The sequence below is a fragment of the Rattus rattus genome, chromosome 6 (genome assembly GCF_011064425.1).
Source record: "Rattus rattus isolate New Zealand chromosome 6, Rrattus_CSIRO_v1, whole genome shotgun sequence".
Classification (NCBI taxonomy): domain Eukaryota; kingdom Metazoa; phylum Chordata; class Mammalia; order Rodentia; family Muridae; genus Rattus; species Rattus rattus.
Genome location: NC_046159.1, coordinates 153,129,341 through 153,273,519, shown reverse-complemented (window position 1 = coordinate 153,273,519; position 144,179 = coordinate 153,129,341). Strand labels below are relative to the sequence as shown.

Sequence of the window (144,179 nt, the reverse complement as noted above, 5' to 3'; positions counted from 1 at the left end):
TCCATATATTTGAACACTTAGTCCCCAGGGAGTGAAACTGTTGTAAAGAATTACAACGAGTAAGGGGTGTGGCCTTGTTGGAAATCTGTCGTTCTCAGTCTAGCTCTGGACAACTGCTCCAGTGTCATGTCTGCCTTGTGCTTCCAGGCTCCCAGCCCTGATGATGATGGACTAAACCTCTGAAACGCTAATCAAGTCCCCCGTGAGATGAAATGTTTTCTTTTGTAAGAGTTACCTTGGTGCCCCTCCCTCTGCCCCCAGCCCGCTCGCGCTCTGGACAGACTTATCCTGCCCCAGCGCTGTCATCGCAGTCCCCAAAGGCCACCCAGCCCACAAGACTGGGAGCCCATCAGACCAGGTGGGTGTACAAGGGGCCAGGCATGGCCTGGGGCACCGATGTTTGCAGGAACCAGACCGTTCATTCCTGGCCCGTCGCTATGGTGATGGCAGGGAAGGCAGGTGTAAATGGTGTTGGCCTACAGGGTATATTTTTGATACCTTCAATGAGTTAATTCAGTCGCTTCACACAAGGAAGGACTCATCCGTGTTACTGCCGCTGTGCTTTGGTCTCTGCTTCCTGTCCCAGAGGCATGTGCCGGCCAAGGCGGTGGCCCCACCCTACGCAGGACTGGGGGGCAGGGTCTCCAGCACATGGCACTGTGCCCTCCCCCTCCCTTCCTTGGGCAGAATGGACTTGATGCGTATTCTGTGGCCGCTCTCTGCACGGCGGCATTCTGTCATTTACACATGTTGTTCCAATTAAAAAAGCAAATTATACTCAAAAAAAAAAAAAAAAAAGAGTTACCTTGGCCGTGGTATCTCTTCACAACAATAGAAAGAAAGTAAGAAAGTAGGCACGCAGGGTTCCCACAGAGACCCACAGGGACCATGACTAGCTAAGCTGCCGCTCTTCCCTTGGGTGAAATGGTAATCAATTTCAAAGCCTTAGACCTTTTACAATTGAATTGCATTGACAAACCAGAAATAAGATTTGGTTTTCACCAGCATCTGGGGAGTAGAACTCCCCACCACACCATTAAGCACTTCTTGGCAGTGGCTTGCTGGCTGCTCTTGGCAGGAGCTGTAAGGGAATAGGTCCTCCTCTAACACCCTAGCAGTTGATTGATAGCACTCTCTGGGAATGGCAAGTCCCAGTCCTAAGGGATGCCACAGTGAAAGCTCACCAAATGAAGTGTTTAATTTTATCAACCCAAGAATAAGTACGGAGTTTTTCCTCCTTGCGGTTCCTTCAGGCAAAACAGCCTTCTGTTAGAGGCTGGACTCCAGGAGCGCTCCCCAGATCAGTCCCTGTGAGAGATGATGTACCATGTCAGTTGTCACAGGGGGAAAACATTTGAGTAAATGCAGATCCGTTGAGTTCGCTACCCATGGGCTGACAAGAGTTTTTAAAGAAATGCAACAAATAAACCCTAAAATATATCCAATGCAACAAGAATTAATTTCTTTTACTTTTAAGTTAATAGACTAATTTAGAGCAGATTTAAGATACAGAAAGGTTGAGGGGGGAAAAAAGGTGTTTTCCATAGATCCCTGGATCTCCCCACAGCTCGGTTCTCCTCACTGTTACCATCTTGAGTTTGCTACACTTGATGAGCTGATATGAGTACCTCAGGATTGCGATTAACAGTGCCACCTCAGGATTCAGGCTGTGCTGCAGGTGTGCATGAGAACACGCATCCACATTAGGGCACCACGCAGTGCTGCTGTGCCACCTTACACATCCCTGTGCTTGTTTATTTGTCCCCTTCTTCTCCAGCTCCTGGCAGCTCCTACTTTCCTTTGTCTCCATGGTGCTGTCTTTTTCAGAATGCGCTATATCCAGAACCATATGATAAGCACCTTTCCAGACCAGCTCTTTCACTGAACAACATGCATTTCAGGTTCCAACATTTTGTGGTTTCTTTTCTTTGTTTAGCTTTGTTGAGATGCATGTACCCCAGTTTTGTTTTCATTTGCCTACCTGAAGGCATGTCAGATATTGTTTCAGATATTGGTGATTATCAGTAGAGCAGATGGAAATATTTGAGTGTATTTTTGTGTGGACGAATGTGCTTTAAATGTAATGCCGTGAGCATGGCTGTTTGATCTTTTTGTGAGATGTGCTTGACTTTATGAGACACTCGCACACTGTTTTCCCAAGTACCTGTACCACCTTCCTTCCTGTGAGAGCTCAGGGAGTCTTCTGGCTACTCATCTTCTGCCCCAGAGTTTGTTACTGTTGGTGCCTTGGCCTTGAGCATCCCGAAGAGCCTCCTCTGGGTTCGTAGCTCTATTACTGCTCGGATGCATTCCAGAGCATCTTAAAACACACTCTTCTCCTACCCCTGCAGCTTAGAACTTTGTATCTGAGAGATGAGATTTAGGACCTTCATAAAACTGTAAGGTCAAATGATGGGAGTTATTTTTATTATCAGAATTTTGGTTTTTTTTTTTTTTTTTTTTTTTTTAAGACAGAGCTTCAGATACCCAGTATTCTACTTCGCTTTTTATTGCTGTGATTAAAATACTCTGACCAGGGCAGTTGAGGGGAAGAGAGAATTTATTTGCCTTGCACTTCTTTCTAGGTCACAGTACACCAGCAAGAAAGGCAGGGCATGGACTCAAAGCGGAGCTGGGAGGTAGGAAGCACAGAGGAATTCTGTTTCCCGGTTTGACCTCTGACTTTCCCGTGCTCAGTTAGTTTTCTTATATAGCTAACCTACCTGGAATGAGGCTGGACCCTCCTGTACCAAGGGATAATCAAGACAATCCCTCACAGGCCAATCTACCTTCAGCAATTCCTCAATGAAGGATTTTCTCCTCAGGTGATCCTAGGCTGTGACATGTTGTTAACAGTCCAAACTAAATAGGACACCATAATAGGAATATTTTAGTAAGTCCTGGTGCAGGGTTCCTTCTGCCTTTGACCATTTATGTTCCCGGATTACACACACACACACACACACACACACACACACACACACACACACACACGTCTTTATATTTAATGTGCCTTATGCAGTACAATAGCTAGGCAGCTGCCCGCCCTCCATACTGGTAGAATCTACCTCCTGCCCACAACTCCCGAGTTTCTGCTTACTAATTGCTTTCCATCTTGGCTGCTCTTAACTCCAATTACTTAGCCCTCTGGGCCGAGATCTCTGGGCCTGGCTCTCCTCTGCTCCTTACTCCTGATCCCAAGCCTAGGAACCCTAAACCCCCCCCCACACACACACACACGTCTCTTCTCCACAGCTATTGGCTGCTGGCATCTTTATTTGCCAATCAGAATTAACTGGGGGGCAGGGTCCCTCAGTGTCTTGTGTGGCCTCTCATGCAAACAATTTTGGGGAACACAAATTAACATTACAATAGAAGCAGCGTTAGGCCAAATCCACTAGATACCCAGGCTGGCTGAGGCTGGCCTTGAACTTATGGTTTTTCTTCTTCATCCTCCCAAGTACTGGAATTATAGACATGCACCACAGCACCCAGTTTATTATTATTGGAATTTAGAAGGTGTTCGTCAGCAGTGAAAGCCCACCAACCTGGTCAGATCACCTGCTTGATAAAATTTAGACATCTCCCTCTGCCTTTTTCCTCCCTTGTTTTGTTTGGTATACGTATCAAAATGGATTCATATAGATTTTTTTCTTACTAACACAGGTTGAGAACCGCCATGGACACAAAATTGTATTTATTTGAAAAGTTTAAGGAGCCTTTTGGAGCCTAATTAAAAATCAGTCTGCAAAAGGAGTCTGAATACTTATTAATATTTTAATATAAGATATGGAGTCTGAATACCTATCAATAATATAAGATACAGCGACTGGAGACTGCAGCTGCATAACCTTGGAGGTTTGCTGAATGCTATAAACCAGACATTACTTCTGTTTCATGATGTCTTCCCCTCTTTAAAACCTAACAATAAATTGATAACTTTTAGTAACGGTGAAAGATTTAAATTTTAACCTTTATCGCACATAGATTATTTTAGAGAACATTTTATTCTGTCACAGGAAGAGTTTGATGCTTGGAAAAACAGAACCAAATATTAAGAGCCTCGCTTTAATTTTAAAGGGCTTGTATAGTCACTAAATAAAATTTTCTAATGCTCCAAAATTGTCATGACCTGTGCTAATATCATATTCACAATGAGATCATTCCTCAGTGAGAGTGAATTTTCTGAAACAAAACTTTAAGTAATGCTTACACAGATAAAGCCAGACTCACTTGGATATAATATGTGTCTTCTGTAGTCTCAACACACCAATAAACTAATGAGCTATTTTCAGCTACGCCATGCTGAGGCTGAGAAGGTCTTTCTTGGTCCTAGGGAGCTGTTGCTTTGGCTGTAGTCACTTGCTCTAGAAAGGGTAGCTCTCTGCAGGTATCCACAGCCCAAATAGTCTTCACCAGTACGGGCCTTTCTTCATACAGTCACTCTGGAGAAGAATTTGTTTGTAAATGCTCATAGGTAACGGGTGTGTGTGTGTGTGTGTGTGTGTGTGTGTGTGTGTGTGTGTGTGTGTAGGGGTTGGAAACCTATGGTTTGTGCTGAGAAGGTCAGCATGGGAGATTCACGTGTGGCACACACCTTTAATCCCAGCAATCAGAAGGCAGAGGCAAGGGGATCTCTGAGTTAAGGCCAGCCTGGTCTACAGATTGAGTTCTAGGATGGTCAGGGCTACACAGAGAAACCCTGTCTCCAAAGACCAAAACCAAACAAACACAAACATAGGATTTCCATATGTAACTCCGGTGGCCTACAAACCCATTGGGTAAAATGGGCTGGCCTTGAACTCACAGAGCTCTGCTTGTCTCTGTCTACCTAGCGTTGGGATTAAAGGCGTGTGCACCATTCCCAACAAGGAATTTAATGTAGAAGAAATTCAGGGGCCCATAGAAACATTTTTAATGTCTGAAAACTTGAATGGGTGGGGTGTTGGCATTGTATAACTTGTGAATATCAGGAGTCATTGGAGAAAACCAGCCCTCTGGTGTGGCAGGCCAACGAAGGCTGAGGAGGCATGGGTAGGGAAGGGAAAACCCTAAGGTCTTTATGTCTGCTTTGGAATCTTTTTCTGTAGACAGGAGGGGGCTACCAGGATATTTTACTCACAGTGATGATTAGATTTGTGTTTTAAAATGATGGTTTTGCCTGCATTTCTGGAATGTTGGTTAAAATGGAGAAAACAGAAAGGAAAACAATCTGCTTCTCGCTATGGAAATGACCGTGTGGTACACAGAGGATCTGGCTTAAGGCACTAGACTAGAATTTAGATTAAAAGGCACTTTCCAGAGATACCTGGATGTGATCAGCTGAAAGTGTGTGGAAGGGATCTGCGCAGGGGAATAAGGGGGTGGGCTGTCTCCCAGAGTTCTGGTTTGGATGGTGACGCCTTTAACCTCTTAGTTATGTAGAAAGCACAGATTCTCTAATAAAAACTCAAACTTCACACAAGAGATCAAACCCCACCCTCTGCCTCCTATTCTTTCCCTGCCAAGGGCATGCTTCTTTGCTACTTTTCATTCAATTACTGGAACAAAATGGGATCTGAGATCTTTCAGACCATGACCAGTTTTTGCTTGGAGTGCCTGCCTAGTGCTACAGCGGTTTCTTGGGAATGAGACAGATACGATATGGAGTTGTGGCCTAGGCAAAAAAATTCTAGTGTCAGGCTCTCAGTAAAGAGGCAGGAAGGGTAGGTACTACTTCCTTTTCTAAGTTTATTTTTCTCTGCTTTTGAGATTTTCATTGTAATCTTAAACTAAGGTGTCCCAAGTTTATTGAACATGCCCATGTCTAGGGCTGCGGAGATAGCTCAAATTTTGAGAGCAGTAGTTGATTCCCAGCACCCTCATGATGGCTTACAACGGTCTCTAACTCCAGTTCCAGGGTATCTGACGCCCTCTTCTGGCCTCCTTGGGCACTGCATGCACATGGTAAACACCCACTCATATGCAGGCAAAACACCCATACACATAAAATAAAAATAAATACTTTTTAATAAAGTGCACGTCTTCAATAACTTCTACAATTGTGACAGCAGTTACTGAATGTCTGTGTTAAAACAGAAAGTTTTGAGGAGGAAGAACAAATCCCCAAATGTCTGACTGGAACAAGCTTTATTTTAGAGGTACACCAGCCCCAGGTTAAGTTGGGATTGTAGAGGGTGTCCCTAGATGTAAGGAAAATAAGATTTTTATATAGCCCAGGGGTAGGGGCTTTCCAAATGGAGGAGTTGTTGGGTAAAGTAGATGGGTTGACAGGGCAGTACATAAGCATAGCACGTCAGTTAGAGCTGGAAACAAACCAGGACCGCCATTCCTGGAACAGGCAGTACAGAACCATTCACAGTTAGGTTACAAGTGGGAAATGGAGGTCTAAAAACAAACAGGCATGGGTCTAGCTTGTCTCTACTACAAGATGGCTTTCAGACCTAAGACGGGGGCAAGCTTGCTCTGTAGGAGGTCATGTGCATTTTTTCTTTTTTTTTTTTTTTTTTGGGTGGGGATCAACCCAGGGCCTTGCGCCTCCTAGGTAAGCGCCTACCACTGAGCTAAATCCCCAGCCCCACTGAGCTAAATCCCCAGCCCCGCGATTTCTTCTCACATCCATGATACCTGTGAGGCAGAAATCAGTCTCACTGCTGAGGTCTGTCCCCACCCCCAGCATAGCTGTAGCCATTTTGGTCCACTTCCCCCAGCTATTTCATATGGTTGCTGTAATGTGCCTGCCAGTCACTGACACAGAAAAAATAACTTGACTCAGAGCAGAGTCACGCTGACCACATACCCTGTTGTGTTCTGTATGCTCTGGGGTTTGTTAATCTTAAGAAATTCTACAAAGCTTTACGTGGGACCCATCAAATTAAAGGTCAACATGAACTGTTCTGTCCAAAATGGCTAGAGTCAGAGCAGACCGTCAGGCAGCACTTCCTGTAGCTGCATATGAGCTCACCGTGGTTTTTATGTTTTGTTTTTTCCTTTATAAGCTGACAGAGAAAGATGTTCAATGTTGTGGCTCAGCTATGCGGTCCTGATCAATTGAGTCTTATGGTGTTCGTTCAATAAACCATCCCTGTCAGACCATTGGTGTTCATGTGGTTCATGGGGTGATTCTTGGACCCCCCCAGTCACCACTTTAATGATGAAGTAGGAACTCTGTAAGCATAAGAATTTTTTCTTAGGTCAGACCTTTATTAACAAATCTGTAAAAAGAGCAAGTTTTCTTAATTGTTTTCCCTGACTCCAAACCCTTTGAAATTTCCATTCATCACACTGGCTAAAAACATACCTAGAAACATGAACAGAAAATACTGGAAAATTTAAATACAAACAAAAGGGGAGGCAACACATTATAATGAAGCCTGTGTATCCCTCATTTATCTTTAATGACTGATTCATTCAATCTCATTCCCTTTTTACTGGCTTACTATTTCTTTAATATCTCCTCCTATCCATCTCTTTTCTTCAGTTGAACATAGATATGATGTTTTTTCAGTTAAAAAAAATATATGTAGTTTCAAAAGGTAAGTATTTGGTCTGGAGAGATGGCTCAGCAGTTAAGAGCACTGACTGCTTTTCCAGAGGTTCTGAGTTCAAGTCCCAGCAACATGGTGGCTCACAACTGTCTGTAATGGGATCCAATACACTCTTCTGGTGTGCTCATATATAATAAATAAATACATCTTTTTTTAAAAGGTAAGCATTCTAGACAAACAAAAATAAACAAACAAAAAGTATATTTGTCATAGTTAGCATCCTAGTTTCATTGATTTTATTGTTATAAAAGACCCTGATCTAAAGAAGGGCGCAAGTGATGGCTTATCTGTTTAGAGTACTTGCTGTTCCTCTGAAGGGCATAGGTTCAATTCCTAGCACCCACATAGTGGCTCACAACTATTCCATAAGTTCAGTTCTAGAGGCCCCAACACCCTCTGTTCACCTCTTAGGGTACTAGGCACTCACACAGTGCACATACATACACTTAGGAAAAACACTCATGCATATGCAGTTCAGGACCCGTTGCCTAGGGAACATTGTTCCCTACAGTAGGCTGGGTTTTCCATATCAATTAACTTAGTTAACACAGTCCCCCATAGACATGCTCATAGACCAACCCACTGTAAACAATCCCTCACTGAGCCTCTTTTTAGGTGATTTCTAAGTTATATCAAATTGAAAATTGAAGCTAGTCATTACAGTTGGGTATTAAAGTGTTTCTTCAGTGTCTTGTCCTTTGAAACCTTGGTTCCCATGCAGCAGTGGGTTTTTGGGAAGTGGCTGGGTAATGGAAGGTCTGACTTCATTACTGGCAGATTTGTAATTTGGTGGGAAGTGATAAATTTGGTAGAACCTGGTTGGCGAACGCATGTTATTTAAGGGTGTGTCTTTGAAGTGTGTATTTTTCCTTGTCCCTTCTTGTCTATCTCTTTTCTGCTTTCTGACCACCCTAGGGAGTTCATGCTCCTTATGTCTTAAGAGTCTATTTCACCACAGGTCTAGAAGTAACACGGGCTGAAACCACTGAAACTCTTACTAAACTAAAATACATCTTTCTCCCTTATCAAGTCATCTTGTCACTTCATTTTAACATTCTAACACAGCGATCAACTATAATGCTATTATTGCAACTAAAGAAGTAGGCTATACATTTCTTAACATTCCATCCATATTCCTATTTTCTTTTCTTTATGTGTTATGTTTAGATGTGCTTCTTTATATTTATGTATGTATATATATATGTATGTATGTGCATGTGAGCATGTGTTCACGTGTTTCTGTGGAGACCAGATGACAGCCTTGGGTGTCATTCCTCAGGTGTCACTGACCTTGTTTTTCAGACTGGGTCTCTCATTGGTTGGGAACTCTTCAAGAAGGCCAGGCTGGCTGAATACCAAACCCCAGGTATCATCTGTCTCTGCCTCCCCAGCTCTTGGATTACAAGCATGTACCTGGTTTCGTTTTTTAATGTGGACTCTAGGGTTTGTGCTTGCACAAGCTATGCCCCCAGCCTCTTATACATTATTTTATTCAGTTTGTTGTTTGAATAAGGATGAGTGGGACCATTTTTCTTTCTGTTTTGCTTTTGTTGGTTGTTTAACTTATTTAAAAATGTCTCTTCATTCTGGTTTATCTTGGACTGTGTAAGAAGAGGATTAGGCTTGAGGGAACTAAGGAAACTGTAGCTGTATTTTGTGTGTTGGTAACTGTGTCTCTCTATCTGTCCGAATGTTCCGTGGCAGTTAAACATCTCTGATGCTGCAGTTACATTCTTTCTATTGTATTTGAAACCCAGAAATTGGCACAGGCACTAGCAAAAGACCCGGGATTTATTACAATATAGTTTCCATATTTACATTGAGGCCTTGACCTCTTCCCTTTCTAAGAAAATCATGGGAAGAAATATCCTAGTAGAAAGATCTGTCCATCATAATGTGGGGAAGGAAAAAGAATCGCCTTTCCTCATGAATATTCTATCTCATGAATATTCTGTCCGTCTCACAAATATTCTGTACATGTTATGAATATTCATATACCTCTTAAACTGACTGCCCCCTTTGGGTCTACCTGCTGCAGTTTCTCTCTCCAGAGTGCTTATCCTTTGCATTGCTAAGTAAACTCCACTTAAACTATGTGTGCCATTTAGCTGAGCTCTCTCCTTTGAGAAGAAAAGAAGGAGGAAAATGTTTCACTGGCAACATCTATGATTACACTCAGGGCCACAGGAGCTAGGAACATTTCAGTAACAAATTGTAGATAAAGTAACAAATCACTACTGACCTGGGCACTATGGCAGGAGTCAGTCTCTGTGCCGTATCTTAAAGAACATGCAAAGGTTGCAACATTGAGCACCCATGACTAATCAGGTTTGTTCCGTTTCCTTTGCTGACTGCTTAAAACACAAGCTAAAGAAGCAAATGAATACAGAGGTTGCATATAGACCTGTATAATTAAAATGCTACAGAATAAGACATTTAAATGTTGTACGTATTTAGTTTTCCTATAACACGGAGTACATACCAGACTCTAATCTGATGGTGTTTGCAAGGTTTGAAGTTAGTGATGCAGCCTCAGGTCCTTCTCCTCCTTCCTTCCAGCTCATGGGTGGGTGGTACCCTTCTTTCTTTTTGTCTTTCCAGAGGTCCTTAACATTTATTTAGGCATGATCTGATCCCAATTTCAACTGTCCAAATTTGTTCATGTTTTGTCCCATTCTCTGAACAAAAATCTTTTCCTAAAAGTCAAACCAACCCCCCAAAAAAACCAAAACAAACAAAAACAAAAACAAACAAAAGTCAAGCCAATGTAGTAAAAGCTGATGGTATCTGCAGTAAAAAATTCTAACAGAATTATGTGTCGAGTCTCATGCCTACACTGGGTAACCCTGGGCAAGTTGCTTAATGTTGCATTAACATACTGAATTACAAAATAATTGTTTTGAATTTAAAAATGAGCTGCTGTAAGTCATGACTATATTTCCCTCTACATTTTTAGCTAGTTCCTTCCTCCAACCTCGGTTTTATGAGATGAGCTATAGTGGGTTTCCTTCCCTAGGTTCTTTAGAATGCTTTTGGAGACCAAATTTGGAGAGAGCAGGACAATACATGAGAGAAAAATGCAGCACGTTGGAGAGCTTGCTTGATTCTTTGACCTATTAGAAAAGCCTGTGCTGGCTGAGAAGACCAAGCGTGTTGGCATACACCTGTGACCACACACCTGTGACCACACACCTGTGACCACACACCTGTGACCACACACCTGTGACCACACACCTGTGACCACACACCTGTGACCACACACTTGGTAGGCTGAGGGAAAGAAGGTCTAACTAATGTACAAGGTCAGCTTGGAATTCATCGAAAGACCTGTTTCCAAATTTAAAAAAACAAACAAACAAACAAATGTAGTGGAGGAGCATTTGCCTGTCATGAGCAAGACCCTGGGTTCGATTCCTAGCATTACCAAGAAAACAGAATAGTAAACAAATCAAACTCTAACCAACGACGACAGAAAATCTTATCAATATGGAAGCTAAAAACATTTTTCTGAATTTTCATTCGTGGGTAGAGCCAGAGTTTCCTGGGTGGGGCTGGTTGTTAGTTGGTGTCCATAGACAGTTCCGGTTTTCCTTGCTGCATTTGAAATAAGCCTTCTTTTCATAGCAGGGGATGGAATGAAGCTCATTAGTGTCAGAGACTCAGATTTCCTTTTAAAAGTGCTCTGGGAAGCTCTGGGTCTGATGGTGATGGAGAACGAACAGGATCTAGGTTTGAGACTCTTCCTCACGGATTTGTCTCTGCTTTGCTCCATATTTTATTAAGTTAATTTTACATATCTAGAGAAATAACGAGCTGTGATACCCACACGTGTACATGTATGCGCACGAATGCCCACACACGGCAAACATTTGTTTAAGGGAAAACTAAGGAAGGATCATGGGACAGGCAGCAAGGCCCTTGAGCTTGTCTGTAACCTGATCCCTGTTACTAGAAATATTCATATCCTTCCAGTGAGGTTAAAAATATGGCATTCACTTGTGGCCAGTGGGATCCATGCAGCTCAGTCACCCGGGACGTCTTGAAAAGCCAAACCAAACAAACCACTGGTGTCCTTGGCCTCAGCCCAAGCAATTTCAAGGTCCTTGGTATTAAGCCAGCATTAGTTCTAGTAATCAAAAATATACAGTTAGAATAATTGTATGTTATAATTACGTTTAACAGCTCAATTATAAGCGTTAGTGATCAATCATGACCACAAATGAATGGAATTTAGGATGCTTTCCTTAATTTTATACTTTCCTTTGCTTGTGAAGACAATACAAATTGCTGTAGGCATTCCTGACGTTATGGTAGGGAAGGGATAAACCAAACTTTTATGATTTTGTGTTTTCTCAGTGAACTAGAAATGCAATATGCATTCAGTGTCGAGATTGGTAGAGCATCTCAATTGCAACAAGGAACATTTCATAGAGTTGGCAAATATTTGCTTCAAAAACCGTCTGTAGGGGCCATTGGTCACGGCCTGGTAAAACATGAAATAATAAACATCCACTGTGCTCAAATAAAGTTTAAAAAAAAAAAAGAAAGCATCAAATAACTTCAGAAGCCTTTATTATAAACTTTCTCCAAAGTGCCTGTTACTCTTCAGGAGGACAAAATTAAATAACCTACCACCAGCTGTAACATTAAAACTCAAAGAAAACCTGGGGATTTCTTCCTTCCAAGAGTTTCAAGTGGATGCTTCCTACTTCTGTCATTTCTCACTATTAAAGATGATAATAGAGCCAGGAAAAAAAATGTCCTAAACGGTTCTTCAAAAGCCAGGGAGTGAATCATGATGAACACAGTTCCCACTCTGCTGTGCTTAGAGGTAAAAACCTCCCTCCGTACTATGGCTGCTCAGAGCGCAGGGTCCAGGGAAACCACAGCCTTGGTCGCGCTCTGGTGGATCAGCCCATCTGAACCACAAGGCAAAGGTACGGCAGGGGCGGGAGAGGTACGGCAGGGGCGGGAGAGGTTCGGAAGCTCCCAGATGAGCACCGAGGAATGAAATGGTTGACAAGGGATGGACACAGTAAGGACAAGGGCTTCCAGAGTTCTCCTTGTCTGGATAAGATCTTCTGTCTGGGTTTTTAGGTCTGGAAAAGGCCACAGGCAGTTTTTTGTTTTGTTTTCCTATTTCTGGTTGTACTTTATAAGGTCTCTTACGAATGGAAATATTTAATTGGGGAAATAAATAAAATTTCCAAAATATTCCACCCTCACTCAGCAGATAATATTCTCCACGGGGCAACAGGCAGGGAGGAAGTAAGCAGCAGCCGAGTGTCTGTTAGAGCCACGGCATTGTGGAAAACACCTTGATGGGTTTCATCCTTTTTTTTTCTTTCTTTCTTTTTTTCTTTTTTTTTTTTTCGGAGCTGGGGACCGAACCCACGGCCTTGCGCTTGCTAGGCAAGAGCTCTACCACTGAGCTAAATCCCCAACCCCGGGTTTCATCCTTTAACCTCCGTTACATGTTTTAACTGCTACGGACACCATGAACAATATTATTCACAGATTAAAGATTAAAGTTGCAGGGGAATAGTTAACACAGTCAAAATCTTGCATAGTGATTAATTCAAGATTCAAATTATAACCTAAAATCAAAGCCTATATCCTTGTTGTTATTCTTTTGCCTCATGACGAAAGGCTTAGTAAGCTAAGCCACACGAAGTGGAGAGCTGTGAAGTCAGTTTGAGGTGGACCGTGGGAAAGTGGGGTGCAGAGCAGAGTGTCTGAGAGCAGGGACGACAGAAGGACTGCATTACTCAGACCTGGGTGAGTTACCGGCACCCCAGAGCTAATCCATGTGTTAAACCGTGGTAAGTTAAATCTTGCCGACTCATGCTTGGACAAGTACAAAATAAATACTGTCTACAATTGGGTTTTTTTTCTCTAGTGTAAATGCTATACAGGAATAAAATCTGAGAGTCCAGTTCAGCTCCCTAAATAAAAGAAAATAAGAAACAAACAGAATGCTTTGGGAATTGCTGGCATGATAAGAAGTAAAGTTTTCCCGTCTCTCTGGCTCTAAGAGGCTCCCAATAGTCTTTTCCATTTTTTCTTTTCTTTCTTTTTCTCTCTTTCTTTCTCTCTCTCTCTCTCTCTCTCTCTCTCTCTCTCTCTCTCTCTCTTTCTTTCCTTTTCTTTTTGATTTCTAGAGACAAAGTTTCTCTGTGTAGCCTCGGATGTCCTGGAACTCACTCTGTAGACCAGGCTGGCCTTGAACTCAGAGGTCTACCTTCCTCTGCCTCCTGAGTGCTGGATTTGGTGTTTTCTTTTGCTTGAGAAAAAGTGTTCAGTGAAATTTGCCACTTTTGAACCCTTTGATTACAAACTGGTACAACCACTCTGGCGGTTCCTCAGAAAACTGGAAATAGTTCTACCTGAAGACCCAGCTATACCACTCCTGAGCATATACTCAAAAGATGCTCCAACATATCACAAGGACTTGTGCTCCACTATATTCATAGCAGCCTTATTTATAATAGCCAGAAGCTGGAAACAACCCAGATGTCCCTCAACAGAGGATTGGATACAGAAAATGTAGTACATTTACACAATGGAATATTACTTGGCTATTAAAAATGACATCACAAATTTTGCAGGTAAATGGCAGAACTAGAAAATATTTTCCTGAGTGAGGTAACCCAGACTCAAAAGGACATAGATGGTATGTACTCACTGATAAGTGGATATTACCTAAAAAGTTCAGAATACCCATGATACAACTCACAGTTCATATGAAGCTTAACAGGAAGGAAGGCCCAAGTGAGGATGCTTCAATATCACTTAGAAGTGGGAACAAGGGGTTGGGATTTAGCTCAGTGGTAGAGCGCTTGCCTAGGAAGCGCAAGGCCCTGGGTTCAATCCCAGCTCTGAAAAAAAAGAACAAAAAAAAAAAAAAGTGGGAACAAAATAATCATGGAAGGCAGAGGGAGGGAGGAATCTGGGTGGGAGATGAGAGGGGGAGGGGAAAAGGGGGCAGGATCAGGTATAGAGGGAGACAGGCGAGAAGACCAGTGGGGCAGGAGAATGAATAGAAATACGCAGCAGTGTGGGGTGGGGATGGGGTGAACCTCTAGAAAGTCCCAGTCACCAGGGATGTGGGATGTTCCCAGAACCCAGTGGGGATGACATTGGCCAAAATGCCCAAAAGCAGAGAGATAGAACCTGAAGAGACCATCTTCAGTAGATAGACATGGCCCTTGGCTGAGGGCCATATTCAAAATTTTTAACCCAGAATAGACCCTGTCTAAAGGAAATACAGGAGCAAAAATGGAGCAGAGACTGAAGGAAAGGCCATCCAGAGACTGCCCTACCTAGGGATCCATCCCATCTGCAGACACCAGACCCAGACACTATTGCTGATGTCAAGATGTGCTTGCAGTCAGGAGCCTGGCATGGCCGTCCTCTGAGAGGCTCCACCGGCACCTGACTGAGACAGATACAGATACTCACAGCCAATCATTGGACTGAGCCCAGGGACCTCAATGGAAGAGTTAGGGAAAGGACTGAATGAGCTGAAGGGGATTGTAACCCCATAGGAAGAACAACAATATCAACTAATTGGACCCCTCAGATCTCCTAGGGACTAAGCCACCAACCAAAGAGTATACATGGGCTGTTCAGTGGCCCCTGCTACATATGTAGCAGAGGACTGCCTTGTCTGGCCTCAGTGGGAGGGGATATGTTTTGTCCTGTGGAGCCTTGATGCCCCAGAGAAGGGAGATGCTAGAGGGATGAGGTGGGAGTAATGAGTGGGTGGATGAGAACCCTCTTAGAGATGAAGGGTAGGGGTGAGGGGGCAGTGGAGGGAGGACCAGGAAGGAAGACAACATTTGAAATGTAAACAAATAAAAAAAGAAGTCTCACAGGCAGGGAATATGGCTGGGTTGGAAGAGTACTTGATAGAAATGATCTAGGACCTGGGTTTGATCATCAGCATTTTTTCACGTTAAAATTTTCTTCTCTATAACCAATGCCTTCTAAGTCTCCCCAGAAGAGCACATTACCATTTAGAGGACAGATTATAGTTCAGTGGCTGCTTGCTCTCCATGGCTCAAAATAAAACAGCAAGCAGGATGAGCATAGGGCTGCCCATTTAGCATGTAAAGGCCCTGGCTTTGATGCTAGCACTATGTAAAGGGATACTTTTAATACGGCCCTCCCTGGATCCACGCAGCCCAGGGATAGCCAGGAACCCGCACCAAGATGCCAGTTTCTTTACTGGAGGATGTACCGCCTGCAGCGGTCGGTGAGTGCACAGGACTGTTTTAGAGTTCGCTGATGGCCACCTTATGTGTGGAGCTAACGCTATTGATGACGCTAGAGTGGAGCAAAGGGTAGAGCCCACATCTTTCCTAACAGCAACAGCCCCGCATGGAGGCTTCATTATCTTGCAAACCCTGTGACAAGCTGCAAGGATTGCTAGAACTTCAGTGATTTTAAGCCAAATGTAACTACTTAAAGGAAGATAAATTCCTAAGCTCAACTGAAGGAAGATACATGTATTCCAAATAAATATTATTTTAATATAACGTCAGCCTTTTCTCTTGAAATGACTGGCAACTTCATCCTTCGCCAATGAGCTGATGCATGTATGAACACGGGTCTATTTCTGTGCTGTAAATTACAAAAGATGCTCTTTAAAGGCAAGGCCCTGTTCTTAGTGCCTCCTTGATACCCTGTGGGTAGGAAAAACAAGTCTCTTTCAAAAGATTCAGTGTGATTAGTTAGATGTCAGCGAGAAACTTAGCCCAGCACATTACTAAATTAGGAAACACTTGAAATTCTCAAACAAGATCCATCCCTTCCAAGGAAGTCGATTTGCAGTGTGCCAGCCATTGCCAGTTTATTAGCACAACTCTTCTGTTGTATGAGTCCAAGTAGGATTAGAAGTGAAGGAGATTCCCTGGCTGCTGGTGTTTCTATACTGTTAATGTAAACACGTGCATCTATGGCAAGGATATTAAAGGGAATGAGGGCAGTCACATCACGTTTTAGATCTGCCTTCTATCCAGGAACCAGCACTAGGCTACTCAGAATACAATCTCTTTCTTGTAGAAACTTGCCATTCATTGTTTATGGCTACGAGCAAACATTTTTTCCCTATGATTCTGGTGCATTGTCATGTAAGGTTTCTCTGTGTGAAAGGTCACTTTGTTGTACTGTGAGCGTCTGGATCTCTCTGAAAACCCTAGCTCACCAAGCCTGAAGTCATTCACAGGAAGCCCAGTCCGTCTGCAGCTGTTCTAAGCTAAAGCCCATGACAGGTAGGGCAATGACATTCATTGAGACATCACTCCTTCTCAGGCCCTGGGTTAAGTATTCCCAGTGTTTTAATTTAGTTCAGTCATAATTCATCCAGTCCATTTATTAGAGTTGTTCCTTGTGATATCTTCTGCTACAGTGTCCACTAGATGGGCAGGAGAGTTGTCCGGCTGGGAGTCCAGGTCAAGAGTCATTTTGCCAGAGAGACAGACAGTGGTGAGGCCAGAAATCACATGCCCCCAAGTTTCTGCTTCTGGTGTGAGACGCATCTTAACTTTATAGTGAGAAGGGTGTTATTTGAAAAGTACGGAAGAGTTCAGTCATGAAGGATGGTTTGGGAGCTGACTAACAGCTGGCTCAGCTGGCTTAGGGGCCTGCAGTCAGGCCCGACAAGCTGAGCTCGATTCCTGGGACTCGAATGGAGTGAGAGAGCCCATTGCCTTTTGTTGTCCTACTGGGGTACCAGGGCACAAACACAGCTATTTTTTCTTTTTAAAAATGTGGGTATATGGTGTGGAGGAAGGCAAAGAATGTTTGAAGCTAAGTATTAGTCCGTAGCCTTGCCAGCCTGGAACTTTCTGGGTAGCCCAAACTGACCTCAGACTTGCAGCAATCCTCTTGCCTCAGCCTCTGAAGACATGAGATTGCAGGCCTGAATCATGATGTCTGACGCTGATGGTTTTCCTTTCCCCCACTTCCTTTCAAGTCCTGGAAGGCTCCGAAAGCTCCGTTTTTGTCCCCACGATCGCAAACTCTCCACCAACCTTCTGCAAATTCAGCATTTCTAGTTTCAATTATCACAGGAGTTTCTGGTCAGATCTGGGACGTGTGACTGACATTTAGCTTCTCAAATCCTTTGTTTCCCAGATGATTAAGAGCCCCCCATCTGCAGTCAGTGGCTGGGAGGGGTGGGGAGAAGCAGGCATAGTGAGGAAGGCTAGGACCAGAAATGGAAAATGTAAATTTCAGCAGAGAAATGAAAACTTGGCACAGTCATTCTGAAAAGCTGCCAACTCCTGACTGAGCCCAAATGGATTCAGATTAAAGTAATGGATCACGTCTGTCTTGGGAGGCAGAGGGGAGGGAGAACTTGGAAACTGCTGGCTTAATCTGGTTTCATTTTGTAATTGCGTCCAATAATTCTGGCTAGAGAAGGTGTGGCAAGGGAGAGCGTGTTCTTCAAAAGCTGCACCCTGTGGTTTGGCCCTTCCTGACAGTCAAATAACTCAGCCATTTTCAGGCCCGGATGTCTTTTGTGTAAGGGTGAGGTTGTGCCGTCCTCAGTTGCTGCCTGAAGTGTCCCAGGCAGGAAACAATAGTGTAAGTAATAAAAGGAGAGGAACAATAGTGTAAGAGATAGAAAGGGGAGGAACAATAGTGTAAAGGGTAGAAAGGGGAGGAACAATAGTGTAAGGGGTAGATAGGGGAGGAACAATAGTGTAAGGGGTAGAAAGGGGAGGAACAATAGTGTAAGGGGTAGAAAGGGGAGGAACAATAGTGTAAGGGGAAAGGGGAGGAACAATAGTGTAAGGGGTAGAAAGGGGAGGAACAATAGTGTAAGGGAGAAAGGGGAGGAACAATAGTGTAAGGGATAGAAAGGGGAGGAACAATAGTGTAAGGGGTAGAAAGGGGAGGAACAATAGTGTAAGGGGTAGAAAGGAGAGGAACAATAGTGTAAGCGATAGAAAGGGGAGGAACAATAGTGTAAGGGATAGATAGGGGAGGAACAATAGTGTAAGGGGTAGAAAAGGGAATTTTAATCCCATGTGCTTTTCTGTCCCTCGTCATCACAATTCTCTAAATCTCATTGCTTTTGAGAAATAGGAAGCCTCATTAAAGGCTGTGTGTGTGTGTGTCTATAGTGTATGTGTGCACACATGTCTGTGTGACTGTCTATGTGCATATTTCTGTGTGAGTGTATGTCTGTGTAAGAGTGTGTGTGAGTGTTTGTTTGTGTGTATCTGTGTGTTTATGCACCTGTGTTTGTTTGAGTGTCTATGTACATGTCTGTGTATGAGTGTGTGTCTGTGTGAGTATGTGTGTGAGTGTGTGTGCCTGTGTGTGAGTATCTGTGTGTGTGTGCACCTGTGTCTGTATGAGTGTCTATGTGCATGTCTGTGTGTGAGTGTCTGTGTATGTGTGTATCTGTGTGTGAATATCTCTGTGTGTGTGTGTGAGTATGTGAGTACGTGTGTGTGAGCATGTGTGTCTGTGTGTCTATGTACATGTCTGTGTGTGTCTGTGTGAGTATATGAGTGAGTGTGTGTGTCTGTGTGTGTGTGTTTGTGTGTGAATATCTCTCTCTGTGTGTGTGAGTATGTGAGTACATGTGTGTGAGCATGTGTGTCTGTGTGTGTCTGTGTGAGTATATCAGTGAGTGTGTGTGTCTGTGTGTGAGTGTGTGTTTGTGTGTACATGCACACACATTGAGTGGGTGGCTACAGAGGTTTGCAATACATAGTTTTCTTTTTGAAGAGGGACTTTTTGTGTCACTCAGAGTCCCTGTAGGAAGCAAAGTCCCCATTTGATTTCCTTAATTGTAGGCTCAGGGTAATAATGTGGCACATGTACATGGTGTGTAATAAGTAAATCAATGAATTAGCATATCTATTACTCAACATCTTTCATTTCTTCCCAGTTAAACATTCAAAGTCTAATTACTTTGAAATAAACACATGTTAGACTATAGCCACTCTGCCGTATCACAGAGCATCAGAAGTTATCCCTGTATCCCGACTGTAACACGGCCTCGCCCCCCACTACCTGCCACCAGCACTTTCATATGTCCCTATCACTGCCTGGTAAGCAGTAGCCAAGTCTACCACTCTCGAGGTCTGTGATATGGCTTCACTACACATTTGAGAGAAAGTGTGCAGTATTTGCCTTCCTGGGCTGTATTTATTTCATGTACTATTGTCCAACCTCATCTGTCTTATTGTAAATGACAGGTGGTATAATTTGTTCAACCTCATCTGTCTTATTGTAAATGACAGGTGGTATAATTTGTAAAGGCTGAACTGCACCTCGAGTGTGCACACACTCTGCCTCTATCCTCTCTTGGTCACAGTTTTAACTTATTCATCTGCAGACAGACATTTAAGTAGATTCCACTTCTTGACTGACTACTCGTAGAAGTTAGGACTTAGTTCAAGGAGCGAGTGAAGATGCTAAGATACCCAAAGGCAAGCAGGTGGGTTGTTACTGCTGGGCTGAGGGGACGAAAGCAGAGGCCGCTACATGGAAGCTGCCCTTGGAGATGCAGGACAACAATGCAGGAAGGAGGCAGAGGGCAAATACCACGGTTCATTGTTCTTCTGTAATAAACCACCATAGATTGTGTAATTTACAATGGACCGAAATCGATTGACTCACATTGCTGGAGGCTGGGAAGTTCAATGTCAAGGTCAGCCAGTTTGGTGATTTAGGTTCCAAGATAACGCCTAGAATGGCGTGTTTTCACACAGCAGGAAGTGGAAGGGCAGAGAGCAAGACAGACTCACGACTTAATTGCCTAAGGACAACCTACCTCATTCCTGCCTCGGTAGGAATTAGGGTTGAACAAATTGACTTTAGAAGGGACACGGGCATTCACATCAAAGCGCCCATTCTTACTCCCTCTTCCGAGGGCCTCAATTCTCCTGCAAAGGTCTATCCTTGGACAGAGCCAGATGTAAGTGAGAGCAGAGGAGCCCTCCCTCGCAGGGTCAGAGTGGGCAGCTCTCTTGAGAGGTCAGGGAGCTTTGCCAGGTCTCCTCTTTGCCACACTTTTAACCTCTCAGTGAAATTCTGAGCAAAGCCTCTATGTGTTTCCCTTTCCCATTGGAGTCCAGTTGCCTCTGTGTACAGATGGGGAGGCTGGGCCGAGTGTGGCCCATGTGGCATGGTCAAGCTCTCACGCTGGACTGCAGTGTCTTGACCACGCATTCCACAGAAATCACAGTGTGTCAGGTATTGTTTGGGTATGATCTATGTGTCTTCCTCCAAAGGTCTGTGCGTTAATCTAGGTCTCCAGCGTCGTAGTGGTCAGAGGGACTGGTGTCATTATGGAGTGTGGCTCAGGAAGAGGAGCTCAGGTCACCACACCTGTGAGGCAGTCCTGGCAGTTGCCAGGAGACTGAAGGGACACAGCTGCGACAGCCCTCCCGTTGCCTTTGCTCCTGCTTTGATGCAACTGCCTGCTCCCACCTGCCCTTGTCAATGAGATCTGTGCCATGAGTCAGTGAAGACAGGTGTCAGCGACTGCATGGAAACTTGCACAACGCCACTTGTACTTCAAACTCCAAATCCATGAGCAAATGAACCCCAACTTCTGAAGTAGCCCGTGTCAGATATTCGGCCTGGTGCTACGAATCTCAGCAGCACAAGCCTAGACAGTACTCTTCGGTCCAGCTGGGGGCATCTGAAAAACGGGCTCACCAAGATCGATCAATATGATTCCTTTAACTGTGCCCAGGGGTGCTGCCTGGCACTTTGAGTGGGTGCTTAGGGAAACCAAAATGTTGGTTTTTACAAGGGCTGGTCACAGCTCAGGCTGTCCAGGGGGGAGATCTTTAGGTTGGAGGCTGGCTTTAGGGGAAACTGAGGAATGGGTGATTTCTATGGGTGACTGTATGTTCATCTCCTTCCAACCTCCCTTTCTTCCCTTTCGGTCCATCTCTTCCTCAGCCTGGAGCCACCCTCCTTTCCCCTCACACTTTAGGCTGCCCTTGGCCCTCTGTCAAGATCTGCATGTCTTGGGGTGGGGTAGAATGCTTGCCCAGCAAGCGCAAGGCCCTGGGCTCAGTCCCCAGCTCCGAAAAAAAAGAAAAAAAAAAAAAAAAAAAAAAAAAAAAAAAAAAGAAGAAGAAGATCTGCCTGTCTTTAGGGTTTCCTTTCCAGCGAGATTTCAGCAGTGAATCTGCTAAGGAAAGGTGTTCAGTCTGTCCCCTGACCCAGCATAACTGTAGCCATCTTGCTCCATGCCGGTCAGCTATTTCATATTGTGATTGTAATGTGCCTGCCAGTCATTGACACAGAAAAATAACTAACTTGACTCAGAGCAGGGTCACGCTGACCACACGTACCCTGTTAATTTCTGTATGTTCTGAGCTTTGTTAATCCTAAGGAATTCCACAAGGCTTTATGCAGGACCCATCAAACTAAAAGTCAATATGAACTGTTATGTCTAAAATGGTCAGAGCACCAGGCATCCCTTCCTGGACCTTTGTATGAGCTCACTGTGGTGTTTCGTTTTGTTTTGTTTTTCCTTTATAAGCTGACAGAGAAAGATGTTCAATACTGTGGCTCAGCTTCTGTCTGAGCTATGGTCCTAATCAATGAGTCTTGGAGTACACGTTCAATAACCATCCCTGTCTGAGGGGTGTCCGGGGGGTTTGTGGGATCACTCATGGAGGTGTAGCTGACCGTTCACCTTTGCTTAGCATGCAGTTCCAAATGCTCTCCTCCATTCTCAGTCCTCGCTACTCTTACCACACCGACTCCATGTCAGTCTGGTCTTAGATGGAATAGTCAGTCATACACTACGCTCAGTCAGGATGCGAAGCAGCACAGAGAGGCCCCACCAGACAGAGAGGTGTCACTTTTCTATTGAGGTGCCCTGGAGGGAAATTCAGAGTGTCTTCAAAAACCACCACAAGCGGGGCGGGGGATTTAACCCGGGGGGAAAGCCCTTACCAAGGAAGCCAAAGGCCCTGGGTTCGGACCCCAACCCCAAAAAAAAAAAAAAAAAAAAAAAAAAAAAAAAAAAAAAAAAAAAAAAAAACCACCACAAGCCTCTCCTGGGCTTCCCCACTGCCTCTACGTAAAACTACTAGGTGGGATTCAAGACCAATTAACCATGCCTGGCTCTCAAAGTATGTCCTGTTACCAGGAGTTCGCCCATACTTTGGAGAGCTTGTTCTGTCTGAGTCATTCACCATCAAGAGCTTCCTAGGCCACTCTCATTACCACCTATCCCAGTTCAACTCTCCCTCTTCTATGAGAACTGGTGTTCTTGGTAACACTATTAGTTACCCTCCTGTGATGACACTGGCTGATTACACTCTTGTGTGTTCATGACTGACACTTGGACTTTTACAAACTGTCCCCCACTCTTTCAGAGCTGTAAGGTTTGAAAGTCCATCTCTTTGTCACTTCCCACACTCAATCCCATCCTGCCCTGCTGCCGTCCGTCACCCGCGCTCAGACGTTCTTCACTTGGAATTGCCTTCTACACGATGTTCGTGATAATATACCGTGACTGACAAGCAAGGAATAACCACCCAACCAAGAAGAAGCACTCAGAAGCATCGCAGACAGCAGGCTCTAAACACAGGTAGACTGTGACTACCCACTGGGACTTAATAAACGATTGTTGCTTCTGAATCTAAATGCCGCCAAGCAGTGATTTGCAATAAAACGGACGTGCGGAGATAGTTTAAAACAGCATCGCCTGAAAAGGTAGAAGTTAGTCATCACGGAAATGCAAATTAAACCCACAATGAGATAGTGCTACACACGCCCACTTGGAGAGCTAGGGTTTAAAAGACTGATACTTCAAATATTGGCGAGAATGTGGAGCAGCTGTGGGTGTGTAAGAGGTACAAGTCCTTTGGAAAGCGATTTGGCAGAATCGGTAAAGAAGAGAGTGTGCCGCTGCTCCAGCCAACGTTCTCGCTCTTGGCTATGTACCGAGAAGCGCATGCGCACGTGAACCAGAGGCGTGTGCAGGAATGCTCTCAGGGACACTCTGCCACGGTGCCTTCCCCAAGGTTGAGAAACCACGCAGATGTCCCCTCAGATGTCCAAGGAGCCAAAGCATAAGGAAGACATCATGCAGCGATAAACATGAACAAACCCAAGCTCCAAGACACATAAGGAGTTTGCAAAAACGCTATTGAAAGACCAGGCCAGAGCGGAAAGTCTAGGTTCCATATGATTCTGCCACATTAAACGGATTAAACGGGTAGAAATGAGCTAAAGTGATCTTCCAGGGAGGAGAGTGGTGATGGCGGCTGGCAACAGATCCAGCCAGGATATTACTTGGTCAGCATGTTTCTTTTAAAGTTAGTTGCAGAGTATCCCCTGTGATAATGTTCAATAAACTGTAGTTTTGGGTTTTTTGTTTGTTTCTTTGTTTGTTTGTTTGTTTTTACTTTTTAAATGTATACGTTGTACAGCAGTTCCCCTGCCTCACCTAAGGTTTTGTTTTCTAACTTTTCAGTTGCCCGCGGTCCATGGCATTATGGAAATATTAAATGGAGGATTCCAGAAATAAGTCACTACGTTTTAAATGCTGAGCCACTCTGAACAGCACAATGAAACCGTGTGCTTGTCTGCTTGTGGTCCCCTAGACTGTGAAGTATCTATTTGTCCAACACCACATGTGCTGCCTGCCCATTGGCCCCAGTAGCTATCTCAGAATCTGGACTATCTCCGTGTCGCAGACTTGTTCAAGCACCCCTCACTTTATTTAATAACTCCCAGTGTATAAATATAGTGACGGTGGTAATAAAATTACAGCATATTGCTGTAATTATTCTTTTATTATTGTTGTTCCTCTCTCAGTTTGCCTAATTCATAAGTTAGACTTTATCATAGATGCACCTATGTCGAGAGAAACCACGTATGTATAGGGTTTGATACTGGGGTCATATATCCATTTTGCCTTGGACCTGAAATACATCTTCTGTCACAGAGCAGGGCATTACCATATTTCGATATTATCTTAGTTTTTTTTATTAACACCAATAGTGATTTTAATTCTTAAAGATTTATTTGTTTATTATATATAAGTACATTGTAGCTGTCTTTAGACACACCAGAAGAGGGCATCAGATCTCATTACAGATGGCTGTGACCACCATGTGGTTGCTGGGATTTGAACTCAGGACCTCTGGAAGAGCAGTCAGTGCTCTTAACCACTGAGCCATCTCTCCAGCCCTTATCTTAGTTTTTTTTTTTTTTTTTTTTTTTCTTTTTTTTTTTTTTGAGCTGGGGGACCCGAACCCAGGGCCTTGCGCTTCCTAGGCAAGCGCTCTACCACTGAGCTAAATCCCCAACCCCTTATCTTAGTTTTTTAAAAGATGTTTTTGCTGTTTTCATGTGTATGGGTGTTTTACTTGCAAGTCTGTGGACCACATTTTATGTTGTGCTTACAGAGGTCAGAAGAAGGCTTCAGATCTCTGAGAACTTGAGTTACAGAAGGTGTGAGCAGCTATGTGAGTGCTGGAACTCGAACCTGGGTCCTCTGAAAGCACAGGCGGTGCTCTGGAGCTCTATGCCACATCTCCAGCCCCTGCATTTCCCTTGTAGGAGGTTCCAACAGCAGAGCTGGTGGGACTGACCGAGCGGAGCTGGTGGGACTGACCCTGCTCCGTACAGCCTGCCGCACCTCCGTCCTTCGTTTCCCCTGCTTTCTTTAATGGTCTCCCCATTCTTCACAATCTCGGGTCTTGTCTTCTTGTCCACAGTCTCCAGAGCTCTCTAGCCCTGTCCAGTGCAGATTTCTACACTTTTCTTTCCAATATTCTTTCTCAGGGATAATCGGAGAATCTTCCAAAAGTTTTTGGCAGCTGATCTTGCTAAAAAAAAAAAAAAAAATCCAACACCGCATAAAAAAAAAGCATTGGGTGACTTTAAGGCTTGGCGCCATGGTGCAGTCTAGAGGCATGGAGGTTTCGAGAATGACACCCTACGAATGACTGACACAGCATAGCAGGCTAGACCACGTCTCTACTGGAGTAAGAAGAGAAAGTGAAAGATTATGCCCTTGGGCTTTGCCAGCAGAGAGGCTGAGAGACATCGAGTGATGATGAACTGGGTCGCTTTTACAGGTGGAAGGAGAAGCAGAAGCTGACTTTTCTAACTGATTCTGTGGCCATGTTGTGCTCTGTTTTGGACACTTCCTTGGCATAAATATTAGGGTGTGGTAATGACTAAGCAGATGAGAACAAAATTAAATCATGGAAGTAGTATTCATAGGATGGACTCCCGTGGCCTTTAAAACCCACAGCTGCTGTAGGGTGTGCCTCTCCTCACTATCCAGTTCATCCCTCTCTGGGCAGCTGGACTCATGACCTTCCTCCAGCGTTTGTGCTTATTCGGTTGTTTTGGGCACTGCGAAGAACTCGCCAAGACAACCGAAGAAGTGTGTTCTTGCTACTTCTGCATTCTAACAGAGAGATCAACCCATGGGAGTTAAGTATTTTGGAGGTATTTAAGGTGGCAGCCAATAAAATAGGAAGGTGAACATAATTGCAATTCATCGTTTTTTGTGAATGGGGCGCGTGGTGGGAAACAGGACCCCTCCCATTTCCCAGCACACACCCTGTGGCTGTAGAGAAGTGTGTAAATCTGAAAAGAAGCCACCAACCAAACTGAGGCAGGGGAAGAAAAGTTGCCATCATTTCATGTGCTCCTTTGTGTTTCTGAACTTCCTCTGTGGGCCAAGCATTTTAATCCTGCAAGGGACCCAAAGCAGACAAACCACAGTTCAACTTCCTCTCGGGCAGTCATTGTTTATCACATTCACCAGCACGGTTTCAGTCGCTTGGGTTCTCATCTGGAATCGAACACTGATGGACAGGTTCGAGGTTCTATGCTGAACATTCCCTATCGAGGTCTTTTGCCTGCATCCATCAGTGAGAGTGTCTCTGTAGGATTCAGGAGTAACTTTGTTGGTTGGTGTCTCCTCCCCCTCCCCTCCTCCCTCCCTCCCTCCCCCCTCCCCTCCCCTCCCCTCCCTCCCTCCCTCCCTCCCTCCCCCCTCCCCTCCCTCCTCCTTCTCCTCTTCCCTGAGCCAGGGTTTCTCTGGAACTCACAGATATCCTCCTGCCTCTGTCTCTACCTCCAGAATGCTGGAAGGAGTGTCTTTTAGAGAAGTTTGACCAATGCATTGGCTAAGAGTAAAAAAGGAAGAATGTTGAACGGAAGTTAACAACCAGCAATGTACAGTCTGATTTTGCCTCATCTTAAAAAATAATTTGCACTTCCTCTTATTTTGTTATAAAGCTTAACACTGTGGGCTGGGTCTGAGAGGGCTCCGTGGTTAAGAATGCACACTGCTCCTTTAGAGGACCTGAGTTCTATTTCCCACACCCACAGGCTGCCCACAGCAACCTGTAACTCCAGCTTCAGGGCCATCCATGCCCCCATGGGCACCTGCACACACACATGCCCATACCCACCCACAGACACATACATACATACATTCATATATATATACATGTATATACATAATTAAGAATAAAATAAATCTTATACAAGACATCTTTTAGAACATTTAGTAAAATGAAAACGCATGAAGGAACAAAGTTTATGATTTCTCCATGTTTGTGCAATGCTGGCTTGTCTTCTTGTGAAACTATGACACTGTCACAGTTACTATAACCGATATAAGGTTGTTATAAAGCTTCACACCTTTCTAGCACGATGAAGAAAATAGAATGTCTCTTTACTAGATCACAAATATTTTCAAAAGGACAACTTACAGAAGAAACCTGATATTCTCCTTCAACAGTAATTCTCTTGGGAGACATTGGCTAATGTAACACCTTCAGAGATAACGTGGGTGTTTTCATTTTCAGTTACGTTAGAGAAGCAATTAGTCAATGGATTTCTCAGCCTTATCTTTATGGCTTACCAGTAAGTACAACCGAGGTGAACTCCTTTCCTAAAAGACAAGACGTTTCCCCTTTCAGATTCCTGTAATGACAGTTTAACTTAAGGCGCTTGCTGCCCTGGGGGTTTAACCCAGGGCTTTACACGCGCCAGACAAATGCTCTGCCACTGAGCTGGGCCCTAGCACAGGCCTTTTCTCTTCCCCTTAAGATTCGGCATTCAATCCCTTCTTGCCAGGATATTATTTCTAGGAAAAACGTATAAGGAACCTTGAAGGGTAAATTCTCTTTGCAAGGAGATCCAACGGGCTGCTTTCAGTTTGACCTGTCTGAAGAGATGGAAACAACCCAGGTTCTCTTCCTACACACCCTCGACACGGATCATCCCCCAGGATCCCAAAGTGTGTGGGGATGTCTCCCTCGCCAGCAAGCCAGCAAACAGCTGTACAGCAAATGGCGGCTGAGTGTCTTCTAATACACCTCAGTTTTGACTTTCTTTTTCCCTACCCGGAGATAGTAATTGATCCAAACACTGAGAGGCTCAGATACCAGGAAAAAAAAAAAATACAGGCCTCCAAAATTTCTGATCGTCAGACTTAAATTTGGAGCTCTCATAACCTCTTCCTAGGCTTGATTAATTCGCTTTAAAAGCCCCATAGAGCCCGGGGAAACATTAATATTACTATGCCTACTGGCTTCCCACGGACCTTTAAAGGCAAACAGAGAAGCAGGTAGACAAAGAGATTGCAGGAGCCAGGACTGGGGGAGTCCGCAGATCAGGAGCCTCTGTGCCATGCATTTGGGTGCACTACCCTTTTGCATGAACATGAGTTCTCTCGGATTTCTGCGAGTCTCTGCACCTTCAGCTGTGCAGACTTTCCCGAAGCCTGCCCTTTTGGGTTTTTATGGGAGTCTGTTGCATAAGCAGGACTGAAGCATGGACAGGCATGTAGACGTGTGACTGAACAGAAAGGCATGATCTAATGCTAAAGGACAGAGGGGGAATCCCAGCAAAGCTTGTCTGTTCAGACTCTTCTTGGTGTCTCTGTGCAGTATTCTCCTCTCTCAGGTGTATGACAGAACCCGTCTGAGGGAGTGTGAAAGTATATTCCTATGCCCAGCTCTAAGACTGAAAAACAGGGAGTGATTAGGGATCGTTTCTAATTTGTATGACTGAACTTGGGGAGAAAAGGGAGCGGGCGAATGAAAGCTACGAGAAGGTTAGAAAGGTTTTGCGGAAGCCTGCATCTTAGTCCTAGGGAACCACACCGGCATGACAAGAGATTGGCTTTCTCCTTTATCCCTCTCATGTCTTTTCAACGTTACTTTAGAACCCAAATCAAAAGGGTGAACATCAGGACTATAAGAGTTCCTAGCCAGGAATGAAGACAAACCCCCATATGTGTTCACATCACAGGCCACAGTTCTGGAAATCTACTTACTGATTTCTCCAGAAGCGAAACCAGCATGAGTTGGGTTGAATGCTGTAGGTGACAGAGAATCTTAGGGGGCTGTGTGAACAGCTGCAGAGGACTCTCCCAGATGTGCGGTGCAAAGATGGGGTAGGACTGCGTGTGCACTGATCCGTAAGGCTACAGGAAACAAGACTCTCTCGGGGTCCCTGAATAAGTCTGAGGGGTCCCCATCTCCACAACAGTGGCTCGCTGTCTGTCTTCTGCGCCCGCTGATGCACAGGCCCTTCTCTCCCTCTCAGCACTGCTCTGCTCATTAATTTGTCCCTCTTCTGTATTCTGAAGTCCTCACTCCCCGATTTTTAGCTTTAGCTCCCCACTGTGTGATTGATCTTTTTCCTTCCAATTGTCAACTCAAGTTCTTAAAAGGTGCCAGTCTAGAGTCACCTCTTAAGCTCAGCTGCCCCAGGGTATATGTTCCACGAAGTGGGTCATATAAGAATGGGGTCCAGCCTCTGACACTGCAAAGCCCCTGCCTAACACTTTAGGCACACTAAGCTTTTAGACTGTACTATGTTTAACACACTATTGAAGCAAGACTTGGGCATAATCTTACTGTCTCTTGTCTGTTTGGTTGTTTCATCCAGTAGTTCACTTTGCCATCCCCGCTGACCTGGTGGTACTCACTGTGTAGCCCACAGTGGCTCTGGCTTGTGGAGGTTCTCCTGCCCCTCCCCTTCCTGCTGAGGTAACACGTGTACACCACCATGCCTGGCCTTCCCACGTTTTTCAAAATACAATTCTTTCTTTCCATTTTAAGGTCATGTTATTTTCTTGTTTCCAGGCAACTTTAATGGAAGTACATTTTAGATACCCCTTTTCTTGAAGTTCCTGGGATGTAGTACCACAGGGAAATGTTCAACTGGCCTTCTCAGAGGTCTGCTGTCAGGATGGTAAAGCCATTTAATAGTCTTAACTTGTCCCCACAAACACCGGAGACTGGCAGAGATGGGCAGGAAGGGCCTGGAATATGATGACTTCTGTAAAGTGTAACCCATTTTTCCCCTTTAAAACATTAAAGCATTCCCCCCTTTAAAACAGAATGTTCTTTTAGGCTTCCTCTCCTCTGTTGTTTTGCTACTAAAATATATAAATGGTTCTGTGTAACGGTTAACTTATTATTAGACTCTTATTAAAAATTAATGTGTACAAGTTGCGATGCAAAGTAGAAGCAAACAGAAGTTTGTTCTTTGGTTTGGTTTTGTCTTAGAGGAAGGTGTACATTGATTTTATATGAACTTACGACTGTAGAACAGAAGGAAGGCCGCATACTGTTTCCTGTCTTCCTGGAGGAAGAAAACAAACTTATTTAAAGGACACTCAGACTTCAGTGTCCCTCCAGTCAACCCATCCACACAGTCTGAGTTTAGCATTAGGGAGATGTCCCAGTGTTCCCTTGACCTTGTCCCCGCTCCCCAGTTCTCTGATTGGGTTGGTTGAGCATTAGTATTTTGGGGAAACATCCAAAGTGATTCTAGTGAGTTGACAGAGACCAGAGAAAGAATATTATCTTCCAGAACTCTCGTACTTGTACCCAGGGTACAGTGTCCATAGCTGAGATGCCAGGTTGTGTCTTACTGCAGCCAGCGCCTGCCAGGCTGCGGCCACTCATGCTGCAGCCAGTGCCCTTCAAACACAGCTGTGCTGGCCCCCACGTTTCTTAAGTTTCCCAGGCTTATCACCAGTTTCCTCCTCAGACTCCCTGCCCCCTCCCTGATTCGAATTCCTCCCCCCCCCCGCCTTTTTTTCAAGAACAGTCCAGCTGATAGCTCTTGCACAAGTCTCCCCTCATGTCTTTGACTAGAGGGCTTGCTCCTCTGCTGGCAGCAACGAACTGATTGTGTCATCTCACTGACTGTTGCATCAAGGGTTACCCATTAATTCTTCACCACTGGTATTTGGCTCTCTGCACTGTAGGTTTTTAACATTCAGTTGTATTAAGTGCCTGGACAGTCTAGGAAGCGAAGATCTTCTCCCACCTTCCATCCCTGTTTCTCTGTAGGTGAGGCTCAGGTCTTCAACTATTGGAATTTTGCCCTGGTCCTGTCTTTCTTTCCTGCCACCAGACACCCTGGCTCCTCAAACCCGGGCGTCAGTGACCAGCATGGCCAATGGGTGGTAAAACTGATGGTGTGAGTGTCTTATCCATATCTTGTTTATCTGTTTTATGGCCTCGCTGAGTCTCTGGATTTCCTCTTCTCTCAGGCTTTCACACTTCCACCCCTACTCCCCAACCCCATTCCCCAGGTCTTGTCTCTCTATACCAGGGTAACAGAAATGATCGTGTCAGTTCTGCCACAGACTGGGTTGGTCTGTGAAGATTGCTGTTACAGGGAATAGACTTAACTGTCTCCAGATTACATTGGGGGGTGGGGAGAACAGGGGAGAGATAGGATTTCTCTGTGCAGCCCCAGCTCTGCTGGAACTCACTCTGTAGATTAGACTGGTCTTGAACTCAGAGACCTACCTACCTATCTCTGCCTCCTGAGTGCTGGGATTATCACATGCGCCACTATGCTTGGCCTAGATTCTTACCCTCTAAGCAACATTATATTAGCCACATAATTTAAAACTTCTGTTGGGCTGGACTGGGAAGTGGATTCCTGGAACAGGGCAGGAAGCAAGCTCAAGGCAACCCAGTGAAACTATGTTTCCAAAAGGCCTCAAGCAAATACCCCACCCAGCATTTAACGTAAACCTGAGGTGTCCAACAGGGCTGTTATTAAAATTATATTAAAACCAGAGTTCCTAGGCTGGCATCATGGCTTACTGGTTAAAGGCACTTGCCACGCAAGGCTGAAAACCTGAGTTAGATCTCTGGACTCATATAGAGATGGAAGGAGAGAAACAATTCTACAAAAATGATCTTCACACACATACCACAGCACATGCACACCCATGCACATGTATCACACACACATGCACACATAAACACATACAAATATATACATATACACACATAAACACACAATGCACACACATACATATATACACATACACACATATATACATATACATATATACACATACACAATATACATACATATGCACATATACACATACACACACATATATATACATATACACATACATACACACGTATATATACATATACACATACATACACACATACACACACATATATACAATATACACACATATGTACACACATATACATACACACACCAATAAAGTTTTAAAAATGTAGAAGTTAGATTAGTTCTCCCAGAAATAAGACTCAGACTCAAAATATTTACAAATACCTTGGTCAAATAGCTAGCTTCTTCTCTAACTAGATATAACTTAAATTAACCCATTTATTCTAGTCTACATTCTGCCACGTGGCTGGTTACCTGTACCTGTACCATGTGTCCATCTCATCACATCTTCCCAGGTGAATCTCCCCTTTCTGTGAAAAGACAAATCTGTTTCTTTCCTGTCGCCCCTGCTCCTGGCGTGTGGACTCTGAGACTAATTGTTTATTATTAGATGCCTTGGCCATTAGCGTTGGCTTGTTCTCTGACTAGCTCATAACTTATTTAGCCCATTAGAGCTATCCTGTGTCTCCCTTCCGCATGGTTAGTTACCGCCCCTTCAGTCCAGACCTGCTTCTTTCTTAGCATCTTCCTCCTCGTCTCCCTCGAATCTCTCCTGTTTCCAGAATTCTCTTTCATCCCTCCAGTGCTCCACCTATTTCCTATTTCCTGCCTCAACTCATTGGAGATATATATATATATATATATATATATATATATATATATATATATATGCTTTTTTATTGACAGGTGGTGCCTAGAAGAGATTCTGTCTACAAAGCAAAACAAAACCCAAACCAAACCAAACGAAAACACACCCTACGTTACCCTAATCATACCATATCTCAAGTGCTCAATACCCAAATTTACCATTGTTACCATTTTGGACAGTACAATAGAGAGACTGCCAGCATTGCAGACATCACTGTGAATGGTAAACATCTTTATCAGGCCTTTAGGTTTTTCATAGACCCATCTCAACTTCTGTTGTAGGCTGGTTTGTGACTTCTCATCCTTTACCGTACTCATTCTTGTGCTTCCTGACCACTCTGGGCCCTTTCCTAAGTCTATGACTTGGGGCAGGCTGCTCTCTTTCAGAAATAGCCCTTAACTTAAAACATTTTTGGGGCAGTTACTAAATATTGAACTTGGGGCTTAGCATATACTAGCAGGTGGCTCATGGCCAACGTTTACCTTCTGCCCTTTTTAAAAATAACTTTGATGGGTTCTTACCAAGTTGCCCAGGCTACCGTCAAACTTGTGATCCTTCTGACTCTACTCCTCTGGTAGCTGGGAGCAGAGGCTTGCCCCTTCATCTCAGATGTACCCATCTTCTCAGATAGACTAAGACGTCTTCCCTGTCCAGCACTTGATTTTTCTTGCCTTGTGCTCTTTTTGCCCATTGAACATGGTTGTGTTGGCTTTAAAGCCATTGGTTTTGCAATGAAACCTAGCATGGTTTGGTTGACTCATTGATTTTATATATATTCTTTGGCATGTTTTAAAAACTTGCTTAGTGCTTTGGGAGAAAGTTTGACATCTCTAGCATTCAGTTAGAATCGCTTCCTGTCTTTCAGATTGGAGTTTGCTTTTTCTTTTCTCTTTCTCTTTCTTTCATTTCTTCTAATTCAACCAGAGTTGAGTTGAGAGGGCTGTAATAGGGGGAGCTTGGAACATATGCAGTACTGGTTCACAATATACATAACATTATCTGTAGGATAAGTAGGAGTGGAAGGTGAAAAATGGCTTATGGAAAAAAGCGGAGAAATATATTTTAAAAGATTTATTTTTTCCTTTAGAAACTAAAGTCCTGATGTGGGTGTTGGGAACTGAGCCCCATTCATCTGCAAGATCAACAAGTTCTCTTAAGCTCTGAGACAGTTCCCTCTTTCCCTCTTTGACTATTAAAATTCTTTTAATTTATGTATGTGTGTGTTAGGTGTACGATTGCCCGGATGAGTGCAGGAAGGCAACTGATCCCCTGAGACTGAAGTTATAGAGGTTATGAACTCTAGCACCAGCTTCCACGTGGGTGCAAGAGCAGCAAGTATTTAACCCCTAAGTCGTCTTTTAAACCCCGTATTTGAAAATTTTAAGGCTAAGGTCAAAAGCAATGAACATAAGAAAAGGAAGTATTTTTATCTCTATCTCCAAGCACACACACACATACACACACACCAGAATCTGATCAAATTTTGATATACTTTTTGTGAAATGATTTGAGTTATTGAATATTAGCTTGCTTTTCTTTTTTGATTACGTTTTATAGCATCTGGTAACACTTAAGCTCTAAAGGTCTCCTGAGATCCTGAGACCTTCACAGATCATCTTAGTTCCACCACCACTCAATCTCTCCTGGGCGTTCCCCGACCACGCCCATCGCTCAGACCACGCCCACTCGAATCGCCCCCTCCCCCAGTACCAGTAGCTGCAGATTCTCATTGGTGGAGAAGTTGTTCTGGTCCCACCCTAGGGGTCAGTGATAGGCTGGTGCAGCGTGGGGCGGTGGTGGTTGGCTGCTTGGGGACGGGTCCCTGGTGGTGCCCGTCAGAGAGGCTGGCGGCAGTGGCGGCTGTCCGGGCTGGGTTGTCAGTCAGAGAGAGGAGGGAAGATGGCTCGCCCGGACTCGTGCTGCTAGAAGGAGAGGGGCAGGTGGCTCAGCTGCCGGCGGAGCGCCGTCGCCCGGTCCCCGTAGTCGCTGTGGTCGCCGTGGTCGTGAGGGGAGGCCGCGGTGGGTTCCGGAGCTGCTCTGGTGAGTCCGCCGGGAGCCGCACGCCGGCCCCTGGGGCGCCGAGAGACCGAGAACTTTTGGTCTGGGAGGAGCGGGGGTGAAGCGGTTGCCGGCGGCAGATAGGACTTCGTCCTGGGGCGGCAGCCCGTTTCGTAACGGCTCCGCGCGAGGCGCGGCCTGAGAGCCCGAAGTTGGCCGCAGCCGGCTGGTTGCTGCTGGGACGAGGCTCGGTTCCCGGTTGGGCAGTGAGCTGGGGGCGCCCCAGGGTCGGCCTAGCGCGGAGCCCACCGTAGCCTATGGCCGCTGCCCACCCGTTCGTGCCGCCCAGAGTCCGCCCCGCGGCCCACGCGGGCTCCGCAGACCCCGGTGTTCTTCAGAGCCGTGCTCGCCGGGGTCTTGAGTCCCTTGGGGCGGGGGGTTCAGAGTGCCAGCCGGGTCTGCCCATCACCAGAAGCTCCTCTTCTGCCTATGCCGCACTGGACCCTGGAGTTCTGCCTCTTCTGAGGCTGCTGTAACCGCCCTCGAGGATCGACAAGGCTTTCTTTCCACAGAACACAGGGTTTTGTTTTTTGTTTTGTAAGCTTTCTTTCTTTTTTTGCACGAAAACACCCCAGGTTTGTATGCTTCGGCAAAACTGGGTCCCTGCCCTGCAGCGTGCGGGCGTTTGCTTTGTACCTTTAGAGTTTAGAGGTTCCTGGAGGATTTAAATTTGGCCCTAGTGGTTTTGCACTGCACTGAACCGCTTCTGGGATAAAACGCTATCGCGCGCGGGCAGTGGCTCCGCTGCTCAGGTAGGGGGAGTGCTGCTACTACACAGAGACTGCTACTGGTTGCATGCAGGGTAACACTGGCTTTTTGTAAAGTGGATGTCCTTTGGGTAACAGGTTCTGGAGGAGATGTACCAGCCCTGTGGTTCATGCCACGCGTTGCAGTTTGAGGTTTACAGTTGTTACAACTTTATCTACATAAAGCCACAAAGATTAGGGTAACCTTGAAACAATGCGATAGTTCTGGGAGGTGTGTTTTCCTAAGGCTCTGTTGCCAATAGCACCAGCCTCTCTCCCCACCCCCACCCCCACCCCCTATCATTTATGAGCACTTTCCCACTTTTGGTGAATACATTTTAAGGCTTACAGGATGAATCTTTGTACCACGTTTTGAAGTACAGGGAAGGACAAGAAATTAAAAAGGCTTCTTTGTCAGGAGTAGACTCAAAGTCAAGTATTCAGATAATAACACTTTAGTAGCAAGGGGGAAGCCCTGTATGTATTTAGAAAACAGATTCTACAATTGACTCATTTTACAGTCATTTGATTTATTAACATTATTTCCAGAAACAGACTAGAAATCCTATTAATAGTCGGTAGCAACAGTCGCTGGATATGAATGCTGGGTGGGGAATGGGTTGGGTCAGCTCACAGTTCCTGTTGTCTGTCCTTTCATCAGGCTTGGTGGCAAGTGCTCTTACCATTGGGCCAGATCAAACGACCCTGCTTTCCTTCTTGTTGTTTGTTTTGATTCCTATATTTTATAAAATCCCTTTTGGTTGCTTTTTTTTTCTTTAAAGAATGGTGTAATTTTGACAATATGCTTAAATATATCTTCTAGTTCACTCTTATCCAGCATCCTGTTGCCTATTATTTATTTTGTAATCAGACCTAAGAACTCTTCCTAGGTGACTTTTAAGAGTGCAGCTCAGAAACCAGTCATCAGATAACTGGTGGCACTAAAGTAGAGACGTGTGAATGAGGCTTTTCAAGAAAACCACAGTAAAGAAAGGAGAAAATGCTGGCAATGGAACAGCACTTCTCTATCTTGGCCACACATATATAATCTTTTGCAGAACTTAAAATTTTTTACTCTGAGAAGGAGCCTTCCCGCCCTCTTTCCAATGAGGGCAGGATAGGACCTACACAACAGCAATTATTTAAACAAGAACTTTCTGAAGTATAATTGGCATGTAATAAACCATACGTATTTCAGTTGTGCCATTTAATGCTTAATATGTTTATATTTATTACCATAATTAAAGTAATGAACCCATACGTTACCTCCTAAGATTTGTTTATATCCTTTGTTAATGTCACCTTCTGGTTCTCAGGGAACACTTACTTTCTGTTGGTATAGGGTGCTTGCCTGAAGATGTTTACATCTCTTGGAAATATTATTGATTTCCTACATATTTTAAATGTGTGAACATGATTGAAAAACCACTCCAGGCTGGAGAACTGGCCCAGCAATTAAGAGCACTTGTTCTTGCAGAGGACCCTGGTGTGGTTCCTAGCATTCACATGATTGCTATTCCCAGCGATTCTTAACTCCAGTTCCAGGAGATAAGATGCCTGCTTACCTTCAGAGGTATCAGGCGCTCATGTAGTTCACACACACATCTGCAGACAAAACACTCAAACATGTAAAATAAGTCTTCTATAAAAAGCCCACCACAGTAGAGCATAGGTTTAAAGAATTTAAGCTTTGTTTGTATATGCATGAGGAAAGAGAGCAGAGTTGAGGTAAAACATTTGGGGGTGGGTATGAGGCAGTTAATACACACTGAGTCCTTGGGGAGCTGGAAAGAAATTTGACCAGTAAGAGATACATTTCTAACGGGGAACAAGCTGATAAAGACAGTGTAGTTCTTTGTTATAATGGTCAGTTACCAGCAGTACTAAGTTTGGTTTCCTAAATTGCCTTTTAAAGGTCCTCACAAAAGTTAAGAGGGTGTCCTAATATTGTGAGAACATCCTTCAGAAGAACTCCTTCTGTGGAGCCTGACACCCTTAGCATCATTGTGGAATGTGTTGGGGGGGGAGAGTGGGAGATTAGCAGTTTGTTGTTCTTTTTGAAATTCAAGTGCTGCCAGGCAGTCCTTTTAGTCTTCCAGAGTTGGGCTGCTTATCTGAATGGAGGAAGGACATTTAGTAATTGAAAATCCTGTTTAAATTGGCTATGGGGTGCTTAGCCCCAGCTAATGCATTTCAACACCTTCTATACACCCATGGCTCAGAGGATGTCATGGAAGAGGGGGTGGGTCAGAGGACAGAGCTGGAATGTCTGCTCTAAGTGTCTTCCATATATGACAGAAATCTTATGCATGCACCAGGAAATCACAACAATATGGTTTCCTAAACCAGACCAAAAAATAACTGTACCAATTGGCATGTCAAGTGTCATGAGTTTTTTTTCCATGAAAGAAGAGCTACAGGCATTAGTGGGTGTTTGAGAGAGGAAGAATCAGTTTTCTCCAGGGATGAGCTCTGTGGTAGGCTAAATAATCCCAAGAAGTCAGCCCTAAGTGTACAAGAAACCTTTAGGGCTACACAGTCAAATGTTCGAAATTTTCACTTAAGATCTGTTTTTAAAATGCTCTTTTGTCTCTTTCTTTGTTTGAAGTGAGATATTAAATCTGATCACATGCCCTCAGAATGTATGCTGAGATGCCCTTGTGTCTCTGTTTTAACCTTTTGGTGGGTGGTTGTAGTAGACGTGTCAGTAGACTCCAGGGCTCTTCTGGGGATAAGACATCTTGATAGTAGCTTGTCTCCGAAGTGTACGAGAATGATCTATCTCATAGTGTACCATTTCCCCCACTATAAACTTTGTAGTGCGTTGTTTTCTGAATACAAAGAGAAAGCTCAAGCAGAGGACTTGAAGGGACTTTTTCTCTCTTCCTCGGCAGGTTTGAAGTAGTTTAGCTGAGTAAGTGTGTAGGTCTTCCTTGTAGCTTGTGGAGATCTCAAATTTGGCTTGTCTTTTTTTAAGTACTTTAAATTTAATTGTAAACTTTATGAAATAGGGATTATCATTCCTATTTACAGTCAAAAATGGAGACTCAGATGTTAAGTCTCAGCTAAAGTTAAGTATAGAGAGATGAAACCCAATTTTTGTCTCACAGCTTCTATTGTGTGTGTGTGTTGTATGTGTTCCTGCAGGCTAGATGTCAGCATCAGTTGGCTTCTTCAGTCATCCTCTGTGTTATATTTTGAGTCAGGGTCTCTTGCTGAGCCTGCAGCTGGTCAATTAGGCTAGACTAGCTGGCTAGCAAAGCCCTCGAGGTCCTCCTGTCTCCAGCACTGAGATCTCAGGCATGCTGGTCTTTACTTGGTGTGCAGGAGACAAACTCAGGTCCTCACCCTTGTGTAGTAAGCACTTGGCCCACTGAGCCATTCCCCCAGTCCCTGTATTTTACAGCAGTCCCCTAGCATGTTCCTAACTGGACACTTTTTGCTCTTCTTGTTATTGAAAAATAAATATAATCATTTATGTGAAATCTTACTGTTTTTCTTCTTTGTATAAATATTTTTGTACCCCCATCATAATTATCCCTGGTCTCTTCTGTGTTAATGTTGTCTCTTCTGCTACTCTTAACAAGTATTGCCTAATAGTGATAGTAGTAGGTGACTCTGAAGTGGGTGAGGTGAGATGGGAAACTGAAGATTTGTATAAGACATATACAACATGTTTAACAGTTTAAAACGCGTGCCCAGACAAAATTAAAGCTTAAGACCTAGGCTTGTTGGGTCCAAAGATTTATTTATATTCCCAAGTCCTGTGTGTATGTTGTCAAGAATGTTACTGTAAAAGTACTGTTCATAAGAGGTCTATGAGTTTGGAAAACAGTGCTTTTTCACTGTGGTCCAAATGTCTGTTCTCTCAGAGCTTTGTGTCAGCAGCATTCAGTAGTAAATGTTACGTTTGTTTCCTGTTTTCTTGAACAATGAATCTAAAGATTACTTGATGAACATTAATAGTTTCTCGTACTATGCTAAGAATTTATTTAGCAATTTGTATTTGACTTAATAAACAGTGTGGATGAGTTCTTAAATTTATACTATGAAAATCATGTTGAGTTTCAGCTATTGGAAGATTTATATTTATTTGTGTTTATGTCTAGTAAGGGCCAGGCACTATGACGAATGTCAGCTAGTCTGGAGGCTGAGATGGGAGCTAGTATGTAAGCCTATCAGACCAGCCTGGGCAATATACTGAGGCCCTGTTTTAAAACAAAAAGAATAGAATGATGTAATGTGTAGGCTAGGAAATTTAATAGAAGAATGTGAGCTTTAAAAGCGCTTAAGTTGGGCAAAAAATTAATGCGCCTTTTAAACTCTCCCTCGCCTTGAAATATAACTGAAGAGTTTAGAGCTGGTTCTGATCAGTATCCACAGACTGTCTGTCCCTGTCTGCTATAGAAAGTGGCCATGCAGACATCTCTGAACTGCTAGATGTATTACTTACTCTTTTGACCCAAATGTCAAAGTTCACAGTGATTTGTTCTTGGTGGCTGTTGCAGACAGAGTGGTAGGCAGAGTGACAGCACTGTCCTCAAAGCAGCACACATAATTAGAAAAGGGGAGACCATTCTGGGAAATTACGAAGCATGAGGTTGGTCTTGCTAAGGGAATGGAGAGGAAGGTGGCAGTGGTTTAGAAATGAGTGGAGAACCTAAAACACACAAGTCAAACAGATGTGCATAGGAAACAGAAAACAGTCACATGGATGATAAAAACCAGAGCGTTATCATCTGAGGTGGAGATAGAAGGTCAGCGTGGAAGAAGGGTGCTTGGGGCAAAGTTGAAGCATGAACCTGGAGGAAAAACTGCCTGACTTGCTATCTGTGAGGCCATGGAGAGCTTATTTTGGAAACCAAAGTTAGCTGGTACAGTGTTGATTACGGGAGCAACTGACAGCAAGCAGCTGGAGGCAGTAGATGAGGCTCCCGGTCAGAATGTCAGCACAGAATGACTTAGGGTGGAAGTGGCACTGGGATTGGGAGAGTTGGTCTTCTGATGCTGTAAAGTGTTGGACCACATTCTCAGTTTTCCAAATGGTAGATTTCGTATTAGTTACCGTATAGACTCACCTTTTCTTGAGCATCTACAGTGTGCCAGTTTATTAGTTAATGCTAGGTTGAGAAGTTTTTGTTTTTGTTTGTTTGTTTGTCTTTTTAAAGGACCAGCCAAGAAAGGCTAAGAAAAACAAGAGTTTTTCTCCATGTTGTTTTCTCCATGAGGGCTACAAATGTGTTCTGCAGGATTAGGTCACCCCTTAGAAAGGTCAGCATCATCATGGAATAGACTCAGCTGGCTGTAGAACAGTAATTGGAGCAGAAATTCTCCTTGTCATCATATTATAGACTTCCCAAGAATTAATTATAATATAATCTGATTTATTGAATTGGAATTCCACCAGCCACAAATTAATTATTGCTAAAAATTCAAGCAGGCTTTAAATTTTCTTTATTTAAAAAAAACACTTCCTTCAGAAGCAACACATAGTTGAAAAAGAAATACTTAAAATACTTTAGAGATTAACAGTCCTTAGAGAACTTTTAAGTACTTTGGGTGAGGCCAAGATAAAAACTTTTGCGGTGACAACTTAAGCTTCCTATTCAGCCATAAGCAACATTTTATTATATTAGTGTAAAACTTAATATTATTGGAGACTATTTTTTTTTTTTTTTTTGGTTCTTTTTTTCGGAGCTGGGGATCGAACCCAGGGCCTTGCGCTTCCTAGGCAAGCGCTCTACCACTGAGCTAAATCCCCAACCCCGAGACTATTTTTAAAATTATTTTATACAAGTGTCTACTAAACCAAATTCTGCTAGTCAGTGCAGTCACAGTGCTTTGATTACTGTGTAACTGTTAAGACAAACACCTGTCCTAATGAGACCCACCACCATGTTTCTGATTTGAAAGATCCATTATTTCCTATCTTCCACTGACTTAATCTAGGGTGAGGGCCTTTCACAAGTTAGCAGGTGCTGTACCCCTGAGGCAGCCTAGATCTGTTGCATTTTAAAATTATGTCTCATTAGTAGGCATACATGCCATTAACAATGTTTTCTTGCATTTTCTCATTGTATTGCCTTGTTACTCAACATTTTCCATTGAACATCTGGGCTCCACTGGCGAACTTCTCTAATGGTTAAATCCCATTCCAACTTACTAAAGGGCAGTGACTCACTCCAAAGCTTCAACCCACAAGTTAATCAGAATTTGGTTCTCTTGACATTTCCCTCTTGCTTTTGTCCCTAGCAGTGAAAACTGCCACTTAAAATGCAAAAAGCTTTAGGAAGGTAAAACAACTGTGCTTTGAAGACTGTATTTTTGTGTGCTGTTATGTTTGGGAAAGAGAAAGGATGGGGAGTGATAGCAAAATGATAGGAACATACTTGCTTTGTGGGTTTTTTTTTTTTTTCTATTCTTAAACCTATGTAATGAGTCTTTACTTTTATTGTCTAATTTCACTGAGTACACCTTGATTCATCTTGATTTATTTCAAAAGGGATAAGGAATACTCGCTTCTTGTCTCCACTAATAGACTGTGAATCCCTTAAGTCAGCTAGTGTGTCACATCCTTTTCTGTGGCAAGTAAGATAGAGTGGACAGTTAATAAATATGAGCAAGTGGATGATACTTAAGCATTAGTATAAGAAAAGAGCCAGGTTGATTGTTGGATCTTGGTTGATTGTAGCTTTGGTGCTGTTATGGGCTGACTTGTGTCCCCTTCCAAAATATATGTCAATTCTCAACTAACTCCTTCAATAAAACTGGTGATAGAATCTTTACAGAGGTAATTAACATGAAAATTAGGCCATTAAGGTGGGTACTAATCCAGGAAGACAAGAGTCCTTGAAAGAACTGGAACTTTGGACATGGCAGTTAAAGAGGGACAGGATGTGGAGATGGCAGCTACCTCCAGGCCAGAGAGAAAAGCTGAAGGCAGATCCCTGTTTCCTGGCTCTCAGCAGGAACCCACCTTGATCTCAGACTCTAGCCTGGAGCACCCTGGGAATGTAAATTTCTGAGCTTAATTCACACAGTCTGTGCTGCTTCACTACACTGCTGTGTTAATACAGCTCTAAGAAATAATGTGCATGGCTTAACCAGCAACATCTCAAAGCCCAGGACTTGCTTATTCCCAAGAAACCCCCCCCCCGCCCCCAAACATTTCAAGTTTCCTCTAGGCAAGATATAACAGAGAAACGGACAGAGCTATTTACCTCCTCTGTCAGCTTCCCAGTACAGGACTACAGTGGCAAGTGGCTAAACTTTTAGTTTGATTGTATTTGTTTGATTTGACCAAGAGAAGGTGTTCGTGAGCGTCTATGTTTGTAAGGGCGCTGGAGCCGCAGCCAACAGACCTGGTTGGGTTTTCGAGGCAGGGCTGCCTAGTATGATGTTAGTTCAGCTGACTGCATTACAGCTGCAGCTCACTCTTGTCTCTCTTCTGCCCGAGGTACACCCAGCCGACAGCACAGTGTGTCTTTTGGTTCACGTCCATTTCCTCGATGATTTTGGTGCCCTCTGGTCACCAAGCATACTAAGTTACCACAGCCATGTATCAATTTTTCATTACATGCTTTAGCTATACACTATGTAAATCTGTGTAAATTTTTTTTTACCATTTCTTTAAATTAAGTCATATCAAATAGTGCTGTGTTTAGTCAGATTTTACAGATTCCTTGCTGAAAATCTAGTTTTGAGTATGTACAAAAGAGTTCTTTCATCATGTGAGGCTTCAGAAAGTAAATGTGATTTACTACAGAATGGAATAAAAGTCTTGGTCCCCAAGGGAGCACTTTTGTTTGTCATTCAACAAAGAAAAAGCAACAATTCTGACAGGTGAGAAAGTAAGACTTCTTACTTGATGTTGGCATAAACTTGTCACAGCCTGTGCGTCTATGGAGCATCCTTACTGTTGATATGTGAGCACCCTGGTAAGCACCAGTGATGCATTGTAGTGTTTATTTTCTGATGCCAGAATTGATCCTGTATCTTACTAAGCTCATAGAAGCAACATGCTACCAACGAGCTACATCCTAACTAATGGTGCAGTTTCCGTAGGCCCTTTCCTTTCTTTTGTTACAACTGAAGAAAATACTGAAACCAGGGCTTTCCCCCAAATCAGATGCAGGTAAGTGGCAGGTCTGAGTCTTAGCTGAAGACCTTCCCTCCAGTTCTCTACCATGTCCTTTCTGTGGTCCTCTCTTGTTCTTCACTTGGCTAGGTCTCTCTACCCCTGGCCTTCCTCCTCCCTCCCTCCTCCTTTCCCTCCCTCCCTCCCTCCCTCCCTCCTCCCTCCCTAGTGAAAACAAAATGATCATGTCAGTAGGGATACTGAGGCAGGAAAAATGTTAATTTTCGTTTTAGCCTGGGCTATGTAGAGGCACCAACTGAGAGAGAAATAAATCAAGCCGAGCTGGGCGTATTGCTTATGCCTGAACACTCAGCACTCAGGAGGCTGAGGCAAGGGGTTTGCCGTGAGTTTAAGGCCAGCCTGAATTTTATAGAGAATCGGAAGCCACTAGGACTCCACAGCAATCAGAAGTGTTTATGAGGATCCAACTGTTCAGCCAAAGCATTAAAGAAGTTTGTAGAAGTGTGAGGCAGTGCCGCCCATCTCAGTAGTGTTTTTGTTTTATATTGACATGGGACAGGCATAACATTTTATCTTTAAATGAGCACTTAAGATCTTAAAATATGCTTTTAAAATGAAATATCATGAACATTAATATAAAAGTAAGTATAACCGCCTAGAGTTTTCAATAAGCTTTTTAAAGGCATTGGTGAAGGCCAACAGTTTTTTGTGTTTTAAATAGTGTCCTCTTGCCAAGTGCTGGGATTACAGGTGTATACTAGCATGCCAGACACACGGACACACGCACGCTCATACACACAAATCAACATTTGATACTGCTGCTAAGCACTTATAATCAGCCCACCACAAAATGGCCAGTACCCCATCGATTGATGTCTTTCATCATGTACTGCCCTCCCTTCCTTAGCCACCTGCCTTAGCCACAGAGAGCAGACCTTAGGGCCTTTTTGCCAATAGGGCAAAGTAATGGAAAGTCTTGCGTTGTACTCCGTAAGCAATCAAGGACTTGTTGAATTATTATGTTGCAATTTCAATATATAGTAATATTGACTTTTTGCAACTATAAAAATATTACATCACTCCTTAAGAGAATCTCCCCTGGCTATCTGTTTTTGCCTATTCATAGCCTCTTTCTTTGTTTCTACTCTGGTGCTGCCAGCCTGTAGTCTGCATAGATTGTATGAACTGGACAGGGGTTGAATGACTGAAGTGTCAGCCTGAGGCTCTGGTCTAGTCAGTATGTGAAAAGCATTCCTAACGACTGTGCATCGACACAACAGTCATGGCAGCCAGTGCTCTTCAGGTAATGTTTGTAGCCCACTTTGTTCAGCAACCTCCTAAAAACCTGTCAGCAGCCTTTAAGATTTCTGTGTCTACATCATTAGAGCTGGGTGAGGTGCGTTTGACTGAGTCAGTACTTGAGTACCCAACATGTACAACAATTTGATTTTATGACAGTTGATACAAATATTTTGGAAAAAATCTTAGTTCCTCCAATAATTGCTCTTGCAGATGTCTACCTATAGTATACTCGAAAATGTTATTTATGGTTTCTTATATTTAATTAAGTACATAATTTTATTTCTAATAAGAGATCTTCTAAGTGGTTACACATGTCAATCAGTCTCTGTTGCCTTTGAGTGAGGCGTTGGAGGCCCACAGATTCAGTGCCATGACACTGCCCTAACATTTTCCCTTGCACACACACACCTCATCAGCATGAACCCTGAGTTCTTTCTGGACAGACTGTAAAAAGCTGACAAGCAAAAGGGAGGCAGAGCAGAGAGAAGTGTCACACAGAGGCCACAGTGGATGAGGGGAGTAAAGAGAAGTAGACAGACGATGCCTGTTTCGTGGGGTGAGTTTGATGTGGAGGACCGGAGATATGGTGGTCGCATCTGAGATGGCATGACGCTTCAGCAAGATCAACATGGCAGCAAGTGTATGGTGCACTGCACAGGGAGGAGTCCAGAACAGGAGTGCTGCATGAGCAGCTGTGCAGACAGTGCAGTGCAGGCTCTCTGTTGCTGTGGAGATGGGAAACAGATGGCAGATTTGACAAGCGTCCCTGTGCTGGGTGGGATCTACTCCTTCATTCAGCAGATATTTATTAGATACTGTATGCATTTGTGCTATTAATATCTGAACCTAGTTTTCTATAATTACTAACATAATTTTAAGCTCTAAAATTGTTGCATAATTTTATATTTTTTATTTATGTTTTTATTTTATTATGCTGTTGGAGACAGAACCAGGCCAAGCAAGCAGTCTCCTAACTGAGCTATATCTCATATCCAAAATGATTACATAATTTGTATTTGAAGACATACTACATTAGCTCGAGGGGGTGAGGGGCACACTTTCAAGATGTGGAGGCAGGTGGATCTCTGAGTTTGATGCTAGCCTGGCCCACCATAGCAAGTTCCAGGTCAGTTGAGGCTACATAGTGAGACCCTGTCTCATCTACCCACCAAAGCAACAACAACTAGAAGTAAAATATTACTAAAATAATAAAATTATGAATTGGGCGTGGTGATGCTCACTTGTAGTCCTGTAATACCAGCCCTTGGAAGGCTGAGGCAACAGAATCACCATGAGCTCCAGGCCAGCCTGGGCTACATGAGACCTTGTCTTTAAAAAAGCTGAAATTAAATACATAATAAAGTAAAATGATGAATAATTCACTCTGGTACTAGAATTTTTGGTATGTTCTTTTGTGGAGATGTGTGCTTTTAGATGAATGTTCTAGGTCCTTCAAAAATGAAGAGCAAGGCCCGGAGAAATGGCCAGCAGTTGAGAATGAGTGCTGCTCTTCCAGAGACCTTAATTTGGTTGCCAGCGTGCACATTCGTTACAGCCACCTATAAGTCCAATTCAGGGAACCTGATGCCCTTTTCTCACTCTGAGAGCAACCTTTCCAACATATACAGAAATAAATATTTAAAAAGAAAAGTAAAACATTTTTCTCCAAATATTTAATAGTCTATTCGATTAGCAAATGGGAAGGCAGCTACTTAATCAGATAAGAAGTCTTCTGGCAAGAAGGAAAAGGAAAAGACAAAAGGAAGGAAGTTCTTTACTGGAGAGTAGAACTTAAAACTTAAGCAGTACCTCAAACTGTGGGATAGTTTAAAAAAAAAAACTAAGAAGTCCTTTTAAATTTAAAGTAATTTTCTCTGCTTAGAGCCAATAACAACAACAACAAAAATGTATGAGGCCACTTAATGATGTTAGCCATTCTTATAAAGTAGGGTTTTCCTTAAGTAAATGTTGATTCATATATAATCATTACATGCTGGGTATCCACATAGGACCTAATGGGGCCGAGAAGTTATGAACCTCGTTGTATATTAGTTTGTTGATGAGAAAGTTAAACGGGAACATTTTACTACAAAAACAGTACCTTCTTCTTACGTCTGTGGTGGTTTGAATGAGAATGGTTCCCATAGGTTCATATGGTCAAATCCTTGGTCCCTTGTTGTTGGAACTGTTTGGGAAGGATTAGGAGGTGGGGCCTTGTTGAATTTCAAAAGACTGAATTGATTCCCAGTGTCTCTGCTTCCTGTTTGTGATTCTGCTGCCATGCTCCCTGCCATGATAGTGATGTAACCATAAGACCAAAACAAACCTTTCCTTTTATAAGTTGTCTTGGTTATAGTGTTTTATCACAGCAACACAAAAGTAGCTAATAAACTTTCATAGTTGTAAATGTGTTTCCAACTTACTTTCTTTAAATTTTCCCTCCATTAGAGCTCAGTGAGAACCTGGCTTCCACTGACTCCATCCCAATGACATTGTTCTAGTGTATGCTCTTGGGCCATCACTGTAGTCAATGCCATCTTCTGTAATCAGTCCTCACAGTTAATGCTTTCCCCCTTGACATTGTTCCTATTTCCTCATTCAGAGCTTTCTATTTCATTGTCTTATCTGGATCTATCATCAGCATAAACCCTATACCATTTCTATATTACTATACTGAGACACAGATTTTTTTTTTCTTTTTTCTTTTTTTCGGAGCTGGGGACCGAACCCAGGGCCTTGCGTTTGCTAGGCAAGCGCTCTACCACTGAGCTAAATCCCCAGTCCGAGACACAGATTTTTGACATGAACACTTACTTAGTTTGACACCTCCTATTCTCAGATTACACCCAGTTTGGATAAATCATTGCTGGCATTACACTAACACTTATTGTTGGATGACTTTATGTGTCTCCAATTATGATCCCTACTTTTTCTTTAGCATGAAATTCCTGTGCTGGTAGCTGGTAATAGGGCTCAGTAGGGTAAAAAACCATTAAGCCTAATGACCTCAGTTAGATCTCCTGAACCCCCATAGTGGAAGGAGAGAACTGACTCTAGCAAGTTGTTTTCTGACTGTCATATACATATATTGCAGGGGTGTGTGTGTGTGTGTGTGTGTGTGTGTGTGTGTGTGTGTGTGTGTGTGTGTGTGTGTGTAGACACTTTCTTTTTCCAGGATGACTTTTTATTGCATGCAATGATGTCACCTATCTTGGGATGGCTAATTAATGAAGTAAATGTACTATTAAAACTGAGAATGGGGCTTGGAATATGGTTTATTTGGAAGAGTGAGTTCTGAGCATGCATGAAGCCCTGGGCTTGTTCCCCAGCACAACATAAACCAGATAAAGTTGCTTGAGCCCATAATCCCACCACTTGGGAGGCAGAGGCAGAAGACCAGAAGTTGGAGGCTAGCCTGAAACCAGAATCCATGCCCCAAACTAGTAAAAACAATATATGTTTATATAAGTATTCATCCATGAAACAAGTATTTATGTACCTATTATGTGTGAGCCAATATCAAGGCTATCTTGTAACTTAAACGTTAAAAACATGACTAGGTAAGTACAAGAAAATAGTGAGCTGTTTGGCTGCTCTTTGTTTTGCTTTTTTGAAGACTTCGAGGTTTTACTGATTCCAAGCCTAATGTGAACTCTTTCTGTGAAACATTGGTTGCTAAGGAAAGTTAATAAAATTTTAGGTTTCCTTGATAGAAGTATTGTATCTTGTTAGATTTTTTTGTTATTATATTTGCACAAATACTAGATATGTTTACCATTTCTATACTTTAAAGGACTCTTGGTTCTTTTTTTCAGAGCTGGGGACCGAACCCAGGGCCTTGCGCCTCCTAGGCAAACGCTCTACCACTGAGCTAAATCCCCAACCCCTAAAGGACTCTTCTAAACAAACTTTTATCTACTCAAGTCTTTACCTTGATCTCAACTTTTGGATCATAGTTAAACATCTGTTCCAGGGAGCTAGTCTCTGTGATGGCAAGGAGCTGGATTCAGGCTGAATATAAGGAAATTAGAGTTTTAGAATTAGGAAATTGAGGCACATAGGTTTGATGTAGAAGAATAGCACTTTAGTTAGGAAGCCAGTGAGCAAATAACACAGCAAAATAACAAGGACTGACAGCAGACGAGCAGGTCTGCCCTCTAACTTTTATGTCGGTCCAGTTTCCTCAAGAGGACTGTTCCACACTTCTGTTGCTTGTGTGTCCGTCAGATTCTCTGCAGGCATTCTCTCTGAGAGAGCGCCCAAGCAGCCTTTCTGGAACTACTTCCATTTCTTGACCAATTCTTTTAAGAGTCACACAGATGTTGAAATGAGCACTTCTTGTTACTGTGAGAATAGCTTATGCCTCAAGGGTTTAGCATTTGTTCTAAAAAGCATTCTAAGGGCTGGGAGCATAGCTTAGATGCTAGAGTGTCTGCACAGCATGTACAGAGTTCTGGGTCTGTACAGAACTAAAAGAATCCTGGCATGATGGTGCACACTTGCAGTCTTTGCACTTGAGAGGTGGAGACAGGAGGTTCATTCCCAGCTATATGGGAAGTTTGCCAGCAGCTTGGGCTATGTGGAACTCTGTCTCAGCAATAACACCCCAAGCATCTGCTTCATACTGTGAGGTTGATGTTTCCTGGTGGCAGAAAACCATAGTTTTTTTTTTTTTTTGTGGTAGTTTTATTATATAGTTTCCAAATCTGTTGAGATTATCTTTTTTTTTTTTTTAATTCTTTTTTTCGGAGCTGGGGACCGAACCCAGGGCCTTGCGCTTGCTAGGCAAGTGCTCTACCACTGAGCTAAATCCCCAACCCCGAGATTATCTTTTTTAAGTCTCAAAATTCATACTTTTAATTTAAAGATATTATGTAAAATTGTGCACTGGGTTCTGTCATCAAAATTAATTACCCCTTGGGAAAGTATTAACATGTGAGAACTATCTGTATATTCATCTTTTAAGATAGTATGGGTTGAGGTATGGATTTTATAGTCTTTCACATGTCTTTTACTGAAACATTAAGATGTTAAAAATTAACAATGTCTAGACAATGTCGTGAATTTTTGCGTTGTACATTTTATGTAGTTCATTCTAATGGTACACTAAGAATATGAAGACACTAAGAACATCATTTATTACTTGTTTTTTATTAGTTATACTTAGTCAATCCTAGACAGATGATAAATCTATCACTGTATTGTAGGGGAACCTTGTGAACTTTTCCTCTAAATTACCATTTAAATTATTATTATTATCGTTATTATTATTCTCTGTCTCTGTCTCTCTGCTGCGTGCGCGCGCGCGCGTGTGTGTGTGTGCATGTGTGTGTGTGTGTGTGTGTGTGTGTGTGCATGTGTGTGTGTGTGAGAGAGAGAAACAGACAGACAGACAGACAGACAGACAAACGCCTGGGTACCCATGGAGGGTAGTAGATGGTGTTAGTGCCCTGGGAGCTGGAGTTACAGGCAATTGTGAGCCCTCTCACATGGGTGCTGGGAACTGAACTTAGGGTCCTCTGGAAAGCAAGTGCTCTTAACTGCTGAGTCATCTCTAGCCTCCTAATGTCCATTTTATACTGAAAACCATGGTAATCATGATTTTTAATTACTCTATGAACCCTGATCTTTTAAAAGTCTGTTGGGGGGCTCCTGTACAGGGATGGTGTGTTCTAAGTGTTTTAGCTAGGTGTGGTGTCAGACACCTGTGATCTCAGCATTTGGGAGGCAGGGACAGAAGGTTTGCCAATTTGAGGCCAGCCAGCCTGAGCTGCATAGTGAGACAGAAGACAAAAGAGAGGAATGGGGGTCAGGAGCTGTGAGGGTAGAGACACAGAGAGGGGATAGTGTTTTGTGGATCTGTTGGTCCCTGTCAAACCACCATCCAGTTCAGTGGCTTAGCCCAGCAGGACTTCTGTGTGTAGGCTTCACATGGCAAGGACATCTAAGATTGGCAGGAGTCTCATGACTGCAGCTCTGTAGGGGCTCCAGTTCTTTCCCACAAAACCTTCCTGGTGGTTTGGGCTTCATTAACTGTGCGGCCTGAGTTGCAGGAGGAGGAACCATAAGTGCAGCCTTCTGGTGGTGTGCTTAGCACGCTCACTGTGTTGGTTTGGTCAAAGCGGCTATAGGATTAGTTCAGATATAAGCATGGTTGTTGATAAATACTTCTAACTTCTCATTTAGACTTCATATCAGATATTCTCTTCCTGGACAAGGTATTTTTCTGAAGTCCTGGAGGATTTGAAAAGAATAGGAGATGGAAATGAGAGGCAGGCTCGCCATATCTCCTTCTATTGTCCTGTCTTCCCACAGCACCCTTAGGGCTGGTTGCCATAGCGCGCTGACTTTCCAACAAGTTCTTATTTGTCCTTGGATTAGGCAAATGATGTTTGATTCAAACATATTTCCTTGAGTTATTTAAAAAAAAAAAAAAACGCTCAAATTTCAACCAGATAGGTGATTTGTGACTTATAGGGAAACCAGGCTTACACAATGGATGCTTGGAGTCCCACGGTCTCCTTCTGCTGTTCCTTAGGTGTTGAGCAGTTCCTTTATGGGCAGCCAGCCCCACTGCATCCTCTGCTTCTTTATACACTTTATTCAGACTCTTAGCTGTAAAATCCAGAGATGGAGTCAGTTTTGTTCTGTGACATAATTTGAACAGTTACCTCTGCTTTGTTTTCCTGAATTTCACCTTGTAACTGTGAGAACATTCTGACAGCACTTAATTAGCTGTCACAATGGGTCCTTTGAACAGGGAAGAAGTTTAAACTTCAATGGCGTGGGGCTGGTGAGGTGGCTCAGTGGGTAAGGTGCTTGCTTCCAAGCCTAAGTGGGTTGCTTAATCCATGCAACCCACAAGGTTGATGGAGAGAACCGACTCTTGCAGGTGTCCACTAACCTTCACATGTACCCACACCCCAGTAAATGAATAAACTTAAAAAGTCATGATGTATCACTGCCCGTGAATAGAAACTCGATTGTCAAAGTCATAAGATGAATATATATATACACATACATACATACATATATACATAAACATTTTATTTCACTTTGTAATGAGTACCTCATGATGAAGGGGGTTATATAAAATTATATAGTATATATAGAGTAGTAATGAAGAAAATATTAGCTTCATAGTTCAAGTTTTTTGTATTCTTCAGTTGACTGATGATAAAACCAATGAACCAGCCTGCTTCCATCCTAGGCTTGAAAGCTATCTTATAGTAAAAAGAAAGTAGATTCATTCCTGTTTATGATTAAATCTCTGCTTCTCGGGTCGGCTGTGCCCCACCTGTAACCTTAGCTACAGATGGTTCCGTACGGCCTGTCCAGGAACTGCAGCCGTGTCTGTTTAAAAGGTTGTTATGACCATCTTGCAAGCCTCCCTTTGTTTCAAAAGGTTGTTAGGACTACTTGGTTATACTACTCCTGTAACCCTACCTCCCAAACTCCCCGTTTAGATGTTCCCTGGCCCTTGTATGAACGTCTTGCTCTTGTTCAATGCTGACTTAAAGGGAGGGGAAGGCAGCCTGTGTACACAAATTTAAAAAACAGCTTACTTTAATTAATTTGGCCATGATGATTTGGTTGGTGGTCTTTTTCCTCACATCTTTGGGATTAACAAAAACAATTAAAATGCTGTATGTCTTTGGAAACAACACTTTTAAATGATGAATTTTAGTCATAGTGTGAGAACGGAATACAATGATATATTTGGGAAGGTTTTATTATGTTAGAATATATAGCAATTAATTTCATAGACTACACTTGTTAAATGCTACTTAGAATCTTACTGAACTGTCTAATATAATTTTAACTACTGTGCTCCAGAACATATTAGAGAAAAATAGGAAGTTAGTTACCCAGCAGGGAATTTGTATTTTAATTTTGTTCCTTTCACCTTTGAAAAGAATGAAGCATTTAAAAAATGTAAGAGTATATTTTGAATACTTCTTGATATAACCAGTTTGTAGGAAGCCAACAGTTACATAATCAAGGCTTTGCTGTGGTGTTAATAGGTTCCATATTCAGTAGGCATGCAAGGGTGGATAGAGTAGCGACTGTGGAAAGTCTCTTGCTGCTGGTGATAGACAGAAAGTCTCTAAGTCGTTGTTTTATTCTGTGGTCACTTTCCATTTTTCCCTACATAGTCTTTAGTGATGCTTTTAATTGTAACTGTGGCTCATCTTGGAGCTGGGCCTGTTTAAAATAATGAGATAATGTTATGAATGTGGGATACAGGCAAGGAAGAGCTTCAGTCAGCCAGCCAACACTGATGACTTTTCTTCTTCTGTTCTTTATCTAGCCTGTTCTTATAGAATTACATTAGAATCTTTTCTATAAAATATATTAATTATTCAGATCTCATTTTTAGTATTAATATTCCTTTTTTCTTATGAATTTTGTTGTTGTTGAGACAGAGTTTTTCTGTGTAGCATGGCTGTCCTGGAACTTGCTTTGTAAACCAGGTTGGCCTCAAACTCAGAGATCTGCCTTGCCTCCCCAGTGCTGGGATTAAAGGTATGCACCACCATTATGATGAAAAATTTTAAAAGATCACTTTGATACAAATAGGAAAGGAGAAGTCAAAGTATCTCTATTTGAATATATGGTTTTATACATAAAATCCCCTAAAAAGAATCCACCAGGAAAATTCTACAGCTGATAAATACTTTCAGCAAAGGAGCAGGATACAAAACTAACACACAAAGGTCACTAGCCTTCTCATATGCAGATGACAAACAGAGACAAGAAGTCAGATACTTTTCACAGTAGCCTGAAAAAATATCGTGGGATAACTAACCAACCAAGTGAAAGACTTGTAGAATAAAAACTTTTAAGACGTTAAAGAAAGAAATTGAAGACATAGGGAGATGGAGAGATGGCTCAGGATTCTCGGATTGGCAGCAGTGGAAATGGGCATCCTGTCAGAAACAGCCTGCAGTTTTAATGCAGTGCCATCCAGACCCCAGCACAGTCTTCACAGAGATGGACAGGACAGTTTCAGCTAGGTAGCCAGGGTAGTTAGACCTTCCTGAGGGACAGAAGGACTTCTGGAGGCATCACCGTTTTCTACTCACACTGTGTTACAGAACTATATACTAAAACCAGTATGTTATTAGCATTAAAACAGACATGTTGATCAATTCATTCAAATTGCATACCCAGACATAAGGCCAATGAACACCTGATTGTTGACAAAGAAAGCAAAAAAAAAAAAAAAAACTAACTGGAGAAAAACCGGAACCTTCTTTAGGAGGAGGGAAGGTGGGAGGAGGATAAGAGTGATCCCAAAGGATGCTCTTTAGGGAGGCAAAGTGACATAAAAGAGGGCAAAATAGCAATAAGGGTGTCTGAAAAAGCCACGCAGAAACCTATCATTCATCTGGAAAAATCCATACTACATGTAATTGTGCATATTAGTATCATCCATAATTTTAATGATCTTTTCTTACACGGGTTAATGGTGCTCCCTCTAAGAGTCAAAGACCACCTAACAAATACCAGCTATGAAAAACACTCCTGTGAGTTGTTGGCCAGAGCTGTCCAAGACACTCATAAAATACACAACCTGTTGTTGTCTTTGACTGCTCCCCAGAGACGGAATGTAAGTTCTTCTGCTGAAGACATCATGTACTTCAGAAACGGCCCAGAGACCCTTGAACTGAGCTGACCTGGACCCCTCCTTTCTGAGGACTACCTTTCATGGAGCCAGTAGGCACCATGTACTACATAGTCACTAACACCAATTTTTAAGTGTTTGTCTTTATACTCACAGTAAGTGTAGTCCTCACCTCTCCTCAAGGAAACTTCTCTTTGCCAGACATGGAGATCACTACAGAAAACCTCACCAATCAGTGTGCAGGATTGTGGAGCCTAGTCCCAATGGATACATCTACAAAACGCTCCCAACCCAAGGCTTGCAAAACTTGCAGAAGGAGTAGAAAGATTTTAAGAGCAAGAGGATCAGGAAGTTTGCTGTGAGATGTGTCTCCTATAATGTCAGAAGCTGCATCCATATAAGTTTTGACTTCCCAACATGATCTGAGCAAGAGTGACACCAGAGGACATGCCGAAGTGGGCAGGGAAAAGTCGCCCAGGCCTCACTCAACCTTACAGAGGCAGCGGAGGAAAGCTGAGAATTGTAGAGATGATCTTTCTTAGGGAAGAGCACAGCAATTGTTTGTCCAGTGTGAAAGGGTGAACCCTGAAAATGTACATACAAGTAACATTATACAGACTAAGCATGCTATATTTAGGAGTGTATATCTTTATCAATATCCATGTCTATATCTAATCTATATCTCTATATCTATCTGTCTCTGTCTCTTTCTCTGTCTATGCATGCATGCAAGAACTAATGAAAGAAGAGTCCATGAATTTGAAGAAGAGTGGGAAGGGATGTAGGGGAGGGTCTGGAGGAAAGAAAGTAAAAGAAGAAATGTTAGAATGAAAATCTCAAAAATTTTCAAAAAGTTAAAAATAATCACCTTGAAGGGATTTTTATTATTTTTTTTTTCCTTTTTTTTTTCCGGAGCTGAGGACCGAACCCGGGGCCTTGCGCTTGCTAGGTCTACCACTGAGCTAAATCCCCAACCCAGGATTTTTATTTTTTTTATTTTATTTTTTTTTTCTTTTCTATTTTTCGGTGCTGGGGACTGAACCCAAGGCTTTGCGCTTGCTTGGCAAGCGCTCTACCACTGAGCTAAATCCCAACCCAGGATTTTTTTTTAACCATGTATACATTTGGTTCCTTCAAAGCTTCACTAAGCTGCAGTTCACAAATAAAATGTGTATATGTTGTAATCAGGGGGGTAGAGGCAGCTAGATTAGGAGTTTGAGGCCAGTCTGGGCCAGACCCTGTCTCAAAAAAAAGATGTATATGTTTATTATGTATACCATGTTTCTGACTTTTGCTCACTTGTTTTTTCCCCTGTTTTTGAGAAAAGGTCTTCCTATGTAGCCTAGACTTTAAATTCGCTATGCAACCCAGGCTGGCCTTGAATTTTCCTATCTCAGCCTCCCAAGTGCTGGTATTACAGAGTTGACCAACATAACATTTTGATATATGTCCACATTGTAAAGTGATGAAATGGAACAGAGCAAGGCTTGCATCACTTGTTTCGTATGTGTGGTGAGAACCTTTCACACCTACTCTTGACAGTTTTCATGTATGCCTAGTCGAAAGCTGGGATGCACTCTCCTCTCCAGCATCCGCATTGGTCATTGCCATACTACTCTGTTTCTGTGTTCCAGGTTGCTTATTTCTCACATAGTATCCTCTAGCTACTGGACTGACTTTGTAATTTAAAGCTGCTATGGGTTCTGAGTGTTATCATGCACACCTGTAATCTCAGCACCTGGGAAACTGAGGCAAGAGAATGGCTAAGAGTTTGATGTCAGTCTGTGTTACATAATGAGTTTAAATCCAGTCTGAGCTACATGGCAAGACACTGCCTCAAAGAAATAAACAGCAAAGGGTTTCCCCTTTGCTTATAGAAGCTTATAGAAGGAAGGGTCTTTGTGGTTTATGGTTCCAGACATAAAGGAGTCGTATCACTGTCATGGTGGGAAACATGGCAGTAGGCAGTCATGGCACTGGAGCAATAGATGAGAGTTCACATCTCACTCCATAAACCAGAAGAATAGAGAGTCAACTTAAAATGGCAGGAATCTTCCCTCATCAAATCACACCTTAGTCCCCCTCAAACAGACACAAACTGGAGACCAAGTATTCAAATGCCAGCGATTTATGGGAGACATCTTATTCAGACTGTCTCACTGGTATCATCAGTCTTTCGTTCTAGTTATGTTGGTGGGGGGAGGGGAGAAGGGGGTGAGAATGAATGTGTGACGCTTGATCACACACTATCACTGACTTCCTTGATGACTAGCAAAGTTGAATGTTCCCTTGTCATTTGTTAAGTTTCTGTCTGGTTAACTGGGTCTTGTTTTCCTACTGGGTTTTCTGCCTTTTTCTTAAATTGATCTTTATATATTCTGGACTTGAGAGTTTTGGTTGTGTATGCACATTATGAGTTGAGCTGACAACAATTTCTTTTACTCTATAAGATTGCCTGAGCCTTTTAGTGATATCTTTCGAGGAATAAACAATTCATTTGTTTGGTTTTTTTTTGTTTGTTTGTTTGAGATAGAGTTTCTCTGTGTAGCCCTGGCTGTTCTGAACTCACTCTGTAGACCAGGCTGGCATCAAACTTTGAGATCTACCTGCCTCTGCCTCCCAAGTGTTGGGTAAGATTTGAACATAATTCCAAACCTTGTTTATCTAGACAATTCTATAAAATAAAAGACACAGTACAAATGTGTGTTTTTCTGATAATCTTGACTTGATAATGGACTTTGTTTTTATTAAAAAATAAGCTATATATCACTCAAGTCACCATGCATTAATATATGTGTTGGCAAGAACATGTGTTTTTCATTTAGGTTTGTCTGTAGACTTTGAAAGACAGTGGGACCCAGGTTATGTGAGTTTGTGTTCTTTATTACTGAGTGAGAACACTATTGCCTGGCACCATAATGAGTGCTTTTAGTTGCACTATAAAATTTAATCCAAGAAACAGTCCTTGTAATAGGATGCATAGTTAACACATCTTTTCAAGTATTTTTCTCAACTTTAAGATGATCTTTTTTAAATTATACAATCTAAAGTAAAGAATGTTTGAATGTTTTACAACTGGCATTCCTGAAAGCTGAATGAAAATTGTAGAGGCAAGTTTTTATTATTTTATGATATTGATACTTTTGTTAGAATCTTGCCTTAAGGTTTGCCTGTGGACATTGGTTTTAAATGAATGTATAATTTATGTTTGCAGCTAATTTCCCAAGTAAGGAGTATCTAGCTGTAGGAGCACCTCTGTATAAAGTATTAAGGCTGAAATAAAATTAATTCAAATATCTCACACTTTTCTGTGTTCATTTTCAGGTTGAAGGTTTGGAACAAATGTGGAAAAATGTTCACCTCAGAGATAGGGGTTGTAGAAGAATGGCTGTCAGAATTTAAGGTAATAACAACTCTTCTAATACAGAAATTTTACCCTAAACAAACTTTGTCTGGGTTTAAATTCTAGTGGTGTTTTATATTTTATGTGACTACCGTATCATCTGTGGGAAAAGAATGCCGGACTGGATCGTAGTAGGAGCTATTTCTGCACAGTGATCTTTTGTGGAAGAGCAGTTCCTTTCCCCCAAGTCACTCAAAGGGCGTATTCATCTGCTTATTCTCCTCCTTCCATGTGACATTACCATGGCCATGAGTGTTGATGTCACTCCCCGTGGCCATCAGTGACCTGTTGTCAGACATGGGGGGAGTAGTGGGACAGCATGACAGATGGTAGAAGCAGCAAGGTATTTCCTAATCTCCACCAAGAGGTCTTTTTCTAGAAGGCTGGCGTGGGAGCTGTGTTAGTAGAGCTGACTTAGGCTTTGTGGTCTCACGAATGCTTCTCTGTGATAGCTAAACTGTGTTCCTTAAACCTGCCAACCCTTTCTTCCTCTCCCCGCGGAGCACTTCATCATCCTCAATCACTGACAGGAGCCCAGACATGGGGACAGACTTACAGTACAGTATCATCAGGGTCCCTGGCTTGCTGGGGGAAGGAAACCGTTGCCAAACAAAGGAAAAGATAAGGTTTGGATAGCATTTGGAGGAAAGGCATTTTAGGTGAAATTTAAATGAAGCCATATTTTGATAGGTTCATATCAAAGCAGGTCTGTGTGTAATATATATAACGAGTTTTCAGTCTAGCCTGGACTTGAAACTGAACTCAGGATCCTGGTATCTTGGTCTGAAGCCATCATCTGTGATGGAAACCAAGGCTTCTCCTCCTTGGCAGTGATTTAGACTCTCCAGGCAAGAGGGGCATGTGACGTTCTTATTGACGATACATGTTCAGATGACAGAGTTTGGATGATCTGTGGTTTCAGGCAGGGATTCTCAGTAAGGGTACAGTAGTAGTCACTCAGAGGAGTTGTGCCTACACGCCAGATGCTAAGCGATCATTAGAAAAGCCACATATGTGTCCTGCTAACCTGCTGGCTTTACTTGATTCTTTATTCTAATCCTCATGAGCACCAGACAGGCTGTGTTACTGTGTTAGTACTTATCGCCACCAATTGAGTGTGCGAAAGTTTCTTCATTCACCACGAAGCAGTGTGGAGTGCAGAAAAGTACACTGTTTGACACTTTTTGCAGATTCTAATATTTGGATTAAATTTTATATGTGCTTTACACTCGTTAGCTTTGTAATGGTCCTTAGGAGTTTTTAAGCTCTTCTCGGCTTCAAAGGTATTTATTTATATGTTTTGCTATACATTGTCATGATTTTGGAGTGAGGGCCAGTTGATGGAACTTTGCTGATTTAACTGTTGAGTACCTTTTTTTTGTCAAATGTGGGAAAGCCAACACAGCCAGTTACTGATTCCTTAAAAGGGAAGTGTGCAGAGAAGTATGTTACCTATTGGCCATTGGGGAGGGGGATGATTACGACCAGTGTTTAAGATCATAGTGCCTGTGTTAGCCCTGTGTAGGCCACCTTGACACAAGTGTAGTTACCTGAGAGGAGGGAAGCTTGGCTGAGAAAATGCCTTCATGAGATCGGCTGTGGAGCCAGGCCTGGTGGCCCACGCCTTTAATCCCAGCACTCAGAAGGCAGAGGCAGGCAGATCTCTGTGAGTTCAAAGCCAGCCTGGTCTACACAGTGGGTTCCAGGATACCCAGGGCTACATAGAGAAACCCTGTCTCAAAAACCAAAAGCCAAAACAAAACAAAACATTGGCTTGTGGTTCAGACTATAGAGAATTTTCTTCATTAGTGATTGATTGGGGAGAGCCCAGCCTATTGTGAGTGGTGCCATCTCTGGGCCGAACGTCTTGAGGTCTATAAGAAAACAGGCCAAGCAAGCCATGTGGAGAAAGCCATGCTTCCACGGCCTCTGCATCAGCTCCCGCCTCCATTTGGAAGTGTAAGCCAAATAAATACTTTCCTCCCCAACTTGCTTTGGGTCATGGTATTTATCACGGAGATAGAAACCCTAAGATAATGCCTATCTGCTAATTCTTTCCCATTCCTCCCATAGAGTTCAGATACCCAGGGAGTGCAGTAGCGAGGATAGAGAGGGCAGGCAGAAGTATTGGCAATAGTGTGTTCTGGTGTCTGAGGGGAGAGGATAGTTATCTGGTTAGCAAGAAGATGCAAAGAGGACTTGTGCAAGAGCTAGCTGGAGAGGCTGTGTTGGCAGATTAGTGCCACTGGGTAAATAAACATATATTAAGGATACAGGGATTCGATTTCACTCTGTCTGAGAAAGGCATTGCAAACCTGGAATGGAGATTGTCGTCGATAAGAAATCAGGGAGTGGAGTTAGACCAGAGTTGGAAGACGGGGTGTGAAGCGTGGGTTCTCAGATGCGTCAGATACATCCTGCACTTGTACATTTTTCTTGGTGCTGTGCCTAGAGGACCTGTGCGTAGTGGCACCCTCTCCCACAGCAATGTAACAAGCACCAAATCTTGCTTTCTAAATACCGTTGCTCTAAAAGCAACCAAGAGTATGAAAGCATAAGTATCCTCTAAGTCATGCTTTGTCATTAAGATGCATTGCTATGGCTTACAACATTTTGTGACATTTAAAAAAATTTAGTATAAAGATAAGGAAACTTTTCCATTGGGAGAGGGAGTGACAGAATCATAGGCCACAGGAAACAAAAAGTAATGGTAATTCCTTTCTCCCTGTTCAAATTAAATTTACCAAGCAAAACTCCAATCGATTTGTCTCTGTGATGCTGCGATGTTTGGATGCTCTCAGATTTATGTTATTACCAATTCAAGGGGTTTCCCATCCCTTGCTTACTTTGGTGAGCATTCTCCAGTATGTTAATGTGTGTTGCACTCAGCTGTTGGTTTGATAATGAAAGCAAGATTATCAGCAGTAAACCAAGTAACTCTAGGTAGAAGAATGCTTGGGAACAAATATGTTAAGTGACATTGGAATGAGACTACCTTTTCCAATTATTTGTGATACGAGACTATGTGTCTTAGTAAAGCATTTTAAGAAAGGAAATTTGTTTTGATTTTTAATTTCTGTATACATTATATATATACATATATATATACATTATATATATATACATATATATATGCAAAAAAAGCTTCTTATACCTTGGAGGTGGCTGTGCCACTGATGGGCACTGGAACTAACATGTGGATTCTGGGGTTCAAACTCTGGTCCTCTAGAGAATAGCAAGAACTCTTGATTTCTGGGCTGTCTTTCCAGCTCCCACTCTCCTCTTTTACTTTTTGTTTAAAAACCATTAAAGAAAATCCCATTATTGGCCTTTTGGGTTTGTTGTTTGTTTGTTTGTAGCACAACTGTGCACCATTATTGTAATTGACTGGGTGGGCTGAGTGAGCACAGGGCTGACTGGATCCCAGCGGCAGGGGTAGTTTACTGAGTAACCATTGCAGCTCAATGAGTAGCATCAGGGTTGCTGCAGTGCTGTGCCTGCTCACAGTTTGAACTCCTCCTTTCACAGTCAGACTCAGCAGCCTCCCAACAGAGACAATAGAGTTTGCTTCCTGTAAAGCTCAATCCAAAAACTTACACGCCATATAAACTCCTGTAAATTATTTTCTAGTGGACTGGATAGCTTGGGGTAGGGTAAGCTTAGGGGAAAAGGTTCTTGCCACCAAATTTGATGACCCGAGTTATAGCCTGGAATCCACAAAGAGAACTGATTACTCCCACTGATTGTTCTCTGACTACACACTAAATAATAAAAAATAAATGTAAAAGTTTAAAGTAAAATATTGTGCTTGTAGAAAAGCAGTGTCTGTACTAGCTAACATATTGTAGTAGTCTCTAGGTAGACACTTGGTCTCTGTAGTAGCTAAGGTGTTGGGAGTAGTCTCTAGGTAGACTGACAACATGACTGAATAAACTAGGGTCTCATGAATATTAAATATTTTCAATGACTTATTCATAAAAGAGTTTCAGATTGCTTTGTGTTTTTCTTAAAGCTCTCTATATATTATAGAACAGATTCTAGGCTCCTACGTTTTTCAGTTTTCTGATACTCAATGTGTGCTTAAAAATCCATTTTCATGTATGAAGCTGTTGATGGAGTTTGCCTGTTTATTGGATCTTTACCCATCTGCCTGTCTTCATTAATTCTGTTCCATCTAGTCTCATGCCACTCCTTACATTTTGAAGCCATCTGCCAAGTGGTACTTTAGTATGAAGCTTCTGTTTTCTTTAAAAATGTGCCAAGAATAATTTCAATTTTTTTATTTTCATCTCCATTCTGTGTTCAACAGTATGAGAAATCTGATAATTGAAAAGGCCAACAGTTCTTGAGTTCATGGAGTCCTTTAAGATCAGTTCTTCAAAGCACCATTTGTTTATTTTCATGGTTATGTATTTGCCATATGCATATGGGTGTTTTGTCTGCATACATGTCTGTGTACCGAGTGCATGTCTGGTACCTGCAAGATCCAGGAGAGGAGGTGTGACCCTTGGGACTAGAGAGAGAGCTGTGAGTCCTTACGTAGGTGCTGAGAGTAGGAACCGCGCCAGGTCTCCCGTGTTCCTGATGCTGAACAGTCTCTCTGTCCCCAGCCTAACACACCGTGAGCGCAGTAGTTAGACTCTCTCCCTCTGTAGGACGGTGACTGTCCTCATCCAGACTGTGAGATACTGATGGCATTTTGAGCTGTGTGTAGTTTTAAAGGCATTCTTTTTCTCATTTGTTAACAGAAGCCCCAGGACTCTATGCTTAACAGAGTTTGAGATTTTAGGAAAAAGATGTCCTTTTATCTCTGGCTATTTCTTTTTCTCTTTTAAAAATATTTTATTTAGTAATATTTATATATGCATGTGTGTTTTGATCAAATCCTTCCCCAGTTCTCTCCCCTGCAGTTCCTCTCCTATCCTTCTCTCTTACTTTGTGTCCTAATTTCATGTTTTTACCTTTAAAAATTAATTTAAATACCCACTGGGTCATTTAGCCCTGCCTGTATGTGTATGGATGTGGGACCATCTACTGGAGCATGGGCAGCCTCAGGGCCAGCATGCCTGAAGAGAATTGACTTTCTCACACCCCTGCAGCCATCAATAGCTAATAGCTCCTCAGATGGGGGCGGGGCCTCAGGCCCCTCCCTCTCCCTGCTAGGACTTTGGCTGCCTGATCTTGTGCAAATCTTGTGCTGTCTCAGATGCTGTGAGTTCACATGTCAAATGAGCCGTCATATCTGACAAACGCTGTTTCATGCAGACATCCCGTCTCTCTGGCTCGTACAGTCACTGTTGCAGGTTCAGTGTTCACAAGTAAACTATTGATGACTTTCCCCCCCCCAGAGCATAAAGCCTTCCTGCACCCTGAGAGCTAGGAAGTAAAGAAATGTCCAGGATGGTACAAACTTGGCTTTTTCATAGCCTATTACGTAGACATGTGGTATCTTTAGCAGTTGAGTTTTACCCTAAGTTCTAGAGGGTAAACAAGAGCAATGGCAACAAAACAAGACAACAACAAACAAACAAAAACAAACAAAAAACCACACACACAAACCACCAAAAAACAACAAAAACCCAAGAAAACAAAAAATAACCCTGGAATTTGGAGAGGGTTGTCTTTGTGACCCTATTAAATAACAGCTCAGAAGGGCATGGTGCATAGCCTGTATTGGGCTTTTTACTAGATAGCTGTGGCTCTCTAGGGGTGTCACTGTCCCCATTAGAAGGTAGCTCATTTTATATATGGCTATGGATACATTTTAGGAGACTTCTATGGTAGGTTTCCTTAGGACATTTCAAAGGCCTTTAGTGTTGAGAAATGGGGTGAGGGGTAGGAGGACAGGGGAAAGAGGGAGTGTGGGGAAGGATAAGTAACCCTGGAGCCTCTGGCTGACCCACAAAAAATACTCCATGTGCTCCTATAGACTGCACAGTGTGCTTCATTTGTTCTAGGGACAAAACAGTGTGCTTTATACATGTCTTTAAGCTTGTTTTAATGAGATTAGAAGTCTGATGCCTTTATATAAATTTTTCCAGTGTTAGGTTACTCTTGATTACATGACAGAGATGGAATGTTGTCTGGAGGTCTTTTGTTACTTGCTTTTGAAATACTGAAGAATGCCCTAATCTCTGCTGTATGGAGCAGTGCATGGAAACTGCTTTTGTTGTGGCGGCTGTTGGAGCTGTTGTTCTGGAGAATGGTGGAGGTTCCCAGATGGTTCACATTGACTTACCATGCTGGTAAACAAAACTTTCTTATTAAATTAGGAAATCCTAGTCACTGATGTGTCTTCAGGCAAAATATGACCTGTTTTTAAAGAATCCTCCTGAGAACAGACAATGGTAGTTCATTTCCTTCTGCCCCTCAGTGCTCTCCCAGCAGAGGTTTGCATCTGAGGCTTTTTGTGCAGTGATGGGGATGGAGAGGGGAAAGGACAGCTTTCCCTCAGGGAGGAAGAAAAGTAAGAACGAATCAAATAGCCTTGCTGTAAGAAGCCATGCAGCTTAACTTTCTGTGCATACTTACACACACCTAAAGCTGTGCGTTCCAGCCACAGCCATGTCAGATCAGGAAATACTGGGCGATGGTTCATGTGGAGAGTGCGTGTCTTAGCGTGACCGTTAGGAGTGTTAGTGGTGCTGTGTCTGCTGTGGGAATGAGTGAAGGGACCTGAGTGAGCAGTGACTTGGGGGACAAGCACTGCTAATGAGAGAAGGTTTAGAGGGTCCCTTTTATTTTTGTTACAGTAAATTTTCTCTTCAGTTTTTTCTGCCACCTTTTCACCCACAGTTATATGAGTTACTACTGAGAGTGTCCCTCTTTCTTTTTTTTTTTATATAAACAGTTGATTTACTCTAAACAGCAACACAGACAAAACGCCATATAAACACAAAGGAAGTGGTGCAGAATGGAGATGCTGGCCAACTTTGGATCTGAGGCTCATAAGCAACAGCCCAGGTTTCTGAGAAGGATGAGGGTAGGGAAGGAAGGAGGGACAGTGTGGTTCTGTCATACAGCCAGCTGGAGGCCAGAGCTCTGAACAGTGGGAAATATGCCTGCATCCGAGCGCGACTCGAAGAAACTAGCTCCTAGGGGCTTACCAAGTACAAAAGTTTATCATTTTACAGCAGTTGAAATACTGACATCAATATTAAAATAAAAGCAAGTTTTACTCAATAATCAAAAATACAAAAGATTGAATATGCCAGTGGCGGAAATGGAAAATGGCGCCAGCTTAACCCTCCCAGGCTACTAGTAACTGTATGGAGCGACTTAGATCTGCAAAAGGTTGTAAACAAGTTCCTGCCAAGCCAATCCCTTTCTCGGGCCTCTGCTTATGAGAGGGCAAACTTCTTCGCTTGTGCTTGAACCCTTTTCTCATATTCCACTCTGTTTTGGCAGTAAATTGTATAGGCCTCTGCTTGAACTGGGTCTTGAATATTTGGTTCATTTAGAAGGTCTTGTATTCCTAATAAGACCTGTTTGATCGATAGCTGGCCTCCAGTCCCTGTCTTCCTCCAGGATGGACAGGCCCACTGTGCCAGAAGGATACACGTTTGGATGAAACGGTGGTGGCTCAAATTTCCATTTTGGTGGTGAGGACGGATAGTCATCTTGGAAAAGCATCCGTAGCTTGAACAAGCCTCCTTCCCACGGAGTCCCCTTCTTTCCAGGGATAGCGCACTCCCAGTTCATCAGGTTCATCGTGCCATCGGAGTTCATTGTTGGGACAGCCACAAAGCCAAAAGGGTGGTCCTACCTCCAGGCTTTCCTCTCCTGCGCAAGTCGGTTGAGGGCAATCCCCGACATATTCAAAGTCCCTGGGCGACTGCAGCCCGGACCGTCGAGGCAGCAGAGGCCCCCTCTTTCTATTCCTCTCTCTGGGGTGTAGGGTCCCTGTGTGAAGAAGTAGTGCTAGCAGGCTATGGTTGATGGTCTGTGTGATGCTTTGTGTATGTTGGACCCAGCGAGTGGCACTATTTGGAGGTGTGGCCTTGTTGGAGTAGGTGTGTCACTGTGGGTGGGCTTGGAGACCCCCCATCCTAACTACTAGCAGACCTTAGATGAAGATGTAGAACTCTGAGCTTCTCCTGTACATGTCTGCCTGGATGCTGCCATGTTCCTGCCTGGATAATGGACTAAACCTCTGAACCTATATGCCAGCCCCAATTAAATGTTGTCCTTGGTCAGTGTCTGTTCACATGGGGAAAACTCTAAGACTGTCTGTATTATAACTGGCAGATTTAATTTGTGGTACTACAGTTCCGAGTTCTCAAGTTCTGAGGAGTCTAGGTATTCTGCCCAATCCACAGTGTAGACTCAGCACTGGCAGTAGCATGGAACTCAGGGGTATTTGGATCAGCTGGACTGTGGTGTATAGGTTAGACACATTATCAGATCCTCATAGACCTAAGGAGGTCCATCACTCCTGATGCTTTGAAGACAGAACTCCGTTTTTACATGTCGTTCAATTTTGTTTCTAATCTAAAACGCAGTTAAAGGTGAAGGTTTTTTTCATTTGTTTATAAATGCATGGGCTTGCATGCATGTGTTCCTGCGTGTTTGCATGTGTGTGGGTACACTTGCACATGTGGGAGTGCATGTGTAGGTCCACAGTTGAGATTAGGTATCTTCTTTGATAGCTTTGCACTTAACTAATGAGAGGCAGAGTCTCTGGTTGAACACAGAGCACACCATTTGGCTTTCCCTGGTAGTGCCCCGTCTGGGCTCCACCTACAGAACACTGGGGTTACAGTCAGCAGCATGCCTGCCCAGCATGCCTGCCCAGCATGCCTGCAAGTGGGAGCTGGAGATGCTAATTCCGGTCTTCACGTTTGTGCAGCAAGTGCGTCATGCCTGAGCATTGCCCTGGTCCCAGTGTGAGTTCTGATGGTGATTTACCCTGTTGGTAATAAGAGAATAAAACTATATTTTAATTTGTTGTTTAGTTATAATTTATTTCACATAAAATTCACTGTCTTAAGTAAGGATGCAGGGTTGATTTTATTTTATTTATTTTTGTTCTTGTTCTTTGGATATTTTTATAAAGTTGCACCAAATGCCAGCATGGAATTCTGGAAATACTGTGTCTTTTAGGCAGTGTTTCTTAGTTTCCCTCTCCCTGCTCTAGGCTGTGTTAATGACCCATATATATTCTTTTCTTTTATATGAATTTGTCTGATTTAGAATTTCATAAAAATAAAAGTTTTTTTCAATTTGTTTAGACACTCCCAGAAACATCTTTGCCAAATTATGCCACAAATTTGAAAGACAAGAGTTCTTTAGTTTCATCTCTCTATAAAGTTATCCAGGAGCCACAGAGTGAGGTAAGTACATTCCAGTTTGTATGAATTCAATTGATTATTTTTGTTTAATTATGAAATATAACACACATATGTAAGAAAATGTATATATCTGCAAAACAAAAATAAAATGAATTTCAGTGTATCATTGTCCAGAACAAAATCTAGAATCCTTACTGTATCGCCAAATCCATCTTTCTCTGTCTTCCTTCTCTGTGTGTCTGAGTCTCCATCGTCTTGAAATATCTAAGTAACTTCAAACAGTCTTTCTCCAGCAAATATTTATGTGCCTGCTGTAAGCCATCACTGTGGTGGGCATGAGGGGCTCAGAAAGCAGCGATCTTCCTCCTGAGAGAGAGAAGCGAGGCTGAGCAGCCGTGCAGGACAGAGTCTCGGTGGTTTACATGCTTGTTCCCTCTAACGGTCATCTGGGAACATACTTACCACTGCCACAGATACTAAGAGAGGGCCTGGGATATGTTTCAGTGGGAGAGGTCATGCCTAGCACATACTAGGTCCTGGGTTCAGTTCTTAACGTAAAGAGCAGGAGAAAACCCTGGGACAAATATGGGGTTGGTGCTGTTCGCAAGGTGAGCTGGTACCTTAGCTTTCTTACCCATCTGTCTTGTTGTGAGGTGATGCAGACTCTTGGTCTTGGACTACCTAGTCTGCAGAGCTGGGAAGGAATGTATTCTTTATAAGTTACCAGGTATCATAGCAACAACAACAATAAAAAAAAGAGAGAAAACAGAAACAGAGAGCAGACCATGGACAAATACAGACAAGTGACCCCAACACTCCTGCAGCAGGGAGGTGAAGGAGGTGCGGAGGTGCCAAGCATTCAGTGACCGCTGCAGTTTGGTCTGCTCGTGCCTTTCCTTTCTGGGACTAGAGGGAGGCAGCACTGGAATAGAGGGAAAGGGACCGAGTTGCATAATTCCTTTTGTTTTGAGTTTAGGAAAAGATGGGGCAGGTTTACACTCAATCACAGTCTCTCTGTCTCTCTGTGTCTGTCATCTGTCTCTGTGTCTCTCTTTGTCTCTCTGTGTGTCTGTCTCTCATGCCTGCCCTCCTCTCTCAGCAGGGTCTCACTTTTTAGCCCTGGCTGTCCTAGAACTCACTGTGTAGACTAGGCGGGCCTCAAATTCATGGAGATCCATCTGCCCCTGCCTCCTGAGCCCTGACATTGCTGGCCTGCCACTAATCTCTTACTCAGTGGTAGATAACACGCTGCATGGATCCACGGGCCTTGCTGCAAGACTGTACAATGCAGGAGATGCTGTCATCTGAGTAATTATTTTGTGTTGGAGGGAGTACAGAGTAGCCTAGATTCCACTTACTAGGCTGTGGGATCCACTGCAAATGCGATGCTAGCAGGCATAGGGATTTTCCTGACAAGCCCAGTCTTCATCTGGGGTAATTTAATCAGTTACGTTTGCCCGCTCTCTCCTCACCACGATGCTCTCCTCTTTTCTCTTGTTGCCCAGGCCTCCTTTACATACCGCCCTTCACTGCCAAGGAGTTTGCGCTATGTTTCCATGGGGAGATACAGTACAGACTGCCACTGTACTGTACTGCCACTGTAGCAACCCAACATGTGCAGTTGCCACCTTACAATACAGTCATGTTATCTATGCCTGCATTTCTCACATTGTATGTTGTTGTTTTCCGACATTTATAAAAGTCCGATCTCTCTCCTTTCTGGCTCTTGTGAGTGTGCTGTCCATCATGGTATGTAGCCTTTCTGTCTCCATTTCCTTGTATGAAGAAATGTGGCTAGTCATAGTCTACTTACAGTAGAGTGGGATTGATCATGTTTCTGTGTAAATAGTCTTTTGCAAGCTGTAAACAGCAAACAGATGTTGGTATTTATCTGTATTGACTTCAAATGCGTAATTTTAATGTTTTTGCAAGATGATTTTTTTCTTTTCTTTAAATCTGTCTTCACTTAATCATGCTTTCATTAGGCAATTTTTTTTTTTAATTTGGGATTGAAAACTGGTCATAAAGACTTTGAGTGTATTTTGATTAAAAATGATTATGTGTTCTTTCAGAGTGTCTTGAATGAATTTTCTAGCAAGGTTTATAATTGAAAATGCTTGTTAAACTTACCAAGCTTCCTGGATTGAGACAATTAAAGCTTGCTTGGGGATTTGGAAATGGGAGTGTTGGAGCACAGGGCAGTCACTTTGGGCTTTCCTTCCGTGTGAGAAATGAGAGTGATGGAGCAGTGAGTGTTGGAGCACAGGGCAGTCACCTTGGGCTTTCCTTCCGTGTGAGACGGTCTCAGCCTTGCTTTCTAACCACCGTGTGGTGTGGAAAATATCCTCATGAATAAGTAGCTGACAGAAGGTGGATAATAAGGAAAATATCCTCATGAGTAGGTAGCTGACAGAAGGTGGATAGTTTGGTTTTTTGTTTTTTGTTTTTTGTTTTTTGTTTTTTTTTGAGACAGGGCTTCTCTGTGGCCTTCATTGTCCTAAAACTCACACTGACTGGCCTTGAACTCACAGAAATTAACCTGCCTCTGCTTTCCCCACCCTCTACCTCGCTGAGTGCTGGGATTAGAGGCATGTACCACCCTTATAAACAGTCTGCTTGTCTGGTTTTGCTTTTTTTGTTTGTTTTGTTGGTTGGTTTCACCTTTGTTGTTGTTGTTGTTGTGTTGGTTTGGGGTTTTTTTTGTTTTGTTTTGTTTTGGCACTGAGAACGAAACCCACAGCCCTGGATACGCTGGGTGACACTGCCTGAGCCACATTCCCAGCCTTGATTTTAAGAGAGGCTGGTTTGACTACTCCTTACCTTATTTGTTTAGTGTATTTGAAATAAAAAATGTCTACTCTTCATTGGTTTCTCTTTGCTGTAACGATTGGTAATAGAAGTCTGCCTGGTGTCTTGGTTTAATCTATTTGTTAACGAAATAGATAGTTTGTTCAGGTTTCCGTGAAAAGCAGGGCCTGTGACTCTCCTGACACATTTGACCATGTTTGCTCTCAGTGCATGACTTAAAGGAACAGTTGAGAGATATGGGAGTCTTTTAACTTGCTTCTCTGGTCTTTAAGAGTCTTTAATAAAGATATAGTTATCGCTACTAACATAATTTAATTGGGAGTGTAGTGGGAAAGAAAAAGGCGGTAGATGATCTTATCTGTGTATAAAACCCAGGGACAGTAACCATGGCTTCAGCAGTGGTTTGGTGTAATGGCTCTGAACTGCCCTGCTACACACTAGCCATTGCACACATGGGAGCAAGCTGTGGGCCAGGATTCCTGTTTTAGTTCCTTCTGCCCTGCGCACAGACCCTTATATGTTGACTTACTAAGAAGAAAGGCATTAAAGAAGAGGCTTCCACAGCTTGGCCGAGAGGTAAAGCTGCTGCAGGCCTGAATAACAGCAGCTGCTAAGAGCAGTAGAGCGTATTGCTGACGTGTTATGGTGTCCCGTCACTAGAATCTAAACTTTCTGAAATAGCTGGCCAGTGACTAGGTTTGCTTCAAGATTAAAATATTTGTATATTTCAGACTTAACTGCTCTGAGAAACCTCTATAATGCATTCAATGATGTCATTCACACACATGTTCACCATGTCATCTTCTTCCAGTTACTAGAGCCTGTGTGTCACCAGCTCTTTGAGTTCTACCGCAGTGGGGAGGAACAGCTGCTGCGGTTCACTCTGCAGTTTCTCCCCGAGCTGATCTGGTGCTACCTCGCTGTGTCAGCCAGCAGAAATGTGCACAGCAGCGGCTGCATTGAGGCCCTTCTTCTGGGGGTTTACAACCTGGTCTGTATTTCACAGATAACAAAATGCTTCTCATCTTAGTAAAACTACTATTCATTTAACAGAAAAAAGAACCTAGGGGTATTGGGGCACTCTATAATTAAAGAAATTTTTATGGGTTGAAATGAAAGCTGAAACTTTCATAGAGATAATAATTTAATAATAGTAATAATAATAATAATTGTCATTATTATTATTCCACCATGAGTGGGGTTTTATTTTTTTTTTTTGTTTTGTTTTGAGACAGGGTCTTGCAATGTAGCTCTGACTTGGCCTGGAGTTTGTTACGTAGAATAGGCTGGCTTCAAACTCATGTAGATCGGCCTGTCTTTCAAGTGCTATGCAGGACAGAAGGCTTGTGCTGCCGTGCCTAATTACTACTATTGCTGAGTTTTCGTGTTCAGTATCTGTTTAAGTGTATTTGTAAGCTGGTTTTTGCCTTCACTAAATAAATAAATAAAGCCGGTAGAAAGACCTACTCTGAGATTCACTAGTCACTAGAAGAGGGAGAGATGTTGTAATTAATATTATAACCTCAAAAAATTAAACCTGGACAAATTGTCCTAGTAACTTAACTTTATTTTTAAAATGTTACGTGTAAAAGGTGACCTTTAAGATATTTCCTTTTCCTTTTGTAGGAAATAGTTGACAAACATGGACATAGTAAAGTACTGAGTTTTACAATTCCGTCTTTATCCAAACCATCTGTATACCATGAAGTAAGTAGCTTTTTATCAAAGGGTATTTGCTGGGTCCTAAGCTCCAAGAGTTCCACAAGTTAGGTGCAGTTACCTGTGCACAGAAGTGAATTATTAGTACCTCAAAAGGTACTGATTATCACCACAGAGTGTTTACCCCTTCAAAAATTAAGTCAGAATCACTACAGTATCGAACTGAGATCTGGTAGTGAAAGCCTTGTTGGAGGCATTTTGTATCTTTGTATAATGGGTAAGGGTCATCTTAATTTGTGTCTGGGTCGGGGCATGGTGGATAATTGTGTACTCCATGATGGAATTTTGGTAATTAAGCATTTTAATTTTCACTTGTGGTTTAGTTTTTAACTTTTTATTAAATCTTGGAGTAGGAATGTGATAGGCAGTCTGACTATCCCTATGCTATATGGTGTGCTAGTAGGCACTCTTCATGCCTTGTGCATTCTCAGTATCATTTTCAACAAAACAGCCTCTTTGCTCTAGCCTTCCAGCATTGGGTCTATGGCACTGACCGAGAGTGCACTCTCCCAGCATGGCTTATCAAAAGTTGTGTACAGTGGACCCCATCCTCAACGGGAGATGCTGACAGCACAGAACAGGTATACTGCAAAGGCACAATTCTAGTATGCTAAGTTGTTTAAAAATTGTTTCAGTAAATGTATAATGATTAGTGAGTTAAATGTGGATATCGAGTCATTTTATAAAAGAATCAGACCTACCTAGACGTACCCCTGGGCTTTGCTACAGGCATTATCTGGAGTTTTGAGGATGCATGACTGTTACTTGCAGACTTCTTTTTCCTTTGAGTTTCCTTACCGTGTCTGTAATGTGTAAGCCTAGTTCTGCTGCTCCAGGCCGGTTAACATTCCTTTGGTCTGTCTTCAGGTTTGAAGTGTTGACATTCCTTCTGTTGTGTTACAACGCTGCCTTAACCTACATGCCCAGTGTTTCTCTCCAGTCACTGTGTCAGATCTGTTCAAGGTAAACCATATTTCCTAGGTTTCTAATACTGCAGCATATGAATGTAGGACTGTTAGTCTGTTGCATACCTAAGTTATTTTTGTGTGATTGTTGGTTTAAAACATTACATAAGTCACCCTACCAAGCACAGAGAAGGTGGCATAGAAATAGTAGCTATCAAAAACCACATGATGAATGTCCAACTGAGTAATGTTTGGGTGGAATATTAAATCAGGAGGAGTTATATTACTTTTAAAAAATGGCATGGTCATAACCTTTTAATTTGTGGAATATGATTGGGCATTTCTTTTTATCTTGTTTGCTTTTATTTCTATGCTATATTTACATAATTGGTAAGGGAGTCGGTGTGTTGTAATCACGTCTTACTTTAGTAACAGGTGTTAGAAGAATGGAAGAGGGCACTGGCGATCAGAGTCCTCTGAGCAGAGGCTCAAGCGTCCGTGAATCCCCGCCCCAACTTTGGGCACTTGGTATGAGAAGTCAAAGGGCAGAGACAGAACATGACTGAGAGTCCAAAGACCCTGGTGGGTTATATTTTGGACCTATGAATGGACAGGGCTATTGCCAGCTCTGTTAAGGCCAGATGTTTGGTGGCATCCCAGCCTGGCCTCAGGCCTTTCCTTTCTCTTTCTAGGCTTTGGCCTTTGCTTTGCTCTTAGGGGTGTGGGCTCGTCACACGGATGGTCTCCTGGCTCCTAGCATTGTACCACCTTCCCTGGCGAGCCTCTGCGCGCTCAGGCCCTGTGACTTGCTCACAAGCTTGCGGTTGGCTCCCCGTCCCTTCTTCCGAGGTGCAGGGCACCCTGTATCAGATGCTCTGGGTCTAGGCCCAGGGGTGCCCATGCAGACAGCTGTGCTGCAGTCTTCGCAGCCTGAGGTATCGGGCCTCCACGTCCATTCGACTCACATATTCTCAGTGGAGCTGAGTGTCAGGAGGCTAAGAAGGGCCAGAAGGACGAGGCCTCTGAGCTGCGCCTCACTTGTCGCCTGCACCACTTCTCATCGTGAAAGTTTTGTTTGCCTTAATTTTTACATTATTTGCTTTGGACATGTTTAGATCCATTGTAAACAGTATAAAATGGCCTGTATTTTATTTATTGTATGTTTTTCAGCATCTTTATTATTGTTGTTTTAGCTTTTTTCAAGACAGGGTTTCGCTATGTAGCCTTGGCTGTCCAGGAACTCACTCTGTAGACCAGGCCGACTCTGAACTCACAGAGACCCACCTGCCTCTGCCTCCCAGGTGCCGGGATTAAAGGTGTGCATCCCTACGTCTAGGAAGAGCATTAAAAGTTTTTATATGTCTGAAATTTTTAATGGATATTACATGAAGCTTGAGTCTAGGTTATAGTACTTTTTCTCATCCTGAAATTTGTACCAAGAATTTAGTCAGGAATTGAAGATTACACTAAGGGTCTGTTAATGGTAAGTTCCATGGAATGTCCCCAGAGTATTGATAATCGAATTGATCAAAATCAGTAAACCAGCCAGTGAGCATGTGACTACCAGCTGCAGACACTGCCTGCCTTGGGCTTTACAGTCTTTTCCCAGTATAGCAGTCGGGGAAATGTTACGGGCCTCTGTTCGGGAGAGTGGTTTCTAGTGGTTACTAGATTTGTAATTTGTATTGTTGGTTCATAAATTTTAGAACATCATCTGTACTTAACAAGTACGTTTCCTTCCATCTTCCAGAATCTGTGTGTGTGGATATCCCCGACAACACGTAAGGAAGTACAGAGGTGCAAGCAGCAGGATACCGATCTCGTCTGGCTTCATGGTACAGATGCTAACAGGCGTGTATTTTGCCATGTAAGTGTGTCATACACACAGCACACTGTTGGCCTTTGGCATATTATAGCTTGTCAGGCTGTTCCTATAACAGCATGATCTCAATAGATGATCATATTTATAAATGAAAAGGAATCAAGTTCTTAATAGTTTGATCATTTAAAATACATATTTTAAAGTTGTGCAGAATTTCAGACTGACTAAAACACTTCATTGTTTTTAAAATTCAGGGTCAGAATGAAGATGGGTAAAATGTGAACATACTCAGTTATTCTATACGTGGATTTTTTAAAAAATTCCAATAACTATTATTTTTTCTGTTTCTAGAAATTCTAGCTCTTAAAAAGCACATTGGAGAATCTTCTGTCAGAAGTAATCCATTTCGTAGTGACTTAGGACAGTGTGTATTTGCATCCTGTCTTGCCCTTTGTAATCCACACGTGACACAAATGACAAGGCACTTGCTTTACAGCCACCTGATACTTTTACTCTCTCTGGTGGACAGTGAGCCTCTAGACTGAGGGAAGAACGTGTGGCCTAGTCTCCTGTCCCTCATAAAGTTTTACTGAGGACAGTTGGGTTCATGCGTGTGCACACTGGCTGTGGCTGCCTCCCTGTTGTAATGGCAGTGCTGTGTAGTTCTGATAGAGGGCGTGTCCCACAGCCTAAAGCATGGGAGTGGGGGAGAGCGTTGGTTGTTGTTGCTAGAGGCAGCAAGTCCTTAAACTGATGCTACAGCTTCTTCCTCAGAGGCTTGGAGTTAGAGATGGGGGCCTGGCTCTAAAATACTTGTTTACTGGCCTTTAAAGAAAGCTCTCCTGAGCTTCGTGTTCCATTGTTTAGTACTGCCCACAGGGCTTGGGAGTGATAGTTTCTTCTCCTCACCTCACTGTGCCTCCCCTCCATCTGTCTTCATGCCTAACTTACCTTCATTCACTCAGTAGACTTGATCTGCAGTTGTCCAGAACAGATCTCTCCTGACATCGCAATACTTGTGCATGTTCCAGTCTTTTCACCAGAGCATTTGAAATAGTGGTTATAGTAACTTAAGTTACCCTGATAGCTTCAATATTTGGGTCACCCTGGAGTTAGTTTTCTTTTTTCTTTTATTTACTGATTTTTTTTGTGGTATGGGGGTTGAACCTAGTGTTTCATGTGAGTACTACTTTATCTTTGGCCCTGGGTTTAGTTCAGTTAATCACTTTATTCGTCGACAGCGTTCTTTCCTCTCGTTATATAGTATGTCTTATAATTCTTGATGTTCATGATCTCACTCAGAAGTAGGGCAGTGGAGACGTAGGTAAATATGATTTATGCCTGAAAACCAGAATGGTTCTTTATCTAGCATACTGAGGAAACTTCGCTGGTGGTGCTACAAAGTTGTTAGCACCTAGGGCTCCAGCAGCCTTAACAGAAATAGTGAAAAGCAGGACAAAGGAGTTCTACTCAATGTAGCCATATTGAGAGAGGAAGAAGTTATGAGAAGACAAGAGGGATATATAGCCACAGTCCGCCTCTCGAGGATCTGTCATTGTCTCTGCTCCAGTTTCTCTTGCAAGGTGTAGTGACCGTCGACTTGAGTTCCTGGAAGACAAGCTTTAGTCCCAGTCCTTCTCTGCCAGCGAGAGACTCTTGGGGAAATTGTAGTTCCCCAAGAGCTTCAGTGGGTTACAGCTAAAGGGAAGGACACGGGTGTCTCTCTTTGCTCTTGGCTTGCCAGCATGGTGGCAGGAAGGTTGTGATACTGTTGCCATAGTTACATTCTGGGTGACCTCTACAAATCTCCCTACTTTTACCTAGAATTTTGGGTAGGAGCTAGATTGCTGATGAGTTTTCCTCCTTCAGGTCTCTCTGTGTGCCTGTCACTCAGAGAGGGTCTCTTCTCCCATTTTTTAGGCCCTCCTTCAGCAACAGAATGTTGTTCCTAGCTGGCCCACCCTTCACCTGCTACAGCACTTGGGGGAGCAGGTCCTGTGTCTCACCTGGGTGGCCCAGTAGAACTGGCCCTGGTTGGGGGGAGGGGCATGGGTGAGCCAGCCTGGAGGGTCTGAGCACAGGAGAGCTAGCTCCACCCTTGCTGGCTGTGGCACTTGAAGAACTAGCCAAGGCATTGCTGGAGAGCTGGCCCTGATCTAGGACTCTGAGTTGGCCACCCCAACATCTACCCCATCTATGAACTGCTGGAGTGCATAATGGGGCTGGTCCTACAGATCCAAAGCTGCTGGATCCCCATGACACAGAACAGCAGCAAGATATCTGAGAGGAGCCCTGGTGAGGAGCCTATATTGATAGTGTAGGAGAAGCCAGAGACATTGAAACACAGCAATGACTTGCTGTTGTAAACGTTTGCAAGAGAAGGCTGGATAAAAGCATAAAAGGGTGTATGGTGGACGCACTAAAGCTTCTCAGTGAGGTGGAGGGGGTTTGTTTCTTTGGTTTGTTTTTTGGTGGTTTTGGTTTTCTTTTTGGGAGAAGATTGCACGGGCAGATTCAAAGGGATGGAGAGATGAATGGGATTGGAGTGCATGATATGAAACTCAAAAACAACCAGAAAGTTAAAAAGAAAAGAAAGGTTTTTTTCTTATTCTCAGTGTACATTAGCCTGGCAGTGATGGGCTGAAATGTCAAGTGTTCTTTCTCTGTTGTCCTGATCCCTGTCAGTTCTAGGCAGAGCCCTTGTCCCTAGTGGTGTGTGCTGAGGAGGAGGGGTCCTCACTGTTCTTGCCTCTCTTTGAGAAGTAGAGAACTCCTAGTTATCTCAGCATAGACGGAGGTTTATATCTGTTTACCCTCAAAGCCACAATTCTTCAGCTATGCCTTGGGGATAATAGGGTGCTAGGATTGACTGTTCTCTCCCCAAAAGCTAAAGAGCTTTTGTTCATATGAAAAAGTACCTGGCAGGCCTGTGCTTTTCCCATGGTAGCGGCCACTCTGCTCCTCCAAGACTACACCACCCAGGGCCACCTTTTCTGGTCCCAGTCCCGCTTCCCATGTTTCTTGTGGCATGGGGGAGGCATGGGGGAAGCCCGTGAGACAATATGAACAGTCCGTGTATATGTTCCAGAGGTTTGTATGCCCTGCTACCTGCAGAACCAGCTTTGTACTGTGCTAGAACCTGTCAGAACACTGAGTTACTTCTCATTGATGCTTATGGCCTCCCTCTCTTGGGCTCAGAATTATTTGTCTGTTGACTTGGATCACTCAGTTGACTTTTAGGAAGGGTTTGATATATCATTGAAAGTTGAACACGGGGTTGGGGATTTAGCTCAGCGGTAGAGCGCTTGCCTAGGAAGCGCAAGGCCCTGGGTTCGGTCCCCAGCTCCGGAAAAAAAAAAAAAAAGAAACTGCCGAAAGTTGAACACATGTAATACACACAAACCGATGTAATACACACATACCGAATTTCTCATCTCTTGTGTTTGCAACATGCATTCTGTTCCTTTCTAAATGGCCTTCAGAACGCAAAGGAACAGCTATGTAGGAAAGTGGGTAGGGCTGTGTTCTCAGTAAAACCATGGGAACTACATGGTAATTTGACCATAATTGTTCAGAGAATTATTCTAAAGTATGTAATTTATTATGTTCTGAGTTACTTTGACAGTGTGAGATGCCTGAAATTGCATTAGCTCTTTGATTTCTGTTCTATAAATAGTCATGTTCCTTAGAGAAGAAATGTACATGTATAAAATTTTCCTTGCTATTAATAGGCTTTCAGATAATAGGGACTCAATGACTTAAAAATATTCTTAAGAATAATAGAATGTAAGCAGTGTGCTAATGTGGTCTGTGGCTTTCTTTAGAAGAGAGAAATAGTTCCTCATTAAGTTTTGTCTTGTTATATAGGATAAACTAAAAGTAATGCTTTGTTTAACTCCCATGTTTTTGCAGATACAATGGAGAATGGGATCTAGCTCAGAAAGCACTGGATGATATTATATACAGAGCCCAGCTAGAGCTGTACCCAGAGCCACTGCTGGTAGGTTCTGTACTTACTTAGTCATGCAAATTCTTAACTTACAACTTTTTAGCTTAGAACTATGCATTGAAAAGTAATGCATGGCATATGAAAATGTCTATAATACTCAGAGCTTTGTTGTACTGGGAAATATTACATTTAAAAGTGTTTATATGGGGCTGAAGAGATGGCTCAGCAGTTAAGAGCACTGTTTGCTCTTCCAGAGGTCCTGAGTTCAATTCCCAGCAACCACATGGTGGCTCACAACCATCTGTAATGGGATCTGATGCCCTCTTCTGGTGTGTCTGAAGACAGAGCGTGTGTGTGTGTGTGTGTGTGTGTGTGTGTGTGTGTGTGTGTGTGTGTGTGTGTGTGTGTGTGTGTGTAAGCTGGTGGTGGTGGACACCTTTAATACCAACCCTTGGAAGGTAGAAGCAAGCCTCTGAGTTTGGGGCCAGCCTGTTCTGCAGAGCGAGTTCCAGGACAGCCATGGCTACACAGAGAAACCCTGTCTGGAAAAACAAAAACAAACAAACAAAAAGTACTTGTATAAAAATTGGAGATTTAGGGGCTGGAGAGATAGCTCAGTGGTTAAGAGCACTGACTGCTCTTCCAGAGGTCCTGAGTTCAAATCCCAGCAACCACATGGTAGCTCATGACCATCTGTAATGGGATCTGATGCCCTCTTCTGGTGTGTCTGAAGACAGCGACAGTGTACTCATCTATAATAAATAAATAAATCTTAAAAAAAAATTGGAGATTTAATTTAACTAAGTACTTTCCTCTGCTCCTAAGAATTTCAGCGCACTAAGTACATTTTCAGTTAGCATTTGAAGCTGAGAAAGAAACCTAGTTCGATATTTACCAACCACAAACCTTCACATTGTTCTGAGGTGTGAGCATCCCTCTGTCCCTCCTACTCCCTGTTTTGGAGGGTTTATGTGTCATCATATCAATATACCTTGGGGAGAAAACTCTTCTTATGAATTTGGTAAAGCTTAGCCTTATATTTCATCTAGAAGTAAGTAGTGTATCTGCTTACCAGTCTTCAACTTCATTATTTCCTTTCAGGTTGCTAATGCAATAAAGGCTTCACTGCCGCCGGGTGCCATGAAATCTAGTAAGGAAGGCACACGGTGTATTCAGGTGGAGATCACACCCACGTCCTCCAGGATCTCAAGGAATGCCGTTACCAGCATGTCAATAAGGGGTCACAGATGGAAGAGACATGGTGAGCACTCCTCAGTCTGAGCGCTGCTGGCTCTGACATGGCTCTCGGCAGCTGTGGTTAGAACCTGTGATCTCAGGAAACAAAGACCCCAGGTTCCCATGCAGGGCACAGAGAGTGGGAGGGTGACACTTCTCATGTTGGCCATATGAGTGAAGTAAACTGTTTAAAGTTGACTGGGGGGGTTGGGGATTTAGCTCAGTGGTAGAGCGCTTGCCTAGCAAGAGCAAGGCCCTAGCAAGGCCCTGGGTTCGGTCCCCAGCTCCGAAAAAAAGAAAAGAAAAGAAAAAAAAAAAAGTTGACTGGGTGCAGTAGGGCAGGAGAGCAGAAAGCGCAGGGCAGCTGCTCATGTGCTTAGGTTGCTGGCGTGGGCCGTGTGCAGCTGCTGATAGCCTCCTGCTCCAGTGTCAGGCGTTTAGCTTGCAGGTTCTTCATGTTGCAGTAGACCTACCCACCAGTGACCTTCCATTCTGTTGGGACTCCCTGGGAAGAGTGTTATGCTGTTAATACACCAGACGTTTCTATTTTACAAATTCATTTTCATTCCAGATTATATTAGTTTTCTTCCTTATCTGCTTCATGTTACTATTTTAAAGTGTTGCTGGAAGTTAATTTCGTTCACCATGCTCCCGGTGCTTTGCCACTTCCCTCTCCTCTCCTTGATCTCCTCCTTGCTCCGTCTCTTCTTGGTAGACTTCCCTAACAGAGATGGGCCAGACAAGTAGTGTCAGCCTTCCCAAAAGAGACCTTCACTGCTTCTATGCCCCACGAGTGCATGGATCGCGAGTGTTAAGAGGACCTACTCTGCTCTCTTCCTCCTCTGCTCGGAAGTGAAAATAGCAGCTCAGTCTGGGAGACTGTGTCATAGCCGTGCCCCTGCAGTCCAAAGAGAGAAGGGAAGGGAAGGGTGAGTGACAGGGCATACATAACACAGAGAGCTGGTCCTGCCTGAGAAGGCTTGTTGTCACCTCAGACACACACACACACACACACACACACACACACACACACACACACACACACACGAGAGGGGGGTGGGGAGGCTGTGCCAAAAGAGAAAGGGGGGGTGCTACAGTTTAACCAATGGTGGTTGTTGCTCATTTTAAAGTTACTCTAGAAGTCCTGAAGGTCCAACCGGGAGGCACAAACCAGTTTGTGATGTTTGCTATTAGACAACTACAAAATGCATACAACTCCAAACATACCTCTGTTTCTTCAGTGAAGTAATGCCTCACCATGTGAAAGCAGGTGCAAGTACGACAAGCTGGTCACTGTGCACACACTCACTCCCAAACCACTGCTGCAGAGGCGGGCGACAGCGCGTTCTCATGGCTTTCCTCTCTTCCTTCTCACTGTGTGTGTGTGTGTGTGTGTGTGTGTGTGTGCACAGGTGTGGCTTTACAAGAAACAGATACATATCCTGCAACAAGATGGAAGTTATTTTTCAGAAACATTTTATAGGACAAAAATGACCAAAACAGGATAAAACAGTCTTTACAATTATTGTGTCTGGGATGCCCTTATGGATCTAGGTGACATTTTGGCTGCCGCTTGCAGACTCTCTCCGGGTACAGCATCATTAAAGTAGCCCTTTTATTGCCTGTTCCTTTATGTTTATTCAGCCTTCACTGCACTTGAGCACCTCTTGTTTATGATAGCAAAAGTGTCATAATTGAGGATATAAAAGAGAATGGACTATAAAATAGAGAGAGGCACACCCATGAGCAGATAGTGTAAGGGCTGGCCTCAGTTGTCACTCTCTGAGTGTGACTGTCTCTCCTTCACTGAACTATAATAAATGATATTTGCTTAGTCTCTCTAGAGGTAGGCGGCAGCATCCTTCTCAAGTGTAGTTAGTCTAGATTTTCCTTTGGGCTTCCTGTGTTTCTATTGCAGGAACAAAATACCCTAAACACCTCCCACTGGGCCCTCTTGCAAAGGATTCCCTACCTCTCATGCTGCCATATGGGGAGCCTACCTGGCATCCAGCATGCAAGCCATATGGAAACACAACTTCATGTGTCCTTTCCTTATGTCAGTGATTTCTGCCTGGACCTTATTGTTCTGGCTTTCGAATAAGCAGTAGCTTCTTGTGGAGGGGGTGGTTATCATTTTATATTTCTTAACTGTATAGACAGTTCTTGATTTAAAAATAGATTTGAAATTTTCTTCATATGTAAAATTTTACGTATTGTATTTTCTGTAACAAAATCTAAGTAAAACATTTCTTTAGAAACAGTATGAAGGGGCATGTAGATCCCAGAGTGACCCGCAGTGGCCTTTCTGTATTTCTGAAGCATAGTACTGTGGTGGTCACTTCAGGTCATGGTGATGTGGACTTCGAGAGCTCCTGTGTTTGAGGGGATCCTGGGTCAGCTGTCTGTTCAGCTCACCTCCCCACTCTTCCCACAGCTGTCCCCATGGGAAGGCATGTTCTTTGTAAACCCTTCACCCGTGACAGGACTAGGGCTTTGTAACGATACACTAGTGGGGATGGAGCCGTGGGAGGACAGAAGAAAAAGGAGCATCCATTTTAAGGAATAGTTTGCTTTTTCTTCTCGACTCCTTTGTTTTCCACTTGTGACAAAGACTAAAGCATATCTTTTCTGTTGAGCCTTTTCTTAGTTCTTTTTGTTGCTGGGAGGAGATACCATGATGAAGGCAATTTATAGAAGACAGTTTACTGGGGTCAGGAAGCTCCAGAAGGTTAGAGTCCATGGTCTTCGTAGGCAACGTGCTGGGGTAGTAGTGAGAGCCCCCACCTGATCCCCAAGCAGGAGGGAGCATACAAACACTCCCCAGGGACTCGCCTCAAACAAGGCCACACCTCATGACCCCAAACCTCCCCCAACTGGGGACCAAGCGTTCAAGCATATGAACCTATTGGAGCCATTCTTTTTATTCTTTAACTTTTTATTGGTTCTTTGTTAGTTCACATCATGCATCTCAATCCCACTTCACTCCCTTTCCATTCTTAGCCACCCTTCCGACCTTGCCACCCCCCAAAGGAAACAAAATAATGACTAAAACAAAAATTAAAACAAAAACCTCACATCTCACCAATTCAAAACACCACAGTTGCCGTGGCAAAATACCCTGAAAACTTTTGAAGGAAAAAGGGGTTTCTTTCGGCTCACGGTTGGAGGGTGTGGTCATTGCATGGCCTTGAGGCAGCAGGAGTGCAGGCAAGGCAGCTAGGAGGAAGGCCAGTGGAGAGGCTCAGTCACCTCTGCTTTCCACAGTGAGTCTCCGTCCAGGGCGAGCTGCGGCCAGTGGGTGGGTTTCCACCTCAGCAGCCTGAAGATGATCCCCCGTGAGGCAGGCCAGTGCCCGGTGATTCTCAGGCTCGTCAGATTGACCGTTGTGACTGACCATCAAAGGCCTTTTCCCTTTTCTCCTGTACATATTTGTCCTTACTGGTTTTTATCCTCCCTCCTTCTTCTATACAGATTAGAAGAAGGAGTTGGGGGGTGAGCCTCTCCCACTGGAGCAAGCAGGCAGGCAGGACTTTACAACCTTTCTTCTTCGTTTGTCATTCAGTTAAGCCGTGTAGGCATAGTGGTGTGTGTATGTATCTGAGTCATCAAAGAGTACACGAGCAACAGATACATTCAATTTTAGCAATTGATCACATTGATTCTTTTCTACTATTAGTACAAATGATTCTTTTAGTCCAAACTTATGGTCTGTTTTTTATTATTAATTTTGGACCATTTCAGTTACCTGTAGCAGTTACTTCTGAGTTGTCCTGGAAGGCATCTCAGGATGCTCTGAAATGAGCATGGCATTCTTTTCTTTAAGAATCGCCCACAGCTTATGTTGCAATGGGGAAAATCGTAAAGAAGGTGAAACTACTTTTATCTCAACATTTGCTAACATTCCAGGACCCAGATGTCTGCCATCACCCACTGCCACCAGGGCCACTGTCAGCCCTGGGCTCACGCTCTGATCTAATCCCTCCAGATTTCAACGCAGTGCAGTGATAACAGGATTCTTTTTAAAGAGATCTGGTACATAACTAATTGCATGCTGACCTGCTCTCCACAGTTTCACCCGACTCTTAATACTGTAGTGAAGCAGCTTTGTTCCCTGTTGTGTCTTTCAAGTTCTTCAAGGCTCTGGGGAAGTTGTAACGGCTCTGTCTGTGTCTGTGCTTAACTTTGAAATGGGTCAGATATACAGTCCCTGCTTTGACCTTTCATAACCTCATGATTAGCGCCTTACTTATAAGATGATGATTTAACTCTCCAAGACAGTTGCTTCCTTGATTCCGTAGTGGGGGATAATTCAAGGCAAAAGGGTTTTTTAAATATAGATTTTAAAGCACTTATATGTTGAGGGCTATGTACAAAACAAAAGACAAGTAGAAAAAGAAAAGAGTACACTTAAAGAAAAGAACTTTAAGATAAATAGCTTGTAATGATAGAAATAGTCAAAAAACGAAAATCCCAGGAAGGATAGACTAAGATATTTATAAAAAGAAGTAGCATTATTTTAAAACAAATAAGGGCAATTTTACTTAAATATTTTCTTGAAAAAATAAAACTAAGAAGAGAAGGAAAGCACAGCATGTCTTTGCCCCTCATTCCGTGGTTGTGAGAATGTCTGTGACGCTAGCAACCTCTGCCTGCAGCGGTGGGACTCCCACCTCGACTCCCAGAGCTGCAGGCACTGAGATTCCCCTCACTGTCTTCTCCACCCAGGTTCCCTTCTCCCACCTCTTCCAGAGCAAACGTAACTCCTATTTTTGTTTGTTTACCACAACCAACACCATTGTGACTCATTCTTCCTCCACTTTAGAAAAAATTACCTACGTGGGAACAACGTAAGCTATTTTCCATTCTTTGAAAGTGGTTACTGGAATCACACTTCCATTTTATATAAGTCTTCTAATTAAGTTATAGGCTGACATATGGTTGCAATAATGAGCATGGAAAACCTTGCCAATAGCTTCTAAAACTCCACCAAACCCCCAAGTCTTCATCTCTGTCTCCTTCCCTCTGTCCATTTGTCCAGTGATGGGAGCAGTAAGTCAAAGCATTTCCTCTACTTTGGAGAGCTCATAAAGGCTGGTTTTAAATCGGCCGAAGGCTGACTAGTTCTTTAAGAGCCGCTTTGTTGGCTATTCAGGAATTGTGTTCTTGGTAAATTTACATTAGATAATTTGCCATTCAAATAATAGTCCCTTCCTAAAACTTAAATTTTGAATGTTCTCAATTTGAAATAAATGTGCTTAGTTTGAGAGGAGTAACAAGCATAAAAGAAGGCCATGACTGCCGACAGAGTCTGTGTTAGCTATTGCTCCTGGGGAGGAACCCACTCGTACCTGACAGGCCATTATCAGAACAAGCGTTTTTTAAATGTTTAATACCTAGTATCTTACTTCACTAGTTAATGTCAAAATAGGAAATAGATCCTACTTGGCTTCTTAGTTATGTACAGTTACAGCCGTTTGCCAATAGGCAAGGGTGGGTAATAAAAAAATAATGAAAATCGTATTTTCAAGCTGGGTCCTTTGAGCATCACCCTGCTTTTGGCTCTAGCACATGCTAAATGCGTAATGCTAACACAGTTCCCGTTTTCCTTTCAGAGGTAGGAGGGATTGAATCCAGGCTCTCTTGTGCTAATCCCTAACCTTTGGGTTTCTGAGGTGGAACCTCTGTATGTAGCCCCAGTTGGCCTCAAACTCAGAAACCCCCTTCTTCAGCCTCTTAGGTACCAACGTGTGTTGATCCTTTATTAGAACTACCTCTTAATTCTCTTAATTATTTTGACATACAATTTAGAGGATTACAAGCTTTTAAGGTAGTAAAAAGGAATTATAAATAAGAAGTATGTATTTTAAGTTTTCTAACATAAAGACCAACAGCAAATACCTTGAGAATATTAGAGAATCAAATTGATACAGTTTAAATATATTGAGCCCAAAGAAAGTGCAGTTGCCAGGTTACGGCAGCAAGCAGTTTGATTACAATTTTGGTTTAGCTAAGTGAGATAGTATAGTTCAAAGAGACTTGTAATTATGTTAGAAAATTATCAGAAAAAGTAGTCTGTCATAATTTGCTCAGTGACTAAGTACTTGGTATTAGGTGAATTTTTTTTTAAAAAAGGAATGATAAAAGGATTCAGAGGTGGGTAATCAGTCGCTCATTGGGTAAAATGCTAGCAGACAAGCTGAAGGGGCCGAGTGCAGGCCTCAGCGTCCATATTGAGGCTGGCTGGTGCAGGCCTGGATGCAGTGTGGGACCTGGCTGTTGAAGACGGGGCCCTGGAGCTTGCTAGCCAACCAGTTTTGGTGATTCACTGAGCTGCAGTCTTCAAAACAAGGTGAAGAAGCATCTGGAAGAAACCTGATTGAATGTCTGACCTTCATACACATGTGCACACACGGAACATACAGCAAATGCCACACATAAGTGCAAAAGATACTACTAGTGTATAAAATTATTTATTTTAGCCAAATGTGGCGGGCACATCTTTAATCCCAGCACTTAGGAAGCAGAGGAAAATGGCCCCTCTGTGAGTTAGAGGCCAGTTTGCTCTACAGAATAAGTTCCAGGACAGGCAGAGCTACACACACAAATCCTGTCTTGAAAATTAAATATAATAATAATAACAGTAGTAATATTATTTTTAAGTGATCAGTGATTTAGAGGATGTTAATAAGTTTCTATTGTATAACGTTGATGAAGCAAGAAAGCAGGAATTTTCTAACCATTGAAGAGATTTAAAATCAGAAATGAATTTCCATAAAAGTATTTTTAAAATAATTGTTTATAAGCATTTCAAACCATTAAAGATTATCTTTCTAGATACTGGAGAAGATAAACTTAAAGATCTTGAAATGGAATGTTTATTTTGTGTCTGATTTTATGACAATGAGAAAGGGCTTAATTTGAAGAAAATTAAAGTTAATAAGAGTCTTTAAAACATTTTTTAAAATAGTGGTAATTTTAAACTCACAAGTAGCAAACTTTGGGAACTGGTTATTAGACTCTTTTGTGAGATGGCTCAGCGGTTAAGAGCACCGACTGCTCTTCCAGGGGTCCTGAGTTCAAATCCCAGCAACCACATGGTGGCTCATGACCATCTGTAATGGTGTCCCATCCCCTCTTCTGGTGTGTCTGAAGACAACCATAATGTATTCAAATATATAAAAATAAATAAATCCAAAAAAATTGAGAACTGTAAGCCAGGCTAGTGGCCTGTGGATCCTGAGCTGAGCCGGGGTCTCATGGAGCCCACTGAGTCGCCCGCCCACAGCGTCTGCTTCTGACTGCAGGTGTCTGCCTGTTCCGTCTTCCCTCAGCTTTGAGCAGGGTGAGGCCCTTAGCTCCCAGGCCTGTGTGGTAATTTCCTCTGCCCCTTTTTTTTTTTTTTTTTTTTTTTTTTTTTTTTTTTTTTTTTCCGGAGCTGAGGGCCAAACCCAGGGCCTTGCGCTTGCTAGGCAAGCGCTCTACCACTGAGATAAATCCCCAACCCCCCTCTGCCCCTTTCTAACTTGGGCTGTACTTTGTGTTCAGTGTTTTGTGTTAAGCAGTGTGACTTCTGTTGGTTGAAGAAGGCTAAGGAGGCAGGTAGGTGGTCGATCCATGAGCCTGTCAGTGGCTGCCTTTGCTGCCTTTGCAGTCTGAAATGTCGGTTCCACGAGTCTTACTGCTGAGACCTCACTTATCGAGCATGTCCACTGTGACTCACTCGTCCTTCCTTCCAACCCTGGGACACTCAGGCATTTCTGCCTTAGGGCCTTTGACTAGCTCTTTGAGATGTGTGGTTGAAATTTGAATAGCAAGAAGGCATCACCAATTTGCACTCTTCCTTCTTCTACATTGTTATGTAGCTGGCACCTCTTCTTCATTCAAGTCTCAGCTTCCACAAAGCAGCCTCCCAAACCAGCCATCTGAAGTAGCCTTACCCCGTTACCTCCTTACTGATTGCACTTTTTTATCCGAATTTTCTTGCTGTTCAATTTTGCTTTTCTTAATTCCTGCATAGTAGGAAGGTCTGGTATCTGTTATGTTTGCCATTGACTTCTCAGCCTAAAACAATGGCTTGCACATTCTAGGTGCTTAGTATATCCATGGATGAAAGGTCTAGGGGGAGTGGTTTGTCCCTTTTCTGACTGTGTGACAGAAACGAGAAGGCTGATGTGTGGGGTGATATTTGCTCTGTAATCAAGTCAGTGGTTAGAGTTTTCATTCTATGCTTTCAGATGTGTATATAGTTTTCACAATTGTACTTCATTTTAAATGTTTGCTGCTTTGGTTTTGTTTAACATTGTAAATGTTTTTCTAAGTTCTGGTGATCCTGCTGTAGTTATTTTAATGGCTACATAATAACGTATTTGCTACATTGAGTTGATAACGTGTCATTTACTTACCTGTGCCCATATATTGAAGAATTTGCTTCTAATTTTTCCTGTTATAAATAATACTTTAGAGTACAACCTAGTAAATACATACAGAATTTCAGCATTGGATAGAATAAATTATAATCACTAAAAGATGGTGTAGAGAGTAGGGGTTGCTCTGGCTCCTTGTACCATTTTTCCGTGTGTGTGCAGAAGGATCTGTACCAGGACTGTAAAGGATGTGTAGGGCTCTTTGGAGTTTAAAGTTCTTGTCACTTTGCTGTCAGGCTTTGTGACTCAGTGTGTTCTGTACGCTGCGCCTTATTACTTCACACGGGAGTTTCAGGAGCCTCATATCACACCATACTTTAGCTCAGAAGAGGGTGTGGTATAAAATGTGTAAATCCTACTAATAATTAAGTTGTCTTTATTAAAATTGTCACCTTTAATAAACAGAACAACTATAAGGCAAATAAGAACAGAACCTAAGATTATTTCATGGGTGCAGGTAGAATAGATAGTTCAGTTTATGAAATTATGTTTGACAGAAATCATAGCTTTTCACAATTAGTTTTTGGAATGTCTGTAATTAGTTCACCTTTTTTCAAAATCAGAAGAAATGTTTGAGACAAAATCATTTGAGTTGCCTTTGAGAACAAAATTGGAATTGTCTATTAAAAGTGTTCACAGCCAAGAATGGTCTATAACTCCAGCTACCCTAGAGGCTGAAGCAGGAGAATCATAGGTTTGAGGCCAGCCTGGGCTATGCAGCAAGATTCTGTCTTAAAACAGACACGCCAACAAAGAAAAACCTAACTATTCTTACATTTTCAGTGTCTACAAAGTGTGTGTGTGTGTGTGTGTGTGTGCGCGCGCGCGCGTGTGTGCGCGTGTGTGTGTGCACGTGTGTGTAGGGAAGGGGAACTTCTGTGCCATGGTGCATGTATGGAGGCCAGGGGACAGTTTGTAGACTTGGCTGTCCCGCCTTTGCCTGGGTCTGGGTTCCAGGCTCAGGTCTCAGGCCTGCACGGCAGCTTTACTCATGCATGGCGGCTTGCTAACCCTCAGGAAGCATTCACTAACTCTCCTCATCTCCATCATGAGAAGTGCTTATGTGCACAGACACTGGAAAATAAAGCAGTCTCAGGGAATTTTTGTTTTGGGTATTTTAATTTTTCTCAACTTATTTGAAGTCAAATATAAATATTTCTTTTTATGGGTATAAATTAATCACAATTCCTTTTATATATATATTTTTTAGTTCCAAGGAAAAGCAACTCTTTTGTTATATAATTTATATTCCCTTAAGACATCTTCTATGTAATTTTCTTAAAGAAAAGATTATCTCTCTTTACTTATATATGCCATTTTTTAATAAGATAATAAAAAACTAGTTTATAAAAGATTTTTGATGTTACTAAGCATTATAATAAACCTACATTTAGAAATGCCTACTTCATTTTTCTGAAACAAAGAACTTATGCTCTTTCTTACCACCTAGAAATATTTATTATCTTAAGCTATGTATTACTCGTGTGGTTTAAAGGGAAAAGAGAACATTTTCCGAGCTTCCCTTGTTCATGCTCTGCATTTTCACCTTATTTATCACCTGGTAATAGGCATTCATTCAGTTCACTAAACGCACATTTACTAGGGCTCAGTGGCTGGGAGCACTGTCTGCTCTTCCAGAGGACTCAGGTCCATCTCTAATTCCAGTTGGAGGGGATTGGAGGCCCTGTTCTAGCCCACACGACACTAGGCACAAAAGTAGTGCATACACGTGCATGCATGCCAAAAACCTGGACATACAGAATAAACATTTTAAAAATTAAAAAAAGAAAAGGGTTGGGGATTTAGCTCAGTGGTAGAGCACTTGTAGCAAGCGCAAGGCCCTGGGTTCGGTCCCCAGCTCCGAAAAAAAAAAAAGTTAAAAAAAGACACTAACCAGAAATATTGTCCCCTAACCTTCCGCAGTATTAGGTCTTTAACAGTGAGTGGTCTGTGTAGAATATATAGCTAGATAGGCAAGGCGCCTGTAGCTTGTTATAAGTAGTTTTTAAAAAGAAACAGAAGAGAAGAGAGGGCATATGAAATAATGGGATGTTGAGACTTTTGATGGGTGACGGGGCAGTCTCCATCGAAAGGCTTCTGAGAAAGTAAGATGTGGCTTTCAGCTGTTGGGGAAACCCAGGAGGCCAGCCCAACGTGCTGGGGAACAAGGGACTGTCGCAGGAGTTTCACGGTAGAAAATGCCAGAGACATTAAGGAAAGGATCATGTAATAGGTACTTGGTTATGTAATGATGTTTCTCTACTGTCTGACTTCCCTAAGAGTAATCCTTTCTTTCTTGCTGTGTCCAGAATAACATATTTGTCTTTTTATGAGTTTACGGAGTACTCAGTTCCCTTTAGAGCAGTGTTTATTGTTACATTTAATGGTTTTTCTATGGGCTCAGCCCCGGACCGCTGCTCTAAGTGTGACTAACAGTCCACCTGCCAGCCCAGCTTCAGACACACCCTTCTTGCCGTTTCTGTTTTCCTGCAAACTTCCATCGGTGAAAATCGACATTTTTAAACCATTAACTTCCATCAGCATATTTTCACAAATAAAACCAATTACAAATAAAAGCAAACTGACCTTGAGGATAAATTCCTCAGGTGTTCTTCTCGAGTGTATTTGCTGTGACTCTCGGTTCAGCCAGTCATTTGCCTTCTTTAAATGACCAAGAATCTAAACGGATAAACATTGTTGGGAGATGTTAGAGAACATTTGCGTCAGTTGGTTCTGACAAATTGAGTTAGAATTCCCTGTGTGTAAATGGATGTTTGAAACCAGAAGTCTCGCTTCTTAACCTTGTGCTCTACACACTTCCATACTTTCTGAACTTCAGTTTCCCCTTAGCAAATGGGGATTAGACGGCCTGCTGCAGTCTCTGTCATGTTGTTTTGAGATCATAGAGTAAGAGTGTGCTAAAAAATAGTGTCATTGAGTATCCCTTTTTCTGTTAGAACACACACACAGACACACACACACACACACATATAACTTTTAAATTTTTTATAAAAATTAGGTTTTTTTATACCCAGGTAACTGCCAACCTTTTTTATTTGCCCTCTGGACTGAAGGTCTTTGTAATTTTCCTTTCTGAAATGGTTTCTACAGTATAAGCGAACAAGTCTTGGCTGCCACCCAGCAGTGCTGTGCTGACTTTACTCTGTTGCTCTGACCTCTGCCACATGCCATGATAAGAACTGATTAGCCCTTGCTTTTGAATGTTAGCAACTAGGAATAGGCTTGGCTGCTTCCACACAGAATGGCAGGCTTCCGAGGCCCCGCCTGAGAATGAGGAACTGGGCGGGTGAGGCCCCAGTTAAGGAGAAAAGACTTTATGAGGATGAGGTTACGACCGTGGATGCAGGACAACAGGAGCTTTGAGTGCTCCTTGTGGCTAGATGTGGTGGTCAGGGCACCTGTGGGAATCCATTTCCAAGCTGTGAAGGACTCAGAGCAGACCAGAGGTTTCTGACCAGCTGCATGCCAGTCACCTGGGAGCTGTGTAGTGCCCAAGCTGCTTTATCCTGCGGGTGGATCAGGTGGCCGTGGTGAAAATGGGCACCTGTAAGGCTCCAGGATGGCCAGGTCACCCTGGGTAGATGCGGCCTCTGCTCTTTCACCGTACGATGCTGTTCCACAGACTTGAGCGCAGTTCATAAGGCTTGATGATTCCAGGGCTGGAAACAAAGTCGGTTTCTCCACAGGTTTGTGTGCTGTGTTTAATGAGTATACACTGTTCTTGGTTCTGCTTGTTTTGTCTTAAGGAGTTTAAATTTCACCACTGGTCCATTCTTTACTTATTTATGTTATTTTTATTACTACAGATATTTACTTAAGAACTTTAAAATCTCTTGTATTTTCAGCACAGAATAAAGTTATCTGTATAGATAGATATTCATTAGCTACGAGTTTTGTTCATTCGTTTGAATTACAGAGGTTGTTTTCAGAATAAACTACTGAGAACCAGTCTGCTTTTCATATCGGTTTTCATTTTTCTCCATCGTAGTACTGGGCTGTCCCAAGCACATCAAAATGTATAGACTCGGTGGGAGCCTGGAGAAATGGACTGTTCCTTAACTAAGGACCAGTTGACTAAGTCAGGCTGGATGTCGTCTGATAAAAAATAAGATTTGAAGTGTATAAAGGGGACTTTCTAAGTGCTTTGGTTATCATTGTTGACAAAAGCCAGCATTTTTGCCTTTATATTTTGAAGCATTTACCTAAAGTTTACATAAATTAAGTTGGTCACAATATTTTTAAAAGGCATTCAGTTTTCATTTGTGAAAAAAAAAATGTGTTTCCTGTTCCGTGTAAAATGTATGTGAAAATACAGACATGAAGTGCTGCTCGCTGGACTCTTACAGAGCCTGAATGAAGGAAGTGACAGCGTCCGTCCGTGTTTGTTAAGTTATCTCATTCAATCATCCAGTTTTGTTCTCTGGCTTTTTGTTGTTGTTTTGCATTTTCTTTTGTTTTGTCCTGAGCCATCATTGTCTGATCGTCTTCAATCCTAGAGCAACCTGAGAGCAGCACGGCTGCTGCGGAAGCAGGCGTCCTTGTCATCCCTGAGATTAGTGTCACTCATGTGTCCGGAGAGAGGCCCGGGAATGGGGAGAAAGGCAGAGCTCTAGGAGACACTGACGCCCAGCAGCATATGCAGGGTGTGCAGGAGACAGCCACAGACCCTAGAAGTGAGAGCAGAGGCTTGCCCGAACTCAGGAGGCAAAAGTCTGTAAGAAAAATGATGGAGGATGGAATGTCCACAGCTGGCAGAGTGCAGTTTTAGCTGACGCTTTAGAGCCGCAGCCCAAGGTACCCTGAGGCAAGGGCACTGTGCATGCGTGTGCCACGGTTGCACACTCACAGGCGATCTGCATGGCATCTGATAAAGTGCATGAATTAGGCATCGTAACTTCTCTTCAGAAGATCACCCTGTGTGCTCGCAGGAACTTGTTAGAGAAACTGAGGCAGAAAATTGCTTCTGAAGTAATTTTCTGCTTAAGTTTTGGAACTAAAATGATTTTTCCTTAAATATGAAGGGTAATATATATAGACTTTAACAAGTTTTGAGCTTCTGATATTTATAGTGTATATATGTACATAATGTTTTTAATTCTAAGAGTTTCTAGAATGGAGAACACAACCTTTTAAAAATTTCTTTGTATATACTTCTGTTTTAACAAGTCTATTGATAGGAGCTACGATACAGATGTCATCACCAGCGTTTAATGTCTGACCTTTCTAATTGCTTCTGCTCTTTGCATGCATATAGGAGAACTCTTCATGAAACTAGTGGGGGTAGTTTACAGCATGCTTGTGATTTAATATATTCTAAATCACTATCATTAATTGCAATGAATGTGTTTTGACACTTATAAAATAATTCAATTTATCCTTTGATTTTTGTTCTGTAATCTGTTGCTTTAAGAAATTCTGCTAAGGTATTGATTGAAATGTAATTGATTTGGTATTACTCTTTTAAGTTACATGAGCTACTTCATGTTAATTGATCTTTGTCATTTCTTTGTTTAGGAGATACAGAGTTAACAGGTCAAGAAGAACTGACGGAGATAACTGAAGTTGACGAGGGATTTTATTCCAGGGCTGCGTCTAGCACCAGCCAGTCGGGTCTATCAAACAGTAGTCACAATTGTAGTAACAAGACAAGTGTAGGAAGGAACCAGAGACGGTCGGGAGGAAGCAAAGCTGGAGCGAAGGAGAGAGAAACTGCAGGGGAATCTTGCAGAGATCACTTTGCTCGCAAACAAACCCAGAGAGCCCAGAGCGAGAACCTTGAGCTTCTCTCTCTGAAGAGACTGACCTTGACCTCCAGCCAGTCCCTGCCCAAGCCCAGCAGCCACGGCTTGGCTCAGACTGCGGCCACTGTATTTAGTAAATCCTTTGAACAAGTGAGTGGGGTCCCAGGCCCACGTAGCCCTTCTCCTGCCATTGGCTGTGTTGCTGGGGCCGATGCCCATAGATTTTCTGCTTGTAGTCTCCAAGAAGAGAAGCTTATTTACGGGTCAGAAAGGACTGAACTCCCAATGAAGTGTCAAGCAGGCCAGCAGGGCCCTCCTAGTATTAGCATCACTTTGTCTGCAGATTAACATGTAACTTATTCTCTCCTTTAACCAGTGAAGCTGGAACAATGGCTTTGCTCCCTCATGAAAGTACTGAGCCCTTCATGCCCAGTCCTGGCAGGAGCCTGGTGTCTTGAGTTCTGAAGGCTCTCTTTTGACTGTGAAGGGAATAATGTCTAGTGTGCAGGAAGCTGAGATATGGTCTTGTTATTTCCTGGGTACTCTTCTCCCCTTGGTTTAAGTTCTTTATTCTTTTAATCTCCTTTGCTGTTACTTGTTATTGTTGGTTCATCCTCAGTGAGGTTATTTTTTTTTTTTTGAGGTTTTTTTGAGGTTATTTTTAATACCTCAGTTTTTAGTGGTTGTGTATTTGCCCTGGGAAGTCAAAGAGTGTCTCTGTGTGAGGGGACTGAGCTGTAGAACCCAGGTAGAGGAGTGAGACCATGAAGCCATGCTGCTAAGCAGGCACGTGAGAAAACAAAGCCACAAGAGCAGCCGGAATGCTAAGTGCTGTGACCGCATCATGCTTAAGATGGGGACGGTGTCCTCCACACCACAAGTTGCCTGACAGGACCGTTGCAAGGAGAAGCTGGGAGAATTTCTGTCGCAGTCCTTAGAACATTAAACAGCAGAAGTGAGACTGCTGACAGATGATGTTCAAAGCGTTTGATCTGGATCACAGGGTGAGAGTGGAACAGCTGCCGGACTGTGCTGCTCAACTTTGGAAATCCTAGTCAGTTTGCATTGCAGTGGTCAAGGCACACATCACAGAAGACTTCTGGAAACCCTGTAACTCTTGTGGTCCAGCTCCCGAGATACCAGTGTGAAGCGTTGAATAGTGAGTTGTCTGTGAGTGAAGGAAGCCAGGTCATCCTTCATCTACAAAATGGGATGGGAGAAAATGCAGTAGACGTGAGCAGAGGGCATTTATGCATTAGCTTAGGGTTGCTTGTGTGTGTTCTTAATTTTACCTAAGAAAAAGAGTACTTCTTGTTTGTGACCTTTAAGTGTTCTTGTTATGATGTAGAAAGAATTCAGCTACCACCCACTCCTGCAACCAAGCACTGAGAAGTGTGGTAAGGCAGAAGCTAAACTCTGCGTCCTCTAGATGGACACACAGGCTTGGTGCCTGGGGTCTGCTCAGTTGGCTGACACTCCTTTGACGTGCGTGTGCTGTGGTGCTAACTGGGACTGAGAGGAGCAGAGTCAGTGGGGAGGCCTGGGACACTGTCTACTTCTTGGCTTTATTGACTTAGCACACCAAGGTCTCCTCACTGTGGTCCCTCACAGAACATGCTAGTGCCCCCTCTCAACCTCATGGGTCCTGCTTGTGTGGATGAGAAAGCTGCATGTGTGGCAGAGTCAAAGCATTTACACTTGAGATACAGTTTTAAATGCTTACCTCCCAGCTTAAACCTGACTACCCAAGGCCCGTGCTTTTTAGCATAAATGACTTTAACATTTTAGTTTCAGTAACAGAACGAACTGCTGGCTTAAATTGTCCTCAACAATTTCAAGGTAACTAGTCAGTAAAATTGATAATTGGAATAATTTAATAGTAATCTTGTATACAGTTGAAATGTTTGTAAAATGTCACTGTGAATTTCTTGTTGTTTTTTTTGTAATTAAGAACTTTTGATAAACATAGTTACTAACAGTATTGCTATTATTAAGAAGAAATTTAAAAGTTTATCATTAGGCAAGTTGAGGTGCTTGCTTAAGCATAGAGTAAGTTTAAAGAAACATTAGCTGGCACAAACAAGAGATCGGAATAATGTTCAACTACCATAATGAAACCTCATTTTGATATTGTTGTAGACATTTGCTACTTGTGTGATCCAAAGGCCATTGGTGTCACCTGGTATCTTAGTAAAACTTCAGCATTTCAAGGGCAGACCTAGTAAATCAAAGCTGGCATTTTATCAAGGTCCCCCGTTGTGCTCCTGTGCATTCACCTGTATGAGGATGTTTCAGAGTGCTAATTACTTGTCTAATAGGTAGGGTCCTCAGTGGTCTCACAGCCCTCAAGCACAAGAACTGGACACGAGATCATCATAATCATCATAGTTTCTGATAACTAAGTAGCTTTTTAATAACATTGACATGTGACTTCTTACAGACTCTCATTCTAAATTTCCATTTCTCACTTGTTAAAAATGTAGCATCTTCTGCTTCTCTCTGGTCATGAATGAACCCAGAGCTGCAGATGCTGAAGTTTGAGTAGGAAGCCCCTGCCCTGTTCTTGAGCTGTCACATGAGACACAGCACAGCTGTACACACATCCATTCTCTTTTACAACATCGGCAACAGCTTACACAGTGGATGAGTCTGAAGTTTTGCTCCAAACGATTTACACCAATTGATTTTCTGAAGTGTGTAGTTATGTTAACAATAAAACTCTTTTATACTACTTTTGATACTGTTCCACGTGAGGATTGTGTGCATGGAAGGTCTCATCCCAGCTGTGGAAGCGGCTGCTGTTAATGGTAGCAGCAGTTGTTCTGACCGCTCTTCCTACTCACCTTCCAAATGGGAGGCGTCGTGTGGCTTTGTAAGTCACTTTTTTTTAGAGATGCTAATAACATAGGCATCTCACGGACCCAGATGAATAGCTTTTACCGAGAGGATTCCACACAAAACTGGGGTCTGGCACCCCATAGTTAGATCTAGATAGGACTTTTTGAATTGACCCAACCCTGTGTTCCCGTGAAGCTGTGCCTGGCATGAACCTCTGTGGTCCAATTGAAGAGAAAAGCAGAGTAGACCTTTCCAAGGATCCCACTGCCCAAGTGCTACCCTTCTGCTTCCGGGAGCCTCAGGAAATCACCTTGAAATGGCCGGACACTGCCTGAACTCTTAAGTCCATCTCTGTAGCACTGAAGAGCAGGGATTCCAGACTTACTTGTTCTGAAAAAGTAGTGTTTCGTTGCCCTCTCAATTGTAAAACAGCAACTCTGCAAATACCACTCAGTTGTAGAAAGTTGAATTAAAGGGAAATATGTCTTTAAATCAAAATAGATTTTTAAAAAATCCCAGTTTAAAGGGATTTTCACAGATTTTGAACTATCCTAGTTAAAGTGTTGAATGGTAAATTATGGAGGAAAGTATACTCTAAAACATGATTTTAAGCAAAGAGTTAGAATAAGACAGCTAAATGTTTAATTCTGCAGGCACATTAAACCTCCATAAAGGAAAGCACACTAAGGAAGCATATGTTCCGTACTGTAACTGAGAAATAATAACACATAAAGTGTTGGGAACTAAGGCATTGTAGATAGGAATTAGTGTACAGTAGTGTCTTCCCAGCCCCTGAGTGAAAGGCTGAAGCCAGTCCTTTAGTGAGCACGAGTTTACCCTTGCACCTTTGCTGCTGGGTGCTGGCACACTGGGTAATCGAGCTGTGTTTAATACTGCTCATGTCCTCCCCAGAGCACTCATGGGCTGCCTTCTATACTCTGTAACTTGCACATATCCAAAAAGACTGAGCGTGAACAATTTGAAGATGTTTTGTGTTTTGCAGTAGAGTGCTAGTGGACACAGGCCGCAATTATTGTATTTTTGGGCCCCACACTGTCTCTCTTGTTGGAACTGACCGTGTGCCTCTGACTTTTGCTTCTGATCGATCATGTGGTAATGCTAAACTCTTCTCACAAATATACTTGTTTGTCATTGTATGCCTAGCGTTTACTTTCCCAAGAATGAACTTTTGGATATTTTTATGTGCTCTTTATGTTTTTGAGGTATGAAATAAACTAGAGTTGAGTTCTTTGAAGTTTTGTACATTTGCATAAATGTTCTCCATATGCTGTACTTTATACATCAAGTGTTTTCTCTTGTTGAAATAAAAACTAAAAAAAAAAAAAGTGTTTTTCTAGATCATTTTATTCCCTAAAACCTGCTATAAACATTTATGAGCTTTGCAGTGGGGCAGAAGTAAGCAAGCTGTGTGAACAGAGCCCAGGGAAGCTGTTGGGTTGGCCTGCTGATGACCCTCACTCCTGCCTTGACCTCATTAGCATCCATCCAAAGCTGAGCTCCAGCCGCCTTGACTTGGTAGCTGGTTTGCTAAACCAGAAGCATGGGCAACGTGGACAGGCAAGAGCACAGGCAAGACCACGGGGCAGGGCGTGGAGACAGGGAACAAGTTGGGTTGCTGCTAGTTTCCAGAGAATGGGATACATCACAGTATTTTATTTCTTAGCTACAGAAGGTCACAGTGGCATCCCTATCTGCATGTGTTTACTGAAACCAACTCCATTAGAAAGGTACAGTTCTCATGGGCAGTTGATTATATGTGTAAGTAATTCCAGCTGATCTAAGGAGTAAGTTAGGAAATACTTTCTGAGTTACTCTTCACAGACGATGTGTAGAAAGCAGCACCTGACGACTTAAAGCTTATGCCTGTGAACTGGGCACTCTTAGTGACTGAAGAGTCGCTGACATAGCTGGCTCCCCTAGTCTGACTTCTAATATCTGAAGCACATGTTACAATCATTAATCAGGACTATAACTAGTCACCCCATAATTTCTCTTGGATTATTACTGTAGGCCTTATACAGAGGCTGATTTGTGACAAATTAAGCATTCGAAACGATCTTTAGAAGAGAACAACAGCAGCCTATCTTACACAAGAGGAAACTGAAACGCTCAGGGAGCGGGTGGCCATGATCGCCAAATGCTGGGGAGCATGCCCTGAACACAGGCCTTACAGCTCTGTGAGTTAGTCAAATGGGATCCTAAGGACCGTCACGTGAGCATGTATTTCAAATTCATCTATCCCATCTCTTAGGGTTAAAAGTTAAAGTAAAATGCAATTTTCATGAAACTAAATGATGCTATGTTTTGTAGACTATGAGTGCTTGGGGATACAGAAGTGGCAGGTCTAGAAGATGAGTGTGGGAGTTTGGAAGCTAGAGGTATGATTGGACTTCTAAAAATGGGCACACAGTGTAAAAGCAATTGCAACATAAATGCTAGCTAGGCCCAGGTGCCATTGTGAAAGAGGCTCTTAAGCATGCAATCAGGATGGGGGTGGGCGGTGGTGTCAGTAAAGCTCTTTGGTATCCCTGTTTGATCAGCAGATACAAAGTACGAAGGAAGATTGCTGGCTATGCTGGATCAAGGCTATGCACAGATATCTGCAAGATGGGCCCTCTTCCATCAGTACGACCTTGGCAAGGAGAGACATATGTCTGTCCTCCCAAAACATGTTTGATTACACAGAGTCTGGATTTCGGTTTGCCTTCCCCAAATGTCATGCTCCTATGTGCAACACCTGATACTGTATTTGCCATCTTGATTCTCTCCAAAGATTCCTGAGGAACCTCACCTTAAGATGTAAGGAAAGAGAGTTCCATTTTTAGCAACAGCTCCACAAGCAGTCATACTTCTTATTGCTGTGACAAAACACCCGGAAAGGCCAGCTTGAGCAAAGAAGGGCTCTTGGCTGTGCAGCAGGACTGTAAAGTCACATCGCATCTGCAGCCAGGAAGGAGAAAGATGGGCGCTGGTGCTCGGCTCGCCACTCTCTTACTGAGTCTGAGCCCCGTGCAGGCTGGGCCTTCCCTCATCAGGCGTCTTCATAGAAACACCCTCATAGATACACTCACAGGTCAGTTTCTGTGGTGAATTGTATTCCTGACAGTGGAAATTAGCCATCACAGTAATTAACATCAAATCTTCCATAGGTTAATAAACAAAGACTCAGGGAAGACTTTGTACATTTGCTTACTGTGCATGGGGCACGAACTCTTGTGGAGGTCAAAGGGCAATGCTCAGAGGTTGACTCTCTTCCACCACATGAGTCCTGGGGATGGAATTCGGGTCTGACTTGTCGGCACATGCCGTTGCCCATTCATATCTCCCTGGCCCCACAAAAACTTCTGGAAGAAGGGGATGCTGGCTGGTGTGAGAAGAAATGCAACACGTAAGCTTACTGCTGCTCTTCTTATTGACCTAGGAACCTAAAGATTGGATGACAGTGCTGCCACGTCAGGAGGGATACCTGAGAAAATGCTTGTGCCTTAGGTTAGGTCAGCAGTTCTCAACCCGTGAGTAATTTATCAGATATCCTGTATAGCAGATACTTACATTACGATTATAATGGTAGCAGATTTATAAGTAGCAACAAAAGAATTTTAAGGTTGGGGACCACCACAGCGTGAGTACCTGTATTAAAGGGTTGCAGCATGGGCTGGAGAGATGGCTCAGTGGTTGAGAGCACTGACTGCTCTTCCAGAGATCCTGAGTTCAGTTCCCAGCAACCACATGGTGGCTCACAACCATCTGTAAAGAGATCCGATGCCCTCTTCTGGTGTGTCTGAAGACAGCGACAGTGTACTCGCATGTACAAAATAAATTAATCTAAAAATATAAATAAATAAATCTTTAAAGGTGGGAGGGGGCTGTGTCACAGCATTTGAAGGTTGAAAACCATTGGCCTAGGGCCTTAAACATCTCCACCATAGGAGTAAACCTGAAGTAAAATTAAAACTCTCCCACAGACAGACAAAGAACTCAGGAAACCTTCAGTCATCCCAGTCCCAGGGGAGGTGTGTGCTGCTGTCTAGACTTGAGAGGTCGAAGCAGGAGGACCTAGAGTTCACAATCCACAACGGCAGCATACATCGCAGGACTGTCTCAGTCCCCTCCCCAGATCGTCTCAGTTTCTGAAACCATGTCCAACTACTCCTCTAGCTGCCTGGTAAAACACATGTGCTCCAGAGGATAAAGCAGTTAATCACTGAGTAGAGGTTTGTGGGGCTCAAAAACAATGCTTAGCAGTAAGGAAACTAACCTGAGGCTCAGCAAACATAACACTAGGAAAAATACCACTGCCTCGGAAAAATACCACTGCCTCCGAAAAATACCACTGCCTTGGAAAACACCACTGCCTCAGAAAACACCACTGCCTCAGAAAATACCACTGCCTCGGAAAAATACCACTGCTACAATTACTTGAAACCCAGATGTGAAGCTATTGAACTTTTAAGTTGGGCTTTGGCTCTGGTCTGGGAACTTAGCTTTCTAAAAGGCTCCTGCCTTCCCTATTCTGTGCAAACTGCTTATACTCGGCTGTGCAGTTTGTGCTGAATGCTGCCTTTGGGCATTCAATACAGCCCCGTTATATAGTATGATGGCGCACAAGTCGTAACAGGAGCTTTGGGCAGTAAGTGGTTAATGAGCACCCCTAGCTGGGAATGGTACTGGCTGAATCAAGCACAGGGGTGTGTCCTCTCCATCTCACCCAGTGCATCCCTTTGTTGTTCCCTCTGTTGACCTTGCTCTCTGTTGTTTTGCTGTAGTAACTCAGAACCATGAACACAACTACAGGCTGAGCCCCTGGAATCCCATGTGAGATGTGGGGGTCTGCCAGCACAGAGGATAATCTGAGGAAGGGGCACATGTTCCATGGCTATTTCTTCCACTTGGGTTGCTGGGGTTTAGCACAAATTAGGGCAAAGGGTCCCTAAAAAGAGCTACTGCTAAATATCAGAGAAGCAAGCATACTATGGCAACATCACAAAGAATTAGAAACAGATGAAAGGCCACCAAACCAGCCGGTACTTGAGAGAGCCAAGACTCCAGTAAAGGGAAGACTCAGAGAAGTGAGTCTGGCCTTGATAGTTGTACCTTTGACAGGCTTGAGTGGATGTGCTGCTGTATTCATCAACTGCTCAGAAGAGAGAGGAGAGAGAAGCAGAGAGATACAGAGACAGAGAGGTTGAAAACCAGGCTCCTGATGCTGAATGGGCAGAAAGAAAAAAAGGTCTGTATTTAAGGACCCTTCAAGAAGAAAAGACAAGTCTATATCTCAGAGGCTCACTTACACTCAGAGCTGGGATGGGGCACGGTGCTAAGGCACAGGTCCAGCGTGTGCTAAGCCCTGGGTTTGATGCCCCACACCAGAAGACCATAACAAAGCCACAGAAAAACCTAGAACACCAAAGAGCTTTACCCTAGAAACTGACGGGTCAGAATAAATCAAGCCTTATAAAGTTGCAACCTGGATCGAATCAACTGAATTATTGATTAATGTAATCTACACATCCCCCACTGTCTTCTCACTAGAACATACCATGGTCCCTCTTTGTAAAATGTGTCATACACAATTCTAGAATTATGCGAGAATTACAAATCCTGAGAATCACTAGTGAAAATGGAATTAGAACAGATTCATGAAGCCAGGTGTGGTGGTGCATGCCTGCAGACCCAGAATTTGGGAAGTCGAGGCAAGAGAATCAAGAGTTCCAGGCCAGGCTCAGCTGCATGACAAGGTCCAGGCCACTCTGAGCGTTATAGCCAGACCCTGTCTCAAAACAAAACCAGAAAGAAGCTGACCCTCAGGTAACCCAGCTCTTTGTCTTGTGGGATTTGAGTGATGTCACATGGAGAATTTTAGGAGAGTATGATTTTCTGAATGTGCTTTTTTAAAGGCATTTGGGGGCTAGAGATGGCTCAGAGGTTAAGAGTACACGTTGCCCTTAACTGACTGGAGCTCAGTTCCCAGCACCTACATTAAGAGGCTCACAACCACTTGTAACTCTGGTTCTGGGGGATCCAATACCCTCTTCTGGCCTCTGTGGATACCTACAGATATGGGTGTGCATGTGCACACACACACACACACGCATGCACCTTCCTTAAGAAAATAAGTCATTTGGAGCAAGACATTTTGCACAACTGTAGTCCCAGCACTCAGGAGGATATAGAGTTGAGGTGTGATCTGAACTACATAGTGACTTCCATGTTGAGTTGTATTATATATTGAGACCCTGTCACAAATCCAAAACAAAACTGGTGCAGCCACAATGGAAATCAGTGTGATGGATCCATCCCTAGAAGGCTAAAACAGCCATGTGAGCCAGCTTTACAACTCCTGGACATATTTCCCAAGGACTCTGTACCCTACTTCAAAGACAGCTGCATATACATGTTTACTGAGGCTCCATTCACTATCTAGGAACAAGCCTCATTGTCCATCAAGGATAGTGACATATGTTCCAGAGAACTTTATTCAATAAACAAGAATAACATTATGAAAGTTGAAGGAAAATAGATGGGTCTGGAAAACATTATACTGAGTGGATAGCCCAGCTCCAGAAAGGCAAATGCTGCATGTTTCCTTTATAGGAAGGTTCTAGCTACAAGCTAAACAGTGATTACTAGTGAAGATCTGAAAGGCAGAAAGGAGCCAATAAAGTGATGGAGGGGTACAGTAGACTGCATAAGACATGAGAGGGAGGGCAGAACACTGTGGGCAGAAGGGTCTAAGCAGGGAAGGGTGTGGAGATGGAAAGGAGGGAGAGGTAACTGAAGGTAAGAATGTGTGGAAAAGCTATGGACAAACCTGCTATTTTATGGCATTTAAAAAATATAATCTAAAGAGAAAAGGTTGGGTCCACAGATAAACCATTAGTGTTATAAGAGGTAGACTTAAAACTGATTAATGAGTTGTGAAAACCAGAACTGTGTGTGTGCATGTGTGTGTGTGCAAATGCATGCACATGCACGCGGATATGCTATGCTATATGCATGTTCATTTTATATGTGTGTGTGTGTGTGTGTGTGCGCGCGCATGCACACTGTGGAGGCCCAGAGGTTGACCTCAGGTATCTCTTATTGTATTCCAACTTATGTTTTTTTTTTTCTTTTTTTTTTTTCGGAGCTGGAGACCGAACCCAGGGCCTTGTGCATGCTAGGCAAGCGCTCTACCGCTGAGCTAAATCCCCAACCCCCCAACCTATGTTTTGAGGTAGAGTCTCTCACTGAACCTAGAGCTCACCATTTGGCTGAACTAACTAGCCAGCGAGCTCCAAGGCTCCCATTTTACCCTGCCACCTTGGGGTGGTTGGAATAGGAATGTCTCCATAGGAGTGTGTCTGAATGCTGATCCCTGAGACTCACATGATACAAGGAGAGAAATGACTCTGGCCCTTCACAGTCAGCCATGGTGCAAGGCATGTGCACACACACTCATGCACACATGCATAAACAATAATCTGCAAAATGAAATGTTATTACAGAGAAACACTTAATCAATGATGGAGGTGTAATGGTGAAGATCCAGGTCGATGTCTTATGAGAAAATGGCAGTTATAGAACATGTTGCACCTCACACCAGAGTCTCGAAATGTGTGAGGTAAACGCTGACAGAATGGCAGGGAGAAAGCTGCAAGTCGGTGGCAGCGTTCAATAGTTCACTCAGTGGTGGCTATACTACGGTCATGGGAGAGCAGTGTGTACTCCAGAGGTCAGAAGGTCTGGCTGTAGTCCCTGGAGGGGTTGTGACAGGTCACAAACTCTTCGGCTTAAAACAACACAGCCTATGTTCTCACAGTTCTTACAGCCTGGCATCTGAGTGTGGTGCGGCCCATGTACCTACAGGAGGTTCTAAAGTCTTGATACCTAGTGGCTCCCTCAAGCATTGACTTACGGCTCCTCCCATGGTCGGGTGCGGCTCTCCAGGGCTCCTGCAGTTCTCAGGGCTTACGCTTGATGTCCGCGCGGCATTTCTTTTCCTATACCTTTGCTTTCGACTTGGCTGTTTTGTCTTTGCATCTGAAACACAGCACATCAAGATCATATAGTTGGATGTTACATGTCTAGGCTGCCAGTCTCTGCCTCTGGTGAGTCAGTAATTTATATTTAATGTTGTTATCATTGCTGTTGGACTTAACCATTGGCAGCCATTTCTATGTCTCCATTTCTATGTCTCACGCCTTTTGTAAAAATTTGTCCCTCGTTACTTCCATGTTCAGATAAATGGTGTCTGGGGCTGGAGAGGTGACTCTGTGGTTAAGAGCATTGGCTGCTCTTCCCGAGGGCCCAAGTTCAATCCCCAGTTCCTACATAGTGACCCACATCCATCTGTACCTCTACTTCTAGGGGAGCCTATGCTCTCGCTAGCCTCTAGGGGCACTACACACACACACACACACACACACACACACACACACACACACACACAACAACACACACACAACACACACACACACACACAACCTATAACAAAAAATAAATAAATCTTTAAAAAGGCAAAAAATGGAACATTGCCTGTCATCATTTTTAAACTTACCTAAAAATAGTTTCCACTGTGGGCTTCTGTCTTTGTCTCAGTGATTGACCAAAGTTCACTGTATACATTTAACCCATCAGGGTCATCATCAGATGTAAATGAACATAATTCCTCTGAAAGGGACACAGCTCCTACATTCTCTGTCTTCTGTCTCCGTGTTGCTGTTGTATATACTGTAGCAAAGCCAAGAAAACATTGACGTAATTGTTAGTTTCTCTGTGTGTGTGCTACCGATAAAAATCATGTCTGTAAGGTATGTATTTATATTTAATGTTTCCTTATTTACTTTCTTGTCGTTCTTGTGCTTTTTGCTCTTTCTTATGAATTGGAGTTTCTATCTGTGTCATTTCCCCATGATCATATTCTAATCTAAACTGTCTGGTTTGTGTTGTGTAGTATTTAAAGTTTTAATAAATCCTGGAGCAGGGTTCCTTCTTGCCTTAGACCATTTATGTTCCCAGATAAAAGACACACACACACACACACACACACACACACACACACACACACACACACACACACCACAGTCTTTATATTTTAATAAGCCTTATGCAGCTGGGCAGCTGCCTAACCTCCATGCTGTTAGAATCTACTTGTACCCATAACTCCAAGTTACTGCTCACTAATTTCTATGCTCCATCTTGGCTGCTCTTAACTCCAATTACTTAGCCCTCTGGGCTACATTTTCTTGGCCCAGGGCCCAGGGCACTCTCTATGCTTCTCTACTCCATGGTGGCTCTTGTCTCTGTCCTTCACACTCTTAAGGCATAGTGTCTCTCTGTCCTTCTCTTCCTCGAGGTCCCAAGCCCAGGAAACCTAAAACCCTGCCTCTTTTCTCCCCAGGTATTGGGCGCTGGCATCTTTATTTACCAATCAGAGTTAACTGAGGGACTGTTTCCAGAAGCTATGTGCAGGTCCTCTCATGCAAACAGTTTTGGGGACTCAATTAGCATTAGAGTACAAGAAGCTACATTTCCCCCTGTTTGTCCAATTAAAAAGGCTCTTCTCAGATATCCATTGAAAATAATTATAATAATTATGCAAATTGTAAGGTATAATATATACTTATAACATCCAGTCTACCATATTGGAAATTTAGATAAAAGTATTCTATCTATCCTAACTTAAAGAGCTTACAATTCTGTACCTCAATTAGGTTTGATTTTAACTTGTATCATCATCTGAAAACCATCCTTTCAAATCTGGAACATCTTCTTTAATGCTAAACAATTTAAGTTTGATTATGAGACTATAGCAAATCTTCAACACCATCAGAGATCTGAGAAGGAATTAAATATTACCTGAATATGCAGGACCTGAAAATTGTATAGTTTCCAAAACTTACACAATTTGCAGAGACAACTGAATGCCTGGACAGTCTCTGATAATCCTTATTCAGCCTTCTGGCTCAGAACCATCTGCCAGACCTTAAGTGAAGCAGGAATTATAAAGGCCTAACTTACTTTGACTTAGCAGAGATTAGTATTCAACTATCCTGCATCTGTTTGTCCTTTCTGAACAGTATTCTGTCTGCCGGGCATTTCTTACCCAGCGGCTACCTTGCCAAAATGGAGCAACTCCACATGGAGGTATTGATGCTCATTTCCTTCCCTGAAGTGGGAAGGGAGTACTGTCAGGAGCAGACATATCTCCTAGTCAAAAGACTTACCAGTAATTAAATGATTTTAAATGCCATATTCTGAGGATCTCCTGTGCGTTTGAAGACCATCTATCTACATATAGTATAACCGAATTGTTAAACACTGATTATTCTCAGCTATTTACTACTTGAATAATCTTGAAAACACTTTACTGTAATTAAATCAGAATCTAATATGATCGTGAGTTTACTATCTATTAACTTGTATTATTTAAACACCCGTATCGTTTTGTAAAAGCAGTTAATAGGAGGGTTGGGTCTAAACCTTGTATTGTTAAATGAGTTGTACAGACACAATGCCTATCTAAAGAGTAACAAAATTAAGTTTAAAATTTCTATCAATATACAAAGATTTATGCCAAAGAAAACAACCTATATCAATATATATATTCTATACTAATATAAGAAAATATAACTTTAATGCTTTGTAAAAATATAAAGATTTCTACTAGTATAGGATTATGACTATAAATGCTTTATTTAAGAGTAAATTTAGTAATCCCTTCCCATATATCTAATTTCTTTTTTATCTAATTTCTTATAATATTACTCTATCCGCATTTTTTCAATCCCCTTCCATTTACCTAAGAAAGGAAAAGGTAGAGGAAAGGAAAGATAGAAATCCCAGAGTCTAAGCACTCTAGTTTCCTTCCTGTCCAAAATTATAACCATTTCTAAATTACCCCTTAATATGACAAAAATCTATAATTTATAAAAATAACCATAACCAGACAGGACAGTGACTCTCTGTAACTTCTTCCTGCTGAATTGGGATGAAGGATTTCTTTTTGAAGGGGCAGAGAGGAGCAGGAAAGTTAGAAAACTGGTTATACTTAAGAAAGCTAGCTTTAGCGTTTGTTATCCAGTCTCTGTAGCTTAGAAAGTTGAAGGCTTAACTGAAGTCCGGATTGGAACCGTTGGAAGGGCTGGATGAACCAAGGCCATCAGGGACCAGCAGCTGCTCCCAAGGATGTTCTGGAGGCAAGTCTCTGGAAACAGCATCAGGTAAGGCAGGATCAGGCAGGGAACTGGAACAGTGGGTCACTTCATCATCCCCAAGAGTTAATCTTGTCAGGGCCGCATCTTGGTGTTTCATTCTGTAATATATGAATCTTGCAACCAAACTTTTAGTTCTATAAAGATAATTGTATGGATTATGCAAGGTGCACAGATCAGTTAAGGATGAATTTTTGCTTCTTGTTTGAGCAGGTGAAAGGCAATTGTCTTTTTTATGAGTTAGTTCGATCTATAACAGAATTGTAACAAATCTTCATTCATGCCATGTGAAGGATGGCATGATGAATTTTAAGAATTCTGTAACCAACAAGATTTACTGACTAATTTTAGCTGAATTTTTGGCTAGAGGCATTTAATTCCTAAGCCAGTGTTATTGTAAAATATAAAAAATAAAATGCTGTCAAGTTGCTATCCCACAACTTGATCCGTTTCCTCAGCGCCCCAAGATATCTGGTAGATATCCCAATTCCGTGGCAGCCCAGTGTCTCTAGCCACCACACAGTTTCTTACACTTAAATCGCTACACATGAAAGAACGCACGACACAGTAACCTCTGATCTGATAAGATATAATTGCCCACTTAAACATACAAAGCCCAGTACACATCCATCCCTTAAGAACGTCCATAACAACCTGTAAAGGTACAGCGTGGAATCTTAACGTCGGCCTTCATGTTCACTCTGCTACTGCTCACCATCTCCTCCTCCCTTCCATTCCTGCCTCCTCCTCTTCCTTCAAACCATTGACAAACCTTCCGCCCATCCTTCCTTCTCACCAGTGACAGGCCTCCTTCTATCCTGTACCTGCCTCACCTGTGACATCATCCCACAAGCCTATTCCCATGGAAAAAGGATCAGCAATTCATGTTACCTGTCCTGTTTGGTCTTCTTCAATTTTTCTTTCCTGTCTGTAGCCAAGATCTTCAAGGAGGCTTCCTCTATCATGTCTGATCCATATCACTTTGTAAGGAGGTCTAAAGCCTTTTTCCCTTTCCTGTTAACACAAATTACAGAGCCTTTCTCCCAAAATAGTGTGCCCTTGGCCCCGTAACCTGAAATCAGTTGAATCAATTCAGCAGCCTATTTTTGTTATGCTGGTCTACTCTGACCTCTCTCCCAGAGGATTAGTGATATCATTAACACCAGAAAACTTATAACCACCTTCATTTTGATAATTAAGACAGCTAAAAACAATTAAAACAATTTTAAACAATTATTATTACTTGTTGAGATAAGGTTTTCCTTTGTTTCCTACAGTTGAGATCAAAGGCCTGGATTTCTTTATTCTTCCATGCATACTTAAAACACTTTAATAATTACCACTATTTCTCCCTTAAAACAATGCAATTTTCCTTCAGTTCTCCCTTCTAAAGAGATTAGTATCTGTAGGTAGCTAATTATATCCCCTTCTCTTTATAAAACGAATTAAGAACCTTTCCTATGTATTCAACTTCCATTAAATTCCCTTCTATTTTCTGTATGAGCCTATTTTTAGACCAATCTATGGATCAAAACCAGTCATCAATTCCAGAATTCCTGTGGAACCTATGTTCAAAGAATCCAGTTGTTTGCAAAGCAATGACCTCTTAAATTTCCATCAATTTTTCTATTCCTATCTTATTTAGGCCTGCTCTCTGCATAGCCTGCCTTGTCCCAGCAAGAGCTGTCAGAATCCACGGCTTAAGCTCTCCGAAGCAACTTAGAAGCCTTTTGAGGAAGCCTCAAGAGCCACCCAGTGTGCCTGGGTCCATTTGGGGTGCAGGTGTCTTAGTTTTAAGCCACAAACCCCAGAATTATGTGTTCCAAAATACCACAAGTTTTGTTCTAGCCCTGAATCTACACAGGTTGGATAGAAACTGCACTGGATAAGAAACCAATTCTCCCTGCTCCCCAATCTTAAAGGGACAGCATGTCTTTTCCATTCGGGAACCTCTAATTTTTAAAGGTGAGCTTTTGCCCAACATTCAGTACCACATGTGGTATAAGATTTTAATAAATCCAGGAGTGGGGTTTCTTCCAGCTTAGACCACGCATGCTCCCAGATAAAAGATGCACACACACACACACACACACACGCCACACACACGGCACACAGCAGGCACGCACGCACGCACGCCAGCACACACACACACACACACACACACGTCTTTATATTTAATATACCCTCCATGCTCTTAGAATCCACCTCCCACTGATAATTCTGAGTTACTGCTCACTAATTTCTATGCTCCATCTTGGCTGCTCTTAACTCCAATTACTTAGCCCTCTGGGCTACATTTTCTTGGCCCAGGACCCAGGGTGCTCGCCTTGTTCTCTACCCCATGGTGGCTCTTGTCTCTGTCCTTCACACTTTTTTTTTTTTTTCACTTTTTTTTTTCCATTTTTTTTTTTCTTTTTTTTTTTTTTCAGAGCTGGGGACCAAACCCAGGGCCTTGCGCTTGCTAGGCAAGCGCTCTACCACTGAGCTAAATCCCCAACCCCTCCATTTTTACTAAATTGCGTATTTCTTATTTACATTTCAAAGGTTATTCCCTTTCCCGGTTTCCAGGCCAACATCCTCCTAACCCCTTCCCCTCCCCTTCTCTATGGGTGTTCCTCTCCCCATCCTCCCCCCATTCCCACCCTCCCCCCAACAATCCCATTCAGTGGGGGTTCAGTCTTGGCAGGACCAAGGGCTTCCCCTTCCGCTTACTAGGCTATTCATTGCTACCTATGAGGTCAGAGTCCAGGGACAGTCCATGTCTTTGGGTAGTGGTTTAGTTCCTGGGAGCTCTGGTTGGTTGGCATTGTTGTTCTTATGGGGTTTTAAGCCCCTTCAGCTCCTTCAATCCTTTCTCTAATTCCTCCAATAGGGATCCTGTTCTCAGTTCAATGGTTCACTGCTGGCATTCACCTCTGTATTTGACATGCTCTGGCTGTGTCTCTCAGGAGAGATCTATATCTGGTTCCTGTCAGCCTGCACTTCTTAGCTTCATCCATCTTATCTAGTTTTGGTGGCCGTATAAATATGGGCCACATGTGGGACAGGCTGTGAATGGTTGTTCCTTCAGTCTCTGCTCTAAACTTTACCTCCATATTCCCTCTTATGAATATTTTTGTTCCCCCTTTTAAGAAGGAATGAAGCATCTGCACTTTAGTTGTCCTTCTTCTTGAGCTTCCAACTCTTGAGATCCCTACTTCAGCCTCCCAAGTGCTGGACTGGAGCCTGAGCTCACTCATCTGTGCTGAATAAACAAGTTAAGTCAAAGTCCAGGGGATTAACTACAAGTGCTCTGGGTCTGGGGTCTTTTTGTAAAGACAAAGACCCTCACTTGTAGGGTCTACCTGTCAGAGCTGGGGAGTAGTAGGGCTACTACCTTTAAGGACATCTCATATTTTTTTCCAAAGATATATTTATTTTTAAAAACAAAAATCAGGTAAGCTTTCCACAGTCGAGGAACAAGCCAGAATTTGGCTTCCAGCCTAGCAAAAAGGTTGAACAACAATCATTTCACACAGAAGTTATCTCTCCCTGCAGGAGACAGAAAATGCTCTGCTTGGCTGCACACACTTAATTCTCTAAATCTGGTTTGTACTTCTGTCATCATTTTATTCCGGCCCAGGCGTCTGGCATGCCAGAGGATCCATCTCTAAATTGTTTCCAAACTGAGATGTGTGGTTGTTGGTCTTGAGTTGGGGTTCAGAACCAATTCGATCATTAATCATTTGTTCCAGGCTCTTGGGGTCACTGCTGAGCCCAGCAGCTCCTTCTCCATGGCTGGTTCCTTCACCTTCCACATCCTCCTTCCACTTCTTATGGCTTCCAGGTCTTTTGAATGCTCTCACACCGCTCAGTATCATCGAGCTTGAGCTGCAGGCAAGTTGGTTTTCAGCATAGCACATTGAAGCCATCCAGGACCTCAGAGGAGCCAGACCCAGTGAGCTACGGGCTGTTAAAATGGCAGGAGAGGAAAAGCTGAGAGTGCTAAGTCTCAGCTACAAACAGATGAATCTCTTTTCAGGCCTCTGAAGCTTCCCAAGACCTCAACTCCTACCATGACTCCATTGCTCGGCAGCCCGAACTACAAAGCAATTTAATGTCACAAGTTAGCACAGTTTTGCCAAGAGACAAGTCAGCTGCCCTGTGTCTCATTGGTTTTAAAATTTTGTACAGATAAACCATTTAATACTATTTTGTTCTTGCAGCTACAATACATTGTCCGTTCCCAGTTTGTGATTTCAGTTACCAGATAGTAGTCTCACAGCTTGCCTAGAAGGAATGTTTTCCTTGATTGTAATGTTGTTCCAAGTCTGCTTTCTTTTTCTACTGAAATTAGCCTGGGACACGTAAAGGTTCTCAGAGCTCTATTTGCAGCTCTTATACTACAGAGGGCCTGAGATTTATATAAATTTCAGAGCTCTATAAAATCGTTGGTTTGTTTCCACAGCATTACTACATGAGAGTACACCTTCATGTTAATCTGCAGAAAATCTAAGTAGGCTGTGTCATAGTGACAGGAATAGGCATACCAGCAGCGAGAAGCAATCCTGGGATGAAGTCTCTGGGGACTCACCCACCACAGGCCATGCAAAGTGGTAGGCCATCTCCAGTAAACTCATTTGCACACCTTTGTCTTTCCTAGATGGCTTCTGACACTTCCCAATGCCCTGACCCTTTAATTTCAGTTCCTTATGTTGTGGTAGCCACCACTAGAAAACTGTTTTGGGGTTGGGGATTTAGCTCAGTGGTAGAGCACTTGCCTAGCAAGCACAAGGCCCTGAATTCAGTCCCCAGCTCCGGGAAAAAAAACAAAAAACAAAAAACAAAAAAAAGAAAACTGTTTCATTGCTGTCGTGTTTCTGTAATGTTGCTACTGTAATGGAATCATAATATAAATATCTAATATGCAGAATAACTGATACACAACCCCAAAGGGGGCAAGACCTACCTACAGGTTGAGAACCAGTAGTCTAAGTATTTTAGCAGTTTTTACTAACTGTACTCTTCTGAAAAGGGGGTCCTCAGAATTCCTCATGCTGTCACCCCAGAAGAAGCATCGTCATTTGAGCTTAGAAGAAAAACTGCCATCAACTCTGGACTTGAGAATGGCCAATAGCCTTCTCCTGTCTCTCTTTGACACTATTGCTACATATCCAGTCTTCAAATGCTACCTGAACCTCCTTTCGGGAAAGAACAAATTAAACGATGGAGATGTGACTGCTTTGCTGAAATGGGGCTGTGTAACCAGAAACATTTAGTTAGGATAGGCTTTAGGGCATAGTGCTGGGACCTGAAGCATTCCAGGAAGTTAGGGTTGAAGGCAGATATGAGAACAGTAAGTGGTTTTAATGGTGAATGATCTTGTTGCCAAAGCCATTGCTAGAGTTTGTGTCTGAAGCATAAAGAGTGCCTGCAATAGAAACAAAACAAGACTGGTGCCCGCATGCCAGCTCATGACTAACAGTAAACAAATGAGCCCAACACTAACAAATAAAACTCCACGTTCTCAGCACTGCTTTCTAGTACACGATCTCTTGTTGCCTTCCCAGATTAAGGCCTCTGAGCAGCCACCAAATTGTTGGCAATCACTAAGATCTGGGCTCAGTAGCTGCTTACAGAGGCTGTCATACAAAAATGTGTCCTGGATGTCTGCCTCTCAGCTCATGAAATCAAAATGGCCATAAACAGGCACTTTATACACCAGCTACTTACTTTACTCCTATTATGAAATGTTGTTGTCTGTGGGCATCATTAGAAAAAAACTCAAGTACTCAAAATAAGAGATGACCAGAAAGACAAGTGAGCTGCCCCAACATAATAAACACATTAGCACAAAATAATGAAATCATTGTCATTTCTGTAAGTTTTGTTGGTTGGTTGGTGACAAGTGCTTTAGAAGCATTTAAACCAAGCATGGTGGCTTGTCCATTAGTTACTTCAGCACTCAGGATGCTAGAGCAGGTGTCTTGACATGAGTTTGGGCCTAGTCTGTACTACATAGTAAGTGCCAGCCAGACCAGGCTACAATGTGAGACTCTTGTAAAAGTAACTTTTATTCACCAAGTGTAATTGTCCTCTCAGACGCTTACTGCTGAATAATCTCACCCTTTCTAGTTCTTTCTGAACTCTGGTTGGCTGGTTTAACTCAGCTGTTCTGGCACAAACTCCTCTCCAAGCTGACTGATCCAAACTGGCTTCTCTCAGCTTCTGACTGAATTGCTCTACTTGGGAAAACTGCCTCTGAATTCCACAAACTGAATGAACTGAATGAACTGAATGGAACTGAAAGGAACTGAACAGAACTGAATGAACTCAACTGAACTGCACTGAACTGACCTCACCTGAAGTCCACTGCCTTGCCTGAAGTCAACTGAACTCACTGAACTGCCCTCCACTCCTGACTCACTCTGTGCTGCTTGTAAGTCTCTTTCCTGTCTGTTCTTATGGGAGTTGGGCATATCCTGTCTCTGATTTATTCTGTCAAATCTTTCTCAGATTCATACTTTGTCTGCCCCTCAATCAGACATCACTTTCAAACATGGGTGCTTCCTTCTACAAACTAATCGTACCTCCATTGTTTAGGGTTAAAGGGTGTGCTAAAGGCATGTCTGTAATTCCAGGCAGATGTATTAAAGATGTGTCCTTCCAGACAGATTACACAGATCGACGTGATCTTTGGATGTGACCCCTTGCCAGAGAAGCCACGCTGCTGGATAAAGCTTCCTCTTTAGACTATTTCAAAAGAAAAAGAAAAAAGCCTGCTCTTGAAGTATTTTCTTTTAGAAAGTTGCAACTATAAGTGAACTAAAATTAATTGGCTGAAAACGGGAAACTGTAATGATGCATTTTCTTGCTAAAATTAATTGGACAGATACAAAAATCTGCATGTGAGCATAAATATGGAAATTTAACTCCTTTTAATAACACGTTCATGTCATATTTTAACATTCTGGACCTTGTACTTAAACATGTGCCTCGTTGGTAACTAGTTTTTACTGTATCTGTCTGTTCAGATCCTTCATATACAGAGAAGTTTACTTTTTCAGATGAGAAAAAGCAACAGTTAATGGGGGTACATTGTGTTGTTGTTGTTGTTGTTGTTGTTGTTGTTGTTGTTGTTGTCTAAAGACGCTATATTCTCTTGGCTGGCCTAGAACTTGCTATGTGAATCAGACTGGCCTTGTGTAATGAGAACTCACAAAAGACATGGAAACAGTGACAGGAGGATCATGGAGAAGATACAGATGGGGGAGCTGTGGAGTGGAGGTCTGGGGGCAGGAAAGACCTTGGTGTTAGAGAGTCTCAGTGCAGAGTGAGAGAGCCCAAGACCAACTTCAGGTTCAGTACACCACTAGGACTCCAGGCCCTTCACACTCACAGTTGTGGTTTGTTCCAGCACAAGGATACACTAAAACCCAGCCAGTGGAAGGGACACAGAGTCTAGAAGTCCCCGTGTGAAGCCTCCTTTCTCCTATGGGTCAACTCAACTCACAGCCCACATGTCCTACAATGTTGAGATAAGATGAAGACTTGTCGAGCAGGACAGCTCACTCAAACTGAGCACACAGAGTTCTTACCACAGTCAGTTGCAGAGCAATTGTGGACTATCCACAAAGCTGACCTTTAAACTCTGGCATGTCTGGAGGGCGGACCAACACTGCATGGTCAAAACCACATGATTGGAGGGATTGGGGTCACCTCTCAGGGGCTAAGGACAAGGGTCTGACCTTTCTTTGGGGATAATTAATCAATTCTTTGCATCCATGTGCAAAGGTTCTGACTACGTAGAGGCTGGGAGGTGCTGAGGCCCAGATGAAAACACTGTGGGCTGACAAATGAGAAAGGGGGTTGCCACTGAGGGAGCCATAGTTCAAAAGTAGCACATGGGTTTGGGCAGAGTGGCTTTATAATTGTTTCCTTAGTAAATCACCAGGAAGAGTGAGAAGAAAACCAAAACCATAAGAGAAGGGCGTTAGTGAAGAAGAAGGAGGAAGACTCACCCTAGTGGACCATGTAGTGGAATAGGTGGCCGAGTGTATCACACCAGTGCCAGACCAGAACATGTAGCCAATGAATACTCCTTAAATTGAAGGAATAATGGAAGTGGGAGTTTCAAGAAAACTTATAATTACTGTTGTCGTAATAAGTGATGTCATAATCCTGATGGGGGGTTTGCTGCCTGCCTCAATGGCTTATGTTCCCAAATGAAAAACACACGCGTGTGTGCATGCGTGCACAAACACACACACACACACACACACACACACAGCCTTTATATTTTAATATGCCTTAAGAAGCACGATAGCAGGGCCGCTGCCTAACCTCCATGGTGTTAATCCTGAGTTTACTTACTAATTCTATATTCCATCGTGGCCGCTCGAACCCACCTGTGACACTCTCTGGGCCATACTTTCTTAGCCCAGAACCCAGGGTGCTCTCCTTGCTCTTCTATCCCATTGTAGCCTCTGTGTCATTCCTCTGTCCACACTCTCCACCAGCAATCGTGGATCTTCTCCTTCATGCTCCTGGTCCCTAAGCCTAGGAATCCTATGATCCTGCCTCTGTCACTCCTCCCCAGCTACCAGCTGTTGGCACCTTTATTTACCAGTCAGAACCAGCTGGGGGCAGGTTCCCAGAAGCTACGTGCAGACACTTGTGCAAACAGTTTTTTGAGGAACATAACTAGCATTTGTAATACAAGCAGCTGCACCAGGAGTCATTGTACGTCCCGATAATCCTAGCTCTCGGAAGACAGGATGATTCCAAGTTTGAGGTCATAGACTATGGGATACATAGAAGGACTGTTGCAAACGAAACAAACAGCTGAGTGCTGGTCAAATACCTGAAATCCCAATATTAGAGAGCTGGAGAAAAGAGAATCGGGAGCTACACAGTGAGTTCAAGGCAAGCCTAAAACATATAAGACCCTGTTCATTATCTATTTATCCTTCCTTCCTTCCTTCCTTCCTTCCTTCCTTCCTTCCTTCCTTCCTCCTCCCTCCCTCTCTCTCTCTCTCTCTCTCTCTCTCTCTCTCTCTCTCTCTCTCTCTCCTTCTGTTTAGACATAGCTAAAGATAGAGATAAAATCTATAGATCTAAAGAAATATTCAAGTTGGTGAGATGGCTTAGTGGCAAAGGCCTTTGTCATTAAAGTTTGGTTAACTCTGTGTGTGTGTGTGTGTGTGTGTGTGTGTGTGTGTGTGTGTGTGTGTGTTGAGAAATAAAAGAAAAAAGAGTCCAGCTAATGAACCATGGGCAGGGCCTCTGAATAGCTAATAGAACAGCTGAAGACTCCCAATAGACCTCAATATGTCTCCACTGGAGCTACGCTTTATGAAATTTGCATAGCCCCGCAACACATGTACTGTGATTCCAATCCCGCCAAACCGTACTTCCAAACCTTGGACTTTATTATTTTAAACTTAGTTTAATAGATTTAATAGATGTGTAATAGTACCATAGGTTGTGTATTTGTTGAAGACTCTCCACAAGTTTATACCAATTTTACATTTTAGAAACTAATGTCTATAAATCCGTAGGAGTCTGTCTACACTGATAATAAGTATGTCAATTATAGGATACATATATATATATGCTTCCTTATCAGTAATTCATTGTGTATTTCTGCCCCTTTCGTTACTGTTCTTTGGATAATTTATACTAGCACACATCTTTCATGTATTATGCATTTCTGAAAATGGCCTCTTTTTATAATGTGTCATCGTTTTTCAATAGCTGAAATAAATGCATACCACTCTGTTTCTCCTAATTTTGGCAATAGTTTTTAGTGATTAATGTTACCTGTTAAAGGTTTCTTTCTGAGTGAATCCGATTTTTGCTTGTTTGTTTGTTTATTTGTTTGTTTTTGAGCAGGAGCTCATGCTGTAGTCCAGACTGCCCTGGCAGCTCACTGTCTAGGCTTCTACTGTCATCACTATTCCCGCCTCAACCTCCCATGTACCAAGAATGACCCACGTGTCTGCCTTGATCCCTCAGATGTGACGCCGTAGCGTGTACTCCATCATTCCTCTTGTGTTCTTCCTGCTTTCACTTAACTGCCCACATAGGCGTGTTAGAGGCCCTGTGCTTGAAAGGAGGCAGAAACGGATGTGGGGCTGTGAGCGTCATGCCACTGTGGGTTAAAATGTTGACAATTCATGTCTATTGATATTACTCCTCCTTGCCACCACTCCAACCTTTAACCCCATCACCACAATCACCACCAGCACCACCACCACCAGTATTAGCAGCAAGAGCTCTAGATAAAAGTTTTTGCTTAGTCTTACTGAAAACGGGCACTATGAGTGTTGTCAAGAAGTGGGCTAGAAACTGTAACTCGCATTTAATGAAATTAATGAACATGATATATCTTACTTAGTTTTCTGTATAAGAAAGGGACATTTGTCTTTAGGAGTTAATTTTTCCCTCCTGTTCAATTTGTATTTTCCTATGCATAAACACCTGTTAAAATGTAAAGTTACTCTTCCTTTTTTCTTTCTTTCCTTTCTTTCTTCCTTTCTTTTTTCTTTCTTTCTGAAACAATGCCGTGCTATGTAACCCAGGCTGGTGTGGTATTCGCAATCCTCCTGAGTACTGGTGTCATAGCTGTAGACCACTACTCTAGGCCAATTCTGACCTTACTGATCATACTAAGAAATAGTCAAGTTGGTGAGATGTCTTGATGGTAAGGACCCAAGGTTCAGTACCTTGAGTTAGAGCTTCAAAATCTAAATAGAGGTGAATGGAGAAAACTGACCCCACACTCATGAGCTGTGGAATGGGCACACATGTTCAGGTAGACACACATGCACACACACACACACACACACACACCAAACAAATAAAAAGAAAACAATAAAATAAAAACCAAAATACAAAATAAAGACAAAAACCCAAGAGTTTGGAGAGATGGCTCAATGGTTAAGAGGACTCTTACATGTTGCTCTTACAGAGGATCTGGATTTGATTCCCAGCCCTTACATGCTCTCTCACTGTAACTCCAGTTCTAAGGGATCCAGTACCCTTTTCTGAACTTCACGAGCACCAAGCATACATGTGTTGCACATAAATACATATAGGTGAAACACTCATGCACATAAGAAAACGATAAAAAGGAAGGAAGGAAGGAAGGAAGGAAGGAAGGAAGGGAAAAAGGAAAAAGAAAGGAAAAGCACTCCTCGGAGGCTGTGGATTGTGGGTCAGCAGTAGACTGCTTGCACAGCATTGCAAAGCGATGATTCAGTGCCCAGTGGCACTAAAAACAAACAACCCCTCTATATTAATATATTTTATGTTTAATAATAGACATAAACATTTGATATATTTTATTAGAAAGAATCCAAAATGCTTGATGTCACATACAAATGTCAGTATCTGGGGAAAGAGGGCGGAGAAGTGCTTACAGCACGTGACTGGCATGGTGGCATTTGTCTTCCTTCCCACTCTTGGGAGATAGACGCAGGCAGATCTCCATGATGTTGAGACTAGTATAGTTTACGTAGAGAATTCCAGGCCAGCCAGGGCTACATGGTGAGTCCGTGTCCCAAACACCAATGAACAGGTAAATAAATGACTCTATAACTTTTCAGAATTGTCTATCCTAGTGTGCCTTGTTGCACAAAAGTGACCAAATCTCACTTAGGGAGAAAAGGCTTTACTTCATCTTATAGGTCAGAGGTCATTCTCAAGGGAAGCAAAGGGAAGAACTCAAGGCAGGAACCTGGAAGCAGGAACTGAAGCAGAGGCCATAGAGGGATGCTGCTCACTGACTTGCTCCCCATGGCTTGCTCAACCTGCTTTCTAAGGTTGTATAATACAACCCAGGACCACCTGCACAGTGGGCTGGGCCCTCCCACAACAACTGGCAACCAAGAAAATGCCCCACAGATGTATCCACAGGGCAGTCCAAACCCGTGATTGGTTTCTTCTTCTCACAGGTCTACTGGTGTCAAGTTGAAAAGAAACGAGCCATCACACTTTTTGATAATTAAAAAGAAGTGTTGTTAAATCCTGGGGGGTGGGGTGCAGCTCAATAGTGGAGCACTTTTGTTTCTGTCCTATGTTAAATGAGCAAGGCTCCCACACGCACAAAGAAAATTTTTAAAGAATTAAACCACATATGAAGTCGTTTGAATGAAAATGGCCCCCATAGGCTCATAGAGTGGCACCATTAGGTGTGGCCTTGTTAGAGTAGGTGTGGCCTTATTGGAGGAAGTGTGTCACTGGGTGTGGGCTTTGAGGTTTCAAACGCTCAAGCTAGGGACAGTGTCCTCTCTCTCTCTTCCTGCTGCCTTCTGATCTGGGTATGGCACTCTCAGCTACCCTCCAACACCATGTCTGTCTGTGGGCTGCCATGCTTCCTGCCATGACGCTAATGGATGAGCCTCTGAGCCTGTGAATGTCTGCGTTAGTAAGAATTGCAATGGTCATGGTGTCCCATCACATCAAAGGAAAGCTACCTAAGATGCTGCCTAAATTTAGTTAGACTCCAGGGACTGGGGATTTTTTTTTTAATGATACTTAGACTTTGGATAGAAAAGCAGTTGAATGTTTTAAGCAAGGTTTAACGGGCCATACTAGGTAGGAAAGCAAAGACAGTGGTGCTGAGGGTGGTCTGAACTCTGGGGGCCCAGATCAAGAGTTTTCAGAGGATAATATTGGCATGTGGGCTAAAAACTATTTCATGATATTTTGGTGAGACTGTAGCTGTTTTCTATCTTTGTCAAAAAAAAAAAAAAAAAACCTGTCTGAGGCTAAATTGAAGTTATGAATTAACAGTTTTGGCAGAGAAACTTTCAAAACAGCCTAGTACTGTGTCGTATGATTATGCAGATTTATAATGAAAAGGAGCAACCAAACAAAAAAAAAATTAAAAATGTACAGTTGGAGGAGAAAAGGAGTATGGAAAGTTTAATGGAGTCAAATCCAGTGCTCAGGGAGATAAAAAGTTTAAAGAAAAGCCTGATGCTAAACATAATAAAGGGAGTGAGTGATCGCAGGGCAAAAGCCCACCCACCTAAGCTTCCAGCCTGTGGAAAAGATTTAAAGGAAGGTTCAGGACCAGGTATGGTGCGCACGCCTTAATCCCAGCCCTCAGAGGCAGGGGGTGGGTCTGTTAGTCTGAGATCAGCCTGGTCTACAGACCAAGTTCCTGTGTACCCAGGCTTAGCCAGTGACAGAAACAATGGAAGACGTAAAGGTGGTGGGAACGTATCTGAAGGACGGGCCATAATCCAGCCCCAGCAAGCGACAGAACTTGGCAGCTCAGACACCAGGTTCTGGCTTTAGTGTCAAGGATACAAAAAGAGGATTATGGAATCTCCTTGTGAGACTAGAGAAAGCCTCTGAAGTCAGGCATATGTCAGGGGTCTCTGAATGGAGACCCAGAGAGGCCATGGCATGAAGCTATGGAGGTGAAGCCTGTATTGCCTTAGAGACCTCAACGTTTTGGAGAGACCAGGGCTGTACAAGAGTTTGGAGTGTGCCCAGCTGGATCTCATCTCCTCACTGTGCCCCCTTTCTTCCCTTTCGGGATGGTAATGTATATCCTGCGCCATTACATGTTGGAAGTTTGTGATCTGCCTCTTGATTTGGATTAAATAGGGATCGCAGACGAGAGATTGCCATCAGGGTAAGATCCCTTAAACTTTAAACACTGTGGAGACTTGGATAGGCTATGGTGACCTTCGAAGTTGGACTGAATGCTGTTGTGTATCAGGGTATGGCTGCGAGCCTTTGGGGCCTGGGAGTGGAATTTGAATGAAAATGGGTCATAGGCTATAGGGGAGTGTCGCCATTACAGATATGTCCTCGTTGAAGGAAGTATGTCCTTGACAGTGAGCTTTGAGATTTCAAATGTTCAACCCAGGTCTATTATCTTTCCCCCCTCTCCCCCCTCTTTCCCCTCTTCCCTCTCCCCTTCACCTCTCCCCTCCCCTCCCTCCTCCCCCTTCTCCCCTCCCCCCTCTCTCCTGTCCCCGCTCCCTTCTCTCCTCTCCATCTCTCCTTCTGCCTGCTGATCTAGATGTAGAACTCTCAGCTCTCTCCCCAGCGCCATGTCTGCCTGCACACTGCCTCGCTTCCACCATGATGACCACAGGCTAAAGCTCTGGGCTGTAAGCCAGTCCCAATCGAAGTTGTCCTTGTAAGGGTTGCTGTGGTCATGATGTTGCCTCACAGCAGTGAAGGCCCCAACGCAGACAGCATACACCTGTGATTTCAGCACCGTGAAAACTCAGGAAAGACGTCCAGGCCGATAGGCTGTGCATGCAACCCTGACTCAAAATAAGCAAACAAAAATAAGTGACGATGAGGAGGTTGGATAAAGGTAAAAATGAGATGGTTAGACAAAAACAAAAAACAAAACAGAAAAAAAAACAACACACACACACAAAAACAAAAAACAAAACAGAAACAAAAAACAAAACACACAAAAAAAAAAACAAATCAAACAAAAACCACACAAACAAAACAAAACAAAAATAAAACACACACACACACACACACACACACAAAACAAAACAAAAACCAAAAAAGCCCAAACAAACCAAAAAAACCATACACACCAACAAAAGCAGAATAAAAAACAAAACAAGCAAAGCACAGTGCTTTTCCACGAAGAACTGCAACATGCACTTTCTTTTTGCTTTTCAGGAATAAGAACTTAAAAGACAAATGCATGGTATAATTACTACCGTTCCTTTAGGATGTGACAATCTTTATGCTTTATTTATTGGTTTTGGTTTTAGTTCTGCTTTTGGTTTTTCGAGACAGGCTTTCTCTGTAACAGCCCTGTTTGTCCTGGAACTCTCACTGTAGACCAGGGTGGCTCAAACTCACAGAGATCTGCCTGCCTCTGCCTCCTGAGTGCTGAGGTTAAAGGCGTGTCATAGTGCCTGGCTTAACTTTTATACTTTGTATCTTCCCGGCCTTATCATGCTATCTAACTTATCTGACCAACTTTAATAAGATATTCACAGTTGTCCTTATAGCTGTCTACATCTAGGTAGAAATTAAAAATCTATTCGAATCTAAGGAAATTATAATCCTCCCATTTTTCCCTTCAACATCTTATAATAAAGTAAAACCCTTCCAGCACGTAAGAGTAATGGTTCCTGTGTCTATACCTTCACTCAGTCTGGCTCCCTCCCGCCTTCCTGTCAGCTCCCACATTGTGAAATATCCCCCAGGAGAGGAAACCCGCAGCTCCTGAAGGGCATCTCCATGTGAGGCCTCTGAAAGGATCTGCAAGTTTCAATCTAAGTATGAAGGTTGGTGTTTCCACCTTTACTTTCTGAAGGATTCCACAGGCTTTGTTCCTTGGCTGGCGAATTCACCATGAAGCCATGTGGCCTTGAGTTCACTGTGTGATGGTGCAGGCACTTGTATGTGGCTCTAACTTGGACTTTTAAAATTCTCAGTATCAGTTGTTCATGCTTTCTCACCCTTTTCTTGATCGCCCAGTCGGGAATTTGTCAGTTTTGTGATGTTTCTATTTGGGGGCAACCACAAATGCCATGAGCATTTCGTGCCGGTTGTTTGTGCATAGACAAGCATTCTCATCTGTCCTGGCGCGTGCCCAGGAGTGGGGCGGAACTGCTGGGCTCCGTGTAACTTCTTTCTGCGGAGTCTTGGACTGCTCTCCGGTGTCCACGCCGCTCCGCACTGGCCGCAGGCCATGGCGCCCCTCCACCCGCCGGCTAAGCCAGCGCTGACACTTCTGCTCCTGAGGCCCCAGCGCGTTGCACGTGGTTTTGCTGTGCACAACACTTTGCTGTGGTCAGGAGCTGTATGTCCCCCATGACAGTTGCACTGAACATCTTTCAGCCCTTACCCGATGACCATCTTGTTCTTCCCATGGGCTTTGATATATTTTTGTGTTTTCACCTAAGAAACTGTTTAATCTCTGGTAACTGTGTTTCCATCTAGAAGTTTTATAGAAGTTGTATAAAATTCAACTTAATTTTGTATGTGATTTTGGGAATCAGTGATTAATAACCCACCCCAATAAATAACAAGCACCTTCTGTTGAAAGGTTACTTTGCCTCTTAATGTTTAAGTGGCTTGACATTAAAAATAAATTTAACTGACACTGTGTGGGGCTCTAACTAACTGACCTGTTCTGGGATCTCTGCTCTAGCAGTCCCTGTGTCGATCTTTCACCAATGCTAATTTGTCTTTGTTACTGAAGCTCAGCGTCTCAAGTCACATCCAGCTTAAGGCTGAGAAAGAGAGACAGAGTCCAGATATCTTTTGATCTCAAGGCTTCCCACTACAATGACAAGCATAAGTCTACAGCACACGCATGGGGTAGCTGACTCTGAAGCAGGTGGCGGAGAGGTTCCCAGGCAAGGCTCTCAATCTGTCCGTCACTCAGGGTGTCTCAGGTGGCAGCTCCTTCCTCTGATCCTCTTATCTCGATGCAGCCAGGATGTCAGTCAGTTGTCCTCTGGACAAGAGCAAGACAGCATGACAGTCTTCACTGTCACAGTGTCAAGGTCTCTGCCTGCCTGCTGCGAGGCTCTGCTTTCATTAGCTACAAGGGGCGGTCACACTAACATTACATCATCATGCACTAGCATTGCATCATCACACACTAGCATTGCATCATCACACACTAGCATTGCATCATCACACACTAGCATTGCATCATCACACACTAGCATTGCATCATCACACACTAGCATTGCATCATCACACACTAGCATTGCATCATCACACACTAGCATTGCATCATCACACACTAGCATTGCATCATCACACACTAGCATTGCATCATCACACACTAGCATTGCATCATCACACACTAGCATTACATCATCACACTAGTATTATATCATCACACACTAGTATTACATCATCACATACTAGCATTACATCATCACATACTAGCATTACATTGTCACATAGTATTTCATTCTTCTCTGCTACTCACAGAGCTGACAGGAGCTGGCTGCTCCTCGCTGTAACATCGTCTGAGTCCTGTTCTTATTTCTTATTTCTGTGCTCTCTATATTCCATCCCCTGAGCCCTCTTGGCACGCGGGGTCATGAGGATTCACAAGAGCATGCAGGCCAGGGGTACCAGAGTCACGTGGCACGTTTTCTGTAATATCAGTTTTGCAAAGCTTGGATGGTGGCTTAATCTTAAAGCTAGCCTCTCCAGTCTTGGTGGTAGCTTACACCTTTTGCACTTGTTAAATTGTGACTGGGGAGGAGGGTTCCGTGTAATATAAGCATTAAGTTGAAACGGGCTTTCCTCTAAAAATGGGTTTATCAGTCGTCTAGTGCAATATGCTTCTAATGCTTTTGGGTCATGGGGTGCAATGGGAGATTTAGTTCTATTCCCATCTCCGTGGAGCAAGGCTTTTACAGATTCACCATCAGGTTTGATCAGAGCTTAGCACAGATGATGATGTCTGCCTTTGTTTATAGAGGCTATGCAGTGGATCACCTGTCTAACTGGGTACATAGTGGGTATCTGACCATCGGCAAGTAGAAGCCACTGGTATTGATGTTTTGCTCAGTTATGTGCTATACCGAGGGTCTGTGTCCTTACCCTCTCCTCCGACTGGGTAGCCCTTGTGTGATGCAGTGCTATAGGTACAAGACTGTAGTTTTCTCCCTGGGGCCACTGTTATCATCTGCAGTTGTGGGAAGAGGTCGATAAGCACTAATGACTGTCTGTAATGTTGTATGCCCAATGCCATTGTTTTCCACCCTTGCTTTAGGTCTGGGAACTTTTCAGTTTTAATTCCATAGTCCCAGGGTGGTGCCCTGTATGGCAATAGGTTGCTATGCCATGGTAGATTAGGGAATTGCACTACGGATAGCTAATGTGTTGTCTTCCGTTCCTGTCTTGAAAGCTTCATCTAGTTTTGTCTTTGAGGAATCGGGGTATCTGCTCCCCTTTGGCTTGGGCAAAGGTGGCATCCCTGACCGTAGGGGCCAGGGTGGAACAGGTATACTGGGCAGTGCGTCCCAATTCATCGGTTTGCATGAATCTGTTGTGGCTGCGGTGGGTGTGGGTTGTGTGGTTGACTTTACGTTGCAGAGTCCTCATCTGCCTCCTCTTCATCGTCATGCTCACAAATCTGTCCTTCCAGTGCTAGAGCTCAACGATTACACCGATAACCAGTTTCCTCCCGCCCATCTTTGGTTACGGGTGCAAAGTACAAGTGTAAGCGTGTGGAACCGATGGCCGCATCAAAGGCTGCTTCTGCTTCTGTGCCCGTAAACGTGGTTGATGACTGGCATTTTCTAGGGGTCACATCTTAGCGGGGAGGGTTACTGAGCACCGCTCTAACACTGGAAGCATTGCTATCCAATTCATTATGATGGCATTTTAGTGGACTTCACTCATAGATGTCAATATGGCTTCCATCTGCATTGTCTAACATGTAAGTCTTAAGGGGATATCTGGTTTGGTTGCTACTCTGAATTGGTCAGATCCTTTAAAACCATCCATAAGTTAAACAATAAGCCTATTCCTGCCAAACGGAGTGGGTGCTACTGATGAACCATGTCTGGTATCTCTCATCTGTCCAATAACCTGGTAAGTCTTAATCTGGTCCTGCAATGGTGGGGTGGCTGGTGGTATCAAAATTTCTTGGAGGGTGGCGTTGCAGTATTTGGTGCTGTGATGGCTCCCTCGCCTGAACCTGTGGCTGTAGGTGCGGTGCTGGCGGCTCCTGTGTTTGTTGGCGCACTGGTTGCAGTGCTGACGGTTCTATCACTGCCTGGTATTCTCGGACATAATCCCCAGTCAGGCAGAGCCACAAGAATAATGGTGCGAATACACTTGCGGCCGTAATCAGCTGCGGGGAGGCCATTCCTGCTATCGCTGTCAGGAGCACATACAGGACAGGCGTGCTGAGATGTTTCGATTAGTACTGCTGTTATCCAGTGTGATGCTTGTGACGTCAATACCAGCACCAAGAGGGCTGCCAGGGTACCTTAACTTGTGTGGCGATGCTGGAACCCGGTCCAGCAAATAGTCCAACTGGCGAATTTTATTCCTGCCAGCTTCGTGTTGGTTACGTTTGTCCCTTGACTCGTTTGGTTGCACAGTGTGCTGGAAAATTCGCCACCGGCACGGCAGCATGAACGACGATAGCTATTGGTAGGCATGTGTAATGGAAGCCTTTGCGTCAAGTCCTATGAACACACATGATGTATCATTCGATATCTTCCAGTCTGGACAGTTTTGGAGGGCTTTACCTTGTGTAAGCCAGTTTCCCCTGACCTTGGGTAACCACTTCTGCTGCTTCAAGTGTCTGATCCTTCTTATTCCTATGAATAATTTACCGTCCCTAACTAGCACTTTATCCTGCTCCACTGGGTAATCTATGTCTGTGCTTTATTTTATGGCCTCTTGTGCCCAGGATCCCCTATTTAATCTTGGTCTGATGTTTACTTCACGTGTGCCCTTCATTAGGACCAGGGAGCTGCTTTTCTCTGTTGAGTTAACTTAGTGCTGAGCAGGAATTAAGTCTTCTAATGGCTCCCACTGCTGTTGGCTGATAAGCCATGTGACATTCCCATTGTATGTTCATAACCTTACACAAAAATTAACATCGCTCCATGTGAAATGCGTTCCTTGACCAGAGGGTATAAAATTTGGGATCCCATAATGGGAAATTCAGTCCCATACTGTGAGTATGGTTAAAGTTGATTTGGGTGTGGTCTGGTTTTGGTAGATCCTAATCCGGTGCATATGTCTACTCAGGTGTATGCATATGCTCCTGCCCACTGACGTAAGGGTTCTATAAAGCCTAATTGTATGACTGAAACTCAGCCTATGCCCCACACTTTCCTTGTAATTGTGTGTGAATCCGTTTTATCTCTTGGGTGATGTTTGCATTGGTTTCTTGCACCCTTGATCCTTTTCCATGTTGCCTTTAAATTTCTACCTGCAAACCGATGGAACGTGGCATATGTTTCTGCATGCCCAGGGTCTCGTGTATTCTTAATATTTCCTCAGTGCCGATCTGTAAGCCTCTAGTTGGTATCGGCTTCCATTCTGCATGAAGCGTTAACTTGTTGGATCCTGTCTATTCTGCCCTTCCAACTTAATTTTAATCTATCTACCTGCTAGGCTGGCTAATTTATCCACTGTATCAATATGTCTGTATTGGTCACCTTCTTTACTAGTATGGGCGTGCACATGTTATACATATGCCTTAACTTCTCTGGCTATATTATATAATTCTATCCAACATTCCTTGAACCATATATCTTTGCCATTAATCGTCCAATCGTTCAGATTCCGTCTTCCTGACCGCGGGATATACCATTGGCTACGCTCCATGAGTCAGTAAACAAACGTAGTGGCTTTTGTTTTTCTTTGAGGCGTTCTTTGTCTTGCTCCTAGTGTGGCTGCTACTACTTCTGCGGGCCGTGCAGACTTAGCTGTTCCTTATTCTGTAATCACCGCTCCATCCCCCGTCTATAGGCCGCCTTCCACAAGACCGTGCTCTGTTTACCGCCTTCGGAGACATCCGTAAACCAGGCATTAACCAGGAAAGGCCGATAGTCTCCTGTCCCCCAGTGCCCTGGTGGTAGCTGTTTCTGGGGAGGGGTGGCATTTGGGATGATTGCTAATCCCTGTGGAGTCATAGGGCAGTCGGTCTGAAGCACCGACCCCTGTGCAGACAGGGTACCAGAGCGAAGGAGCTCCACCGAGTACCATTTCCACGGTAGTACTTTCCCTTCCGTGGGTAGACCAGCCCATGCTTCCTCTGGTGTCTAGATCCAATCTAGGATCGGGATGCTGGTTCTGAAACCTACTTCATTGTTCCGCAGCATGCTGTGGTAAGGTTTAAGGCCTCATATGCTGTCCAAATTGTTTTCTCAAATAGAGAGAATTTGTTTCCCGACCATGGGAAGTGTTTACAATAGAAGCCATTGTACTACTGGCCATTCCCTACCATTTCAAAAGGCAAAGATATTCCAGTTTCCATACTGTTTTAGGTACAGTATGTCTGAATATATGGTAGAATCTGGTTGGCTGTTTTTAGCTTAGAATATCCCTTTATATATTCTAGCACCATTTTCACAGCTTGTCCTTGGGGTTCATCCCAAATAAAATTATTTGCTCTCCTCCTAATACTATACAAAGGTTGTGAAATGACTTGTAAATATTTATTTCTAAATATTTATTTATTTAATAAATATTTCTCCAATATCCAAATACTCCTATAAAATATTATACCTCTGTTTCATTGACTGGTGTTTTAAGCTGTTCTAATTTACTCATGACTTCTGTATATTTTTGGTCCTATAGTGGACCACATTATACCCAAGAACTCAACTGTTGTATCTGGTCCTGATATCTTAGCATTATTGATGGCCCAACATTATCTCTCAATACTTGTATGGTTTGATTTACTGTTTTTTGGGGTGTTGTTATTGTTTTGTGTGTGTGTGTGTGTGTGTGTGTGTGTGTGTGTGTGTGTGTGTGTATGTGTGAGATATATTATCCAAAGGTCATCAACATATGAATACAGTTAGTGCTGGCATGACCTTATCCAGTGGCCATCTTAGAATGCTGTGGGCTGTTTATGTACCCCTGTGGTAGTCATAGAAGTGGATACTGTCTTCCTTGTCTAGTGAATGTGGCGTGTTCTCTGCTTGGTGGGTGCAGTGGTTTGCCAAAGAACATGTCTGACAAATCTATAGTTGCCAGCCGCTTTGATGCTGCTTTCTTAATCCACGTGAAAACATCTCCTACATCTGGTAATTGTCCTGGCAGTTTAGGGGACAGTTCACTAATTCTCCTATAATCCACCATCATTCACCATTTACCTCTGGGTATGAAACTGGCCAAATTGGACTGGTAAAATCGAAGCTTTGGGTTAGCTCCATTACTCGTTCCTCAGTAGGGCTTAATGGTTTCAGATATCTCCTTACCTCCTTAAGTGGGTATTGTGACATAAATAAGGGTTTACTGTTGGTGGCCTTATACATTCTATTTTTACTTCTGCTTGGTTACATTTTACCTCGGCAATCTTTTTAAAACTTTTTAAAATCGGGGAAATTTTTCAAAATCTTTGGGAAGCCTAAAATATTTTCTGGTGCACTGAAACCTGCCAAGTCCACAGGAATTATTTCGTCATATACCATTAATTCTAACGTACATACAGGGACTATGTATTCTCCTGCCACTCCTCGTACAATGTCTGGGGGTCCTGTATATATATTAACAGCACTGCCTGTGTGCATTGCTATCCAGCATTCATCTCAGTCTGAATTCTTATGGGCAACGTAATATATGGTCTTACTGGTGTCTGAATTGATTCCTGTTGAAAGGCATACCTGTTTGCCTTCTTATAACGGGGCACTGATACTTCCTTTGTGCTGGCCTTCTGCTCCCTAAAAGGGACTTAGGTTTGTTCCTTCAAAAAAGAATCCTATTTTGTGTACCCCTCTGTGGGGTTCTCTTTACAAATGGAACTCCAGGTTTTCTGCCAAAGACTCTAGTGCTTGCAAATCTGAAAAATCCATGTCCTCTTTAATTTCAATGGCTTTCTTTTTATATTTAATGTCACTACTTTTTCTTGGTCTAACTCCCTGTGTCTTTTACAGAAAGCAATTACCTCAGAAACAATTCTGCAATTTAGAAGCAGTCCTGCCAAATTAATTCTGTGTGGTGGCACCCCCTTAATTAAAATTCTTCTGAATTGGGGCATAAATGGAGCGCTTGTGGTGCAGCTTCTCCATCATGTATGGAAAACCACACGACTCCCAGTTTTCTCCATAGCTGAGCGGCGTCTTGGAAAGTGTGCCATTTTGCTGCTGCTTCACATTGAGTAAGGTCTAAAGATGTACACCTCCAGGCTGCGGTGTACATCCAGCCCAGGAGAGGGTCCGCATTCACCTCAAGCAGTGTCTACCGCTTGCTCTGATGCTTCATACACTGCTGGGCTCTCTACCATGTTCTTAATTTTCCTCATCTCTGATTCTGACAGCAGGACTGTGTCTGCCCCTTTCCCCAGAGCTTTATCAGAAAGGATCAGCCTTCATCCCATTCTGGGCGTGCACTTGTCTCAACTGACTTAGTTCTTGAGGAGTGCGTGGCCTCATTGTTACCAAACCATGTGAATTATCTCCTTGGAAGATGATGTCACTGGAAGGATCTGGCTGTCTTGCCCAGGGTTAGGATAGCATCTTTAAGGGGATTGTTTACCCTGCCCCCATTTCTTAGTTATATTAGTGGCTGGCCTTCTGCCCATTAGTCGGTCTTTACCTCTGCCCACCACGGTTTTCATCAGTGTTGCAGGATCTTCCTCACTAGCTGGAGCCATGGCTCTGCGCCTTGCGGATTGGTTAGAGGCAGCTCAAGCTTCTCTTCTTTCAACCCAGCTTTCCTTTTGGCTTTACTCCTTGTTCCAAGCCATTTCCTCTCTGTGGGATCGTGGCATGTGGACTCACCCTCATGGCTTTGGTAACACTACTCAGTTTCTTCATTCTGGTGTTCTCTGCACTAGGGACTATAGAACATTAATTTTTTTTTATATAACACCCAAAGTTAGTTTAGGGTGGGTTTCTTATTACTTTTCCCAATAATCTATCTGCCCTTCTCACCAGGTACGGCCAGTCAGTCTCTCGTGGGGTTTCCTGCACCTTTCGCTCCTCCTACCGCGTAGGCATCAGTTGGCATCAGTTGTTCGTGGGTAATGCGCTAGTGATGAGGTCCCCACCACTGACTCTTCCTACCGCCTCAGCAGCGCTTGGCTGTGGGGTGACGCTCCCCTCTCTCACCACCTCCCATAGAGCTCTGGCTAGTTCTGCGCCTGGGCTGTAGTTAATTTTGCACGACTACAGACTTATTGCCAATTTGGTGAAATGTAGAATAATTAGGACTGCTATGGTCCTTAGAGGGTTCAGTTTCCTTCTCAGGATCCCATCTGGAAGGTGGAATCCTGCCGACATGCCAACTGTCACGAGTTTAAGGCTGGGAAGGAGAGACAGAGTCTAGATCTCAGGGTTAACTCACTACAATGACAAGTATCAGTTCACCACACGCACGGGGTAACCGTCTCCAGAGCAGGTGGCAGAGAGGCTCACAGGCAAGGCTCGCAATCTGTCTGTTGTCTGTGTGTCTCAGACAGCAGCTCCTTACTCTGTATCCTCTTATCTCGGTGCAGCCAGGACAGCAGTTAACTGTGTTTGTCCGTGTTCCCTGCCCACCGCATGGCTGAGGTGAAAACACAGAGCGCATGACTACGCTTATTCCAAGTCCGGTGCCGGGCTTCTGGGAAGCTCGGAGACAAGGAGACAGCCTCTGGGAGGGTGAAGATGCAGTTTGAGATGTGGGAAGCCCAAGCTGGTATTTCCTGACCCCAGGCATCTAGTTGCCGCTAGAGTGCCACACGGAGGAGTTCGAATGAGGGATTCAGGGTCCACAGCCCTTGGTGGGGGAGAGGTGGGCAGAGGAGGCCTTAGCTTAGCTCATTGGCGAAGGTGGTGCAGGTTATGGAAGCAGAGAGAGGCCTTCTACAGGAAGCTTAAGCTGCAGCTCTATAGCCGAAGGTCTTCCCCGTGCTCCCCACGGGGGTGGTAGATGAAGGAGACAGTCCTTGGTTCCGGACTGTTTATTGGTCGTTCACCGTGGAAAATGGGTGCATAGCAACTTCTCGGGGTGGACCAGAGATTAAACACCTTTTTGCGGGGAGTAATGTCTGGGAAGGGAAGCCTATTGGTTAAGTCCTCTGGGCCCCTAGGTACCTTATTAGCATGAAGAGCTGTTTTGGGCCTATGTGACCACGGACACATTTCCTTATTTAGGGAGTGTGGTACGTGTTCCAGGCCAGGAATTTGTCAAGGAGCAGGGAGCTGCCGACCAGTGTGTACCCCCCGAGTTTCCGGGTACTTAGACCCACTCAACTTTACCGAGTTACCTGGCAAGGTCCACTGTCCCACAAGTTGTCCTCTGCTTAGGGGCCGCTAAGTTCTTCACTGTCACAGCACCGAGGTCTCCGCCTGCGGCTGCACGCCTGTGCTTTTATTAGCTACAAGCTAGCATGACATCATCGCATAGTACCTCCTCTTGTTTGCTCCACGCGGGGCTGACCTGAGCTGCTCCTCCATATACCATCCAGCTCAGTCCTGTTCTTATTTCTTACTTACATGCTACCTACACGTAGGGAGTCTCAGCTTTGGCTTCCGCAGACCTTGGCGATTGCTGCTTCCACCCAGGCATCGTCTCATCCTCTCTTTACTGATTTCCATTCCAGTTGCTTTTATCCCCTCCCTTCTGCTTGCTTGGGGCTTACTTTTCCCATACTTTCAAAGCTTACCGTAGAATGATGGTGGCCTTAGAGCCTTTCTGACGGGGGGCATTTGAAGCTCTCTGGGCTGGCTAGCTGTATGGCCACAAGCTAGTCATCTGAGAGGAGGGCAGGCCTGTAGGGCATTTTCTTAATTAGTAATTGATGGGGGAGGGCTCAACCATTGTGGGTGGGGCAATCCTTGGGCTAATGGTTTTGGGTCCCTTAAGAAAGCAGGTTGAGCAAGCAAGAGGGAGCAAGCCAGTAAGCAGCACTCCTCCATGGCCTCTGCATCAGCCCCTGCCTCAGGTTCCTGCCCTGTGTGAGTTTCTACCCATTGATAATGAACTGTGATATGGAACTGTCAGTGAAATAAACCCTCTCCTCCCCAAGTTGCTTTTGGTCATAGTGTTTCACCACAACAATGGTGGCCCTGCCTAGGGCACTGCCTCTTGCTCTCCAGGCTTTGCCTGGTCTGCATCCCACATAATCTTCCGTGTTGGATGCTTAACACTCTGAACAAAGCAATTTTTCAAGTCCCTTCTAATTTTTCTTTAAATTTCTAGATATTTAAGATTCCTGGATATCTTTTAAGAAAAAAAATGATTTCTATCTTAATTCTTTTTTTCTTCTCAGTGCTAGGACTCAAACCTTGAACACTTTGATCAGATAAATAACGTGGCCGGCAGTGCCATCAAAGGTCTTAGGATCTGTGTTATAGTTTAATAAATGTTCTATCTTGGCGAATGTATGTATATCTAAAGAGAATATTTATGCAGCTACTAGATGAAACACTAAACATGATTATCTTAGTGTGGTTCTTAGTACTACTCAAAGCCCGTCTTTGCTGAGATTTTCTGCCTCACAAGCCCCCCCACCTGTGCTGCAGTGCCTGCCCTTGTACCGTAACGCCTGTGGGGGAGCAACGGCGTTGCTGGGTTTTCAACCTCGGCGTGTTTTAACATTAATATATTTTGCTCAGATGCTCCCAAACTATTGCTTGATTTTTTTTTTTTTTTTTTTTTTTTTTGGTTCTTTTTTTGAGCTGGGGACCGAACCCAGGGCCTTGCCTTCCCTAGGTAAGCGCTCTACCACTGAGCTAAATCCCCAACCCCTATTGCTTGATTTTTATATGTGGTAGTTATCTTTTTAAATGTTTAAAATGTGTGTGTGTGTGTGTGTGTGTGTGTGTGTGTGTGTGTGTGTGTTGTCCCCAAGTGTGTGGAAATCAGAGGTCAACTCTGGGTGTCTTCCTCAATCTTTCTCCGCCTTATTTTTTTCTGGAGGGGTTGTTGCTGTTGTTGTGTGCTGATGTGTAGATCAGTCTGGCCGTGAACTCTCAGAGGTCTTCCTGCTTTTGCCTCTTGATAATACTGTGTGCCACCAAACTTGGCCTCCACCTTATATTTTGAGAAAAGGTTCTTACTGGCTCATCATTCTCATCTAGAGGGCTATCCATTAAACCCCAGGGATACTCCTTCAGCCTCCCAACACTGGGGTGACAGTCACTGACAACACTGTGGTAACAGTTACTAAGAGCACTGGGGTAACTGACGGTTACTGACAACACTGGGGTGACTGACAGTTACTGACAACACTGTGGTAACAGTTACTAAGAGCACTGGGGTAACTGACGGTTACTGACAGCACTGGGGTGACTGACAGTTACTGACAACACTGGGGTGACTGACAGTTACTGACAACACTGTGGTAACAGTTACTGAGAGCACTGGGGTGACTGACAGTCACTGACAGCACGGGGGTGACTGACAGTTACTGACAACACTGTGGTAACAGTTACTAAGAGCACTGGGGTAACTGACGGTTACTGACAGCACTGGGGTGACTGACAGTTACTGACAACGCTGGGGTGACTGACAGTTACTGACAACACTGTGGTAACAGTTACTGAGAGCACTGGGGTGACTGACAGTCACTGACAGCACGGGGGTGACTGACAGTTACTGACAGCATGGGGGTGACTGACGGTTACTGACAGCACGGGGGTGACTGACGGTTACTGAGAGCACTGGGGTGACTGACAGTTACTGAGAGCACAGGGGTGACTGACAGTTACTGAGAGCACAGGGGTGACTGACAGTTACTGACAGCATGGGGGTGACTGACAGTTACTGACAGCATGGGGGTGACTGACAGTTACTGACAGCATGGGGGTGACTGACAGTTACTGACAGCATGGGGGTGACTGACAGTTACTGACAGCACGGGGTGACTGACGGTTACTGAGAGCACTGGGGTGACTGAGAGTTACTGACAGCACGGGGGTGACTATCAGTTACTGACAGCATGGGGGTGACTGACAGTTACTGACAGCACGGGGGTGACTGACAGTCACTGAGAGCACTGGGGTGACTGACAGTCACTGAGAGCACTGGGGTGACTGACAGTTACTGACAGCACTGGGGTGACTGACAGTTACTAAGAGCACTGGGGTGACTGACAGTTACTGAGAGCACGGGGGTGACTGACAGTTACTGAGAGCACTGGGGTGACTGACGGTTACTGAGAGCACGGGGGTGACTGACAGTTACTGAGAGCACTGGGGTGACTGACGGTTACTGAGAGCATGGGGGTGACTATCTCACCCTTGTTTACATGAGGACTCGTGACATGAGCACAGGCCCTCACGCTTGCACAGCAAGTCTTTACGACCAGAAACATCTGCCCAGGCACCATTCTTTTCCATGAACTGAAATGAATTTTGGAGACTGGGGCACTTGATATTCTTGCAAAGGGCCCAGCTATAGCTCCCTGAGTCCACATGGCAGCCCACAGCCATCTATAACTCCAATTCCAGGGGATCTGACATCTTCTGACCTCCTCAGGCACCAGGAATACACTTGGTACACAGACACACACACACATAAATGTTCATACGTATGTATATATACACACACACACATACACACAAACACACACACATATGTATGCACAGGTAAACATAAAATAAACCTAAAAACATTGTTTTTCCATGATATTGTGTAAGGAATTAGTTTAGTTTTATTTTAGCAGATCAGAATTTCTCCCAATAAAGTCAATTGGCTGTTTAAGAAAGAGTGCAATTCTTAATAAAAGCCCAGCAATGAAAGGGTTAAAAAACCCAAACCCTTAAAACCAAGAGCACCCTGGATATCTTTGACTCAGTGCATTTTACCGTAGTATGAATAATACTTTGGGAAAGTATCCTTTGCCAGAAAAGGGTTGACATTGGCAAGTTTAATTAAATGTGAGTTGCTCGGCCCTGTGTAAACAGCCCTGTGATTTGGAAAACACATTCCCTACTTTGTCATCTAATAAAGGCTGCGGCTCTTTAATTCTGCTGATTGAATTACAAACTCTCTGGGGCATAGACTGCCTTTTTATCATGTCGACAGCTTGCATATGCAGAGGGTAGGCTGCTTAGCTTTATGATTTACAGTGTAATAAACCATGCACAGTACACATCTTCATGACTTTCTGCAGCCTTCCAACGAGCTGGTGTGAGGGAGAAGTCCACCCTTTATGGGTCAAGAAGCTGACAGAACTAGTAGCTACAGGAAAATACCTCAGGTTCCCAATTCTTCATAGGTAGGGCTGAGTCTGGTAGTCAGTGCAGGTTCCTCTGGGGCCCGGGCTTCAGAGGTCCCCTAGAGTGGGACCGTGAGCAGCCTACACACCGGATTTCCTGCCAACGTGTACTTCCCAGATGACATGGGAAGGTCAGATGGGAAAATCATTTGGTGTGTGTCAGGACCTAAGGAAACTCATTTCCTCAAATCCGGACAGTTAGACAAAAGGCAGCATTCCTTGGGAATTTGTGAAGCCAAGTTCCTCTCTACCAAAGGACCCATTTCTTTTTTTCACTGGAGGGAGAGGAAGGGAAGAGACAGATGGCTATCTGTGGTGTCTGCCTGTTAGCATACCAGAGTGCATGCTGGCCTCCAGGCTCCCTGAGCACCACAAGACCAACTTCACATTTTGGAGCACATGCTGATATCCTGGTGCTCCCCTCCTCGAGTACATGAGCTCCTCCCTCCCCCAGTTACCCATTTTCCCTGATAACCCTGCTATTCTGCTGTGAGCTCTCCCTCTCTTGGTTCTCTCTCTCTCTCTCTCTCTCTCTCTCTCTCTCTCTCTCTCTCTCTCTCTCATCCTGACAGAACTAGTGGCTACAGGAAAATACCCTTCTTCCCTTCCTCCCTTCTTCCCTCCCTTTTACCCATGGCCATATGCTGTCGACCAGTTTCTAATTCTGCTCTAGACCCTCCCAGATGTCAGTAGCTGTGCATGCCCTCATATGCACAATAAAAACTTTCCCCTTAGCCATTCTATGGAGCAGCCATGGCCTCAGTTGATATACACGGTGCAGGACTGTGTCATCTACCATCTACAACCCCAGCACAGGCCCTCCTGCACTGTGTGTTCCAGTTTTCCCCTTTATACTGGCAGTTGCCTCCTAAAGTGGGTACTGCATCAATCCTGTAATACAACTTCTGGCAAATGGCAGGATTTACAGTCACAGGACACAAGTCTTCACAATGCTCTGGGGACATTTTGTTTCTTTATTTTTCATTGTTTGAGTTGAAGTTTTCTTGTGTTTTTCCGGGATGGCCTCAAATTCACCAACAGAGCCCCCAAAAGGCCTCCAACTTACAATCCTCCTGTCTCAACCCCTTAAGTAGTGGACTACAGCTGCGCACTACCATGCTCAGGTGCTCCATACACTCTCCACATTTTTGACCAAACAATCTTCCTGTATGCTCTGTGGCCCTTGAGGAAATGTTTGGATGTGACCAAGGAGCATTTGGAATCCTTTTGACACAGTGTGAGGTGCAGCAACAGACGAGAAACTCCAGACAAGCCAACCTGTCAATCTCAGCTTTCTGGAGGAGGGGGTGGAGAAGAGAAGGACAGAAGCCATGTTTTCTGAGTTAGGCTGGCATGGAGGTGCCCACACAGAGTGGAGGGGCCATGAGGAAAAGAATGATGGAGCCCAACATACCAGGAAAAGCATACTTAGGTGCTGGCCATCAACCAGGAAGCAGATAAAAAAGAGAAAGAAAAAGCTTTCTATTTCTGAGCCAAGTCTCAGGAAGGGAGGCAAATCTAACAGAGCCTTATAGCCACTGCACCAGGGATGGGGATGCTGGGGAGAGCACAGCACTTCACTGAGGCAATAATTATTCCACCTGTGTAGCTGGACTTTGGCTGCTTGGTGCTTTCTTCTTTCTTCCATCCTTTCCCCACATTTTCAACCCCCTAACACCAGATAGAAAAGAAAAGAAGGATGGGAAAGGGTCGACGATATTGTTAGGCTGCTTCCTGCTGATTAGGGAAGCCAAGTTCCTTGGGGCAAATTTGATCTTGGTTGTCAGGATTTCTTCTTGTTTCTTCTTTGCACACAACTACTTAACAAACCATGACCAACAACAACCAGAATCCCAAACGCGTCACACAGTCACAGAAACTATCTGTGGCTGGCAAAATCACACCCCTGCTAGAGCACGAGGCAAATCATAGTCAGCTGCTGTGGACGATCTGACGCCACCCCATATCCCACACCTGGGAAACATAATATTTCTGTGTTTTTTTAAAGAAACCAAAATTCCAAATTGCCACTACACACCTGTCTCTTTACCATGGCTTAAGGTGAGATTGCCTTCTTGGGAGTGGTCCTATTTTCCTGACCGGTGGTTTCTTGGCCAGGTGATTGGCCCAACTAGATTGATCATGTATAGTTAGGTGTCCACCCATGGTTTCATCCTGTTCACCAGTTTCCCTTAATGGGTCTTTACTGCTGCTGGGTCATGGTGGCCAAAGGTTAGAGAAAAGGTCTATACCAGGCAGAAGAATCACATCCACATAATAACCACAAGAGTAAACTGCTCCTAGAGTCCCTGCTAGACAGAGTAAGTCATTTCTACCACTGTAGTGAGCTTCAGAAAGACACCAGGAAGTTCCTCTGCTGAAATCCTCCCATTGTCTGGGGCTGTAGCCATGGCTCAGTGCTAAGAGTACTGTTGCTCTTCCAGAGGTCCTGAGATCATTTGTTCATTTCCCAGCATCCATGCTAGGTAGTTCATAGCCACTTTAACTCCAGCTCCAGGGTATCCCATACCCTTTTTCCATCACTGATTATACCCTCAAGACCCATGTGGCCCAGTAGGACTCACATTCCCTGATATGTCCCATAGACATATCTGACCTTATCTACTCTGCCTACTCTGTCACACCAACCATGCTGTCTCACTGTCTTTGTGGAACAGAAAGAACTTGTTCTTACCTTGAACACTACAGTTGCTGTCCCTTCCTCAGACAGAACTCCCTTTCCTCATTTGGTGTCTGACTGACCCTCCTATCCTGGAGAACTTTTCCTTTCCCACCAAGCCAAACCAAGCCTTCCTTCTTCATTCTCCTTCCTTGGCTCTGCCTTCCATGTAACAGCACTTGGTGCTGTGCAGTAAGACAGGCCTTTTTATTATGCTGTGTACTGTTTCTCTCTGATGAGAATTCGGTGCATGAAGTATTCAAGTATCCATCCTTTAGCAAACTCCTTGGCAGATACAAGCTTCATAAGTATCTGCTGAATACATGTGGTTTAGAGAAGTGAGACCAGAGTTCAGAGATAACAAGGGGTAGATTTATATTCTGAACGCCAGCCAGAGATGGCAGAGTATGAGAATACAAAATAAGAACGAGGTAAGGTCTTTTCCTCTGTGTCTGGAAGTGCCCAGTAGAACGCCTCTCTTCCCCTCCCCTCCCCTCCTCTCCCCTGATATTTTCCTCTCCCCTTCCCTCCTTTATCTTTCTCTTTTCCCCTCCCCTCCCCTCCCCTCCCCTCTATTGGTTCCTATTATTTTAAAAATTGTGCAACAACCAAAAAGAATTGTACAAAACATGTCTAAGGCACAGACCCCTGGACAAGGTGGGAAGCTGTAAGGAAACTGGATCCAAAGTCCACTTTTCGTCCTGGGCTTTCTAGATGCCGAAAAGATCTGTGGTGAAGCCCTTTGTAGTGACAAGTTTTGAGAACTCTAGAATCATGGTTCTTTAAAAAAAAAAAAAAGAAATATATTCTAAGAATGTGCTTTTGTTTTAATCCCAGGTGTGGGTGTATGGGCTGCTTTGGACTGTCCACAGCAGCTGACTGTGATTTACCTCGTGCTCTAGCAGAGGCGTGGTTTTTCCAGCTGCAGTCCGTTCTGCGATTGTGTGGCATTTGGAATTCTGGGGACTCTTCAGAGGGTGTAGCATGCCAGAGCCCTGGGAGGCAGGGTAGGAGGCAGGGTAGGTGGTTGTTGGTTGTTCAGGGATACTGGTTATGGTCTGTTAGCAGTTGTGCTCAGAGAAGAGACAAGAAGAAAGAAATTAGATTCGAGAATTTCAATATCTCCCCCCTCCCCCTCCCTCCGCTCCCTCTCCCCTTCCCTTCTCCTCCCCCCTCCCCTCCCCTCCCCTTTCCCCTCTCTATCCTTTTCTCCTATCTAGTGATTCAAGGTGAAAAGGTTTGGGAGGGGGATGAAGTAAAGGGTGGGAAAAAGAATCCAGAAAGTAGCAAAGACAAGCAAAGAAGAAACAAGAAGAAAGAAACGAGACTCATAGATCTCTCTCTCTCTCTCTCTCTCTCTCTCTCTCTCTCTCTCTCTCTCTACTCCTTTCTCTCCTACCTAGTGATATGGGGTAAAAGCAGAGGGTGTGGATAAAGGGTGAGGAAAAGAAGGACCCACAAAGTAGCTAAGTCCAGCTGCAGCCCTTGCTGTCGGATGCCACAGGAAAGGGCTCCATGCCGCTGGGCGTGTCCTGCTGACTTTAGAAAGCTCTGTTGGAAGCGTTTTCAAAAAACACAGTCCCAGGTTAGCTGACAAATGACTGAAGGATCCGGAGCAGCCCCAGTTGCAGTCTGTATGCTCTGCCCATCGCTCTAGAGTCTCATTAGAGTCTCGCTCGAACTCCGCTGCTGTGTGCTTTATCCCTGTCTCCTCTGCACCACCATCTCAGGGAACGGGGTTAGCTGTATGCTGAATGCTTACACAGTTTTCAAAGTTGCAATTATGAAAATGGCTTCTCTTTTTGGCTAGGAGGAAACAAGAGCAGCCGGCAGAGCCGGCCCAGCCTGGATATGGACACAATCTCCTGCTGGAATTTGCAGAGCCGGTTTAAATATGATCATAGTGTCCAGAAGTCTGTTTCAAAAATATAGAAAGGCAAGATGACAGCTCTGGAAAGGCCAATTTTGAAGAACTTGGAATCTTTTCGTTTTGCATTAAACCTCGGGCTCATCTAGCTGGGTTTCATGGTGTGCACAAGAGAAAGAAACAGTAATAAAAATGGCTGCCTTGACACGCTGGCGTTTACTGACATCTGTGACCCACATCAGGTCTCTCATATTGTTGGCTAGAAAACCAGCCCAGTCGGTGAGAGGGGGAGGGGGATTAAGCCATGATCCATAGGAAGGTGGTGACTAGTGCTTTTCACCACCTGAAGTAGGAGGAGTTTCTATCTGAAAACAACGCTTCTAAAATCTTCCAAGTTTGTTTACCTCCATCCCAGGGGCAAATAAGGTTGATTTAAGGAAAAAGTTGGGGGGTTGGGGATTTAGCTCAGTGGTAGAGCGCTTGCCTAGGAAGCACAAGGCCCTGGGTTCGATCCCCAGCTCGAAAAAAAACCAAAAAAAAAAAAAAAAAAAAGGAAAAAGTTGGGAAAGGCTGGAAGCCATGTAGAGGAGTTGTAAGAGCCTCATCACAGACCTGTAAGGAAAACTTCTAGCACACAGCAGCCTGGAATCCCAGGCCTGAGACCCGAAGGAACACCCAAGTTTTCAGCACACATTGGTCCTCCCCAGGACTGTGTGCATAACACTCACAGTTCTGTACCTTTTTATGCATCTGGACATCTTTTTGTGGGATAGCATTTATATGTAAGCACCCGAAACAGACCAAAATCTTAACAAAACCTGATCCTGCTGGGATGAAAACTAGGAAGAAAGTCGCATCCTCATGTGATTCCTGCCTTAGCTCTTTCTGCTGTTGCTAAGAACAGTCTTGGTCGCTATGTAAACTTGTTGCTGTTGTAACAGAATACCTGTCAGAGACAACTTCCTGGAGAAATGCTAGGCTCATGGCTTCAGAGGTCTCTGACCATCATGTTGGGGACAGTATGGCAGAGCCCGGCAACCCACGCCTAAGTGACCAGAACACCGAAGCCGGCAAGCTTTTCCCTCTTCACCCTACGTGGGCCCTTGCCTCAGAGGGACCCTGCTCACACCCAGGGTTAGTCTTTCACACCAATTTTATTCTTTTTCAAAACTTACAGAAGCACCCAAAGTCACGCTTTGCTGATCTCCTAGGCCCTTTTCAGTCCAGCGTCAACCTGATGAACAAGCTACTTCATTACACCCCTGACCTCAAAATGCAAGGTCCATCTCAAATTCTCCTGGAACTTGAAGTCCATCTGACTTCAGATGTGTCCCCATCACCTTGAACAACCCCACCCTGTTCAAAAGCCCAGGTTCAAATATCCTCTGAGACTCAAGACTGTGTTTAACCTCGACATCGTGCGTGCGTGCGTGCGTGCGTGCGTGGGTGCGTGCGTGCGTGCGTGGGTGCTTGCGTGCATCCATGTTTGGGTAGGGTACATACTTCTAATACACAGGCACAAAGTAAGCACCCCATTCTAAAAAGGATGGACAGTAGGGTAGAGAAGGGTGAGATGGGACCACAGCAAGACTGAAACTGGGTGGACAGAAGTTAAACCCTCTGCTTCTCAGGGAACCCTGGGAACAAAGCCATGATGGTGTGCCCTCCAGCTTCTCGTCGGACACTGGGCACGGCGCCATACTGTGAGCTTTATATTTGGTCCTTGCCTAGTGAAGTAGTCCACTTTCCTGGACTCTGAAGTCAATACTGTGTCACTTCTCAAGGGCTACCTGAAAGGATCCTGACCCAGCCACATACTCCCTGACCTCTACGGGCTCTTTTTGAATAGAAGCCTCTGTGACTGTAAAACTAGCAGCACTCGGATGCCCAGTTCTGTCATCAGCCTGAGCAATCCTTGGGCCCCTCAGGTAGTGCTGCAGTGGCCTCTGAGGGCCTGAATGGAGAATGGGGTGGAGGGGTTGTATATACTTTCCCAAGGGGTCCAGTGAAATCGGGGTTCCCCAGCACTCTCTCCTCCATGGAGTCTTCCAAATGAGCCAAAATGTTTATCCCCTTGGGCCAGGCATGTTGGCACACCTATTCTCAGCACTCACTGGCATGCTGATGCAGGAAGTCGTCATGAATGAGGCTAACTTTCAAAGTTCTGGGCCAACCTGGGCTACGTAGCGAGCCCTTGTCTCAGTCCCCTCCACAGAGACTAAACAAGCCCAACCACAAGAGAAACCTTTCACAATGTAAAACCTGTCATGGCGGGATCCTCTCCTTCCTTGGAAGCCTGTAGTTTCCACACCTTTCATGTTGTGCACTATTCTCACCGTGAACTTGGCTGAAAGCCATCAACAAAACCCCAAACCATAGCCTGGATGCTGGGCCACCTTCAGGGCTGCTTTGCCAGGTTAATTATTCCAGTACCTTTCAACGCAAAGACTCCAACCATCTCAAGACACCAGCACAATGTAGACAAATTCTTTGCCAGAATGTAATACCACTGGCCTCTCAATCCAATTCCTAATTGAGTTTTCATTCCCATCTGAAACCTCACCAAGCGTAGACATTGCATTTTGGTCTTCTTAACTCTCATCATAATAAACCATGAAATTGAGTATACGGTGTTCTCCATGGCTTGGCCAGCATGCTTCTCAGGACTTTCCCAAATTTCTCTCACAAGTTGGTTTCAGGGCCTCCAAGCCACAGTGAGGTCTAGTCACACAGCGGCAGTACTTCTGTGAGAATGTGCATTGTAAGTCAGACTCTCTCCCACTGTGGCTCTCAGCTTCAGAGGTGTCAGTCCATCTTGGCTGAGAGGGTGTAAAGGAATAGAACAGCTATTACAGTGGACAGGAAGCAGAGAAGAGGGGGCAGGTGGGCAGAGTCGGGTGGGCGGGGTCGGGTGGGCGGGGTCGGGTGGGCGGAGAC

The 144,179-nt window shown here is 43.5% G+C and overlaps 1 protein-coding gene and 1 pseudogene across 2 annotated transcripts; one reads left to right on the top strand and one right to left on the bottom strand.

The window, feature by feature from the left end:
• Positions 1-34,478: 34,478 nt before the first annotated feature.
• On the top strand, positions 34,479-95,563 carry Fam126a (family with sequence similarity 126 member A). 2 transcript variants are annotated; one of them, XM_032907109.1, is made up of 12 exons: positions 34,479-34,677; positions 57,794-57,872; positions 67,103-67,204; positions 70,782-70,961; positions 71,597-71,677; positions 72,155-72,270; positions 72,557-72,652; positions 74,345-74,461; positions 78,329-78,416; positions 79,467-79,626; positions 92,542-92,839; positions 93,560-93,632. In XM_032907109.1, the coding sequence occupies exons 2-11, from the start codon at positions 57,822-57,824 to the stop codon at positions 92,811-92,813; spliced, it is 1,263 nt and encodes a 420-aa protein (XP_032763000.1). In that variant the 5' UTR covers positions 34,479-34,677; positions 57,794-57,821; the 3' UTR covers positions 92,814-92,839; positions 93,560-93,632. The 2 variants fall into 2 exon arrangements, with proteins under 2 accessions (XP_032763000.1, XP_032762999.1); XM_032907108.1 differs by lacking the exon at positions 92,542-92,839 and having other exon boundaries at positions 93,560-95,563.
• On the bottom strand, positions 65,213-65,704 carry LOC116904195 (annotated as a pseudogene).
• Positions 95,564-144,179: the final 48,616 nt, after the last annotated feature.

What these genes read in the sequence shown, in the direction of transcription:
- Fam126a (XM_032907108.1), top strand. Translation starts at nt 57,822, where the DNA reads ATGTTCACCTCAGAGATAGGGGTTGTAGAAGAATGGCTGTCAGAATTT. An exon ending in ATGCTGACAGCACAGAACAG is followed by an intron (nt 72,271 to 72,556) that starts GTATACTGCAAA and finishes GTCTGTCTTCAG; the next exon opens with GTTTGAAGTGTTGACATTCC. An exon ending in TCACAGATGGAAGAGACATG is followed by an intron (nt 79,627 to 93,559) that starts GTGAGCACTCCT and finishes TTCTTTGTTTAG; the next exon opens with GAGATACAGAGTTAACAGGT.